A 144179-nucleotide genomic window follows, 5' to 3' on the forward strand; every position below is an offset into this window, starting at 1 on the left:
ACTCCCAGCTCCATCCTCTCTCTCAATCTATTCCAGCCTTTTTTTTCTCTAGTCTCTCCTCCTCTTCTCTCTCCCACCTTGCCCTCTAGGCTACACCCAGCCAGGTAGCAAAATCAACATAAGAAAGCCCTTCCTGACTCTTAAGGTTTTTTTTCTTTCCTTAGTCCAAACACTTATTAACATCTTAATACTAGTTATTTTTGTATGGACATAGCAAGAGATACATTGAGGCTTGCAAGGCAGCTCTCCTGGCAACATCTTGCCACAGACTCAGACCACAGCACTCAGGCCAGATTAATCACTCCTAACCCTTGCAGGGTCCAAATCTAGTTATCACTGTTTGGATCATGACAACGTTTGTCCATGATCAAGCTCTTAACTTATAGTTAAGCATTAGGCACTTTGGCCAGGCCCATCTCGATGCCAGGGTAGCACACAACTCACCGCTTGCCCTGGATCCGTCTTGTTCCTCGTCGGGACCCTGCTTTTGGGGGTGCTAGGAAGTAAGGGCAGCTGAGGCTTAGGTCGAGAGAACAGATGCCTAGGAGGAAAATATCATGTAGAATCAAATGACTCCCAGGTTATAAAAGCATAGCATTTGCTAAGTCTTCCTGTGTCCATACAAAAAGGACATGGCTCTGAATAAACTATGCAAAGGACTCAAGGAGAAGAGAAAAACAATATTTGCAAGTCAACAGAACACTAAGAAAGAAGTTACAAATAAACACAGAGGAGTGGGAGCACTGTAACGGGAGTAACCCAATAAACCTAAACTACATGAAGCTATGTTATCCTACAATCTTCCACATCTCTCAGTGGTTACCTGAGTTCTGTGGTCCGAGTTCTAGTCTTTGCTTACGTTGCCTACAGCCTTGCTTTGTTTCTTTCAACTCTGAGTGAGATCCTACACCTTCTGACTTACTTCCCCTAGCATGACTCGTCCCATCCCTGCTGTTGCAAGTGAGAAAACGTCATCTCTTCCTCGGCTGGGTACATCCCACTGCGCGTCAGGCCACCTCTTCATTAGCAGCTGCTGAGCCAGTGTGTTGCTTCCTGTTCCACGTGCGCTGCTAGCTCTTGTGAACAGTGCTGTCGCGCAGCCTTTTCTGTGCGTGGCCGGGTTGGGGGATGGGAGCTGGCGCTCAGGTAGGGTCCAGGAGACTCGGAAGGTCACTCCCAGGGTCCCGCAGCCCGGCCAGCCAGCCAGCAGTTCAGTGCGAGGGCTAGGGGGAGGAGCTGCTTGGTGTGGTGATGCCAAGACGCCCGGGGGCCCAGTACTTGGACGCCTCCAGGCTACACCATGTGACTGTGTGTCAGTGCTTGGGAGGTCACGCACGGCTGATTTCTGTGCAGTCCTGGCTCTGTGCTCAGAAATCATTCCTGGTGGGCTCAGGGGACCTAATGGGGTGATGGGAATTGAGCCGGGGCCAGTGATAAGCAAGGCAGGCTGTATAAGCAAGCAACACTGTTCTGCGATTTTTAAACACTTGCTTTGTACAGAAGAGGTTTCTTCTTTTCCAAGCATTTGGATTTTTTTCTTAAAAAAAACTTACATTTTGATTGTTTTTGCACCTATATTCTTTAAGAGTAGAGGATTTTACTGTACGGAGATTTAAGTTATTTTGTGAATTTTTATTGCCTAGCATATGGTATATTCTAGTCAGTGTTCCAGATGTACTAAAACACAGTGTTTATACTACGTTGAAATAGTGAATGCGTTTTGTATTCCTCCTAGATCCAGTCATTTTATCTGTTTGGATTGAGAGAAGCAAGTTATCTTCAATTATAGTGCATTATCATTTTAGTTATAATAGCATTTTTATTGTGCTAAGAGTACTTAATAAATGATGTACTCTCTTAACAAAACGTTTTAATTGTCCAATAAAATATTGTTAACAACAGGCAAAATACTGTACAACATCTCTAGAATTTTTCATCTTGCTTAATTGAAATTTCGTGCCTGCCAGTTAGCGGCTCCACATCCCCCCCACCTCGCCTTCGTCGCACCCATTCTGCTGTCTTCTAAGTCACGATGGTTTAAACATCTCTGCTGCAAATACCTCGCTGGATGTTCAGTGGAGACATGACCCTCTGTGATGGGCTCATTTCTCTTAGTATAATGTCCTCAAGGTTCATTGATCTTTTCCTATAGGTTAAGAATGCCTTCTTTTTAAAAGCCCCGTAATACTCTGTCTTGTGTATGCCACAATGTTTGTTGTTGTTTGGGGGCCACTTCCAGCGGTGCTTAGGGATTACTCCTGGCTCTGTGATCAAGAATCACTCCTGGCAGGGCTGGGGAATCGTATAGGACGCTGGGGATCAACCCCAGGCTGGCCACCTGTAAGGCAAGTGCCTTCCCCACTGTACTATTGCTCTCCCTGCCCACTGCTGTTTTTTTTTTTTTTTTAATGACACAATTTAAAAAATTCCTCTTTTGGTAGATGTTCTCTTTATTATTATTATTATTATCATCATCATCATCATTGTAGCAGTAGGAGTAGTAGTTAGTAGTAGTAGTAGTAGTTAGTAGTTAGTAGTAGTAGTAGTAGTAGTTAGTAGTAGTAGTAGGTAGTAGTAGTAGTGGTAACTGAAGCAATAGCACAGTGGGTAGGGCGTTTGCCTTGCATGTGGCTGACCCGGGTTTAATTCCTCCATGCCTCTCGGAGAGCCCGGCAAGCTACCGAGAGTATCCTACCCGCACGGCGGAGCCTGGCAAGTGCCCCATGGCGTATTCGATATGCCAAAAACAGTCACAACAAGTCTCACAATGGAGACGTAACTGGTGCCCGCTCGAGCAAATCGATGAGCAGTGGGATGACAGTGATGCAGTGATACCGGCTGTGCTCAAGGATTCCTCCTGGCTCTGCACTCAGGAATTATTCCTAGAGATGCTGGGGGAACCAGGTGGGATGCCAGGGATCTGATCCAGGTAAGTTGTGTGCAAGGCAAGCACCCTACTTGCTATATTATCTCTCCAGCTACAGTATTCACAGTTGGATGATTGTTATGTCATTGCAAGGGATGTTATTGTGGGGGCCTGTTGGGGGTGGGCTGAGGTGGGGACTTTGCACTCTCAGTGATCCAGGGCTTTGCACACACAATGAATATGTTCTTGATATGGTGCTCAGGAAACCATGTGACTCTCTGGGGACTGGAACCATGCGTCTGGCATGCAAAGCATGAGTATGTACTCGAGTTACCTGCCCATCCTCTCCTCTGTCTGCTTTAAGTTTATCACTTTGTTATTAGGTCTTAGCAGTTTTTTCACACATTGTTCAGGTTTTGCATTCATTGCATATAACTTAGGATATTTAGTAGTTTATATATAATAATATATATTAAATGCAATAATATATAATAAACTATGGTTTAAAATATAATAAACTATGGTTTTATTAGCCTCTACTCAGTTTGTATTTCATCAGATATTATCTAGATCCATTTTGTTTTCACAGGTCTAGACAATTTAGTGGGTTCAATTTAAAGTTCTATGGGATCCATCTAGTATTTCAGCACAACAAAAGCACATGAAAATTTATACCTTGATAAAAAACATACTTTCTTTCCCACTGAATCAATTTAAAAACATTATACAGTGGCAGTTACAAAAAATATGATATATTATTATAGGTTGGACTACTTAACAGGAATTGGGAATAGAGAACTCCCAAATAGAACTACACATTTGCAGACAGTGGCAAGGTACAAAAGGAGCTCTGTGAAATAATATCTTCCAGCAAATGATGCTGGAGAAAGTATATCCATCAATTCTTTTAAAGCTCAAAATAATGTAAATTACAACACAGTCAAATTTAAAATTATATAGTAGAAAAACTGAGCCATAGGGCACAATTAAGAGTACTTATACATGGCAGCAAAAACATGATTTTGAAAATCCAGCGTCAGTACAGGGAAGTTATAGTACTTCATCAAAATTAAAACCTTTTGCTCTACAAAATGAAGGACTATACAGAGAAGTTATAGGTAGAAGGAAGCTATTTGCAAAACACACATATGAAATAGGCTAATACTGATTGTATATTTTAAAAGCCATAAGAAATAATAGTAAGAAATCACACAATATAACTAGAAAAAGGGCAGGAAAACATGAACAGATGTTTAACTACAGAAAATAAAAATATACCAAGTAAGCATACAGATGATGTTCAACATCACTAACATTTAGGGCAGTGCAAACTAAAAACAATGCTGTATGAGTGATTTCTCAACTGTTTTATACCTGCAGATCAGCACTGACTTGAAACAACTTGAGAACATCAAAAATTACTAGAGGTGTATCTTGGCAGTAGTTGTCCTTTGTGTCTGAGCTTGTGAGCTTTTAACTTCCAGTTCTCAAAAAAACGTAAACACATCAAAAATAGCAACTATACCTACTGTTCAGAGGGATGCAAATACATGAAACAACCTATACAGCCTCCTGCCTGGCTGGTGGAAATATAAAATGGTAGAGCAACTCTGGTGATGGAGTTTTGCAGTTAATTTTAAAATCTAAATATACGTTTTACCATACAGCACAGAAATAGCACTTCTGGGAATTTATCCCAGAAAAATGAAAACTTATGTCCACTGAAAAAACCTGTACAGGATTGGTATAGGAGTTTTATGAAGTATTTAAGAACTTATATTTAACCAAAAATACCTGCAATAGACAAAAATTATCAAGAAGCTAGAGTACATCTATTTATTAGAGTGCAATTTAGCAAGACGAGAGAAAGATTAGTCATTCTGAGTGAAATAAGACAATTTTTAAAATGGAGGTACTCTATGATTTAAGTTGTATAATCTCGAAATTTCAAAATTATATAGAGGAAGTTTACTACTTACCATAGCTTGGGTGAAGGAGAATGGGGCTGTTTCTATCAAAAGTATCCCCGCAATGATCTTTAACTGAAACAGCTCTGCATCTTCTGCATCTTCATTGCGAGGATTACAGAAATTACACGTCAGATGAGATGACATAGAACAACGTACGTGTATTATACTAATGGTTCTAGTGTCAAATTCCTGGTTCTGAGAGTGTGCACTAATGCATCCATTATGGAAAATTAGGTGTTAGGGACAGAGAATCTCTCTGTACTATTTTTCAATTTTCTGTGAATCTTTAGTTTTATAAAAATTTAAAAAATCAAAATATTTGGACTGGAGCAATGGCATAGCGGGTAGGGCTATTGCCTTGCACGCAGCTGACTTGGGTTCAATTCCTCCGTCCCTCTTGGAGAGCCCGGCAAGCTACTGAGAGTATCCTGTCTGCTTGGGAGAGCCTGGCAAGCTACACATGGCATATTTGATATGCCAAAAACAGTAACAAGTCTCACAATGGAGACGATACTGGTGCCCGCTCAAACAAATTGATGAACAATTGGATGATAGTGTGACAGTGCAATTTAAAGTGCAAAACAAAGAAATCCCCTTGGCCACAGCAGAATCCAGATTGTTAATATCCTCCTTTCATTGTCTTTTCTGTCTTCTTGGTCTCTGCCTCCCTCACCACCCCGTTCTTTGGTGATGTCTGTGTTTGCATCACATCCCAAATAAATCACTTATAATCAAATCCTTGCATTGTGTTATCTCTACTTCTTACCATAACTTTTGTGGACGTATATGATGTTTCCTGTTAATCTTAAAACTATAGACTTTCTTAGGTTCAAAAATACGCAAGTGCATGTAGATAGAAAGCAAAGATTTCTTATTCTGTAAGTACTCTGCCATAGACTGAAGTGCTGCATCTCTCGTTGGTGGAGTTTCCTTGAAGAAAGAGTATTTGATGCAACAGTTGATTTTGTGATTCACATTTGTTCTATAGAAAGTTCAATTTCTGTAGTTTGTATTGTTCATTTTTCTCATCCCTAAACTTCTAAGACTTGTCCTCCTTCAGAAGCAATACACGTTCAAGGTGGCCCTTCCCCTGTCTATAAACTGTTTTTATTGTTTCCCATAAAGGTGTGCCTTTGTCTCTAAGGGCATTTCACCTGTTTTCCACTCACTGGTCATTGGGTGCTCAGAGGGAGACCACCAAGTTCTGCACATTTTTTTCCCACATGCATGTTAATAAAGAATGGTGAGCTATAATCGCACTATTTCCATAATCTTAATGTTTTTCTTTTCTTCTAACCTTTTCTTAAAAGATCTATGTGGTTGTTAAAAATAAATTATAATTAAGTAGTTTACCATTAGCCTCTGAAATGACCTTGAGATATTTTGAAGCTTAGGTAAAGGACACCAAGAAAGTCTGTCTTGATCAACCTATGGTAGCAAAGAATGAGACAGAAGCACTTAAAAATATCAGATATCTTGTAGAATCAAAGGCAAATACTAGCAGTGATTTTTTCCCAATTTCTCTTTGTATTATTTGATAATTAAAGTGGGAAAAGGGATGCTATGGTTCTTAGAATCATGAGAGAATTCTTGGAAAAGAAAACATTAAAAAAATTATCGATTGAGTGTCTGTGGTTTACAATGTGAAAACAAATATTTGCATTTAGTATTACGAATTGGATCTCCCTCTTAACTTAGTTTATCATCCAAGTAAGTCACTTAGCTTTCTTAGTTTCTCACAAAATACTTAGAACTAAATGAAGTTAGTTCTAGAAAATTCTTGGAACAATCCCTGTACAGCCTCAGAATTCTTCAGTGTAAATGGTCTTAGTCATGTCTGAAAATTCTTAAATGCTAAGTGTTCACAATATAGTTGCTATCAATGTATTTCGTGAAACTAAGAAATAAATTATGAAATATATTGATATATCAGTAATTTTATATATCGATACATTATATCTACCTATCTATCTGGGGAGCATGGTGCTCTTGAACCCTGGGCAGCGTTCACTCTTGGCACCTAGTCTTTATTTTAACAAGAATTCACGGCTTCATTGACTCCTCAGAATTTTACCATGTATTTTATTTATGACTCCTCTGGCTCCATCTCTGTTTCAGAAAGGCTGAGTTGGTTCTCCTTTGAGTCCACGTATTTAAAGAGTTGAAATAAGTCTTCTCTAGCACATGTCAACGGAGCCTTAATGCTGTGGTGATTCTGGAGTTTTCAAAAAGCCACTTTGCTGTTACATGGGGGAGAGACGGGGTGGGGGGGGGGCTGGGACAGAAAACGAGCGCGTTCTGATTTTTGAAGTTCAGTGTGTTCTTTAGCACCGTGGGAACGACTCGCCTTTTGGAGTTAATCCCAGCGAGGCGAGACACGGCTACAGCTCCTCCTAATGGAGGTAACCGAGGAAGGCTGCGTGCATTAGGTTCCTGTAGACTGAGTTCCCCACTAGTAAGGCAGATCACTTGCGTATGTGCAGTTGGTGGAATTGTTCATAACAAGACACACTTTTTTTTGTCGGGGGTATATATTATACAAAGCAAAGCAGTACCCGTTTCTACTGATATGGAAAACTGCCTAATTATTTTTCTGGATATAGAAACATAATTGCTTTTAATTAAAAAAAAAAGATAGCAGTTATGATTGCATCCAGCCTCAGATAATCAGGTATTTTCTCAACTAAGTCATTCTTAGACACATGCAGAGAATAGTCCTCTGAAAAGAAAAAGACCTGTATTTATAAAGCATGCAAATTCGATTATGAACATAAAAGTCTGTACGGTTAAATTCAATGTGGGAGATTTCAGGATTTCTTGTCTAACTTCAGATCTAACGCTGCATAAACATTTCCACTCATTACCACCTTGGAAAGAACTTACCGAACTGAATTTAATTGAAAATATGGTTTCATTCTTTTTTTTTTTTTATGGTTTCATTCTTAAGGAAAAAACACTACCCATATAAAAAAGGAGACTTGACACATTTCCTTTTAAGCCAAGAATTATATTAATTATAGGTCATAATTATCAATTGTGGGTTTAAGAAAGACCAAACTATTATCACCAAAATAAGTGGTTGAAAATGTATCACTGAACGGCTTGAGCGATAGCACAGCGGGTAGGGCATTTGCCTTGCACGCGGCCAACCCGGGTTCGATTCCCAGCATCCCATATAGTCCCCTGAGCACCGCCAGGAGTAATTCCTGAGTGCAGAGCTAAGAGTGACCCCTGTACATCACCAGGTGTAACCCAAAAAGAAAAAAAATATGTATCATTGAAAAGAATATATCATATTGCTGAAATCAGGCAACAGATTTCCCTTCTAATGGGAATTCTCGCTGCTTCTGGGAAGGAGAGTGAATGGTGGGAGTAGAACCCAAGTTCCTCAGTGCAAAGTATGTGCTCAGTGCTTTGTGCTCTCTGGCCTTTTGGGGATTGCCCTTCATATTTTTACTAATAAAATAGTTTTTCATTCTATAGTAACAGCAATTGATGAATTGTTTTTTGTATCCTCTTAGAAAATTATATGAATGGTGAATTTTGTGTTCATTACTTTAAAAATAAATAAATAAAATTTACTATGAGATAAAACTTCTGGTGTGCCCCAGGAGTAATTCCTGAGAGCAGAGCCAGGAGTAACCCCTGAGCATCGCTGGGCGTGACCCAAAAAGAAAAAAAAAAAAGAAAAGAAAAAACCCAACAACTTCTGGTGTGAAGTCAGTGAGGCAGAGAAATATAGACATAAGTTGAAAATGAAGAAAAGTACTATAGTGAAACGGCTCTAACAATGGTAAGTGCAATCCTTATTTATTATAATATTGCTTAGAATTGATGAAAATTTTATTATGACAACCATGAATAATTATTCTTTTATTGTACTAGTTCCCAAACCAAGGTTTCATAGACAGGATGGGATTGTGTTTTCATAGTGTTTCTGCATTTGACAAAGAAGTACTACTGACCAGGTATAGAAAATTTTTTTTTAATTATTTTATTTTTTCAAATTAAAGCAAGGTGCAATCAATACACAGTTACAAGATTGTTCATGACTGGGTTTCAGTCATATAAATGTTCCAATACTCATCCCATTACCAGTGTATGTTTCCCACCACCAATATAAAATGGAATATTTTATAGATAATAATGGAGAAAGGTGGACTCATACCACAAGCAAGTAATATATGTTAGAGTGAACCTATACATTTTACATTTCTCTGTGGCATATTAAAATTCTGATTAATGAGATGAATGGGAGAGCACTGATACCTTAGTTATCTAATTTTGATGCAACAAGTATTCATAATACAAAATGGTCAGTTAAAGTATATGATTAGTCCTTGAAAAGTTGAAATAATTGTCTGTATTAAAAAGAAATTAAGTGAAGGCTGGAGAGACACTACAGGATGTAAGGCACTTGCCTTGTACATGGCTGACCTGGCTTCTATCCCCAGCATCCCATTTGGTTCCCTGAGCATCACCGGAACTAATTCCTAAGTGCAGGGCCAAAATTAAACCCTGAGTATAACAGGGTGTAGCCCCCAAACAAAAACAAACAAAAATGAAATTAAGTGAAAACAAAAATGTATGTGAAGTCCCCAAAAGGAAATTAACAATAAAAGCAAGTTAACTATGCATTCCAATTAAGGTAGAAAAGAATCAGAATTTTAATTCAATATATGTTTGCTAGGAAGCATTTATAGTAATGTAATATTCTAGTTATGGTTGTTATATCCTACATAGTAGTAAGGGAAAGTTCTGTAGGAATAAGAAAAATGAGTCTTTGCTCTTCATTTAACTTTTATTCTAAGAATAATGCAAAGTGTGTTTCAGTTTTTTTTCAAATTTTATTAATTTCCCAATGATGACTAATACTTTTTTTTTTCTTTTTGGGTCACACCTGGCGATGCACAGGGGTTACTCCTGGCTCTGCACTCAGGAATCACCCCTTGTGGTGCTCAGGGGACCATACGGGATGCTGGGAATCGAACCTTGGTCGGCTGCGTGCAAGGCAAATGCCCTACCCACTGTGCTATTGCTCCAGCCCCAACAAAACTTTTCTTTGTGGGGAGGGGAGGGGAGGCTGAGTGTGATATGGACGATTAAACCCAGGGTCTCACACATTCAATGCAAATGTTCTACAGCTGAGCTATATTCCCGATCCTGCTTTGAGACACTACGGTTTCAGTAGTGCAACTTACATTTTAAGTTTTAAAGTAATAGAAGGGTATTTGTGAAGGAAACTGGTTTTTTTGTTTGTTTGTTTGTTTGCTTTTTGGGTCACACCTGGCAACGCACAGGGGTTACTCCTGGCTCTGCACTCAGGAATTACCCCTGGCTGTGCTCAGGGGACCATATGGGATGCTGGGATTTGAATCCGGGTCGGCCGCGTGCAAGGCAAACGCCCTACCCACTGTGCTATCTCTCCAGGCCCAGGAAACTGGTTTTTATTTCAAAAATATTTCAGATTCTGTAATGTCAAAGTAAATGATTGTAGAGATAGTCGAGAGTAAACACAGGAAAGTAATAATGAAGTCATTTTCTTGCCATTGCAGGCCAGAAAAATAATTCGCAGTTACTATTCAAACTTATTTCCATAAGCCAAGCTGTGATATACATATCTATTGTTTTAAATTTGCATTTGATTTTTTTTTCAGATAAATGATGTTTTAAGTAAGGTGTGAGCCATATTCAGAGACAGTAAGTCAGACTTTAGTATCTTTTGTACGTTTCTACCTCTAAATAGGAGTTTATTTTGTGATGAATAAGGAGAACAAATCATAGGGAGCAAAGAAAATGATTTTATAAAAAGGTTATTTGCATTTGTTGTTTTGTTCGGCCACAAATTCAGTCCGGGGGTTGAAGGATGGGGCTGCAACTAAGAGCTGTGCCTGCCTTCAGTTTTTTCCTCCCTCTAAATATTACTCTTCCATCTGTTCCCACTTATTATAACAAGCGCTTGGGATGAAATAGACTTACTGGTAAATTTGGAGTTATTGTAGAAGTGGAATACCCTTTAACTTGAATAAATGGATTTTCTTTCTCTCTTTTTTGCTTCTTTTCTTTTATTGTGGATGTCACACCTCATTGGTTGAGCCTACGGGTAATATGTCACCATGATGAATGCCACCCACTTCTATCAGACACTGCAGTCTTGTGAAATGAGGACTCGATTACAAGCTGCAGTTTGTTTCTGATTTTAACACAGATTGGTTGAGTGACCTTGAGTAAATTGGGTCATGTCAGCATTTTGGTGCTTTGGGGCTTTACCCTTTCCTGCCGTATAAATAATGAATGCATTGCATATGGTAGCCTTACAATGTGGGTCATCAAAATGACAAGAAAGACAGTGATCGCATTACAGTTTTATTTTGTTTTTACTTTATTTTGAAAGCTCTTTGTTTTATTTGGGGCCCACATCAGTGGTGCTCAGAGCTTATTCCTGGCTCTATGCTCAGGGATCACTCCTGGACGTGCTCAAGGACCATATGTAGTGCCCGGTTGTATGTAAGGCAAACACACTAACTGCTGTACCTACATTCTCCTGGCCACAGTATCATGCTATTGTGTAACTAGTTTTCCTTATTTCTCTATAGGAAGGACTAAGTTTCTTTATTAGTATTATTAGGGATACCTTACTACTTATCTATACATTAAATTTATTTCTTAAAATTAAAAATGTTTTTTCATTGAGGGATAATTAAGATGTGGAATTTTAAAAATGTTTAGTGATGATTGGATATACACAATTTGTAAGGATCTTTCCCCCACCGATTCCCCTCCATGGAACAAATCCATATTCAGTTTTTCTTATCCTGAAGTTTTCCAGACTTATTTGACCTAAAGTCACCTTTTCAGGGGAGAATTAAAATCACTCAGCATCCTTCTGGAAATCAACTTTTAAGTGAACAAACAGAATATACCCGCCACCCATAATCTGCCCCTCTCCCACCAATTTTCAGGGACTGGGAGGAAAGAGAAATGGATTAAAGGTATCTTGTTTAACATTTTAAAGAATAATTTTCAATTTTGTTTTATTAATTCCCAGATCATTTAGTTTGACAACTATATTTACCATTAAGGAAAATGTTGAAATTACATGATTTTGTCCATTGATTTCTGGAAAATGTTTTAGGAATGATGTATGATACAGTAATAAATTGTTTTTTTTAATAGTTAGAACTAATAATAGAACCTGGCACATTAGAATAACTATAAAAATATGTGCATATGCTAACTTGATGAAAATATGAATAATAAGCAAAATCAACATTTGAACTCACATAAAAGAAGCAATTTATCTCCATAAGTTTGAGTTTAAATTGTCCATATTTAAACCTATCTAAAATCATAGTGAAATTAAGTAAATTAAATCTTTTAAAAAAACTGAAGGCAAAACTGAATTAACAGAAATAGATTAAATTTCTTTTGTATTTTAAAAATAAGATGTGTTCTTATTGAAGGTAAAATTGAATTAGAAGAAATTGATTAAATTTCTTTCAAGTGTGTTTTTTAAGAAATATGTTAATTTCATATCGATATAAAATTATATTCATGTTAAGTATACTTAATAAGGTGATAAGAATGTGTAAGTATATATAAAGTAATGCCATAAATGTGACATGTGATTTCAGTGAATGTTAAAAATAAGTCTCATTGTTTTATTTATTTATTTTGCTTTTGGGGTCACATCCGACGATGCTCAGGGTTTACTCCTGGCTCTGCACTCAGAAATTTCCCCTGGCAGTGCTTGGGGGATCATATGGGATGCTGTGAATCGGACCCGGGTCGGCCTTGTGCAAGGCAAACGCCCTACCCGCTGTGCTATCGCTCCAGCCCAAGTCTCATTGTTTTAAAGGTGGGGTTTTAGACAAAAGTGCTATGAGGACAGAAGCTAAGATGAATGAATAAATTCTAGAGTAAGAAAAGTTGCAAAGCGTATATGTTGATGCTTTTCTTGCACTTTGTTTCTTTCCTTAAATGTTCTCACCACAAAATAGTCACATTTGTGACTATATGTGACTATAGAGGTTAACCAACTCTTTTGCGGTAATGATACTGTAAACTATACATATCTCAGATCATCACATTATACACAGTATTGTATGAATTGTGTCTGTTAAATCTCAATGAAAGAGAAGACGCGAACAAAAATGAAAAGATTTACTGAGTGGTTGAGCCATGATATTCTTTCAGACTTGAGGAATTTATTTGAATTTCAGCACTGCGCCAAAGCCACATTTGCAATCATACTCCCTTAATCGAGAGTAAGCTTCGGTGGTGAAAATAGATCATTTTTCCCCCTTTTGAGGTCAACTCGTTACAGATGGAACCACAAAGCGTTGTGTTTATACCGAAATGGGCTTTTGAGCTGTGCAGGAGCAGAGGTTTTAATACATGGCATGATTACATTTAATTTATATTTCAGTTCTTGCTCTCATGAGTCCGGGTTCTGCTTTCTCATTTTCCTTGTTATATGCCAGTGGTGCCTAAGGTGATGGCTGAAGATACCATCAGTAACTCCCAAACCTCTCCTCAGTTCAGTGTGCTATGCGAACCCTCTCTCTAGATTGTTCTTTCTTTTGAAATTGGAGATTTTCCTTTTCCTTTACTCATTTTTCACTATTCCAGAAACAAAATTATCTGTGAATTTGATTGCCGTTCTACTAACTTAGCAAGTGAAATTTTCTAATTAATTTAAATCAGATTATAATCAAAGCTTATTAACATACAAGTCTTCTAATGCTTTGCTGTCACATTCTGTGTGCAGAATAAATTTTTATTCAGAAATGGTTAAAAAAAGTTCATATTATAGAGGCGAGAAATTGTAATTAAAACTTTGTAAAAGCTAGTGTGTTGAACAAATTCAAACTTTAAGGACATTTATCACAATTTCTCTTAGTGATAAATGTGATAAAACTCATCAAGTTTTTCTGCTCTAGGTTTTAATAAATACCTGAGAGTTCAGTACATAGTAATTTTTGGAGGGAGGGTTATTTTAGGACCACACCTACTGGTGGTCAGGGCTTACTTCTGGCTCTGTGTTCAGGGATCATTCCTGGCAGTTCTTTGGGAAACTTTTGCAGTCTGGGAATTGAACTTGGGTTAGAAGCATGTAAAGTAATATAAGAAATAAAATGTTTATTTCATAACAATATAAAACTATATATTTCATAACAATATAAAACTATATATTTCATAACAATATAAAATATAATTTTATATAATTTATAAACTATAAAATCATAACAATATTAAGTTAGATTTCACAACAATACAAAATTATATAAAATTTACAACAATATAAATTATATAAATTTATAAATTGTTATTTCATAAGAATATAAAATATATAAAAATAAGTGTTGGTATATTTCATAACAATATAAAATTATATCTGATAATTTTATAAAGCAAGTGCCTTACTCATCGCAATATCTCTCTGGCCCAAATAACTTTTCCCTATATGTTTCTTTTTATTCTCAGTTGAAGATGCTTTAAATGAAATTATTGCATTTTCTTCCTGAATCAGTTTATACATGTTTATATTTGGTTAACAGAAGTGGGGTATTAAAAGCTGTTATTAGGGGTTTTATAGCTGTTATTAGGGTTTCCCCAGCATAGTAACCCCAAGGCATATTTGGGACAAACTTCCCTTCACATTTTGTGATGCTCTGTCAGGCCAAAGTGATTGCACAATGGGTAGGTAGGGTACGTGAACCAGATTTCACCCATGGAAGCACGTATGCCCCCTTGATTCCTACCAGGCAGATGCTATGGTGATAGAATATATCACTTGTATCACTTGTCATCTCCTTGCTCATTGATTTGCTTGAGCTGGAGCCAGTAATGTCTCCATTCATCCCTGTCTCGTGCTAATGTAGCTCAATGGCATCTGCTCACTCCAGGAACACAAAGATAGAATATATATAATGTTAAAACTTAGTAAGCACTTTCAAGGCCCGAGAGTTCTGCCCTTAAGTCATATCAGTAGATACTTGCTGAGCTCCTGCTTTGATCTTGGAAAAGTAAGTGCTCAATTCAATGTTAGATATACAATCCCGTTGCGCTTTTCATTATACAGAGATAATATGTTTATTACCACTGTCCTCTACACCACTTTCTTCACACAGATTTCCATTTGTCATCTCAACACCTGTTTGTCTGCAGACCTCTATTTTTTTTTTTGCAGACAAAAATTCCTCCATTAATTTTTGCAGACAAAAATTCCCCCAATTCATTGTTCATTGTGCTTTTTCTTAGATACAGACTTGCTCGTGGAATTTTTCTTTATTCAGTGTTCAGTGACACTCTGTTGCTCTCACGTTAGCATTTAGATTTCTCAACGAAATATAGTAAGCATCTCTTGGATCTGTGGGTTTATATCTCTTTATACCTCCCTTTTATTTTTTTGCCAGCATAGGAACCCCAAGGCATATTTGGGACAAACTTCCCTTGACATTTTATGATGCTCTGTCAGAGCTGTCAGCCACAGGGCCCTTCCAGAGAGTGAGAACATGGCTCTGAGAGACCAATTAAACTCTTTTCAATAATAGACACCAAAAAACCCAAAGGTGATAGGAGCTTAGTAAATACTTAAATATGGTCTAGAGAAAATGCCATGATTTCCTGTTATTGAGAGCCTTGCATTTCTTTTGATCTGGTGGCATAGCTTCTCCACTAGGTGATATTGTCGTTTAATCACTCCATTTGTAAAAAAGTTATCCCAGCTGGCTTTGATTTTTCAGAAATAGGTATCAGCAGACCCCACCCACTATAGATCACAATCCTAATCTCTTTTTGTTGCCCAATTGGGTCTAAGACTAACAGAAACATCGGTTCTATGTTTTGTTTGCAAACTCCCAGCAGGGTGGGGCAGTGTGGGCCATCCTTGGCAATACTCAGGACTTATTCCTGGCTCTGTGCTCAGAGATCACTCTTGGTGGGCTCCAAGGACCCTGGAGATCCAAACCGGGTCAGCTTCATGCAAGGCAAGTGCCCTACAGACTCTAGTATCACTACGGTCCCCCAAACATCTGCCTTTTATTAATTTAGTGGCTTGTTTTCTCAAGATATTCCAGTTGTTTATCATTTGCCTCTAAATTTTTACTCTTCTTGCCCCTTATTTGGAAACCATCTTCTTATCTATACGTCTATAGTTTTAACATGTCTTCTAAAATTCAACTTTTGTTTTCTCTTGAAGGACTTCATTCAATTCCATTGCATCGTGTGCTGCTGTAACTCACACCACCTTTCATATATGTGTTGATTATATTCCGTGACAGAGGAAGTTTCCTAAGTGGGGGACTGTCTATTGATTCATCATTGTACTTAATGCCTAGGACATTCACACAAATGTATGAGTTAGAAGATGAGTCGGAGGGGCCGTACAGTGAGTAAGGCACTTCTGTGTACATGGCTGACCTGACACACCCATATTGTTCTCCAAACCTGCCAGGACTGAGCCCTGAGTACAGCCTGGTGCATCACCAAGACAAAACAAAAGCAAAATTATAAGAGATTTATAAATACTTGAATTAATGACCCTAAGTAAAACTCAGAGAGTCTCTTGCCCGCACGCCTGGCTGTCTTCCCCGGGGCCCCTCGGTGGGCTCCAGCTTCCCTCCTTGCCCCGAGCAGAGCTCCCAAGGCCGAAGACCTCTGGAGCCTAGCCACAGCCATGCTTAAGGCCCCTCTCCACACATTCAGACGAGCCTCATACATGAAGGAACCAGCGGAGGAACCCACGTGTGTGGGACCGGGGGCTGAGACCTCCAAACCTACTCAGATCCGGACTGGGCCTCCTCCGCCCAGATTTCCCATTTTCCAGTAGCTAGGCGGTCACACCCAAGGACTGCCCCCAGTGCTATGTAATCCCATCAATGGCCAACATCCAAAGACTTAAAACCAAGCTCCCGGAAGCGACATCTCACAGCCTACTCCCTCTGGGAGAATCTGGAAAGCTACCGAGAGTTTCCTGCTCACATGGGAGAGCCTCGCAAACTCCCCATGGTGTATTCATATGCCCAAACGTGTAACAATGCTGGGTCTCATTCCCCTGACCCTGAAATAGCCTCCAATGTGGCATCATTGGCAAGGACAAGTAAAGAGAGGCTGCTAAAATCTCAGGGCTAGGACAAATGGAGATGTTACTGAGACTGCTTGAGAAATTCGATGATCAACTGGATGATGATGATGATGATGATGATGATGAAGTAAAACTCACTAAATTCTGCTGCAAGACATTGTATTCTCTGAATTGAATACATAATTAAGGTCCAATAATGAGACTCTGGCTACTGAGAAAAGTCAGAGATCAGTCTTGAGTCAGGTTTGTGGATGCTTCAGGGGACGGGTGGTGGTCTGGATGTGGTCTATACAGACAGATAGGAGCAAAGAGCAAAGAGTTGCAGAAAAGGAGATTTGGGCCCAGCTGCCAAAACTTTATCAAATTGGTGTTTATTGAAATCTGCAGCATTCTTGGTAGGGGAGTGTTTCATCATTCTGTCAGTGTTTTGACAATTAAGGTTTATCTCTCATGTGAATTCTATTTTCGATTGGGTAATGAGGCTTCATCTAATCTTGTCATGCATTAATATGGTGATAGATTAGTAATACCTGCCTTGGAAGAATGAGGAGTTTGAAGAGGGGCCCATTTGTATGCTGCTATAATCCCTTATGCAAAATTTCTTTACTGAATGCACTGGTTCCACAAATTTTTCTGGGTGATGTAGAGATGCCAACTTGAGAAACGTAGTGAAGACTCAAAATCATAGAAACAGAATTAAGATGTCTTTAACCTTTATAGATTTTCCAAGTTGCCTACTAGAAAAATTGTTTTTTTCTTTCCAATTCTGTACTTTTCAGGTTACATAGTGGAGTTTAAGATGTTTTGAAAAATTCAAAACTCGATTACTAAAAGTTAGTGATTTGTTGTGATGATTTCCATAATTGGTTTTCATAATTTACACTGGCCTCTGCATTTAAAAATAAGTAAAAATGTTTATTGTAGTTACTGATTGGATCACACCATATTATCTGTAAACTTAATTACCAAATCTCTGGAACCTAGTAAGAACTTGTTCAAACATAATATTTTTTTAAAAATTTATTGAATCACCATGAAATATTTACAAAGCTTTCATGTTTGAGTTTCAGTCATACAGTGATTGAACACCCATCCCTCCACTAGCATATTTTCCACCACCAATGTGCCCAGTATCCATCCCCCTATCCCAACCCTCCCCCTACCTCTATGGCAGACAATCTCCCCCATACTCTCTCCTTTTGGGCATTATGGTTTGCAGTACAGATACTAAGAGGCTATCACATTTGGTCCTTTATCTACTTTCATCATGCATCTCCCATCCGGAGCAATTCCTCCAGCCATCATTGACTTAATGGTCCCTTCTCTATTCCAGCTGCCTTCTCCCCCAGCTCGGCTCGTGAGGCAGGTTTCCAACCATGGAGCAATATTTCTGGTCCTTGTCTCTACTGTTCTTGGGTGTCAGTCTCATATTATAAGCATAACATTTAAATGGTTCAATTTCCAAACTATTTGAAAGAACTTTGTGTTCCTTTCAAGCTATTCCTTTGTGACTTGTTTATTAAATCTTTTATTGTGTACACACAATAAAACATGGAGGTTAAAACAGTCCATAAATACATGAGTAGGACTTATTTAGATCATGAAATAAAGTAGAGAATAAAACTGAGAAAATAGGAGGAAGCATAATAACCCACAATATCATGTGTAGTATTTTAATTAAGTTTGTGTGTGATTTCATCTCCTTTGTAAACTTTGGTTCCATTCTTAAGGTTTAGATTTTCTTTTTCTCAGTGTAAATTCTAAGAACAGTTGAATTTTATTTATAAAATATACAAATCAAGGTGGTGGTAGTAGCAGACATTTTGGAACTTTTTACGGTACTCCTAAAACAAAGTTCTTGCCATTGTAGTCAGTGGTAAGTAAAGTTAGCAATACAGAACCATTATTTGCGTGGCACTGAGCTAATTGCTCATATTTTCTTACTTATCACCATTATAATTTTATATGAGAAAATTTTCCTCGTTTAATGGATAAGGAAACTGATGAATGGGACCTTCATTGCTTTAGATTTTTCCCTCTTTCGTTAGGTTTGTGCACTTATTTTATTCTTCTGGATGAAAGGAGGCTATTTCAGACTCTGTTTGAAGCAGGTGGCCATTCCCTCCCGAGGACATTTGTTTTGAGTGACAAGGAGCCAAATGGAACAGGTGGGACTCGCTTATTTCTCCTGTGTTCTACAAGGCTGCCCAATCTCAGGCCACCTGCATCCTTGGACAGTTCTGATTAAAGAGCACAGCACCTGGCGCTCCGCAAGGTCACTCCCTGGCGCTGCCTGCCCTGCCCTGGGCACTTGCAGCTTTACGGTCCCTGGACAATCTGTCATCTCTGCTTTGTCCCAGTAACCTTTGGCAACAACAGAAGCAAACAGGTACCTCAAAGCCAAAACTTGGGACTTTTCTTTATTTTTCTGTTAATTGTGGGTCACACCCGGCAGTGTTCAGGGCTTATTCCTGGCTCTATGCTCGGAGATCATGCCTGGAAGTGCTCAGGGGGCATATGTCATGCCGGGGATTGAACCCCAGTTGGCAGTGTGCAAACAAGCACTTTACCCTTGTATTATGACTGATGCCCCAGTTGACTCTTTTTTTTTTAATGTTCTTTTTCAGATTTTATTTTATTTTTTCATTTTTGCTTTTTGGGTCATACCCAGCAATGCATAGGGGTTACTCCTGGCTCTGCATTCAGGAATTACTCCTGGTGGTGCTCAGGGGACCATATGGGATGCTGGGAATTGAACCCAGGTCGGCTGCATGCAAGGCAAATGCCCTACCCACCGTGCTGTCACTCCAGCATCCCCCCCCATCACCAGTTGACTCTTGATTCTTTTTTTATTTTTTAAGGCTGATATCAAATCGGCACCACAGGAAGACATTAGCTCTTTTGAAGGTTCATTTGGAGTCAAGCTCAGTGATGGACGTATTAGAATTCTTGAACGAAATGATTCTTTGTGCTATTTTTACAGAACAGAAATGGGGTTCTGGGATTGACAGATGATAACAATCACTTATGTGGAGTTGTACACATAATAAGTCCAGTTTCTTAATACCCATTGCAAAAACTAGAAGGGAAAAAAAACAAAATATTTATGTAAACTTCTAAGATTCAGGCTTTATATTTTTCATTAGAAAGAGCTTCTCGGGATATTTATGATTCAGAAGTTATGCCCTTGAATAAGGAGTTATTCAAAAGCCAAACTAAAGTGATACATGACCCAGAGGAAAATGACTTTTATCTTCCCAACAAATTTTGATCAGAGGCCCCAGAGATTCGGTAACCTTTGTAAATGTCAACAATACTAAATATAACCGTTCAGAGAAAACTGTAGTAAGAATTGACTGGTGGCAACAATCACTGATTAGTTCCTACGAGTAATTTATTCATTTTTAAGAGATCATATCACTCGTCATAAAATAGTTAAAAATTACTTTTCTGCGATGAGAACTTCAGATATTGTCTCAGCAACCTTTAGTGATTAAATATAGTCTTTTGTAGGGGGGGTGGGGTCGAGGCACCTACCAAGCAGGGCAGAGAAGAGGAGGCCCTGGAAGTGGTACTTAGCTCACCCGCTCAGTATTTCAGTGCTATTCTAGCCCCGTGGTGCTTTGGGTCACAGGGACAACCAGGGACCTTTTAGGTGCCACACTGCTTCGTTAAAGAGAGGTACATGGCAGTGTTTTTGAAGAAACCCTGTTGTACCTCTCACCCTGAGATAATCAATAATGCAAGGAATCCAGATTATTTTCATCACTGGGATTTCATAACCTGCTGTTGTGAACATCTAGGCAGTGTTTTCTTTTAGACATATTTGCTGTCCTCTAAAGTTAGATTATTATGGGTGATGCTAAAACATCATAATTCTGATGCACATGGACCTTCTTTTGCTCTTACAGCACTAGAGAAGTAATAATGGGCAAACTATAGATTTTTTTTTGGCTAATTGTTTAGAAATAGCTCTACTACAGTGTAGAAAGGAGAGTAGAGTCTCACTTAGGATGTCTGAAATGAAGTTCCCATTGTAAAAGACAAATCAGTTTTAATTCTCATAAAAATTTGAGTCTGCTACACAGAAGAAACTTGGAACAGGTTCATTTAACTGGATTTCTTTGTTTTACTTGTACTGACTTCTATTGCAGGTGCAATTTAGACATTTCCTGCTTTTGTACTAAGTGAATCAAAATTCTTAAGACTTATTTTAATAAGCTTTGCATTCTTTGTCTTTGACAGTACAGTGTACTACAGCCGTATAGTTTGATTTCAGAACTAAACACAATAAATCAATAAACGTAAACTGTGGATAATGTCGATACAAATAAACAATGAAACAGCAATGCGGTGCTCCTGAAACAGTGTTCCCTAGACCAGCAGCACTGCAAGAACCCCAGGATTTGCTAGAGACGCAAATTCATGGGCATATCCTAGACTTACTGAACTGGAAACACTTAAGAGTTCAGTAGGTAGAGTTCAGATTCTATTTCGGAAAAAAAAATTGAAAAACCTCTCTGGAAAACCTCTAGTGCCCTATTTATTTTGAGAAACACTGGGCTATAACCTGCCATGATTCTCAGATTCTGTGTTCTATTCCCTGCAAAGAAAACAAACAAAAAAACACATAGGTGGGGGATGGTCCCAAGAATGCCCAAAGGGTCCTGGCATCACTTTGTTGGTATTCAAAGACTCTGACCTGTGGTTCAGTGTTGTGGTTGTGCTGGTAGCACCCAGGAGCTACCAGATCCACACCTGAGGATACTCAGGGTCTGCAGGGATCTACCCAGAGATATGTGGGAGGTCAGTTGGTTCTGGCCATTGAACTTGGATCTGGTGCGTGTACTATAACCCTTAGACTTATCTCCCTAGCCCCAGAGGATTATTTTTTGAGAGTGTTGGAGTATAAGGAAAGGATTTACTCTTCCTGAAATGCTTTGAATGTCTTCTATACCGCTCTCATATATACCGGCCCATGCTGTTTCTTTTTACTTTCATTTGATAGTGCTCTGGGCTTAAGTCCTTGTGGTACTGGGGGCCCATGCTTAGTTCTAGGGGTCAAATCTGAGTTGACCATGTACAAAGCAAGTGCTTACCCACTTTCCTATATCTCTCTAGCCCTGGGTTTTTACTTTTGTCTGTAAAGTGTCACATGTGGAGCTGTTGTAACTACATATTATATACATTTTTCTCCAAAAGTTAAACCAGAATGTATGCAGAGTTAACCAGAACTAAATTGTTGTATGGACAGATGACTAACATCTCAGCATTTTTGAGACTATAGTATTATGGCTTATAGAATTTGAATTGACCCGTTACTAGTAAAGCCAGGTACGTTTCTTATGAAAATGGAGGGCATTTGGCTCTCCCTTGGTGATAGAAGTGCTATAATTTTACACATCCGAAGTCTTAGCATTGTTGTAACTGTAATGTCAGTGAAAATATAACACTTGTTTTGTTTGCTTTTGTGCTTGGTACTGATCACAGATCCTGGCTCTGTGATCAGGAATTGTGCTGGAATCCAACCTGGGTTGGCCATGTGCAAGGTCAAGTGCCCTACATGGCATATGATATATTGTACTGGCCCCAAATAAAACAGTTTTAAGTGATGTTTTTTCAAGGTCGCAGGTCACATCCAGAGCCTCATGTGTCAGGCACCATTCTTTAGCATCAGATCATACCACTGATACATCTTCAAAAGTCTCCCTGAATACCTTTGATTTCTGCCATCTTTTGGTACTCTCAGCTACTTCTAACATGAAAACAGAAGTTTTAACATGATAATGGAAGTTTCTACTGATGATATAAAAGTCAAGCATTCAGTATTATTGAATAATATTAGCTTTATTATTATAATAGAATACAGTGTGACATAAAAGTAAGAGCTTTTGCTAAACTCTGTAAAGCAATACATGCACCTGCCATAAACAGTCTCGATTCATGTTTGGTTTTATTGCCACTTCACTGCACTAGGTGCAATAACATTCACTGTCATCTCTTTAAAAAATTTCCTGGGAGTAAGCAGGAACCGTCCCCTATAAGAGTGCATCTTTATTTTCAAGGAAGACTTAACTAGTATTACATGGTTTAGCAAAGCACTGTAGAAAAGCTACATAGAGTTATTTGTCTGTGATCAATTGTGCAATCAATTTATACAATAGAATACTATCCACATTTACTAACAAAGAAATGGTATAAATGCAGTCATTGCATAGCAGAAAGCAGACTAATAAGAAATACTCACATCTAATGTTCAAATACAGACCCAAAATTAGCCATGAGGCGTTTGGAAGATAAAATGCTCTCAATAAACACATCAGGTTAACACCAAAAAAATAACAAGATAAACAACAACACAGAAGTTAGAGCCATATTGATATCATTTTTCTCTACATGATATCTACACATGAAACCAAAGGATGAAACATTCTTGGTTTAGCCTATCTTCGCTTAGCTCATCAAATTTAGCAGGACCAATCAAACAATAAAGCACATTTAAAAAGAAAAACCAGAGTTTGTTTAGGAAACCACATAGTGCAATTTCCTATATCATTGGATAGCAGCTTTTTGAGAAAAATATTTCAAAATGTAGATACGGATCCCAACTTTCTTATTTGGCTGGTAGGTCTGTATTGTAGTATTGTAAATGTGTTTAGACCATAACCTGTGGGTTCTGGACAGTAATTTCAAATTCTCTGAAACTCTATCAGATGAAAGGAGACTTCAAAAATGCCTTCTGTGTAATTATTTATCTCAAACATCTGGGAAGTAATAAAACAGACTAGAATTTTCATAGGAAGTATTAATGAACCTCTTGTAGTGAAAGCCCTTACATAGTATAGCTACAAATGTATTGCTACGGTATAAATGAAATGTAATAATATTACTTAATAAGAGCTATTTCCTGTACATTTGCATGTATTTTTATATTTACTGCTACATATGGTACAACACTTATTGAAATAGTAGGTATTAGCAAAGAAAGCAACACTATACAGTTGGTTTTCTAGCTCCCACTAATACTTTCCCACTTTCTTTCTATGTTATAAGAGCTTAAAATTGGGAAATGCAGCATGACTTGAGCAGATAGAAACTGATTTACTATTGTACACCAGACTACAGCTTGAAATTGTAAGCTTTTTCTATTTAAGTGGACTTTGTACCCATGTATTTAAGTTCCGTCTGATTCCTATGGGCTGTGCTGTTCTTAAATGCAGCCTTTATGTGTATTTCCTTTGCACTTTTAACAACATTCTAATAGCTAAGAGCGGTGAGTCCTCCACAATATTTTAGGAACATAACTTTAAAAAAAGTAAAAAAATGTACAATCTCATGCTGTATATTTACAGATATAATGTCTATACTCTATTTTTGTTTACTTGCCATAAATTTCAATCTAAAGCTTTTAGTGTATTTTTATATAAAATAATACATTCAACAATTCTAGAACTTGCAAAATATTTTGCCCCTCTAAAAAACATCTTCATAATGAGAATAAAGAAATTAGTGGACCCATGTGCTATCTGCAAAGAGATAGGATAAAAGGAAGAGAATATTTTAAAATCTTTTAACTATGTTTTTATTTTAGGTTTTTTTATTTGCTGTATGTCTGTTAAAATGATTCCTCATGTAGTCTAGTGGTCAAAGTTCAGATGATAGTAAAGTAGCTTATTTAAAGAATTTTTTCTCAACTGAATCAAATGTGTTCTACAGTGAGGAACGGAATCATTTCCTATGAAATGTCCATTAATTTGTAAACGATGTTTAACAGCAAAATGATGCATTAGGCATTTTTGAAAAGAGGAAGAAAGATGATCTTTAGCTTTTTAACAGAAAGGTTAAAGCTATGCATCAGATTTTACAACAAAATTAAAAATATAAGCACACTGCAGTTTGTGCAATAATGACAGATTTAAATCTTCTTTTTTGTTAAACATTTATAATTTATTCTTTTAAACACCTCCACATAAAAATATTTTTAACATATACAGTATATATTTTTTAGAATATCTGGAAATATATATCTACAAGTGACCTGGAATTCCTTCTATTTTCCCTCTCCCTTTCTCACGTCTCGGGCCCTACCTCCCTGGGGGTCCCCTCTGGCTGGTAAGCTCCTTCTGTCGCGGTTTTCCCTCTCGTGTCCCCTCCGCTCAGAATCCTGCCTTTCAGCTGTCTGCTCACCACTGCTCTGCTCTGGACTGCTGGACAGGGGTCTGTTGTTCTTGTGTGAATTATGGAATTAAGGAAACCTTCAAATTCTTTTAAGACAGAGGCAATAAAGCAGAAGGGAATCACTGCACTGAGAACAGAAAGCCATCGCCAGCGCGGAAGACTGAAGAACAGAAAGCGAACACACAGACCTATTGGTGCGGGGTCGGGGCTTTGAGCTGAGGCTCCCGGTTTAAGTAGGTCGCCCAGTAGACCAAGTTAAAGATCCCGAATAGCAGCGGGAACGCTATTCTTGACAGTCGGTCGATTTTGCTGACACTGTTAAAGGTTTTCTTGGGTTCTGGTGGTTTCGTTTCTGGCTTGACTTCTTTGGGTTCTATGGTTGCGCTTTTAGCAATGGTGGCCAAGCCGGGGTCACCCCTCGCCAAATTTGGGGTGTAGCTGGTGGCTGTTGGAGCATACGTGTTGTTTTTCTTAATGAGAGGATCTTTCACTTTCTTTGGCTGTAGGAGACAGTAAAGCATTTTTTTTTTTTTTAAATTTTAGTAAACTGTGGAAAGCAAGGTTGTAAACAGCTGAGCAAGGTGACCTTTACTTTGGAATCCAAACCTGTCTTTTATTTCAAATCTGAGAAATGTAATTTAAGACTATACTGTCGGGATACGTTAAAAGTATAGAAATGTACTTGCAAATGTAAGATAAGCTCTGAGAAATTAATATACAGGGTAGTGATTACGTCTATACTGTATGAGATACTTGAAAGTTAGGAAGGGAGAAAATCTTAATAATTTTCTCATCACAGAAAATAAATGGAAATTATGTGACAGGATGGAAGGGCAGTTAAGCTATGATGATTATCACTTGGCAAAATATAAATCTATTAAATGAGCACACTATACTCTTTAAATTTACACAATGTTTTATGCCCACTATATCTCAATAAAGCTGGAAAAAGTGCAGACATTATTTTTATTAAGCTCCCCTCAACCCCCAAGAAGTGACGTCTACTTTTCCACTTGCCTGGTATGAAATGTGTCTTTGGGCTAACACCCAAGGACAGTAGACACAAGGGCCAGGAGGACTGGTCCAGGGTTGGAAGCCTGTCTCAAGTGCTGGGGGAGAGGGCAATTGGGATAGAGAAGGGATCACTAAGTCAATGACGGTTGGAGGGATGGTTTGGGATGTGTGCTGAAACTAGACAAAGGACCAAACATGATCGCCTCACAGTATCAACATTGCAAACCATCATGCCCAAAAGTAGAGAGAGAAAGAAGGAAAGTGTCTGCCGTAGAGGCTAGGAGTGGGGTGGGGTGGGGGTGACCGGAGGATTAGTGGGGGTGGTGAGAAGTGTACGCTAGTGGAGGGATGGGTGTTGGAACACTGTATGACTGAAACCCAGTCATAAAAGCTTTGTAACGGTATCTCGCGGTGATTCAATTCAAATCAATTAAAAATAACCAAATAAAATTTGTCTTTGACATCCTGTGCTCATGTAGAAGGCTAACTCGAGGAGACTTTATAGTCTTAGGCTTTACCTTGTGGAAACATGTGCCAATACCCTGTGAAGAAGCTGCCATAGACCAGAGGCCTTGGGAAGTGAAAGGCCCGTCAGCAGAAAGCCCTGGACACAGAAGAGAGGCCATCACGGAGCCCTCGGCCCTAGAATTCCCCTCTGGGTGAGCTGCACCCATGGGAGTGAGTCCAGTTCAGGTTAGTGGAAGTACCGTTAGGTATCTGCCTGCCCCGAATATGTAGTGGTTGTGTTAGACCACGAGTTTTGGTTTGCCACCACAAATTATGATTTTATTGTAATTGCGAGCCAATTACAATGGTCTCCTTTCCCTTCTGTTTCAGGTAGACAAGTGACAAACAGGGTTATCCAGGGCATTCTGAATTGAAGTGTTGTTACTCAGTTATTAGTTGTTTGTCCATTTTATCTGTGCCATAATTGGCCACTGCACCATTCCTTGGGATTTCTATCATATAGATATTTCTGAAAAATGTAGTGAAAAACTGTATTTCTGCTGAACTGTGCTAGTGAACAAAGTGAGTTTCATCTTTTGTACACACTAACGCAATAGTTTAAAAAGTTTGGGGCTGGAGTGATAGTACAGCTGGTAGGGTGCTTGCCTTGCAAGCGGTTGACCCGGGTTCAATCCCCAGCATCATCTATGGTCCCCTGAGCCTCTCCAGGAGTGATCCCTGAGCGCAGAGCCAGGAGTGAGCCCTGCACATTGCCAGGTGTGGCCCCCAAATCAAGCCAAACCAAAGCAAAACAAACCAAATGCAAATGTGTTGGACACAGTATCATATTTGAGTCAGATTCTTAGGGTCTAGAACCTGGTTATTGAAAATGTCAAAAAATTACTGCACAGTAACCATGATGAGCAGAGAACTTCACCCACCAAACTTCATTCTCAGAATAATTTATATAGTTATATGAATCAGGATAAAATATGTCTAAGAGGCTAGGTGCTTTTTACAAAGCACAATAGTTAGAAATGTTGAAGTATAAAATTCCATCTAACCATTTGATAGTGAGGGAAGATGTGGCTAAACTCAATAATTATCTTATAAATTTTTAAAAAATTATTACTTCTCTACACCAAGTGGCTATTATAGATCAATAATATGTTTGATATTAATAAAATATAAACAGCCACACTAACTTGTATTGAGATGTCAATTTCTTAAAAGAATTCCAATATTAAAGAATGTGACTTTTATTCTATGGAGGAGAGTTGGGAAAGTTGCTGTAGAGTGTTTCATCTTTTTTTGTTTGTTTGTTTTCCACACTTAGTGGTGCTCAGGGGTTACTTCTGGCTCTGTGTTCAGGGATCACACCTGGCAGTGTTCGAGGGACATGATTAGGGAACTGGAGATCAAACTTGGGTCAGCCACGTGCAAGGCAAGCACCCTACCCACTGTACCGTTTCTCCAGCTCCCCAAACACTAATATTTTTTGCTTAATAGTTTTATACGGTGGAGAATTTTTACATGATGTCTAAGTATTATTAGCCTTAAAGCAGCCTTGTAATTTGGAAAAAATAAAATGTGCATCCTGTCCTTTAGTTCACTGAAACTTGGAGATAAGTGCATTTGGAAGACTCAATTCAGTAAAGGTTAACAGTTATACACACACACACACACACAGAGTATATGCGTGTGTGCACACATAGTAATTTATAGTAAGTCCAGTCATTCCATTTGACAGGTTTAAAAATATGAATGGTGATATTATCACAGGAAATATTAAATTTTTACCTTTTCTGGAACCACGCTTTTGCCATCCCATGCATAACCTCTCTTGGTGAAATAGTTGACTGTGGCAAACTCGATCAGAGCTGAGAATACAAAGGCATAGCACACTGCAATAAACCAGTCCATGGCAGTTGCATAAGCCACTTTAGGGAGGGAATTTCTGGCGCTAATACTTAGAGTTGTCATGGTGAGCACAGTTGTCACTCCTGCAAAGAAAGAAACACAGTGAATGTGCAGGCTCAAGTGACAGAATTTCACCATTGTGTATAAAGGAAGGCTGGCAGTGCCACAGAGGGGTTAGCTTCTGCTCCATGCCCAATTCTGATTTGGGATGGATTAGTTTTAACTGGAGCCCAGTATAGTTTCCAGTTATGATATGGGAATATCAAAAGGGGATCTGCCGTGGATAACACAGTGAACTTCTCTAGCTGAATTTGAATATGGTACCCTGGGAGGAAAAGGAATTAATACTCTTCACTTTGCCCAGGTATTTGAAAAAGAAAGCATAGATCTTTACTGCCAAAAATCTGTAAGAAATACCTCTTTAATATTCTCACATCACTCTTTAATATTCTATCTATGTACCCTACTTTCATAAGACCCAAGCCAGTTGCTTCGTATCACTGATGAATGAATTATGTGAGTATAATAATATATATTATGCTACGATAACAATAATAATAGTTTATTACTGACTAAGTTATCATGAGCTCTTTTGCCTCAGTCCTAGTTTACATATTAACTCTTCTGCAATTACACTATTTTCCTGGTTCTGAAATAACTACTCATTTGGAGAAATTATTAAAACATGCATATGAAGTTTTATATAACTGACTAGGATCATCCAGCACACAGAAGTAACCAAACAAAAAATTGAAGACACTGGATTCAAATGTCCACGATCTTTTTCCTCCTGCCAATGCTTCCTGATAGTTCCCACTCTGTGAAACTCGGCTCTAGGAGTTAAAATTGCCTGTACTGAAATCAGTTTCAAGTCAATCACTTTTAGTTTATTTGGATAAAATTGTGTGAGTAATGTATAAATGATGAGAAAATTAATGTTAATTTGACTAATTTGATTTAACACTAGAGCTAATGTAAAATTAACAAATTAACAGAGTAAACATTCCTGTGAATCCATTTAAATATACATAAAAGACAGCTCATAGTAAACCAGAGCGGAGATGCGCAGGGTGGGAACATCCTGACCTCTGCCACCGCTCCTCTCAGCCTCCTGCTTATTAATTTATTAACGGAAAGGCCTCCGGTAAGCCAATTAATTTCTACAGACCCCAGTTTATGGTTCGAACAGCAGTGACTTGGAACTCACTTTCTCTACCATCTCTATCATTGTTGAAATTCTAAGAGAGAAGAATTTCTGTGCAGTAATTCACAAGATTTGATTTAATTGTTCTTGTATGTGAAAGCATCCTGACGGTGATAAATCATAGCCACAAAAGGTACTGCCGCCCCTCATGTCTAAAACTCTTCCCTGATTCTTTCTTCTGATTAAATTTTAGAGAATTAGCAGGGTTGCACAGCTAGTAGGTGTCAGATTTTTCTAAGCTGTGTTATGCCATTCAGTATCGCCTTATTTTAAATGGATTTCGTGGTAGATGAGCCTTGGGGTTTGTTATTATTTTTCTTTTGTGGTACAAGGGATGAAATCCCGAATCCAGCAGAGCCTTGCACATGCAAAGCAAGTGTCTACCACTGAATTTCATTCCTCATTTGACCTTGATAATTGTTTTAGAAAGTCAGAGGATTGAAAAGAAACAATAAGATTTTTATTAACTCATATTTTTTATACAGATCACGCATCCAATTGTACAGAATAGGTTTACTTTGAAGTTGGAAGGAACTACAAAAAATGGTGAGATTTATCCATTTTATATAATGTAATGAAAAGCACTTTTGCCGTGGATTGTGGAACTTCTTATACTTAGAAATTCCTCTGGTGGTAACTTACTAGGTTAGAATCTAAAAGTTTGAAGACCTTAAACCTTGTAGTTTTGTATGCTGCCTCAGATTATGTTTGTGTTTTTGTTGGTTTCCTTAATAATGCAGAGAACCAAAAGTAGAATTTTGATGACACTTTGAAATCAGTAGTATACAGAAAAGATATGCGCAAATCAGGTTAATCTATTGATAGAATTTATGTGAGTCACCTTTTTCTTACAGTGGTTTTCATCAGTATTCTGAATTTCAGGAAAATACAACAGAATCCAGAAGCTCCTGTAGTACTTCCTTAATCTTTAAGAAGAGCACAGCGCAGCTCTTGAAAACATTTCCCCCTTTTTTCACACCCCACCATGTCTAGGGCTTACTCACCCTTTTGCTCAAGGAACATTCCTGGCTTTACTTAGAGGACCAGATGTGGGACTGGAGATTAAAACTCTTGTCAGCTTCGTGCAGGACAAACACGCTACTCATTGTACTATCTCTCTGGCCCAAATCCCATCTCTCCATTTTAAACTTATCCATCAGGGCCTTGCTTTACATTTGTCCAATTATTCTAGAAGCTCACATGGCAGATCCTGGCAAGCTACTCATGTCGTATTTGATATGCCCAAAACAGTAACAATCGTGGGCTTCATTCCCCTGACCCTGAACTTGACAGGAACGAATGGAGACGTTAACTGGCGCCCGCTGGAGCAAATCCATGAGCATCAGGACAACAGTGATACAGTGATACAATGAATAGCTTAAGGAATATTGACTGGAGACAGACCTGTACAATATATCAATATTAACTTCAATAAATATCCAGAGCAACCTAGTTTTAAATCCCAACTCTAGAATTGCTGATAAACCTTGGCGACACTGCTTCACAGTTCTGAGCTTTTGTGTTTTTAGAATGCTTTCCTCATAAATTAATTTTATTAAGTCTAAATCAGAGGGCTAATATGAGGCTTAAATAAAATGTGGTAAAATATTTAGCAACTATCATTATGCAAAAGGCAAAGTTAAAAATCTATTAATATTGACATCCCCAGCCCTTAAAGATATACTCTTGCTATATGTAGTGAATTCCATATTTTTCAAATTTTGGTTTATATATACAGCTCTCAGAATAATTTTAGTTGATATATTTATGCCAAATCTATCTATATTTAAGCATTTGACAATAGTAGTGTGTGTGTGTGTGTGTGTGTGTGTGTGTGTGTGTGTGTCTTAGGAAGATAGGTCTTATGATTTTTCCTATTTAGAAAGAGAAGAAAACAGCTGATTGAGGATCTATTACGTTTCAAATATGGATTTATTTTAGTTCTTTACTATGCAATTGAAGCTTAGAGATGATTAGTCCTAAAAGTTGGATATTTCTTTTTTTTTAAAGTTGGGTATTTCTGACAGCAAAATTAAATGACCACAGTACCTTGAGAAAAGCAAAAGGCCAAGAAAATGTTTCCCTGAAGTAAAAAACATTTCTGTTTCTTGTATCCTGATGCCTTTTAATAATTTGTTACAAAGTGCAACTTCTTTTTTGTATTTTTTTCTTAAAATGCCCATGACCCTCTCAAGTGTCACATATTTCAGGAGCAGCTGCTGAGTTTAGACTCAAAATAATGAAAACATGTGTACTAAATAAATGGTAAAAGGGTAAAGGCCTTGGAAAATTGTATTTGCTATTTTGTTGAATAGTAGCACTGGAAATATATAATTTTGTTTTTTTGTTCTTTTTTTTTGCTTTTTGGGTCACACCTGGCGATGCACAGGGGTTACTCCTGGCTCTGCACTCAGGAATTACCCCTGGCCGTGCTCAGGGGACCATATGGGATGCTGGGATTCAAACCCGGGTTGGCCGCGTGCAAGGCAAACGCCCTACCCGCTGTGCTATCGCTCCAGCCCCTGGAAATATATAATTTAATACACAAAAGTATTTGCTGTAGCTGAGTTAACGATTTGTAGTTATATTCGCCAAAATGACATGGGTTTGCTCTGACATCAGATTGCTGAAATTTTGAGCATGCATATATATAAAATTAAGGATTCCAAAAATACTTTAAAGAATTTCCAAGTCGAATGGGAGGATTTGGGGAATTGGAGATATAAAATATCCATTTGAGTTTTTTTTTTTTACTTTTATGGCACTGGGATCATTCTGTTAAAGAGTTACTATTTGTGTTCTGACTTTAAAAAATGATATAAAGTGCTCAATTCTTATACAGTGAGAAGAGAGCATTTTGGCATGAATTCAATCTTCAGTTCTAGTAAGTGGTTTCAGCAGTAGTTAATATTCAACCCTAGTTAATAAAAATGCTAAGGAGGGAAATGAAATGCTCATTTACTCTGCAGCTGGAATCATTTTGGATCGTGATTTAGCTGTATTCTTAAGCTGTTGTCAAAGCAAAGATGTAATGGTTTTCAAGCGGGAAGCACCTTGCTAAGTTGAGAAGACACATTTTCTGGGTACTTGCAGAGGAGTCTTGTTTTGTTTTAAGAATAACTGATTTTTCATATCTTGCATATTATTAGTGAAGGGTGCAAACATAAGGAATCACTGCATGTGAGCACTCCTTAGCTTAGATTATCATCTTTTTAAGATTTATGTTGTGTAGTAGGGTCTTAAGCATAGCGAGTGCAGACTTGATATTTCTTGGGAAAACTTTGATCATCAAATCTTTCGTCTATAAATATGTGACTTTTGCTTCCAAGTGAATGATGTTGCCCCTGACAGCTCTATTCCATGTCTTGTCACTGCTGTAGGTGACACTTTGGTGGTGGGACAGTAGCACCCTAAATGACACAGAATCCAGAGATAGTGCCTAGGTCTTACTCCAGGCTCCTGAACCTAGCACCTTCTGATCTTGGCAGGTTACTTAAACTCTCCTTCCATTCTTCCCTTTCTATCTTCTGGAAGTAGGGAGAATATGAGTGCAGGCAATGTATTTTAGTGTTAAATGAGATATAGGCTTATTTCACAGAATAGATGCTGATATTCAAAACAATAATTTATATATTATTAAAAATTTAAGCTCAGCAAAATAATCTTCAGATACTGCTCTATGTTAAAAGTTCATTGCCAGGGCTGGAGTGATAGCACAGCGGGTAGGGCATTTGCCTTGCACGCGGCCAACCCGGGTTCAAATCCCAGCATCCCATATGGTTCCCTGAGCACCACCAGGGGTGATTCCTGAGTGCATGAGCCAGGAGTGACCCCAGTGCATTGCTGGGTGTGACCCAAAAAGCAAAAAAAAAAAAAAGTTCATTGCCTATTCTTTGCCTAGATCAGTAGTAGTAATATTATAGTAGTATAACAGACTTCAGACTTCAAATAAAAATACATTAATGATTCAATCAATGAGTTTATTGAAAGAGAACCTTTGGTTTCTCATTAGAAAAACTACAATTAGGATTGTACACCATGATATGTAAAGAAATAGTTCTTTGTATGAAAACATATAATCTCTAAAATAAATTAGGGGCTAATATATTTTAATCATATTTCCTCTAAGATGTTATTGCCTTTTAATAATTTACCATTAACTAAACTTAAAATATCGAGGGCTTTAAAATCATTTTAATAAAAAAAATTATTAGTATTCAGAAGTGTATACATTAGGGAAATGAGTTATCTCTGTATGATGATTATTAATGTATTAGGGGCCATTAGTGACCTCTCCCTAAGTAAGAAACCTCTGTATTAATGTATGCAGAGATAGTACTGATAGAATGTTTAGAAATCCACTGACATAATTATGTATTCTAAATTTGTAATTTAAGTATTAATGTTTCTAAGTGCACGCTTTAAATCTGGTATCATGTATTTAATGCCTGCTTCATTTCATTTGTCTCCCAAAATAACAAAACAAATGTTTATTAATCCCAACTACTTACATGCACTAAAACAGCTTGCTTTTTCAAGGAAAAAATAATCATAACATAAAGAGAACAGTAATACCTTGATGCACTATTGAACTACCTTCATATATATACACACATACATATAAATTTTTAATTCTACTTGCTAGGTGACTGATACAATACTTTCCTGTAGACCCTGGCCTGAATGTCTTAACTGGCACTCACCAAAGACAGTCCTCGCTGGTACAGACTCTCTATTGAGCCAGAAGGAGACTTGAGAGAGAATAACCGTCATTATGCATGGCAGGTATGTTTGAATAACAAAATAGCCAATCTTCCTCTTCAAGTGAAAATGAGTGGTCATAACAACATACTCTCCTGGAGGGTGGAACAAATAATAAGGGTGATCAGTTTGACCTTGAAAGGGCATTCATTAGTGTTGAAATTTTTCATCAGCAGCAAAACCCAGAACATCACCTTTCTCCCATGACAGCTGATTCCTGTAGAACAATAGTTTTATTTATCAAGAAAAGTAAGACAAAAATTTGAAGCACACCATGACTCTGAAAATGTGATAGAGATTCCTGGAAGGTAGGGATATCCATCGTTATGCCCTAATCCTGGTGCATTAACATCTGAGTTTATATTTAGAGATGGGATGACTGATGGCATATAATAGGATATTGGAAGAGATCAGATCCCCTTTTTGTTCGGTGCGGGAATAATCCAACATGTGTAATGAAACAGCTTTGATTCCAAATCAGGAGAGCAGAATTCTAGCTTCAACCCGTCAAGTCCGCTACTCTCTGACCTTGGGTAACTCAATTAACAGCCTGATCATTAAGACAGTAAGAATGGGACATAATGCAAGGTTTCTCAAAATGTATTGTGAAGGTTTTAAAACATGCCATTCACCATTTTTTAGGTCTTCAGGTCTCAACTAGATGCACCACGAGGCTGGACACTCTATTTCTGACTAGTTTCTGAGCTGTTCCAATTTCTATCCTGGTCTGGAAAAAACTCTATTAACTAGACACTCTCCGTGGTCTTTCTATACTCCAAAGTATTATTTTATTCACAGGCTCAAAGCAATAAACACATCTCCAAAATTACAGCTTTTAACAAATGGATGGTATATTTTTAAATTATATTTCTCAGAAAGTTTGAGATTTATTCACTTTTATTTATTTATTTATTTATTTTGTTTTTTTGGGGGGTCTTATTCCTGGCTCTTATTATTCAGGGATCACTCCAGGCTGTGCTGAGCATATTTTAGTGGTACCAGAGATTGAACCTGGGTTGACCACTTGCAAGGCCCTACCTAGTGTGTTATCTCTCAGTCCTAGCTTATTCTCTTTGAATAGTGGCTAGTTCTCTGTGGATGGGTAGGGGAGAACAGATATGTCCTAAGAAACGGTCCCCTTCATATCCATATTTCTCTTTCTCCTTCCCCATGTATCTTTAGTTCTATATTATCTTTCTGGGCCCTCCTTTTTAGTTTCTCATGCTAAACCATTGATTGTTTTGACCAGAGAGTATTTGTTGAATTCTATGTTTAAGGCATGAATCTTAATCTTTCTTCAAGGTAAATGCCTAAGTATCTGGCACAATTTTATCTTCAGCACCACTCCTCATGTTTTTTCCCCCTTGAGTTTAGCAAAGAATTTTCCTTCTCTCTGCTCCAAGTATCATTTTAAAACAGATTGTTGCCAAAGCTACATCTCCAAGTAACTTAGAAATAGGCAAAATCATGATCTGTATTTCTAAATATTCGACAACTCATGAATTTTAAGTGGCGGCACCAACTAAATACGTCAAAAAAAAAAAAACAAAAACGTGGCAGTAGTTAACCTCTGCCAAAAAATAGAAGAATGACCAACAGCTACTTCCCCACTTAGGTCTATTCTCTTATTTCACTTGCTGCCCATCTGTTCACTCCGGCTACAAGCTGGGACACAACGCTTGTGTTCTGCAGGACTTCAGAACCAGAGATTGAGCAGTCACCGGATCAGGCCAGTTTTCATTCAACCTGTGAAGGGTCTCTCAGCCTGACTCTTATCCCACTGTCACTGCTCTTATTTCTTGATTTCTAGAGCAGGCAATCACTGATACATTTGTGTCTGTTTTTATTATTGATTGCTATTAATTGGAAGAGGTGTGATTCGTTGTCACATCATTTATGATTTTTGTTTCCTTCATAAAAACACCTCATAGTTTTATTACACATATATATCTGTCACACCAAAATAAACACTAATTAAGTCCAGTCTTCCTTTAGCTATAAGGTGACCTTCCATATTCTACACCCTCAGCCTTGTGTGAAAGGGAATGTACTGAGGATTAGAGGCGTTTGATCAAATTAACATTTGTACGCCTCTTTTTTGAAAGTAATGATTTCACTTCTATTTATTTATATATTATATATATAGTTTATGTGACCTAGTAAAGATCATCTGAAGGAAATTATTCAAATTTGAAAAACAAACATGCAGAACACCTATTTTTCCAGAGCTCTGCCCAAATGTAGCCTTGTATGAATACAATCATGTTCTGTTGCAAGCATCCACCGCCCCCCCCCCAAGTAGATTCCATTATTATTCACAGCCACTCATTCACTTTTGCTCTACAAAATGTCATCAGCTCAAAGTAAAAATCCATTTTTCATAGAATGTCACAAGTATGAGTCCCTATCTACATTCCATTATTGTCTTTTGCTGTCCACACTGTGACATTTGGAGAAGTTTCTGCGAACAGCCAACAATATTATTTTGGAGATCAAGTTTTGTTATATTTGTTTTATAAACTGTTTGTTCAGTAATGAGGGAAAAAATCAATTAGGGAAAAAATCAATCTTTTAAAAATCATTTTTTTTAAACTAAAGAAAATTTCAGAACTTTGGGCCAACTTTCGGTATCTGTATTGCAAACAATAATGCCCAAAAACAAACGGGGAGAGAGAGAGAGAGAGAGAGAGAGACTGCCATAGAGGCCGGCTTGGGGGTGGCGGGAGGATATGGGGGTATTGGTGGTGGGAAATGTGCACTGGTGGAGGGATAGGTGTTGGAATATTGTATGACTGAATATCATGAAAGCTTTGTAGCTATCTCATGGTGATTCAATAAAAAAAAATTAAACCTTTTAGCCAAACAAAATGTTTACTTAAAGAAGCAAAAATCAGCATTGTGTTGTGATACTTTTAAAATGAAAGAAAATCTCAACAACAGAAAGCATCAGTGATGTAAATTGGCTTGAAAGAGTATGCCAAGACACCGTGTGTTTATGCACTAAGCATGTCAAATTATTTTTCTCCTATTCAGCTGTCTAGAAGAACTGTAATTCAAATATCCTTGTATATCAGGTAACCCTAAGGAAAACATGCAAATTTGTTGTGACAGTATTTCTGATACATTAGAATGCAAAATTATGGACAGTGGAAGAAAGGAAGTAGAAATTTAATTTTCTTAAGTAGCACTGAAGGTTTTCTTAGACTTGATTTTCTCACCTATTAATTACCTAAGTAAATCATAGGTGTGAAAAAAAATTAATTTTTGGTCCTAGGCATATTTGCAGTGTAAAGATAAAGAGATTAGGCATTGCTTTGCAAAAATTGTAGTGCACATTAATTTCATGTATTGTTCTTTTTCAAGAATTCTAAACTCGCTGTTTCTGCAGATACAATTTAAAATTTTTTTCCCCATGGATTTCTTTGTGTGCAGAGGAGGCAAACCCAGCAACGCTCATGCTCTGTGCTCGGAGATCACTCTTGGCAGTGGTCAGGGAACCAGAGGGAGTTCCATAGGGAGCTCGAGATGGAAGCTGGGTCAGCCACCTGCAAGCAAGTGCCTTCCTGGCTGTCTTATCTCTCTGATCCCTGTAGGTACTAGGTTTTAAAGAGGAGTGAAGCTGGAGGGTTACTGGGAACACTGGTGGTGGAGAATGGGCACCAGTGGAGGGATGGGTACTCAATCATTGTATGATTGAAACGTAATCATGAAAGTTTGTAAGGGTGTAACATTATCTCACGGTGAGTCATTAAAAAATTTTAAAAATTGAATAAAAAAGAGGAGTGAAATGATTGAAAACACTGAGCAACTGATTGGTATTTTCAAGTGTCCTCTCGGGGGCTACAGGGGCCGCTTCCATTAATTTAAGGGTGCTTTTTTGCAAATGTTGTGTTTTTTGACTTCTGTAGTGTGGTTAACCACCCAGGACTCCCAGGGATGTTCAGGACCCGCAGGGCTACTCCAAGTGACTCTTGGAGGACATTGCTGTGACCAGGAACTGAACCAGGGTCAGCTGCACACAAGGCATGCACCCTAACCCCTTCATGACGCTGGTCCTTCTTCATTCTTTTGTTTCATTTGGTTTTGTTCTGGGGCCCCACGCCATGGTGTTCAGGACTTATTTCTGGCTCTGTGCACAGGAATTACTTGGGGCTCCGAGGACCAGATGGGGTGCCAGTGATTAAACCTGGGTTGGCCAAATGCAAGGCAAGCACACTGCCTGCTTTACTATCACTCCATCCCCTCTTTATTCATCATTGAGCTCGAAAAATCATTTTTCTATCAGTCCATTCAGAGAATACTATCTTTAAGAACGTGACTCCCACAACTTCTTTTGATCTAAGGATAAATAATAGTCCTTCACAAAGAAGCAGTTTCACTCATCAAAGACAATCTAACTTTGCTTTGATCAAGTCCGTACAAAGTCATCATTATACTTCTTGGCTATGCTCGGTGATGCTCAGGATTCACTCCTGGCTCTGTGGTCTTGGGTCACTCCTGGTTGGGTTTGGGGAAACATATGTAGCATATGGTGCCAAGGATTGAATCCAGGTCAGCCCATTGGAGGCAAATGCGCTTTCCACTATATTTTCTCTCCAGCCTATGATCATCATATATTTATCAGAGCACTACATATTAATTCATCCTTATTGGTTACTGGTAATGCTACTATTCCTTTGTTCAGTGATTATTTTACTTCTCTGTGTGAGTTTCATTTTTCAAGTTATTTAATTACTGTCATAGTTATTATTATGTGTGGACTAGTGTTTAAAAATTACTTAGGAAGGAAGCATAATTTAGTATAGTAAAAAAGAGATTAGGAACCATACCTGGGAAGTCTAGCTCCAAATTGCCTTTTTTTTCTTTTTGGGTCACACCTAGCGATGCACAAGGGTTACTCCTGGCTCTGCACTCAGGAATCAGCCCTGGCAGTGCTCAGGGGACCATATGGGATGCTGGGAATTGAACCCGGGTCGGCCACGTGCAAGGCAAATTCCCTACCCACTGTGCTATTGCTCCAGCCCCCAAATTGCCTTTTTTATATTCCAGAGCGAAATAGAATCTCTTTATCTAGTGCTTCTTTATGCAGCTCTCTTGTATTTGTGCCATCAATATTATTAGGAGTAATAACTAATATTTATTGCATAATTTGTATGTCAGATACTCTGCTGATAAGTTTGCATGCACTTTTCTCATTTTTAGTTTCAGAAGAGGTCACGTAGTATATCATCTTCCTAGCTCAGTAGCATATGAAAAGGATGGGCAGAGAAATGTCTTGCCAGAGGTCAGTTAAGTGGTGAAACCCAAATTCAGACACTAGCAGAGTCTCCCAAACTAACTTGACCCCCTTCTCAGAAAAAGATTGCTTGGATATCTCCTATACTCTTAGAAATCTACCTTCCTGAAGAAAAAAAAATAGAAAGCACCCCCTCTCCCCTGCCACCATGTAAGTGTGGTCCACACTTTTAAAGTCTGCAGCCTCAGATTGTGCATTTGTCTATTCTTAGTGTGGCTGAGGTACAACTCTGCAGCTAGGTCTGCCTTCAAATCCCAGCCGTATAACTGCCCAGATGTCACTGTCATTGTCACTGTCATCCTGTTGCTCATCCATTTGTTCGAGCGGGCACCAGTAACATCTCTCATTAAGAGACTTATTGTTACTGTTTTTGGCATATCCAAAATGCACGGGTAGCTTGCCAGGCTCTGCCGCACGGGCTCGATACTCTCGGTAGCTTGCCCTACGAGAGGGGCGGAGGAATTGAACACGGGTCAGCCGCATGAAAGGCAAAAGCCCAACCGCTGTGCTATCGCTCCAGCCCTGATGTATCATCTTTAAAAAAGATGATAAACCTCACTGGACCTCAGATGTATTCCATCTATAAGATGGAGACCGTGATGGCTACCAGCATTTGAACAGTGCCCATGCATGCTAACTACATACCTCACTGGCCAATGAACAGCAGGAGGGCATAGATGGCAATGCCACACATCTCTCCTCTCCAGCTTGGAATGTTTAATAAAAATGTTAAATATTTAAATTTTAACACTGAACCAATAAATAATAATTAACTGAATATTCAGTAAATTATTTACTGAATAATTACAGAATAATTACAGATTAGTAATTATACTATAAATTAATACATCAAATGAGTAATTGATTAAATAATAAAATTAATTCAATAAAAATCAAATTAAAATGAGACAGAAATACCGTGTTGAACACATGTTTAAAATAAAATAATTCAACAAATACTTTTTTGTGGGGGGGGGTCACACTCAGCAATGCACAGGGGTTAGTCCTAGCTCTGCTCTCAGGAATTACTCCTGGCAGTGCTCAGGGGCCTATATGGGATGCTGGGATTCAAACCCGGGCTGGCCGAGTGCAAGGCAAACGTCCTTCCTGCTGTGCTATTGCTCCAGCCCCCTCTAAGTCAACAAAGGAATGAATGACAGATTCTTAAACTTGGCCAGGTAAAGAAGTGCACTTCAAATGAATCTTAAAACTTATTTTCTTCTCTATCTGACAGAAGCTTCCAAAAATCGAACTATGCCCCTAGTGTGCGTGTACTTAATTTAACAATCCAATTGCTGAACTGGAGTAATAGTATAGCAGGTAGGGTTTGCCTCTAATCTGACCAACCCAGTTTCAATCCCCGCATCCCATATGGTCTCCCGAGCACCGCCAGGAGTAATTCCTGAGTGCAGAGCCAGGAGGAACCCCTGAGAATCTCCAGGTGTGACCCAAAAAGTTCCTCCCTCCCAAGGAAAAACCCAACCCAGTTGTTCGTTTGAATGTTCCCCCCCCCCACCGGCCCCCGCCTCGTCAATGTCGCTGAAATGATCTAAAGGTATTATGCCCTAGAAGAATCCATTCCTGGAGTGTGTGAATACGTGAGTGGACGATCTCCTACACTTGGTTACAAGCTAACAGGGCAACACTTCTTGCTTTCTAAGAAGTGATCTGAAGTGGGTTCTTTCCTCACAGAGTATTTCAAGGCAGAAGATGCTCTTTATCTAATCTTTCTCAACACATGTGCTCCTTCTGCCATTATTCCTAGTATTCTGTCAGAAACTGGCAGTTAATGGCACTCAATGTCATTTATCTTACTGTTTCCAGGGCTCCACAAGGAGATGTGAAGTACGGTACTGAACACCTCACAAAAGATCTGTGTTTCTTCCCACAGAAATCTATCAAGGTGGTTGGGGATTTTGTTTTGTTTTGTTTTGTTTTACTCATGAGCTAAAGCAGACCCCAAGGAAGGGAAGTTGGTATTTTACCATGGAGCCAAAAATGTGTATTAAGCTGAGCTTCCACACTGGAGAATGAATTCATTCATTATTCCATCATCCTCGTCCTATCCGTTATGAAAATGCATAATCCCATTCATAATGAAAAGAAAAGACTCCTTTTACAGAGAAGCGTGTTATCCTAGCACCAAGTGGCAACTTTTAATAGATCCACTTTCCAGGTTGCAGCCTGCTGGAGGGACTGAGTTGGTCACTGTCTCTTCCCATACCTACAGGCCCTTTTTGGCGATCTTTCCTCGTACTAGAGTGTAAGCCTTAGGAAGAAAGAGGTAAGAATTGCTCTGGTTCATCTACACAATGGAATACTATGTAGCCGTCAGAAAACATGAAGTCATTAAATTTGCATATAAATGGATCAACATGGAAAGTATCATGTTGAGTGAAATGAGTCAGAAAGAAAGAGACAGACATAGAAAGATTGCACTCATATGTGGAATATAATGTAACTGAGAAGTACAAGTTGGCAATGATGCAAATTCTGACAGATATCTCTCCTCATACCTCTTCATCCTCAGCAATGGAAAACAAATTATCTAATGCTTCCTTTTCAGCAGGTCTGACTTTAGGGGAGAGACTCTCCAAACAATAATAGTGAGTTTTGTTGAAATACTGAATGCAATCAAAGTGAAAGTAAGGTGAAATTTATTAGTTACACAGGCGGGGGGGGGGGGGCTAAGGGTGGGGGGGCTAGGGGCGTGGGGGGGTTAGGGGTGTGGGGGTGCGGGGTGGAGCTATACTGGGATTCTTGGTGGTGGAATATGTGCACTGGTGAAGGGATGGGTATTCGAGCATTGTATAACTGAGATTTAAACCTGAAAACTTATTAACTTTCCATATGGTGACTCAATAAAAAATTTAAAATTAAAAAAAAAAAAAGAATTGCTGTCCAAGTCACGTTCAACAGACCCAGCTCCTTAATTACAACATGAGAATGGTGTAGAAAGAGGAATCTGGTGACAGAGTAAGGTCTCCAGCCCTGGGACTTGGAGGGATGGAGGCACTTCTTCCTTTAACCACGCCCTGCAGCTTGAGCCGCTCCATCTCTAGCACTCAGTTCCCCGCAGTCAGATCACTGTTTCCCTGCAGCCTCTCACCTCCAGTCCACGCTGTCCCCAGGTGGATGGCACTGCTCAGCCGTCTGGGGAGGGGCCCATGGAATGCTGGGGGAGGGTGTGGTAGAAGCTTTCAGTGCAATGGGGGCCACTCAAATCACAATCGAGTGATTCAGTTGAAAAGGGAGGGGGGAGGCGCTAGGCTAAATAAATTTGGAACCACTAATCCAATAGCAGATGGATCATTTCTTTTTCTTTTTCTTTTCTTTCTTTCTCTTTTGCTTTTTGAGTCACACCTGGTGATGCACAGGGGTTACTCCTGGCTCTGCACTCAGGAATTAGCCCCTGTCGGTGCTCAGGGGACCATATGGGATGTTGGGAATTGAACCTGGGTCAGCTGCGTGCAAGGCAAACACCTTACCTGCTGTGCTATTTCTCCAGCCCCAGCAAATGGATAATTTCTTGAGGAAACTTTCAGGGCCTCTAATATAAAAGCCCTGAGCCTAGAACAGTGTTTGTTTTTTTTTTAATTTTTAATTTGTATTTGACTACTAATCAATACAGATAAACAGAATATGGGAAGGAAGAGCAGATAACGTTGGGTGCCTTGACAGAGCAGATCTGAGTTTGGTCCTAGGCACCCCCTGAGCCTCGCCGGAAGTGATCCCTGTACACAGAGCCAGGAGTGAGCCCTGAGCACAGATGGGTGTGGCCCCCTTTGAAATGAACAAAAGAAAAGAAAAACCCTGGAGCTGTCCTTTGCGTATTCCAGGCTTGCTGAATTTGTTTATTTCTATTTATTCAAGATTACTAGCTTTTCATCTCTGACCTACCTTAACAGTAATGAGGATAGAGCAGATAGACGGGGTCTCCGACCCTCCCCAAAATGTTCATCACACAACTCACCCACTTTGATAAGCACAACTTGTGTTTGTGTTCCCACAGACTTCCGATTCCATGAGATAAAGAATTCATCCTTATCCACAGCTGACATTTTAGCGGCTGCCACAATATCTAGCTCATAATAATAATGTTCTATTCTTCAAAAGTAAACATGCTTTCTTTTATTTTCCAGCATGATTTTAGATAAGAAAAAAAAATTCAGTATTTTTCATGTGCCGGGATATTTTCAGAACTCTACAAACAATTACAACATATCATGCTAAGCACCTACTCTATAATACTCTGCTTGCTGTGTTACATTATTAAAGTTATATTAAACTTATGTAATGCAAAATTACAGAATTGCCACTGTTAGAAGAGACAGGAGTTTATATTTGGATAAATGACTTTCAGACAGGCAGGACCAGTACTCAGTTCACCTTTTTTCACTGCAAAGACTAGGGCAGAGCTGAGAAAAACGTCTTTTCTATTAAAAAAAATAATTGAAATACTATGGTGACTGTAGATAAGATACTTTAAGCAAACAAAGAAAAAGCCCTTAATTATTGAGCAGATTATCAAAAATCACAAATAATTATATTCACCCAGGTACTCAAATAAATTAGAATAATTAAGTTACCATTAGGAAATCTGAAATCTAAGAAATAAGGTTTAAAGATAGCCACAAAAAGTAATTGTTGAACCCTGTGAAGCCTTAATTAATTGAGCATAATTAAAATATTGGGGGGAAGGATAAGCTTTAGAATCCAATTTTTTCTTTTTTTTTATTTTTGGGTCACACTGGCGATGCACAGGGGTTACTCCTGGCTGTACACTCAGGAATTACTCCTGGCGGTGCTCAGGGGACCATATGGGATGCTAGGAATCAAACCCGGGTTGGCTGCATGCAAGGCAAACGCCCTACCCACTGTGCTATTGGTCCAGCCCCTAGAATCCATATTTTATTTAAACTGTGTCCTATGACCACATTTTATTCATTCACAGAGAGCAATGTGCATAACTAAAATCTTATCTTATTTCTTGAAACAACTTCAGAAGTTTTAAGTTTTTTGGATTCAGCTCTCTACTAGTTTCTGTTCTGGATCTGAGTATGCATTAGCAAAGGAGTTATTAACACTAAGAAATATGATACCCCACCTACTTTTAATCCAGAGATGGCATGATCAGTAAAGTGATTACATTTAGGCAGGTTTTAACTGTGGAAGTATTAGATCGATTTGTAGAAGAAATTGCCTTTTTGGCATTTGATGTTTAATGATTACAGCTACAAATTTACGAAGATTTATTGAATTATGACAATAAATCAAGCCCTAAATGATATGAGATAATAGCATTTATTAAGTTCGTTTTAGTGCCAGGAACTGCGATTAAGCACTTTTCATGGATTTAACGTATCTCTTGCAACAGACCAGTGAGATTATTACACCAACTAGTAGGGTGAAGAGGTTTTTTTGAGGGGCTGAGGGCCACACTCAATGGTGCTCAAGGCTTACTCTTGCTCTGTGCTCAGGGATCATTCCTGGCAGGCTGAGGGTCCATATGGGGAACCAGGGATAGAACCGGGGTCGACTGCTTATAAGGTAAGAGCCCTATCAACTGCACTGTTATTGCTCAGGCCCCTAGAGAGGTATTGTAACCCAAAGATTTTCCTCAAGATTTATATATTTAACCAGTATGCTACACCGTTCTCACAGAACCATTCATTATTTTGCACATGAAGTCACAGAGGCCACAAGTTATGACAAGACAGAGTTCACAGTACTCAGCTCAACCCTTACTAATTTGATGCTCTCTCTCCCTCTCTCTCTTCCCCCCTCTCTCTCCACCCTGCCTCCCTGTCTCACCTTGCTCACTTACTGGGTGAGCTTACTGAAATTTAATGCTCTCATCAAAACTCATTTGCTTCCTTCTCCATATCTCGAGTGACCTAATGACACTTACCGGTACTGGACTGGACAATTCCAGAGTCCACAGTTTGTCCAAGAAGATCATACTGGTTTAGGCGTGATCCATCCTCTGCTACTACCACGGAGCGAGCTGGCTCTCTGGTCCACTCATAAACAACTTCTGCTCTCGTGTAGGCATCTGAAAACAAAGAGTGGCCCATATGCGGTGTGTCAACCTCATATTTTCTATTGGGCTACTTCAGAGGGCAGGTTGGGAAAGAAGAACCCCTTCATGTAGTGAAACTAAAACTAAAATTCCTGATTTACTCTGAATTTTCAACTCATTCTTATGGAAAATAAAGGTTTATAAAGGTCAGGGAACCTTTCTGTGCAGATGATATTGTAATGAACTGAGCAAAGAAGATTTCCTGGGGCCAGAGAGATAGTACAATGGGTGGGGCGCTTGCCTTACAGGATTAAGGCATCTTCTAAGCAACTCCGAGTGTGGCCCCGAATAAAAAACAAAACGAAAAAGATTTCCTGTAAAACAGGCATTGGAATGGTAGGAACAAAACACAGCTAAGTAAATAACTACCTAATTTCAAATAGTTCCAAGCGTGGTCAAGCCAGACACACCAGCAATCAGGTCAAAAATGATGGGTGCGGCTCTACTTCAAGGGAGGAACCTGAAGGGTCAGCAAAGAAGTGACAGAAATGCAGGACTATGACAAATGAGAGAGTTTTCTGGAAGGTTTCTTTCTGTAAGGCCGGCAAAGGCCTGAGCTCTTGGAGGGCAAATAGCACACCAATATTGCTACAGGGAAGAGCACGTGAGATGAAATTTGATAGAGTAGATTCGCCTAAGTCTAGAGTATAAGGGCTCAGCAGGTCATGATAGATATAAAAAAAAAAGAATTTTATTCAATTTCTGGTCTTAAAAATGTCTGATTTTACTTCCATTTATTTAATTTTTAGGGGATCTGGAGGGGGGAGTACACCTGGCTATGCTCAGGGCTTACTCCCAATATTTGTGCTATTTCCTGGGTGTGCTCTGGAGATCATGTGCAGTGCTGGGAATTGAACCCAGATCACCTGTGTGAAGGGCAAGTGCCTTACCGCCCCACCCCCATACTGTCTCTCCAGTCTCAATAGTTTTAGTATTTTTTGTATTTTTTGGTTTGTTTACGGGTCACACCCAGTGGTGCTCAGGACTTGCTCCTGGCTCCGTATTTATAGATCACTCATGGTAGCCTCAGGATGCCAGGGATTGAGCTCAGGCTGGCCATGTGCAAGAAAAGCGCTCTCCCTGCTGTACTATTGTTCTGTCCGCCCCCCCTTTTAAGTATTTTTGATAAAATTATTTACTATGATGAGAGAAGAAAGAAGGGGAGGAGGAGAAGGGAGAGTTAGGTCAAATAAACCATTGTACTTCTCAGTGATTTGACTTTGCCATGTGAATTTTCAATCTAGCTATTCTGCCATGGGAGAGATTAGGTCAGACTCATCCTTCTCTTTTCAATCATGGAGAAGGCTGGGAGAGGAGGAGGAGGTGAATGGAGAAGAAGAGGCATTCCAGACACAACCTCAAGAAATGTAAATATGAATAAAGTAAGTATAAAAATCATATGATCATGCCAAGTGATGCAGAGAAAGCTTTCAACAAATGTCTGCAGCCATTCCTGATAAAAAGCCCTCAACAAAATAGGGGTGGGAGGGACCTTCCTCAAGAGAGTAATGGCCTCTCCACAGCCAGTGTCATCCTTAATGGTGAAAAACTAAGAGTATTCCTTCTGGGATAGGGCATAAATCTGGCTCTACCCCCACTTTTATGCAACATAGGATTAGAAGTCCTAGGAGCAGCAGTCAGAAAAATAAAGAAACCAAAGCAATTCAAATTGGAAAGAAGTCAAACTATCACTACTTGCAGATGGCATGAAAATATATGTAGATTTCCTTAAAGAGTTCACCAAAAAATAAAAAGCTCCTGGAAACAATAAACCAATTCAGCAAAGAGGCAGGCTACAAATTCAATGTAGAGAAACCTGGAGCACTGATATCTGCAATAATGAACTAGAAGAGAAAGAGATCAAAGATTTACTGCATTCAAAATAGGGTCCCATAACATCAAGTACCAAGGGATTAAGCTTAACAAGAGATCTGAGAGAGCCGATATACCTTGAAAATTATCAGTAACTTTAAGAGATAGAAGACCTTAGAAAATGGAAAAAAATATTCCATGTTCATGGATGGGAAGAATAAATATTGTCAAATTATCATCCTGCCTTATTATATAGATTTGATGCAATCACCATCCAAATTTAGATGATATTCTTTAAACATCTTAGAACTGTTAGAGCTGGGACTGACTCCTGGGCATTTTGAGGTATGGCCAAAAAAATAAAATAAAATAAAAAACCCTGATCATTGTAATTATTCCTCATTCAACAAATTATATTAGGTCTTGTGCTACAAAACGCTGAGCAAAATAAATCCTATTCTCATGTTTCATGGTGATTCCAATCTTCAGATAATGCGAATGCTAATAAATAATCCAAAGCAATATTTATTGCTGTGATAAGTGGTATAAGATAAGTAATGCATTTTGAGCAAAAAGACTGGTATAACTGTATGTACATATCGATAAGGTCAGAAAGGGAGTAGCTAGGAGATAACATTTGTGCTGAGATGAAGAGATCAAAGAAGCCAGCCATGTTACAAACCAAGGGAAGGGCAATGCAGGCAAAGTCAAGAGCCTATATAAATGTCTGGAGGTGGAAAGCAGTGGCTCATTTATTTTTCGCTACCTCCGTTTTGTTCTGTGAAACATCATTTTCTATTCACTGTCTATTTCCATCTTCCTAAAATGCCTACAGTTTTCTTCTGGCTTACAATGTGGATACCCTTTGTGGTTTGCATTGGCAAGTTCATATAGCTTTGATTAATGATCTGTGAGTAGATATCTGTTAGGATTTAGGGATTTATATAAAAAATAAAGACTCTGTTTTCTTTCCCCAAATATTTTTCTTTATTTTGAAGCAGATAATGGTGGAGGTTGCATTATGTGACTAGGAAGAAGATGTAAGGGCATCTTAAGAGATCATTCTTGTTGAGTTGCAACACTAATCAGCATTCCCCCAACACGGACTTATCTTTCTACTTTTCATGTGAAAATACAAAGTTTCCTTTTGATTTATTTATTTTTTTAATGTAGGAGTAATGCTATTTGTTCAGCCATTGATTAAGCTGATTGAATTGAACGTGAACTCCACAAACTTTCCTTTTTAAAAGACACTCTCACTACTTAAACATTTTCATGAAAGAGACACTGAATCATTTAATTCAGTGTCCAAATAAGATCACTTTTAAGGCAAAAGGGGTTGCGCATAGTAGCAGCAGGACATTAGCATAAATCAGTCCTGTTCCAGGCCACTATCCTTGCTCTTTCTGACTGTGAGGTTATTTTGTGGGTCAGATGAGGTGATACATATCCAAATGTTTTATATATCACCAGGAAAGCAAAATACAAATAATTTACTATTAGAATGGAGTTGATAACCAGAAGTAAACATATCAATCCAGGACATAGAAAATCCATCACTCTGGGAAAAGACTAAGAGGAAGGAATTATCACCAATCTTGTTTAGCTGACAGTCTTGTTTAGCTTTTATCCTTGGGTTCCAATAGAGTGAGATTTATAAAGAAGGGAAGTTGTCTCTCCACAATTTCTGATGCTAGGAGCCTAAAGGCCCTTTGCTATTTTCCTTGCTTGTGATCTTCCTACACTACCACTATTTTTCCTCTATGAATCATATCTTCACCAAAATAGTTGCTCAGACTGCTTGTCTAGGGGGAACAGAGAGCTTGTTAGGTGGGCCAGGAGTTGACTCAGTGCTCAGACGTAAGTTCCCTGCAGGAAACCAGGAATAACCGTTCTCAGTCACTTCCAGCATGCGTGCTCATGGGAAACAGAAGGGAAACGGGAGCGACCCCAAAGATCCTGATGCTGGGACCCTTTGTTCTCTCTGTCTCCCTAAAGACAAAGACGTGCTGCATCTTTTCAAGCAGCAGAAGCAAAGGAAGCTATGACAGAAGGGATTTATCTATGATACCTTCAAACTGTTAATATGCACACAGATTCTGTGAGCAATCCAAGTGCATCTAGAACTTTTCTAACCCTGTGGTTAACATAAAATCTTTCTGGTTATATCCCTTAGATGTTGGCTTCACTGCATAAGAAATACCTAATTACTGTCTTGGGTCACCTATCCACTACTTCCAGCTGATAGAATTAGTGTCGAATTAGTTGAATTCGTGTTAAGATCAGACAGGTTTCAGTTATTAATTAAAACAACCATGATGATGTTCATTTATTGGAAGGAAGAGTATCTGTATTCCAGTTGTTTTTCTCTGAATACTGTTGCGTACAAATAACCTTTCCCTACTAAACAGTTATATGAACGCTTTCTAGGCCAGCAGAAAGAGAGCCCTCTCATCCCGAAATAGCACTTACAAGTGAAGTTGAATATTATTTCTTATGAAAAGCAATTGCAGTCAATATCTTTTTTAAAATTTCTGTTCTTTGTCATCGCTCTAACAGACACAACTAATTGGAGATCTCCAGCTTAAAATGTTAAGAGTTCTATAATAAAAAATAAAACAAATATACTCACAGCTTCCAAACTTCAGTGGACAGGCATGGGCATCCATAGGAAAGTCCTCGAGATGCATTGGGCACTCAGCTCTCACTGTCAGCCTTATCAATGGAAACAGAGGACACAAACAAGACCCCCACAGATTAGATTACTCCAGTTGTTATTAATGTCAAACTAGATTCGCAAAGCATGGAGACAGGTACACTGTAGCATTAGCCTGAGCTGTTGAAAATCAAACAGCGATGACAGTCATTGGATTCTATCCATCTTTTAATTATTAAAAAAGTACACGTCACACAAATTTTGGATAGTATAATGGCCAAGAAGAGATTGGACAGTTCTTGGGTGGGGAGTCCTTACCAGGGGTACAGCAAGGTGCATCCTTACCTCATGGTGTACAGCAAGGTCCCGTCCTCTGTGATCCGCAGGAGTTTGTTGGGCATAGTCATGTTGTGAGCCACAGACTTCTTTCCATTATGGAAAAAGGTGTCCGGAGTCCAGATTTTACTTGCCATCAGGTTATTCAACCGTAGAACTGTCATGGGTCCTTTAAATTTTAACCTTTCGTCCTTCCAGCTTTGACGGAAAAATACATCTATTGTATATTCCTAGGTAATTTTGAAAAATGGCAGAGTTCACTGTATTGTATTTTGCAATGCAAATACCTTCCACAGAAAATGCATACACATTGTTTGGCCACTGTAAATGCAAATACGGACTAGGTGATGTTTCAGAAGGAAATTCATAGTAGCCAGTACACATAGGTGTCAGGTGAATCACCACGTGATACAATCATTAAAAAATATGAAAACCCCTGAAATATTTCTTGGTCAGGAATGTTCTGCAATTATCTCCAGAGATCTGTGGAAGGAAAAATCTCATAATAATCCCAACCCTGTTCCACCACAGAATTTTAAGAGATGGAGTACATTAAAATAGATAAGTCAGGTTACAAGGTTTTTCATGCAGGAAAATATTCAAACTAAATCCTTGCATTATAAAGACAAAATGTTGTGTTTTGAAGACCCTCTCACAGTCTCTGCAATGGAGCATCTATCTAGTGCCAAGGCATTCATGCTTCTTAGGTGGGTGATAAAATCTCATCTTTTTTCCTGAATAATTTTTTTCATAGTATCTGAACTTTTAACCATATGAAAAGTAGAATATGAAAATAAGAAATCAATTTCACTAGCAATTTGGATCTGTTAGAGAATGCAAGTGTGTGTTTGTTAGTATGTATGTGTAAAGGACACATGAGAAATGTGTGAAGCTCATCACCATTCACAGCCAGGGAATCTATTTATTTGAATAAACACAGTATTCCTTATGGCAATACCCAAAGACAAACATCTGCTAATCTGAAAGCAAGCAAGGCAGCTTACCAGCTCCTAAAATTGAAAGGGTAATATCCATCTTCCTTGCAGTGCTGGCTAGACTCACACTAAATTTAGAACCCAGTGGTTTGAAATAAATATGACCACTTTCTCCATTAACTTTAGTCTTCTCCAAACTGGATGGAAGACTAACTTAAAAACGCCATGCACATTTTTACTTCCTAACCCTAATGCCTATTGCAGCAGAGAACTAGTATTTTAAAATCCTAATGCATATTGCCTTTAAGACATGCAAAATAAGTAATGTTTAATTCTAAGCATTTTGTACATGAGTTTCCCTATTTCCGAAGGATTCAGATTCCGTAAACACTGCATGAATGTTCTCTCATTCATCCTGGCATGTCCCTGCATGCATTTGACCTTGCACTTCATACCAAATAGCTAACAATTACTAGTAGATTATTTAAGAGATTTATTATAATCTTGGGTAGATTATTTAAGTGCTTAATAGATATTAAGCATCAGAAATACTGCTAGCAAAACTGACTGAGATAGAAATAAGGAGTTTTAACTTGATCAGTGTCTCTTGGAGTTAAGTTACCTTGCTTGTTGGTCAGTTTTTACCTGCATCTGCCAGTTTCAGATGAAAGTGCATTAGGCTCTGGCTATGTGGCACAGGAGTTCACTCACTAAGAAACATTTGCTAAGCATCTTTTGAATTCAGCAGAGGGAGAAACTGTTTGGAATTGGATACCCTATGAAAAACCCATAGAGGAGTGGAGTGGGCATAGAACGGTATTTTGCATGAGGAGAGAAAGCAGGGTGGTTGTCTGTGAATACTGTCACTGTCACTGTCATCCCCTTGCTCATCGATTTTGCTTCAGTGGGCACCAGTAATGTCTCCATTGTGAGACTTGTTACTGTTTTTGGCATATCGAACACGCCATGGGTAGCTTGCCAGGCTCTACCGTGCGGGTGAGATACTCTTAGTAGTTTGCCGGGCTCTCCGAGAGGGGTGGAAGAATCCAACCTGGGTTGGCCATGTGCAAGGGAAATGCCCTACCCGCTGTGCTATTGCTCTAGTGAATAAGGTCAGGAAGTAATAAATACAGATTTTTGACCTCCTGCACTCCATATGGTCCCCCTAGTAAGTTGGGTATAGCCTACAAACCACAATAATAATAATAATAATAATAATAATAATAATAATAATGACAATAATAGTACAGACTAGCTTGCCATGGAAGCAAAGTAGATGGATTTGCTCTGGAGTGTGACGTTCTCTTCTCAGCATGGGAGACAGAAGAGTAAGATAGGGATACTGTTTCTGCACCTCAGCAGTCAGCCACATAGACTCCACAATCTCTATTCAGCTAAACTACCGCACCTTGGTTAGCTCTAGTTAATGGCCACTCCTAGATCAAGGTTCCCAAGATGTCTAAACGGATATGCTGCCACACATCGAAAAATGCTGTTTATATATATTGCTTGCTCCAAGGACATCACCTTGTCCCCAAGGTCATAGTCTATTATACCAAGATGGGGTGAACCCCTCCCTCAGGAAGCTGGAGGGAGACTGGAGAGGAAAGGACCATCACGTATGGTTACCTGTAAGAAGTGCTGAATGACCGTAGGTGGATCTCTTCCTTTTCTAAGCCCCAATTTCCTATTTTATTAAGTCTCCACTGTTAGGAAAACAGTCTTTTTCTTTCCTTCCTTCCTTCCTTCCTTCCTTCCTTCCTTCCTTCCTTCCTTCCTTCCTTCCTTCCTTCCTTCCTTCCTTCTTTCTTTTTTTCTTTCTCTCTTTCTCTCTTTCTCTCTTTCTCTCTTTCTTCCCTCCCTCCCTCCCTCCCTCCCTCCCTCCCTCCCTCCCTCCCTCCTTCCTTCCTTCCTTCCTTCCTTCCTTCCTTCTCTCTCTTTCTTTTGAGAAAGGAATTAAAATAAGCGAACAGCTTGTGATAATGTAACATAATAAGCTCTTGGGAAGTGTAAGAAATGATTATTTACTTTCTACTCAAGTTATTGTAAATTTATAGTAGGTTCCTATGTGATTGGGAATCCCCAAAGGCTATTTCTTTGGAAAGTGGACCTGAGGCCAATGAGAAACTTTTCGTAACTCAGGAAGACAGAAACGAGGCACCAGGGGGGACCCCCCAAAAGACTCTTCTCAAGCAGTAGGAAACACTGAGAGAATTTGTTCAAGGGGAAGCCTGGGGTCCGGCCTCCAGGAGACAAGACGAAAGTCTCTCCGAGTTAGCCTGTCAGTTACACGGGGCCTTGGAGAAAGTCAGCTTTATTCTGAATACGGGACAAAACATCCGTTCTGGTTCTAAATAAATATTGTATTGAAGTGTTTCCACTGCACCATTGATTACCATCTGTGTGTGCTTTGACTTAATACATTTTAAGCACTACGGAAAACAGCGCTCAATGATTGAGCTGCCTGGATATTTCTGTCAGAACCCAGTGCCCTGGGAATGTGCTGTTGGATTGCCAATTAACGGTTTTTAAAATAAAGCTAAGGAGTTGTCCTAATTTTGTTTTCTATTCCAGATGAAGTCAGATGCTCTGGGAGTTACAAACTCTCTCGGGATGGACAGCCCGTGTTCAAGTTGCTACACTTAGCAAGCTGGGTCACTTTCCTCCTGGAGATCGTGCACATAATAAAAATACTTAGCTGAAACGTTTGACAGAAGGATTAGAGGATCTAAGATCTATGAACCCCTTAGCATGGTTCTTAACGCATAAAAACAAGCATTCAACGATTCTCTCATACTCTTATTTGGGGAGGCAGAAACAGGAGTGATTTCATTTGATGGATAAAGTTAGAAGCAGAGATCAGTCTTGCCAATCTTACCCTTTCCCTCTTTTTTGTTTTCAGCATTTTCTGATCATTAAGGGGCACATTCTCCTGTATTTTTCCATCTTAGAAATTTTAAATGGACAGTCTAAATCCAAGCACAGAGACCAACGCTCCATGTCGACTAGGGGATTTAATTTTGATGTTTACACTCTGAACAGCTAGTAGGGATGTGAACCACCTTCTGAAGTGTCATAACTAATAGTAATAAAAATTGACATTCTAATTTCCATCTGCCTAGCTCTGTTGTCTTATCTTTCAAAAGGATTCAGACCTTGAGTCCCATGGATCTTACTTTATTTTCTGGGGATTCTCGACTCAAGCAATGCTCAGCGGATCCCGAGATTCTCAGCCCAGCCATGCAGGCTGGACAGTTCCTTGCATGGCCCCGAGTGTGATGCTGTGCTGATCTAGCCCTGCAGTGCAGGAGGGTTACACTGCACTGTAAGTGTAACAGTTCAGGAGGGTTAACTAGGGTTACACTTGGCCATGCTCAGGGGACCATGCAGTGCTGGGAACTGAACTCAGGGCCTAGGAAACACAAGACAGGTACTCTACTCCTGGCACTATCTTCCTAGCCTGGCTCTTAAATTTTGGTTTACTTAGTGGCTGGGCTGGAGCAATAGCACCGTGGGTAGGGCATTTGCCTTGCACTCGGCCGACCAGGATTCGATTCCTCCGACCCTCTCAGAGAGCCCAGCAAGCTACCGAGAGTATCCTGCCCGCACGGCAGAGCCTGGCAAGCTACCCGTAGCGTATTCGATATGCCAAAAACAGTAACACAAAGTTTCACAATGGAGACGTTACTGGTGCGCGCTCGAGCAAATCGATGACCAATGGGACAACAGTGTGACAGTGCTACAGTGCTACTTTGTGCCCATACACTGTGGTTCTCCTCACTCTGTGCTCAGAGATTACTCCTGGTAGAGCTCAGGGGACCATATGTTGGTGCCAGGGATTGAACGGGGATCACCAAATGCAAGGCAAGTGCCTTAAGCTCTGTACTAGCTTTCTGGCCCCCAGGTCTTAATTTTTTTCTATTTAAATAATATAAACCTTTTAAACATCACTGAATAATAATCCAGCTCTTATTATAACCCAGGAAAGCACCCATACTGTGAAGGATGTGAAATGAATACTTTTTTAGTTTTGGAGTCAATTTAGGAAAATAAGATATAAATATGAGAAATAACTCTACAAGGAAGTACTACATGTGACGCCATAGTTGGACTGTATTTAATAGTCAATAAGTTGATTATAATGCAGAAAGGGAAGGTCAGTTTGTTACTGTATTCATGAAAAAATGCTTTCATGAAACATTTGGGTTTTTATTTGGGCCTTTGTAGAAATATAGGCTTTACATGTGTGCAAATAGAAATTTTCATAAAAGGTATATAGCAAGATAAGGGATTTAGAGGTAGAATAATAATAGTTTTTATTTATGGAGAACTACCCATGGATACCTTATTTACATATCTAATTTAAAATTCATTAGATGAATGAATCGCTATAATACTGTAAACATTTTAGTGAGTTTCAGGCTCAAGGGTGTTTTTGTTTATTTCTTTTTATTTGGGTTTTGTTAGGAACTACACTCAGTAATGCTCAGGGATCTTATGGCTCAAGGAGCACTTGCTCAGGGGGTTATATGCTCTGCCAAGGATCAAACTTCAAATGGCCACATGCAGGGCAAGTGCCTCTACCACTGTACTAGCTCATGGTTCATTTTACAGATTTAAGTGATGTGCTTAGGGTCATGCTTGCTGTTGGTTATGAGGTGAGACTTCATCTAACCTGAATCTAGAGCCTATCCTCTGTAACCTACACCCCCATTTGCCTTTGGAGAGCAAGACTTCTCAATGACTAAATAGTTGACACTTGAACCAAGTGAGCAAGGATGCTAATATCATTTAGGGATACACATGGAGGAGTCTGAATTTGCTACCATACCTGATTGGGATATGTTAAATTTCCTTACTAGTCACAGGAGAGAACAGTGTTGTAGAAGACTGGGTTGAAACTGAGGTAGGTTCTCAGAGTACAGTAAAGTTAGCAAAATCAGCCAGCAAAAGATATTCTCTCACATCATATTTCTATAGTCTGCAGACTCATGGGAATGATGAAACTCGCTGCCAAAAGTCCACAATGATGGCTGGCTTTTATATCATTATTCTTTGCATAATGATAATGGCTGGCATCTGTTGAGTGATGCTCTGTGCCATGAGTGTTAAGTATTAATTCATTTAATATTTCATTTTTATATATTAATTCATTAAATATTTACAATATCCCCATGAGATGTTGTTATAACTCATCATCTTAAACAGGAAGAAACTGAGTGAACTTCCTTGAGAATATACCCTTATCAAAAAAGGAGATGGAATTATAAGCCAAATATTCTCATTCAGAAATTCTGTATTCTTCCCTATCATGCTGCTGTCTCATATGCTTCACTGATTCTAATTTTCAGAGTTAGTACATTTAATAACTTGGCTTAAGATCTAAAATATCTAATTATCACTTGAGTGAGCATTCCCCAATCTTGAATTCACAGAGTTACTAGTTCTGTAGAATGCCTACATATCATAGAAAGGAAGGGGTTTTGAAAAAATATGATTAAAAAAACCAATAGATTAAATGTAATTCAGCTGCTTAGGACTTCTCAGAGTTCTTACGCTGCTGAGATAGGCACACTGCATTTTCACACTTTAGGAAATACATATGTATGTATAAGACATAAAAATATAGTCAAGCCATTTCAAATTTCTCTCAATATTATTTTTAATAACTTGTATTCTTAAGTGCTCTGTATTACAATGAAATTAGAGGGCTTTGTGATAATGTGTGTTAAAAATTTTTAAAAAGATTTAATGACTATATTCTTGATATATTCATAATTTACGAATATATAAATATTCATAAATTTATATGATATATGAATCGTACAAATTGACCAGACCTTTTTATGATATTTTGCCAATATAGAAGCTTGGTGTGTATAAGTTCAGAAATACTATATAATATATTCAGAGAAGCATTGGTTTCCCAGTTCTTACCAGAAAAAAGAAAGTCATATTAATTTTAGTTGACTTGAAAAAGGAAGTATGTATTTCTTTCTTATTCTTGGTAACAATTTCACTTTTTCAGTTGTTCAGTATATCCCAATAGTGTATTTTAACTACCTATTCTTTTTTTTTTTTCTTTTTGTGTCACACCCTGCAATGCTCAGGGGTTACTCCTGGCTTTGCATGCAGGAATTACTCCCTGGCGGTGCTTGGGGGACCATATGGGATGCTGGGAATCGAACCTGGGTCAGTCACATGAGAGGGAAATGCCCTACCCACTGTGCTCTCTCTCCCGGCTCCTAACTATCTATTCTAATTCTAGTCTGTTTTTACATTCATTTTACTTCTTAAGGCAGAAATAATTCAGAAATCGCTACACTTATAACTATCCTGTAAAAATTCTGACTGCCCCCAAAGCTGGCATCCTCGAATCAACATGTTTTCCAAACTAATATATAAGGTAACTTGCCCTATTTGGCTTACAGACATAAACCAAGGCAAACCAATCATTTCACAGATGGCAAATAAAGACTTCTGTGGCCTTAAACAGGTCTGATACCAGGAGTAAATAGGTACTTTTTTTTGTCCTACAAATATTGCATGTATGTCACATATGTACATATGAGACACAAAAATATAGTCAAGCCATTTCAAATTACTCTCAATACTATTCTCTATATTTTTTCATTCAAAAAGCAAGTCAACAAAACAACCCATGAAAACCAGAAAGAAACCCATTGTCACTTACCATATCGTGGTCTGATACAGGTCCGAAACTGGTGACGAAGATGTCAGTCTTGACTTCAGTTACGCGCTCTGATGAAGCAGGAAATTGGGACAGTGAATGTCTCCCAGCAACCCTTATTAGATCTCACCACCACAGACTCACCCAAATGGGAAATTTATTGGCTTTGATTAGCTATTTCTAAAATTGGTCCACTGTGTAGTCCTGATAATTGACTGCTTACACACGATATTTCACAGTTAATATTTTTCAGTGGAAAAGTGGGCCCCGACATGCCACCTTGGGAAGCAGAGACTTTAAGGAGAAATCTGCTGCTGCCTAATAAGTTTTTCAAGAATGGATACGCTTCCCTAAATTATACTAAGATATTTCACATTGTTATAAAAATATGTTAACATATGGGTATGATTTAAGCTTAAATATTCTTGCACAATTTGTTGGGTCCTGCTGGTATTTAGGCCACTCTCGGGAAGTTTCGAGTGGATGGTAGCCGACTTCATTAACTCTTTAAGGACTCTTGGGCATATTTTATAAATGATTGCGTTCTTGTATTGAATCATAAATGAATTATTTGCACAACTCCCTAGGAAAAATCTGGCAACTTGTATAAATATCTTCAATTTTGAGGATGAGGAAAACACACTATGGTACAGAAAAAAAATCTCACTTAATAGGTTCCATTTCAAGTTCAGCACGATTTTATTTTATAGGTCTCTGAGGCATATATATCAACTAATAAAACATATTTGTTGTAGTTTGGCGACAACCCAGTATGGACGTTTTTAAAGAAATAATGCCTCATACAAAACTGGAAAATAAAATACTTTTGCAGAAAACTAGAAGAATTATCTTGCAGAAAAAGAAATAAGTTGCTAAACAACTAAGAACAGAAAGAGAACTTTGTAAATTTAACTTTCTCTCTAAGTAATAATATTTCAGAATTAAAAGCAATTGGACTCACTTGTCAGGACTTCTGTATTTCTGAATTAGGACATTTATTTTTTTTTGGTTTTTGGGTCACACCCGGCAATGCACAGGGGTTACTCCTGGCTCTGCACTCAGGAGTTACCCCTGGCGGTGCCCAGGGGACCATATGGGATGCTGGGAATCGAACCCGGGTCGGCCACGTGCAAGGCAAACACCCTCCCCGCTGTGCTATTGCTCCAGCCCCTGAATTAGGACATTTAAAAGAAAACCCAACAGAGTTTCTTTCACCATTTTAATATAAGCATTTGAATTGTAAAAAGTTAATCAGTTCAGTACAAATTTTTCTCAAAAGTCCATGTTATACATGACACAAAGTGAATACCTCAGATGATAAAATAATCTGAAAGCAAGGGTATGTCTTTCAGACCTAATATAATTATTTGTTGGATTTTCCTTTCTTTTGGGGGAGGAAAAGCCCTATTGACTTGAAATGCTTAAATAAGTCCCTTGACATAGAAATTATCTGGGTTTTCCTTACAAACTTTAAAACAAAGGACATAATTCGAAACATGTGAGACAGTTGTACTTTAAAACTCCTTTTCAGCACAGACTAACATTCTGCAGATTCTGTCTTCGCCATTCATCTCTTCCACTGTCCCCATTCTTACCCTTTCCATCAGTCATTTGCCTAAAATATACATTGATCACACTCTTTCCATAAATATTTTTACTAAACTTTTTCATAGTTTAAATAACTTATTTCATTTTGCTTGGGGAAGGTGGGTGGGAATTGGACCATACCCAGTGATGCTCACGGCTTCCTGCTGGTGCTGTACTCTGGGCTCACTCCACACAGTGCTCAAACCAGATGCGCTGTGCGTGTCTAAACCAGGGTTGACTGCATGAAAGGCAAGTTCCTTAAACAGTGTATTGTCTCTCTGGCCAAAAACAGCTGTTATTTTTTAAGACTCCATCCAAAGATGCGCTTTATCTTATTAATAGGGTTCGTATCTGTGCTGCTTCTTTCACCATTTCCCTTTATCCATCAAGGAAAGATAGACCACTTCGTTTTTCTTTGATTTATTAAATGTGCACTGGTTGTCATAAAATACAGCAATCTGATACATTTTACTCATCTGTAATGTGGAGGAAAGCAAAACAAGGGAACAGGTAACAGCTGCTGATGGCAAGCTCTGGGTACCGGAGTACAAACTGAGAACATCAGATTGGGGGGCGGGAAGTAGCTGGACCGGATGGGACATGACTGTGACGGTGGGGATCTTAGGGACTTCGGTAGTGGTGAGTAGATACTAACACTGTATATGTCAAACTACTGCAAACATACTATATTAACTATAATATTTTCAAACTACAAAATAAAGGATAGCAATTAGGTATATTTCCATCGTTAATTCCTTGGTACTTGGTGATGTTCTTGAAACTATTTTATTACCTTTTGATAAGTGTCTTACAATTAAAAACATCTTAAATATGATGATCAAAGAGTATTCTAGATTTTCTTTGTAAATAAATCTTAAAGTAGTCAGACCATCCTATTATTTCTATTTTTCCAATTGGCTGATGCAATCTCATGCTGTTTCTAAGATGAAGTTTTGGGTTTCTCCAAATTTTACATGAAATAATATATGGTGATGATTTTATGGAATTAAGTGCCATCTCTGGAATGAATTGTTTTTTTTGTTCATATTTTTTATTTTTATAACAGAGAGATCTCATTAAATGCATGATAGTTGTAAACTGTGTGCCAACCCCTATCTGCATACTTGCAAATTCTGGGAAGTATGTTAGAAATTAAGGACGGTTCTCAGTGTCATATATTCCTTGGGTTTGGGGAAAATATAATTTCTCTACTATAATGTAACTTTCCAAAGATTCAAAATTTATAAAAATTGACCTTACACGTGTTTTCTGAGGCAGCATCTATTGTGTAGCAATTATCTAGCATGACAAAGTACTCTGAAGAATTGAGATACCTGCTTTCAAAATAAAAGAGCTCCTTTACTTTCCATTTTTAGATTTTTGGTAGATGACTGTGTTATATAAGCAACAAATTAAAAGGTCAGAATGCCTATTTATAGATTACTGCATCAATCAATTAGAATATGCAACATGGTTACATTTATATATGTTTATTGTTACATACTAGATTAACTGTGTCATAGAGATGAAGCATGCATGGAAAGTAGTCCACATAAATGGTGATAACCACATTTTAAAAGTCAAATTCTAGGGCCAGAGAGATAAGTACAATGGTTCAGGTGCTTGCCTTGCACGTGCCCAAATCTGGTTCGATCCCTGATGTCCCAGATAGTCCCCTGACTACCGCCAGGATCAATTCCTACGTGCAGAGCCAGGAGTAGTCCTTGAACATTGCTGGGCATGTCCCCAAACTTTCCACCCTTTCTCCTCAAAAAAAAAAGCTCAGGGGCTGGAGAGATAGCACAGCGGGTAGGGCGTTTGCCTTGCACGCGGCCGACCCGGGTTCGAATCCCAGCATCCCATATGGTCCCCTGAGCACGGCCAGGGGTAATTCCTGAGTGCAGAGCCAGGAGTAACCCCTGTGCATCGCCAGGTGTGACCCCAAAAAGCAAAAAACAAAGCTCAGGTTCTCTACTCTTTCATCGATCCTTTCTATGAAATATACTTACTACACCAGCTCATCATCTTCAAATGCTTGATCTGATTTCCTACTAGCCCCTCACGTGTACAGTTCCTCAGACTCGCCGCTACGTACTAGCTGAAGCAACTTGACTGAAAGCCCCATCTCGTGAGTCCCTCCAGCATCTCCTCTCCATGACCCACTCGTCCGAGTCTTAGAGGTTCTCAGTTTTCACTCTGTCTATCCACTTTTCTTCCTAATCGATTCACAAACCCTCAGTGTTTGGGGGAAGTAAGGGCTGCAGGGACTACTACTAACTGCAAGAGATAAGGTCGGTGTCAGAAGGGGAAGGAGGAGCAGAGTCGAGTGAAATCCTGAATTTCAGCCCCCTAATAACTTGGGGGCTTAAACTAATCCAAAGAAGACTGTCAGTTTTTCTACGAACCCTTATGATATACTCAAGCATTTTTCCTGATTGTGATTAGTTGTAATTAGTGATCAGTGGGACACAAAGTTGCCTCTGTTGCCAAGCCCCACCTACTATATATGCCTCTTCAAGATTCCTCATGGATATTTGCATGATATTCATGTTTTAAGTGAGTTTATCCCAGGTTTCCTAAACTTTTTTTTGCAAATGCCATTTTATACACCCCTCAAAAAAAACTCCATAACAACAGCAATAACAAAACTCCAAAAATCCCTGAAACTTCATAGTAAAGATCAGACTTGAAGGTAACAAGGCATGAAAGGGGATGTATGGAAGGAAACTAAGGACAGATTTCCTTGGAAATAAGAACAAGGGCTCTGAGGTACATCATAACTGTCACTAAGCCTGCTGTACAAGGTAAAGCAAAGCTAAGAAGAGGGTCATTTCTAAGAGTTATCATCATCATCATCATCATCATCATCATCATCATCATCATCATCATCATCATCATCATCATCCTCCCGTTGACCATGGAATTTCTCGAGCGATCTCAGTAACGTCTCCATTCGCCCTAGCCCTGAGATTTTAGAAACCTCTCTTTATTTGTCCTTTCCAATGGTGCCGCATTGGAGGCTCTTTCAGGGTCAGGGGAACGAGACCCATCATTGTTACTGGTTTTGGCATACAAATATTCCATGGGGAGTTTGCAAGGCTCTCCCATGGGGTCAGAAAACTCTCGGTAGCTTGCCAGGTTCTCCCAGAGGGAGAATTAGGTTATAAGATGTCGCACGGCCGCAAAGCAGCCGCATGCTTCTGGGAGCTTGGTTTTATAGTCTCTGGATGTTGGCCGTTGGTGGGATTACACGGCACCAGGGGCAGTCCCTGGGTGTGATCGCCTAGCTACTGGAAAATGGGGAATCTGGGCAGAAGAGGCCCAGTCCCAATCTGAGTAGGCTTGCAGTTCTCATATGAAAGAATTCTCTCTCTCTCTCTGTCTCTCTCTGTCTCTCTCTGTCTCTGTCTCTCTCTCTGTCTCTGTCTGTCTGTCTCTCTCTCTCTCTTTCCCTCTCTCTCTTTAACTGATTTATGCAAGAATAGAAATGTTGTTCAACCATATTATGGTATTACTTCATAATATATATTAATCAAGCCATCACACTGTATGCCTTAAACTTTAAAAATAATTTTCAAAGCTGGAATAATAGTACAGCGGCAAGGGCATTTGCCTTTCAGGCAGCAGACCCGGGTTAGAGGCTGGACCCCCATGTGACCCTGCAGCCTCCAGCAGAGAGTACTGAGTGCAGAGCCTGGAGTCAGCCCTGAGAACTGCAGGGTATGGCCCCCAAATCAAAACAAAAAATAATTTTCATGTAATAATTTTAACATAGCTATTTATTACCATTTTAAATAAAAATAAAACATTACAAAAGTATTAGAGGAAGGTTGAGGCCAATGTAATTTGTTACATTGTTATTAAAATTTTTTTAGACAAAGGGTTTTATATTACTTTGGAAAATTCATAAAACCATTAAAAAGTAAAAATAATATGGAATCCTACAATCCACATAAATCCACTGTTAATATCGTAATATATTTCTTTATACATTTTTCTATTGAAATATGTACTAGATTATCCTTAAGCCTGATTTTCAAACACTTAAGTATAATCTCAATGAAATGGAAAAGGTCCTTTGACTAGAAGTATGCTTTTCTCTATAACTTGCCAATAATTCCTGAGTTAAACATGAAGTTATTCTTCTTTGAGATTGGTTTAGAATTTAGGGAGCAAAGGTCCAAGATAGAGGATTGTTATGAGTGAACTTTGGCCAAATTTAAAATAATGGCATGGCTGACTTGCTTTTTTGGCAAAGAAATGGTGTTTTGAAATCATGATCTGTTTAGGCTGAAGACCGGGTTTAAATGGAAGATTTGCTCATATATTTGTGCTTTGGCTTATATCTAGGGTAATTGTTGAGAAACGTCCATTTTCCCAGATCTGTGTGTGTGTTGATGTGTATGTTAATTATTATTCAAAAAAGAAATAAGGCATTAATTAGAAGATATGCTCTAAAACCAGACTTTATTGGTGTAGTGATACATCTATAAAGTATCATTACAAATATGTAGACAATAGTCAAGACCTTTCAGTGGATCACAAGAGAAAAAAAATCAATTTATTTTTATGCTTTGAAGTATTCTATTTAAGAATATACATGAATCAGGGCCGAAGCAATAGTACAGCAGGGAGGTCATTTGCCTTGTAAGCGACCAACCGGGGTTCGACCCCTGGCATCCACTATGGTCCCCAAAGCACTGCCAGGAGTAACCCCCGAACATCGCTGGGTGTGACCCAAAAAGCAAGAAAGAAAAAGAATGTTTATGAGTCAAGACCTTGTGATGAAGTTCAGCTCAAAAGACTATACATTGATCAGAAGCTAAACATGAATAAACCCTTTGTATAATAAGGAAATTGTTTGAAAATGAAAATAAATTAAAATAAGTCAGTTGGAAGACACTTTATAGAGCAGATTATTCAGAAAATAATGTTTTAATTAAATATTTTCTTCACAATAACTCTAATTTGCAATGTGAGAAATATAAATTTATGCACATGTTCAAGCTCATAAGAGGAAAAACAGAGTAGTTATGTAAAATGGGATTATGATGATAATGGTGATTATCAGTGGTTGTGGGGAATCTTAAAATATTGCAAAAAAAGTCTTATGATAAATTAAAATTGGTGTTTAGACAAACATTCCTTGCAAAGCCAGTTTTTTTTTTTGTTTACTTTTGTATCACATGCGGTGAAGCTCAGGGGTTACTCCTGATTCTGCACTCAGGGATTACTCCTGGAGGTGCTCAGGGAACCATATGGGATGGTGGGAATCAAACCCAGGTTGGTGTAAGCAAGGCAACAACATTACTTGTAGTACAGTCTCTCTGGTCCAACAAAGACATACTTAATGGATATAAAGTATCCTTACAACTAGACACATAGTACAAACACACACACACACACACACACACACACACACACGCATGGATGCACATAGACGTCATGCTATCTTATGTGTTCTCTCACTGCTACACAGCAGTAGATCTGTTTTCACTAGTGATTTCCTACAATGTTGATATCCTGCTGCTTAATATTGGAATAACAGATGTTTTGGAGTGATAATTCAAAAAGATGATTAGTGCTTGAGGCAGAAATGAGCACAGCAGAGTAGTATAGTGAGTAGTAAGCTCATTGGATTGAGCCAACATATTCAGGATTTTAATTCTGATTTTCCTGGATATCTCGCTGTGGGATTGCAGGTATGGTTCCTTTGATCTCTGAGTCTGTTTTCCCTTTCAATAAGAAATATACTGTGTTGAAGTGAAGGTCATAGTATGATGTCAAACACTGAAAGATGTTTGTCAGGACATTAATCTAACCAGCCAGTGTTTACTCAGCATCTTCTGTGTGCTAGGTAGGCATTGTTCGAGGTAACAGTAATATGCTGATGAACAATGTGCAGATGTTACTGTTTTCCTGTAATATATTCTTGCGGAAAATGTATTTTAGATGGACAAGAACCTGATACTCTAGAGAATATATATATATATATATATATCTATAACAGACACAGTTTATGTTAGTTTCAGGTTATTTTGAATTATCTTATGGGATAAGATACCTTTTGAAGATGTGACTCTGAACTGAGACTCGAAAGAAGAGAAAGGCTTAGAAATGGGCAGCTCTAGCTAAAGAAATACCAAGAATGTGGGAGAAGGGGGCTGGTGCAATAGCACAGTGGTAGGACATTTGCCTTGCATGCGACCAACCCGGGTTCGATTCCTTTGCCCCTCTCGGAGAGCTCGGCAAGCTACCGAGAGTATGTCGCCCGCATGGCAGAGCTTGGCAAGCCACCCGTGGCGTATTCAGTATGCCAAAAACACTAACAACAAGTTTCACAATGGAGACGTTACTGGTGCCTGCTCGAACAAATCGATGAGCGATGGGATGACAGTGACAGTGACAGTGGGAGAAGGCAGTTGGGATAAAGAAAGGACCACTAAGATAATGATTGGAGGGATCACTTGGGATGGGAAACGTGTGCTGAAAGTAGATGGAGGACCAAACATGATGGCCTCTCAGTATCTGTATTGCAAACCATAATACCCCAAAGTAGAGACAGAGTAAAACGGGAAGTGCCTGCCATAGAAACTGGGGGTGGGGTGGCGGAGGGACATTGGGGACATTGGTGGTAGGAAATATACACTGGTGGAGGGTTGGGTGTTCAATCATTGTATGAGTGAATCTCAATCATGAAAGCTTTGTTTTTTTTTTAATCACTGTCACTGTCATCTCATTGCTCATCAATTTGCTCGAGCGGGCACCAGTAATGTCTCCATTGTGAGACTTGTTACTGTTTTTAGCATATGGAATATGCCATAGGTACTTTTTAATGAAAAAATTTAAAAAAACGAAATACCAAGAAGAGCAAAGAAAGCGTGGGGTGAGAATAAATGACACAGAAACAGAAAGTACAGGAAGGTAAACAAGAAACAAAAAGTCCAGCATATCAAGAACATGATGAAGCTGATGGTCACCGGACCATCTCACACTGCAGATAGCAGTGGGGCCACACCCCTGGAATTCTGCATTTCACCAAACAGATAACCTTTATTCTAGTGCAACAGGAAACCTGAGAGTAGTGAAGTTAAACTTGAGGTCTAAGAAGAGAACTGAAGGCGTATGAATGATGTGTAATAAAAATTAGAAGAGGGAATCCACAGTGATAATGATAGGTGGTGTTTTATGAGGCATATCCATTACAACAATTTAGTTAATGATGAAAAGTCAAGATATGCAGAAGATGTAGGAAGAGGAGATTGACTTTATTACCCTCCCCCACATTCTCCCCAGTAATTTGCATTATTTTTCCAGTAATGACATGGCCTTATTGTCATTGAAAATGCCAACTACCGAGGAATTCAGAGTAATATTCACTAGGCCCAGTTCCACAAACTTGTAACTTACGAAGAAAGCTTATTACCTCCTTTAAGCTTATTACCTCCTTTAAGGTATGCTGCATCAATTAAAGCAGAGAAAGCCTCTCTACAGAGATTAATTGACTAGTCACGATAATAAAGTATATCTTGAAACCTGACTTTTAAATGGTGCTGCTTTGAAATCATCAATATTTTGAGTTTCCAGGCACGTCAGCATTAATGTATACTTGTGAGCTGAGCAAAGTTTCAACTCCCTGTCAGTCGGCCTGATGCAATACTTTTCCCTCCCTATCCTTCATTTCTGTTTCTTAATTCTTTAAGATGTGTAGCAAATTGCCCCTTGTTGTGTAAAGTTGGTTAATTTAGGCTGTGTTAAGCAACCTAAATGCTGGCTCTGAGCAACTCATAGCATGGTGTCTAATGAACCCCTCGTCCCTTTGTGTTTTCTGATAATACAAGCATGGCCCAGAAGAAAAGGTGGACTTGATTTTCTTAAACCGAGATTTCCCATCCTTTCCTTTTATTGTTGGAAAGAGGGTAAACCTTTAGACAATATTGTGATTACCATTGGAAGAGTAGGTTTCTTTGGGATTATATAAATTTTGTTTGCGCATTATACCCAGCTATGGCTCTGTCCTTAGGGATCACTCCTGATGGTGCTCGGAGAGCTATCTGAGGTGCCAGGGATCAAATCCTGGCTTACTGCATCCAAGGCAAGAGCCTGGCTTGCTAGTGTATATCTCCAGTTCTAATTTATATAAATTTTAATCAGAATTGTATGCCCTGTGATAGGCTTTGTACATTTGCTTGTACCACTATCGTATTTTATTTTTCAGGATAATAATATAAATATGTTGGAGGGACAAACCAAAAATTAAAACCTTGATTGTTCTCAGTTATCTAAAATGGCAAAGTCTATAGCTATTAATATTGAGATTGTCATCTCAGAATCACTCTATTACTTTTCAAGTATAGAACTCAAACTACCTGAGAAAAAGCAATTGTCTCCATAGTAGACACTTTTTATATAGTCCACTTGTTCTAGAATCAATATGGGAAAAAGGTCAAACGTATGCTGTACAAAAAATAAACTTCCTTTCACTAAAATTTTGGCTTGTATTGCTAGAGCATTGTCTCAGCACTACACTATATTCATGCAAATAATTGGTACTGATCAGATAGCATATTTATACACAACTGGAAATGATACGAGTAGGCAATTTCTGAATATGCTAGAATATTCCTTTGAGTACTCAGGTTAGATTCAGTAGAAAAGCTAGATTCATGAACTAACTAGAGAGTTTTGGGGTACTGTCTGTTCATCTGACTACTTTTTCTTGGGTTATAGATATCTGATTTGTTTTCTATGAAATTCAACTGAATTATGTGCTATCTAGATAGAGATTTCTGAAGAAATGAATTATGTTATTGTAAAGTCTGGGCTTCTGGCCCATAACTTATGAAATGTATCAGATAATACTACAACAAATTCAAAATGAAGGGTTTAAATTAGAATTTTTTAAAGAATAGGATAATCCATTTTCAAATAACAAAGACAGGGTAAATTCAAAAATTTTTGTGGAAAAATGCTATTAAGTTGGAATTTAAAAATTTTATCTGAGGTTACAACACTTTAACAAAAATATCATGTTCTCTACGTTTTTGAAATTCTGTGCTTCTAAATTTAGTTAAACATGAACCTAATGATTTCCTCTGATCTCTACATTACATCAGATAAAAACAATTGTGCTTATAAGATATCTATAATCCTGTGATATAACAAATTTGAATTTTAAGAAGTATTAAACTATATTGTTTTCTTTGTTCTCTAAACATCTAAATTTTACAAAATTGCACAAACGTTGACACAAATTATTTTGCCTTTTCTTTCTTCCAAGACTGTCCTAGTCCCCATCTTTAATTATTTTGACATAAAGAATTATAACTCAACTTTCAAAGACCTAACACCACTTTATGAGCTTTATGAATATCCAATGCAGTTGTCTTGGTTGAAGATGCTTTTATCTAAAAGCTGGTATCTCTTGGCAGTAATTGCGATAATGAAATTCCAAAAGGTCTTATATAATCATGAAAGATCAAATATGGGAAATTATGAAGATAAGGAGAATGTCTACTTTGAGCCATAGATTGTTAAATGTTACATGTGATAAAATACTTTTGGGAGAAAAGTCCAGTTATATTACAGCTCAAAGACTCATAGAGCTAACAAAGTAAATCTAAAACAATCCTATTGCAGTACTGTCAGGAAAAAGAAGAAAATCTTAAATATATGTTAAGGGAGTAGTAGGGATAAATAAAGTCTCTTCTTTCCTACAGTCTGACCTACCTATTATTCTTCTACTATACATCTGGAATTATACATGATGAGTGCACATTCCTCTCTTTCCTTTGCCTTCACTGTCTATGTGGTTTGATGATAAAATCTTTGACAGGCATCTATCCTATAGCTTATTTATTGAAATTAAGTTTAAGGCAAAATTTATATCGATTTCCAGATAGTATCATTCACAGAGTGAAAAATTCTATAATTTCTTTATTGTGGATCATCATAGATCTCATTCATTTGTACAATGCTGTTCGTGTTCCATTTAAAAATGGGTTTGCCCTAATTTATTTTCCAAGGAGTGGAATGAAATATTTTACAAAACGAAGCTTTGTAAGCTAGCTGTATAAGAATGAACACATAAGCAAGGAGAGGGTTTACCCTTCATTCAGAATGCATGTCCAAACAATAAACACCTACGTTACCCCCATGGGTTTGTCGTATGATAAAAGGACTAGCCTGTCTCTCTGGGAGGGTGGGAGGAAGGAACAATGGCATCAGAAGGTCATAACTTCACCTTCCAAACCTGAAAACTCTACAGAATGAAGTTTTAGGTCTTTGTGTCTGAGCAATCCTGGCCCTTCACCCGCTTCCAGAATTTAGGGGCAGCTACTGTGAATGTGGCTAAAATCTTACCCACAGGGAGGAGGTGGGAATTATTTAATCATGTAGCAAGTTGTACAGTTAGGCTTTTTGATCATAATCACTAAGGGGAAAAAAAGCTTGAGAAAAGGAATTTCCCCGGGAAGTTGGTGATTTGGTGTTGATCTGAGAGAGCCTTGATTGACATTCGCATAATCGGGTACCGCCCAGGCCTGCTTCTGGTCACCCCATTTCCTCCTGTTTACCAGTAGTTCCTTTGCTCTCGTTCCTCTCTACTCTCCTTCCTTAATTCCAGTTTCCTCATGCGCTCTTCTCTCTACTACAGTATTTTTTAATGTCTTCTTTATTTTACTACTTGCCCTTCCATCCTTCGGTTCCTCCGAACTGGCTATGCTTTCAGCAAGGGCCTTTCTGTCAAAAACATCCCCAGTCCCCTGTTTGAAGAAGCCGACTCTGCACCCGGCCGGCAAAGAGAGAGATTCTAAACCAGGGAAAATTCAATAATTAAAATGAGAGTTTTGATTTATATTTTCCAAATGCTCACTATTTCCATATAAGTCTATTTAATGATTTCTTCATTAACTTTTTAAAGTATGATTTTTTTTTCCCATTATGTTGCTGGAGAGAGTCGTGTTCAATTATTAGAATTCTGTACATTCTAATCTGTTTTTGTCTCTCCTGGGGGGAAAAAACCTCCCTATATGTCTCTCTATGTTATTCTTTTATTTTCACTTTCTCAAAATTGGTCTTGGTTAATAGAAAGTAGCCTATTAAATAGTGTTAAAATACCTGAAAAATGATTTTTCCCTAGATGAACCAAGTTCTATTTTCTCAGTCTTGACTATTGGTCCCAATGTGAATTTCTCCAAAGAGAATTCTATTCCTTTGGTGAAAATCATGTTTCCAAAATACAGGTCATAATGAATTTGCACAAAAAGAGTTTCCTACATAAGTCTCAAGCCTTAGTTTATCACATTTCTATATTTTCTGAGTACATTCAGAACAAAATATCCCTGCCTTCTGCACAATGTTGTTATTTTTATAGAAGCACATTTTTGTCATATGCAAAAGAGTGGGCCATTTTCTCTTGCAAGCAGAGATTGCCTTGGCTGTGATGATAAACCTAGTAAGAAGAAACTTTTAGCCCTTTATAAGTTAATGATAATCTGTCATGTATTTTTTTTTACATAGTCTTTTCATCTGAAAGCAAATGGATCACGGTTGTTGTTTTTTTCTCTACTTATGCAATGGAGATATTTTGGAATACATATCCTGTTTAACTGACCAGAAATGTATCATAAAGAAATTAAATTAAGGGCCAGGGACGTGACTCAGTGGTAGGTAGATCTTGCATATGTCAAGTTCTGGATTCAATTCCCAGCGTCACAAAAAGAAAGAGAAAAATTAATTTAAAAAATTTCCAGAATACTATAAAGGAGAAAATTTAAATTTTGAGCACCCTAAAATCATTTTCTATAATTCATAACTAATTATATTTTTAAATGGCTGTAAAAACTGTACTTAATATTTTAAGATATGATTTCCTAAAGACTGTCCCCACATTTACAAATGGATCTAGAAAGATTGTAGAGGGGTTAAGATGTTTGTCTTGCATGCACCCGACCCTGGTTCAATCCCTGATAATATAAATATATATATATGTATATATATTTATCCTTGAGCACTGCCAGAAGTGGTCCCTGAGCTCAAAGCCAGGAGGATACCCTGAGCATTGCTATGTGTGACCTAAAACTCTCCCTATACCTCCAAATGCAAATGATCTGGAGATAAATGTAATGAAGACTTCTCATTATAACTTTTAAGGCTAAAAATGACAAAAATTAAGTTTTAAAGGTATTCAAGGTTTTTTTTTGTATATCTTAAATTCAACAAATTTAATTGGAATACATTTCATGATAATACATAGAAAATGAAATAGAGGAAATTGTTACCTTTTAACTTCTTTTAATACTTATCATTTTCCCAAAATCTATATTTTCAAAAACTGTTTCCAGGAACCAGAAAAGTCATCTTCACCAAATTTCAATACCTATTCAATGCTTTAAATTTTTGGAGGCCTTGTTCACTCTAATGCTATAGCAAATTATATTCATTTAAACTGAAAATAATATGCCTCCTTTCTACTTGACCAGCTACCATTTCTATTCTTTTCATTGGATTTATTTGGGGGAAACAAAATGGATACCAAAATGTATATTTTGCCAAAATAGTCAAAATATACTTGCAGCATAAAACTATGTTTTTGTTCTGTTAACAAATCTACCAGGATTCCAGTCTTAAATATTAAGTTTTCAAGCCATTCCTAGTCTAGACTGCATGTCTTCGTGGTCTCTGCTTTTCTAAGACCTAGGTGTATATCAGAGAACAAGTCAAAGGCTTCCAGCTTCTGCTATATTTGATTGGAGAGTTCGTGAACAAATTTTTAAAGATTTATCACATACACTTAAGGATGAGCAAGCAGTCATAAACTGGTCACTTGTACTCCTAACACCCTGAACATAGTGTCACTTGAACACAGGAGTCACTTGTACTCCTAACACAGGTACAACCACATGGGTGATCATTCAAGGATTGTCTGTACATGATTTTCTTTTATTTTTTATTTATTTTATTATTTTTTACGTGATTTTCTTTAACAAACTCATAACTATGCCCGGCACTTACAGATCATATTTATGTGATCAAGAATTAGATGGGATTTCCTAAGCTAGAATAAAGACAAAGTTTTTTAAATCTTGTTATGAAAACATGCTGATTTTCTAATGACCAATGTGGAGCAGGAAAGGATTCAGGTACACGGCCTTCTGCACTTTAGAAAATCTTGCTGTCGAAAGTCTCATCACTACCCATTTTCTTTTCTCCTTGTGAATTTCTCCCTACCTTCAATCTTTGTAATTTGTTCCCAATTTTATGAATCGAGGACAATTCCTAAAACCCAATCCAGAGTTTTAGAAATTCACAGACACTCATCTCATCTTTTTGACCAACAGACTTACTTCTTGAGATTTCTTCCCTAAAAACTTTGTAGAGAAAAACAAGGTAGAATAGATATTCAAACCCAGAGGCATTTGTATAGCATGTATTAGAATGAATACTTGAAACTAATCAGAAAGGAAGCCTGGTAGGATCTTGGACCTATATTTGAACTGCATCTTGGACAAAACAACATATCATAAGCTTACGAGATATTATTCACATTTGGCAGCCTCAGAACAGATTCATAAGACACACCCCCATGATTTACACTACCAAAAGTATTAATTTAAAATCCACATGTGTGCTACTATTTAGTTTTTATTCAAATTTCAGTTTCAATTCTTTTTTTTTTTTTTTTACCCATCCCTTCACCAGTGCCCATTCTCCACCACCCGTAAACCCAGTTCAGTTTCAATTCTTAAGCTTCTTAATCTTTACACAACATTTCTGTCTAAAGAGAAGACTTACTTAGTATTATCATTTATTTGTAATGTAAACATCACCTTTTAAATTGTTTCTTAATGCTTTAGAAAAGAAGTATTCATATGCTAGAGTTGAAATTGCTGTCTAACGTTGGTTTCCTTTGTATCTCATTTTCTCGATTTTACTCTTGAGTACAGTGTTTTATTTTAGTTTCATTAATCTGTGTTTAACAATAGGCTTCGTTGATTATCTTGTTCAAGGAACATACAAATATGTGTATAATATTGTATTACGTAGTGCCAACCGCTTCCTTCCTAAGTAGAAGTACATTACTTTAATCAATGATTGATATTTCACGAGAAATATAATGTTATTATATAACATTAAAGTTTCTCTTCGAATGTGGAGTTAAAAAGATATCATCACCATCTGTCTCATTCAACTTTTGTCCCAGATGTGGTGGTAATCTAACACAAGTTAATAGGCAAAATGACAACACTTAAAAACAAACAAACCAACGAAAAATAGGGATAACATTCTCCTCGCTGCTGGGCCTAATACTGCATTCATGCACCTCTTCAATTGCCACTGCAACATCACCACTGAATTCCAGAAATATTTCCTCCCAGTATAATCAGACCACTACACATAGTTACTCATAATTGTTAAGAAGATGTAACATTTTTAATGTTATTATAGAACCTCTTTGTTTGATTTTTGTTCGGGGGCTACACCTGGCAGTGTCAGGGGTTGCTCCTAGCTTTGTACTCAGGAATCAGTCCCGGAGGGCTCAAGGGACCCTGTGTTATCCTGGGCCAGGGGACCCTGTCAGCAGGCATCTCACCCGCTGTACTGCCTCTCTGATTCCGTTATGAGAACGTTGTATCTCCCTTTCACTACATGTGGATGGGTGTGTTCACGATACTGCCATGGTGGATTGAGTTAATACTTCGCAATTCATTGAGAATAGGATTAGTGCTTAAACTTCATGCTGCCATTCTTAGTATTTTACTATGAAAGGGGAAAGCAAGGATTTGACAGTAACAGTTAAATGGTTTTTTCCATGAAAATAATGCAACCTACCTCCCAACCCTGGTCTCAGACGATTATCATAACCATCTAGAAGTCGATCCAAAATTCTGGTGAAGACAGTGGTATTGTCCTTGAGTTCATCTTGTAATGAAGTTTGTCCATAGCTGGGAGTGGCATAGAGAGAGGCAATACCTGTGTTATATATACACATCCATGTTTCCAAATATCCCCCCCACCTTCTTATTTTCATTTCTATTGAGGCAATTTGAAAATTCCTCTGGTTAAATGGAAAATGTCATATTTCAATTCTTACCATTTTCTCATGCTTAGTCTTATCATTCTCAAGCTTTTTGTTCTAATATTTTAACATGTGGGAAAAATTACAGGAAATATGTTTTCCCTACATGTATCTGTAATTCTCAGCATGGAAAAAGTGTTATAATGTGTGTTTTATTCCTCTGGGGAAAAAAGAATGTTAATGTGTACTAGGAAAAAAATCTAGCACCCCTATATTCCTAAATAATGTATCACTAAATATTTTTCATTAAAATTAATATAGAAAAGGCCAAATTTCCCCTAGTAACATCTCTTCCTTTAGTCATTTAATATTTGTGTGCTCAGTTTTTTCAAAATATTTAGATAAAATAGATATAATATTTCTTAAATGACTATATTTTATATCACTGTATAATTTCCATTCCCTATAAGGTTTATGAACTAGATTTTATAATGTGATGAACTCAAACTTCTGACTAACTGAATTTTTGTCATTTTGGGTCTTTGAATTATAAGACACTCTGAAAAAAAATCTGTGGTCCAACATTCTTAATTTATGGTTTACTAAACTACAGTACAGCATTAATATTTTGTTTAAGGAAACACAGATATTTGTGAATAAGGTTTTCAGTAGACTCATTTTTCTTCAACTTTGAATCTAAAAACTATGTTCTTTTTATGGAATAAGTATGTCTATTTAAATATTTGTAGTTGGCGGTATAGTTTTAGGCTATGGTCTTTGAGTTTCAATCACATAGTGACCACATATCAAATGTTATGCTTTTCTTTCATCGATCATACTATAATCAATGATCTACAAATGCTATTTTATGTAAATATTGGGATGTCACCTTCAAACTCCCTTGAGAAAAGACTTTCTATCTTAGAATGGCTCAGACTTACTGATATATTTCAGTAAGTTCTGACTATGAGAAAAATAAAAACCAACACACAGGGTATAAACTAAGACTGTCACAAAAATATCATTCCCCTACTCTCCTCTTAATGTGCTTTGGGCTCCACTCATTTGTGTTTATATTACAGAAAATCTAAAAAAATACATCTGAAACAGGATTCACTTGACAGGAAAAGGAATTATAATCAAAATATTATTTCAAAAATAAACACAATATTGTAGGTTATTAATTTTATAGGGGCACAATATTGCGATCCTTTTATGATAAATTTTTACTTTAATGAAGCTATTGTAATTAGAAACTATTCACAATATTAAACACATGAAATACACCTCCAGGAAAAATGTTCCATTCCCTTAAATTCAACATTAACACCATGCAAATTAAGGGCATCTTCCTTGGCAAAACTAAATATCTTAATAGCTTTTAAAATAAAATTTTTAGTGATTTCTGTCTTCAAGGATGCCTTGTTAGCAGCTGACACTAGGGAAGCAAAAAATGCTTTCCTGACTGCAGTTCTTTATAAAAAATCTTTTTCTTGAAAACCAAATGACATGCTTGCATCTTTCAAGGGTATTAGAAGGTCATCCCAATAAAGTGTGGCAAAGAAATGCTGGCACACCTTAAGTTGTGAGGAGGGCCTGCTCGAGGGCACCAAGGAAGAAAGCAATAAAAGGAGAAGTGGGCTGAGGTGGGTGACAAAACAGAGAACCACTAGTGTGTTAGTAGGATTCTAGACCATGGAGTTATCTGTGATCTTTGCCTGTGCTCCTTTTGTTTTTATAGCTTACGTTCAATTTCATGGAGTGCTCCCCCCACCCACCCTATTTTTATCTTACAGATACAGCTTTCACTGATAATTGATGATCGCTCTACAAAGATCCCAAGCGCCTCTTCCCTCCCTCCTAGAAAGCCAGCTGTCTATCCCAACTGGGATGGTAATCTCTCTTTTCTGTGATTTTCTAATATGGTCATTCTCCATCTTTCCTTATAATTTATTACTACCAATTGTCAGAGAAGAACTCTAGGTAAAGATCAAGATTACTTCTTTGGTATTAAACACTTATACCAGTGCAGTTTTTTTCTTTTTTTCTGAAAGTGAATATGTAATTTGAAAAGAAATGTCAGTGACAGTGGCTGATTTTGATTCCATATGAACCAGCATATAATAAAAAACTGTGCACTAACTCCATCTACAGGTCATTACAATAGTAACACTTCATGCAATTTCTCAAGAGCAGCGAAAACATTTCACCCCTCAGATTAAGAGGATTTGACAGTAATGCATTTCCTATTCATCTAGGTAATTATTTATCACACACAGTAGTAAACAAAAATAGCAGATAGCTTCTCAATGGAAGAAATTCTCCTAAATTCACATCAAAATAATCTGCTACATGGCTCCCCTTTATTCATAAGGGTTCACTTTCCATTACATCTGAAGAGTCTTAGGTTTTTATAACACATCTTAAGGTTTTTCAGCCACAGGAGTAGACTACACAAGAAATAAAAAAGCAGATAAAGAAGAGTCTCAATCACTTCACTATATAATTGCGACCATCCTATCTAATATGCTTAATTATACCACTAGTAAGTACTTTGAGAACTTAAACTTACTACATTTTTCTCATAACTTCTCTCCATAGTAAATATGCTTTAATGGAAAAGTTTGATATTTTCTAATGTCCTAGATATTTAATTTATCTCACGTCTATGAGACATATACATAATAGTTTCAACACAGTACCGTTATTTATAGGGACGTAAGATTTTAAATTTTTAGATATTATTTTAGGCTTTTCATTTTCATACCATTTTATAAGTTACTGTTATTTATACAGTTGTCTAGAAATTTTATGGGAGTACTATTTGCATAGTTCATGAGCATTAATTGGAGAAACTTTTTCTCTGAATTTAGAAGCCGCATGTTTTGTTCAGTTACAACTGAGCAGTGAGAAGTTCAGTTTCAATAGAAACAGTGAATTAAGGCATTCAAAAACTAAGTTTAAGTTTATTCAAACTAACAAGCAAATTCAATGGATTTTTTTTTCCCTTAAATATATTGCTCTTTACTCTGAGCTGGAATTCTTTTGCAGTTAAGTTTTTGGAATTCCCTTAGTCATGAATTCAACCAAAACTGCTCTCTTCCCCATAGTAGAATAAACGAAAAAGTAACAGAAATTATCATGCAGATTTAAAATAAATTGTCCCCACCTTCTTCCAGTCAATGTGCTGAAAAGGAGGGTCCAGGCCCAGAGGGAGTCAGGGAGTCGGGGCCGCCTCTTCATTGCGGACTAGTGCAGCTGGAAAGTAGAACAAGTAGAGATCAATGTCTCTTGCAGAAAACATCAGGTTATAACCACTAAGGCTGACTGAGGCAGTTTAGATGAATGCTTTGAAGTCAGGAAATGACCTCACTGGGATATGACACCTCATTGGAGGCAATGGAAGCCTGGACCATCCTTTCTCCACTTTGCTTCCATTTCTCCATTCAGAAATATCCCAGTGTCTTAATTTCTCCTGTAAAAGAATACACGTTAAATGCTTTCAGGTGACAATGTTGCTCAACATAAAAACTGTGAGTGCCCCCCCACCCCCTGCCGTCTAGGTTTCATATTACTAGTATAGTTTAAATGACCATCTACTTGTTGTTGTTGTTGTTGTTTGTCACCTGAAAATTTGACCTTTCTGATTTGAATTCCACCACTGAACTAGACACTGGAATTTTTAAGCTGTTGTCCTTAGCCTGGAAGAGCATGTTTGTGGGGTGGGATGGGATGGATGAACATGCCTTGGTGACTGAACCCCATCTTTGAAGTCTGGATGTACCTTGCAATTCGCAGCAACTGTGTCTTTTTTAAAAAAAAAAATCCATAGGAGCACACTGTTGAATGCTGAAGTCATGCTTATTTTCTCTGTCAGTGATTGCCTTGTTAAATATGCTCACTAATGCTTCTGTGAGGCTAAAGGACACACTTTATAGTCTAACCATGTGTCTAACCATCTCTCTCTCTCTCTCTCTCTCACACACACACACAGACACACACACCACACTCATGTAAATGCATACAAACCTGCCCACACATATCTTTTAAGCCCTCTCAAATTCTGCCAGGTTGCTGCTAGGAAATGTTTCATCTCAAACAGATGGGAGCTGGAGTGCTTTGCTTTGCATGAATAAGAGAATCTTTCCCCCTTCTTAGGTAAAGTGCAATCAATCACCATCTGATTGTGGAATTGAGACTTGGTAGTGGGGGTGCTGGAGTAATGGAGGAGTAAAAAGGCTTCAAGATTTTTTTTTTTAATCATTATTTGTGGAGTCAGTTTTTAAAAATCAGGTGCATTACCTGGTTAAAGAGCAGTTATGGTAGCACTTTATTTTAATGTGCTCTGATCTACCCCAGACATGATAGAAGAAAGGTTGAAGGCATTCGTGAGCAGTTCCCTGGATCTGTAACTCCACAGTGGGGTCATGATTAATGGACTGCATGTCTTTCAAAGACCATCTTTCAACAAGGGCTCTATGGCCCAACGTTGTATGCCTTTAAGTCCATCTACACAAATGTTTTCACACTCTCAGGCATCATTTGTATCAGTAGAAACCATTACAAAGAGACATTGGATCAGTGAAACATAATTAACGTGTTCAGAGTGAAATGGTTTTTAGATCTAGAGCTAAGACCCATGTACCTTGTCCTAGTTTTTATTTAATTTGGTGACTGGTTTTGACAGACATGCAATGAATAGGAGAATAAATATTGGATAAATATGGTTAAAATAGTGCAGCTAAATTGCACGATATTTATTAATCTTCAACATGTTAGTAAGGAAAACTGGTTTTCTCTTACCCATTAATGTTTGTTTGTCTTTTAAAAAGGGGTAAATCCTGGAAGGGGGGGTGCAATGAAACAGAGCCCAACCTTAAAGCTACAAAGTATTAGAGTTCGTTGTCTTCCTCTGACATTTTAAAATAGAAAAACAAACCTACCATGGCACTTGAGTTGTTGAGAAAGAAAGTTTCTTGCAAATACAAACATAATAGTTGAAAAGAAACGCCGGGCTGCCTCTTCGCCCCTTTCTACCTTCTGCCTTCCCCCCAAACACACACGCTCCAGACACCCATTATCCCATGCTCTGCCCATAGCAAACGGTCAGGTGAGTTTTTCATGTTCATTCTGGGAAAGACCCCCTACCCCAGAGGGCATTTCAGCAGCGTCCACTGGAAAGAGGGGGGGAAAAAAAAAGAATCTTTTTTTTCTTCTTCTTCTTTTTGCAGCCAGAACGAGAGCATGCCTTTCTAGGATGGACCACGGAGGCAGGCTTTTTTGTTTGTTTGTGTGGGGGCTTTTTTTTCTTCTTCTTCTTTCGTCCCAGTGTCTTAACTTTAGACCCTACCGTACCCTGACGCCCCTCCCCACCTCATCCAAGGTCTCTCTTGCAGAAGGAAGGGGGTGGGGGGGGTGGGGGACGAGGAAGAAAAAAAAAAGAGAGAGAGAGACCAAAACAACATGCCACCACCCACCCGAGGAATAAATTCCAGTCTACCTAAGAAAGAGGGGCCAGGAGGGAGCCGAGGAGGGGCGGACACCGTGCTCCTCTGCCCGTCGCTGCGGCTCTCGCCCGGCCAGCAAAACATCCTCGCTGCTACCTGCTCGGGCTCCCCCGTCCTCTCTCCCCGGTCCCCTTTCCCCCACTCGAGCCTGCCCTGCCTGCGTCCGCGCCTCGGCGTTGCGGTCGGTCGGCGGCCGCCGCCGCTCTTACCTGCGGGCCCCCTCCGGGCGCAGGATGCTCAGGAGCCCGGCAAAGTGTGCACGGGAGGACCGCGGCGAGCCCGGAGCCGGCGAGTGCGCGGGGCGGGCGGCGGGCGGGCGGCGGGCGGGCGGGCGGGCGCAGGGGCGTCCTCGCTGCCGCGCGCTCACTCGCTCCGAGCCATCATGGACTCTGCGTGCTCGCGGGCTCGGGCGGCCGCACGCCCGAAGGTGCCTCCCCGGCAGCCGGGCTGCAGCTCCGCCAGCCAAAAAGCTCGTGCTCTTTGCCGAGACAGTAGTAATACGTCCCAGGGCAAACCGGATGTGAAATAGGCGGTGACTTCATGCCAGAGAGATTTTATTTTAGAAAGGAAGGTGGTACCAGCCTCTGGATCTAGAGACCAATCCGCCCATTTTTTTTTTCTTTCTCTCTTTCTTTTTCTTTTTCTCTCTTTTTTTTTAAAAATTTCTTTCTTTTTTGGATATGCAGCACAATTTTTTAACTTGCACCGCTCTGGCCCCGATCTCCTTCTTTGAGTCTAGCTGCAGACTCAAAAATCCTTCTACAAGCTGCTGCAAGCACCCCCCCCCCACCTCTCCACACCCTGCGCCGCCCCCTTTATTATTATTATTGGTTTTTTTTTTTTGGAGAGGGGGGAGAATGGAGACGGGTTTCGAGATGGAGGGTGGGTGTAGGAAGGGTTAGAAGCTTCTCACACTTTGCATTTCGGATCCCTCTAGTTCCAGGGCTGCGCCCCTTGGAAATACAACTCCTGGGTCTGCCTGACGGGGCCACCTTGCCCGGGCTCGGGAGCCACTGCATGCATATGAATGAACGCAAGGCTGGGCGCGGGGAGATGCAGGGTTACACGTGTGCAGGGCCGCCTTCCTCCCTCCTCCCCCCCCTCCCGGCGGCTGCCTCCCCCGCTCCTTCCCGCACACACACACTCCCACACACATGTCCGAGACCCAGAGTCCTGCAGAGTCACGCATGGCGAGCGCGGGCAGGGCTGAGTGCCGGCCAGCAGGGAGCCGGCCACTGGCTGGAGCGCCCTTGGTTTCCCACTTTGACAGGTAGTGAGCGCTTGCACCCCACCTTCGTCTGTAGCGTTAGAGGACAGCCAGAACGCGCACCCGAACAGGTCTTTGTTTTGTTGGGTGTTTTTTTTTTTTTTTTTTTGCTTTCTTTCTTTCTTTCTGAAAAAAAAAAATCTTTGGAAGCCACTGTTTTTTTTTTTCTTCTTGTTTGTTTGTCGTGATGGAAGCAACGCAGGCTCCTTTAAAATGTGGATTGTGCTGGCTTCCTAGGAGGAGTATTTAACTTTAAATAAATTGCTCCCGATCATTTCTAGGTTTGAGAGTCCTATCTCCATTTCCGGAATCGTTCCCTCGCCCGCCTGCCTGCCTCGAACTCCATCATCCTTGGGATCAGGAAAATGGGAGTAGGGGTGGAGGGGGGAGAGAGGGGCAAGAGAGGTTTCCGGTCCCCTGGGTCCCAGTGGGCACTACCCCACTCGGACTTTTCTTCTACTCTGCCCTCTCCTCACACCCTCCCTCTTGGCTCACCAGCCACGCGTGACGATAGCTCAGGGCAAGAGGAAGGTGTGCTTGAGCATCATTCCAGCTAAGATCCCACGGCGTCGGGGCACCCAGGGTAGTGGGATTTTGTGAATGAGCCTTTGTAGCAGAGAGAAGGTGGGTGCTGGCTTTCAGAGAAAGCTCCCTGGAGTGAACCCCCACCCCGCAGCCCTGGCAACTAAGGCTAGCTAGTACAGGGGCAGGAAAAGATGATGTACCTCCAAAATGATGCCCCCCAATACTGTCCCTAATGCTGGTTTCCCCAAGAGCAGATGATGCAGAGAATGACCTTTCAGATGGGGTGTGGCTTGGATAAATAAAAAAACCCTCAGTGGCCAGCCCTGTGTGTATTTGGGGGGGAGGGTTGTGTTGTGGTTGTTGCTGTTGTTTGTTTGTTTTCAGTTCCTTGACCTTGTGGTAGAGTGGCATCAGCTTACTTGATTAAACCTTTAGAACAGGTGAGAGCGGTGGGAGAAATACAAACCTGAAAACCACCCTCAGAGCTGGGTCTGGTTGTCCTAGTTCTGGAAAGGCGATGTTATGGGGAAATGATTTTAGAAATAAATCTCTTAAGAGAGATTTAGAGATCATCCTATCTGTCTGAGCAGTAGTTGCATGGCAGGTTCAGACACAACAGATGCCAGTGTGTTCTTAAAGATATCTGTTAAAGGAACATTAATTAGCTTTATTATGTGATATTGCACAATTATTATTTACTCATTTGATTATCCACGATTCTGCTTATTTGCCGAGCAGTTTTGAGAACAAATACTAAGTTTTTTGACAAGGTTTTGAAGCCCTGGGTTAACACTGAGTAACATTTTCTTCTCTGACCAAATACAATGCATTTCCATAGTGACATTTCAGCAAAAACACAGAGCCCTAAAAATGCGACCCTTTCATCATCCTCCCCCCTCCCCCCAGCTAAATGTTTCTAACTCCTTTTACTCTCCTCTACAAATGGAGAAAACTCTATATTATTAAGCTAGTAACATACAACCAAATCATTATATTCATTGCCTTTGCAAGCAGTCACTAAAACATCATTTCAACACTAATATCTAAGAATAATGAAAATAATATCCTGCTTCAAACTGTTGCATTAATATGGCCAACTAGTAGGATAAAAATAAAGAGCACAAATGGTTATTTTATAAAGTAAAAGGGGTCTTGGGAGCAGATGATATTATAGCGGGTGAGGCATTTGCCTTGTACATGGATGACCCAGGATTGATCCCTGGTACCTCATATGGTCCCCTGAGCATTGAGCCAGGAGAAAGTCCTGAGCATTGCCAGGTGTGCCTCAGAAACAAAACAAAATATAAAAAATTATTAGGTGTCTTACCTTAAAGCTACAGTGTGCATAGGGAAAAATAATTATCTATACTATAATTCTCTATTCTAATTACTAACAATACTTAAATGACAGATTTTGCTAAATGATGTGCATGATTTGTTTTTGGAACATCTATATGTTCAACAAATTTGGTAAATTATTACTATGATTTGTGAATGTTTGAAATATGAAACAGGCTACTCAGAAGGTAGTGTTATAATTTAAATTATTAGTGGATTTATTATTTTTAACTTAAATTATCATTAACATGTGCATGCAGCGTCAGAGAAGATTTTTTTATTTATTCTTTTGTTTGTTTGTTTTTGAACCAAACCTAGCAATGATGCTCAGGAGTTACTCCTGGCGGTGCTCGGGGAACCATATGGGATGCTGAGGTTTGAAACTAGTTGTCCTCACGCAAGGCAAAAACTCCCAACTCTATTAGCTCTCTAGCCTGGAAATAATTCAATTTATATTGTGTTGTTACATTGAAGTTTTGAGATAGGTTTTGACATTCTTGTTCTTGGCTTAATTTTCATCAGAAGAGTAAATCCCTTCAGAGTTTGTGTACATCTGACTGAAGAAAGTTCTTAGAATACTAACCAGAATGTTTCATATTCTTAAAATGCTTCCTTGGTGCCAAGTAATGTGCTAAGTAAGTAATTTGCATAAATCATTTAATTATCAAAACTTGCTTGTGACAGTTTTATAGTTGCAGTTTTACATTGATATCTCTGTTTTCCAAGCCATTCAATAAAATATGGATTAGAGCTATCAGGAGCGTTACTGAAGGTCACTATTCAATCCATGCTAGAATGTAAACCAAATTTTCTGACTTGAAAGCTTGTAGTTTACGTTATTTCCCTATTACACAGTTTTAAGCTCAGGTTGATATACTTTATTTATATTTGACCATATTTGTGTCAGTCACGTAAAGCCTACCTCTGAATGTCTTTTTAAAATATTTATTCAGTGATGATCTGGTGTGACCAACTGCAACATAGGGCCAGGCTTAGTTTAATATTTCAGAAGTTTCTATCTTCGGTCAATGAGTCTGGTCACAAAGGCCCTCCAAATCATTACAGCTCGAGACAGAAGGGATTTGAGGTCAACCCTAGGACCAGGGATCCTGGGGAGGCCTAATAGCTCTATTTCCAGAGTTGCAGCCTGGTACATTTTGCTTTTTCTGTCAATTTTTAATGGCAGGAAGCCCTGACCTAATTGAAGAAGTGGTACTGATCCTTTTCAACAGAAATGCTTTTACTAACTCCAGCTAAATGTGAATCAAATGAGTTAAAAAAAAAAAAGTAAGAGTTTTCACATTAATTCAATGTGACTCTTTCACATTGACAGAATAATTTGGAGTGAGGGAGAACAGACAAGGAAAAATGATAAAATAGTAAATAAACTTCAGATAAAATTTAGAGTAAAGTGGTCTTTTAAAATGTGTTTGCCTTTCTGATATGTGCACACTGCTAGCAATTATAATATAAGGGATTGTGGAACAATGTTATGTAACTGCCAGAATAAATGTATAGTTTGCAGTTAAATATAATTTAACCTGCATTTATGTATATTTACTTGGGTATTTTTGAGGAATATTTTCTTTTCCTTTTATTCTATTATCCTAATGAACTAGTCCTTTCTAATTTCCTTGTAGATTGTATCACTACCTTGTTAGTGAAATACACACACTACACACACACACATACACACACACACACACGATATCACATCCAAGGGATCATTCTTTCTTTTATAACTGGTATTAAAATAATACCTCATTTGGGAAAAAGAACTGTGATTTTAAAACACAGTACAGGAGTTAAGGCATGCATCCTTGTCTTGCATCCACTTGACCTTGGTTCAATCCCCACACTGCCTGTGGTCCTCCGAACACCTCCTTGCTCAGAAGCCCAAGGCAGGAATATGCCCTCAGCACAGCTAAAAAACAAACACATGAATAATAAAATTAAATCAAGTGAATAATAAAAATAATTCAATACATTGACCTGCACCTATTTATCATATGGATTGCTCAAATAAAATTTTTTTTGATTCTATTTTGTTTTGTCTTGTTTGGGTGCTATACCCAGCTGTGCTCAGGGCTTACTCTTGGTTCTGTGCTTAGGGATCCCTCTAAGCAGGCTAGGGGGATCCTACGGGGTGCCAGGAATCAAACCCGGACCAGACCTGTGCAAGATAAGTGCTTTTACTCACTATGCTATCAGATAAGTTATTTTTCCCAGCATGGATGGCTGGCTTGATGGGCAGATCTAGTGAAGACAAGACTAACATTTCTGATAATTTGGTCAGAACGGTTGAATCTTGGGTGAGTTGAAGTGCAGGAGTGCAGGAACACAACAGATGGCGCGTGGTGACGTCTCCAGATATGCTGCTAAGGAGTCCATTAGATGCCCGGCATCAAACCCAGCTCTCGCCCAGCCCATAGAGCGATTGCTTAGCCCAGTGTTCGGTTCTTTAAAGCAAGGGTTTTGCACGATCACAAAGCCCAATGTAGATGTGGTTTTTCCCGTGACCCTGGCTGAAGTGGAGCCAGGCTAGCATGGTGCGTTGACGGCTCGCCCACGCACGGGTGCGTGTGGGACTGACACCGAGTCTTGAGTTAACTATACGTCCGTAACTGATCCTTTCTGAACTTTATTTCCTAAGGGTTTAAAGTGAGACCATGTTACCTAATTGAGGGGGTTTTAGCCTTTTATGGGGAAACAGATGTGAATTACATAATTCTCTTGTATCAAACCACCTGCCAGTAAAAACCAAAGGTTCTTTTTCTCTTTTATGACAACTCACTGGTTATTTTCCTAGTATTTTATACCTTTTCTACAGTATACTTGTATAATTCACAATGCCGATTATATTATCCACATTTTTCATAAGACTTAATCACACACTTCTCAGTTATCAAGACAAGATATCACAATAAGGCACCTCCCATACCATCATAATTCTGATCAGTGTTCTAACTTCTAAGGTATTCTGAGGCAAAGAATGTTTTTCACTACACCTGTCTTAGGAAAAGTTTTTTTTTTCTTTTTCTTTTTGGGTCACACCCAGCTCAGGGTTACTCCTGGCTCTTGCCCTCAGGAATCACTCCTGGCGGTGTTGGGGGACCATATGGGATGCTGGGAATCGAACCCAGGTTGGCCGGGTGCAAGGCAAACACCCTCCCCGCTGTGCTATTGCTCCAGCCCATAGGAAAAGTATTTTATGGAGAGGTTGCTCCCAGGTAGAGCCAACCACAGCACTCACTCCACCTACAACTACTCCAGTCAGCCATATCATCCCCAAAGGTACATTGACAATATTAATTTCCCATCAGTTTTTGAAAGGACCCAGAAAATACCAATCAGGAATAAAATATGTGTATGAGAGCCAGATGGAGCTGGCATGTAAGTCGGACACAATCAAATTTCCTTCTATGGCAGTTTTAGTTTATTAGCAGTTCTCCTGTTCACCGAGATTCATTATTTTCTTTCAGAATTTTCACAGATGTCAAGGCCAAACATCCGTGCAAGTCGATGCAAGATTTTTCAGAGGTAAGAGACATCATAGTAACCTGGTTGAAAGATAATCACTTTTAAGTATTAAGTTTTCAGAAAAAATTAAAAGACTGTATTTTAAACCAGATTCAATGACAGTATAAAAGTTTAAATGTAAATCATGAGGGAGATCAAAAGAATAATAGTTTGCTAAAATGCCGTTCCAGAAATAGGTTGCAGTATTATAAAAATGCTTTATAAAAATTTAAAGAAATTCATAGTATTTTCCTTCAGAAGACTTTGAGCTATGGCTCTGTTCACAGCATCATAGCCTCCTTAAAATCAAAAAACCATTTGTTGACTTCTGTTAATCATTGTTATGGTGAATATAGTCTCAATATTCAGTCAGGATCATTTACTTGAAGTATCTAGCATGCAGAAAGAGAACAGAAAAAGATCTGAGTTGGGGGGATTCATTTAGAAAGATTACTTACCAGAAATATATATTTTTTAAAGAATAGGCATGTTAGTACCAAAAAACTGCATTTAGTTCCTGGAGAATGTTCTGACATGATTAGCAATGCCTTGTTTGGCATAATTGGGCATTTAACACAGTGTCATCATCCTCTCGGACAGCTGCACTTACATATTTGTTTGAAATTGTAAAACACAAGAAGTGACACAAACATCAAAGCAGCATATAAAAATCATTCATCATACCCTGAATGGTCATAGCTTTGTGAAAAAGATATGGAACAGAGAGGATTTACTCAAATCAAGATCAAGCATTACGGCATTAATGCCCCATCTGTTCAATAGCTTCCAATTCTTAATGTTTACAATAATTGTGTTCTGAGGGATGAAGTAAAAATGACTTTGTGGATATGGATGCAGTGGTGGTTTCTGTGTGTTTATATCCAAATGTAGCCAATGCCCTTGTGTGAAATGCAAACAAAAGGCCAGATGATGTAGTTTTAGATATTTTTCCAATACTTAAAAATTATACAAAATGATCTCAACCTAACCTTTTCCAATTTTACTTATAATAATATTCACCAAGATTTTTCTTAATTTTTTTTCACAACTATCCTCTTAATTTATTTGGATATATGCATATAAATAAACATGTGTGCATATATATATATACATATATATATACATTGGTCACATTGGTTATAGTAGGGAAAAACTAAATGTTTTTAAAGATGGGTGATAGTAATTTTTGAGAAATGTGAAACAATGAGAAGTTTATGCAAATTTCAGAAATGTAGAATTCTTTTCCCCCATAAGAACTTAATATTTGATCCAGAAAGCATTGCTGTGGGTAAGTAGAAAAGATAGAACTGGATGGGCTGGAGTGATAGTACAGTGGGGAGAGTGTTTGCACCCCAGCATCCCATATGGTCTCCCAAGCACCATCAAGAGTAATTCCTGAGAGCAGAGCCAGGAGTAACCCCTGAGCATCACCAGATTTAACCCAAAAAAGAAAAAAGAAAGATAGAACATGAAAACTGGGGCCAAAGCTCAAGCAGTAGAGCACATACCTGTCATGGACAGGGCCCTGAGTTTAGACCTCAGTGCTGGGTGCTGCCAACTCTGGTACCATCAGATCTAGCCCGGTATCACTCCCTGCTGGCAATTCTCCCTACCCAGCATTGCTGGGTCTGGTACCTATTAAAGAAAAAGAGGGGACACCAGAAGCCAAAAAGCTCAATAACAACTTAAATAAAGAATCAAGATGACAAATGAAGATATATTTACTTGTCCTACACTTCAACAGCTTATAAAATTGACAGCACATAATTGCCTTTGAAAGATGTAAAGTGTGATTCTGAAAGCAACTGAGTGGGCTCACTACTCGCAGTCAGCGTTAGGGTTCCTACACAAAGAGACCATTCTTAATCCCAGCTCACAAGCAGAGAGGATGAACTCCAAAACACCACACCCGTAAGAACACCCCACACGAGAGAAGCGTCCTACTCGATAGCTAGGATATGCTAGACACTGGAATGTCAGGGTGTTTTATTTTATTTTAAAAAATCTCCTACATAATCATTGCAATTGCCTGTTTACTGATAAAGAACCAGCGATAGTACAGCTGGTAGGGCGTTTGCCTTGCACGTGGCCAACCTGGGTTCGATCTCCGGCATCCCATATGGTCCCCCAAGCCACATCAGGAGTAATTCCTGAGTGCATGAGCTAGGAGTAACCCCTGTGCATTGCCAGGTGTGACCCCAAAAGAAAAAACAAAAAAAAAAACAAAAAACAAAGCAAAACAAAAAACAGAGAAACTATATTAAAAAAAAAGGGGGACTTTCCCAGCTATGCAAAGTGTAAAAGCCAAAGTCATATTTAAACCCAGGCATATATTTTTTGGCTTCTATAAATTTGTGATAGTAAGATATTTAAGGTAAATTCATTTCACGTAATCTGGAAGTAGAACTACTGAGGGTGACTAATAAAAATGATTCTGATCACACATACTTGCAAAAATGGGGAGCTGCAGTGATAGTCCAGACGGTAGAGCACTTACTTTGCCTGTGGTCAACCCAGGTTCAATCCTCAGCACCCCTTCTGGTTTCCAAGCCTGCCAGATCCCTGAACACAGAACCAGAAGTTAACACTGAGCATTGCTGGGTGTAGCCCCCAAAGAAAACAAAACAAAACAAAACAGCCAAACACTTGCAAAAATAAAATGCTTTATTAAATGTTAAAAAAAATAATCAGTGTAGGGGCCAGAGCAATAGTACATCAGGTTAGGTGCTTGTCTCGCATGAGGCCGACCAGGTTTGATCTCCAGCATCCCATATCTATGGTCCCCTGAGGACCACCAGCAGTAATTCCTGAGTGCAGAGCCAAAAGTAACTCCTGAGCATCGCAGGGTGTGGCCCCCAAACAAAAACAAACTAAAATATTCAGTGAAGGGGAGCAGAATAATATGCTTAAGAAAGTGGAATTTGATGTCAGATGTTTTTCTCTATTATTGATTTTTTTTTGGTTCTAGTTCTCTTAATGTTGATAGAAAATAGATATTTCACTTTATATCACTGTCACTGTCACTGTCATCCCATTGCTCATCGATTTGTTTGAGTGGGCACCAGTAATGTCTTTCATTGTGAGACTTATTGTTACTGTTTTTGGCATATCCAATACGCCACGGGTAGCTTGCCAGGCTCTGCCGTGCGGGCGAGATACTCTCGGTAGCTTGCCGGGCTCTCCGAGAGGGGTGGAGGAATCAAACACAGGTCGGCCACGTGAAAGGCAAACGCCCTACCACTGTGCTGTCACAATACCTATAAATTCATTGATATAAGAAAATATTGCCAACAGTTGGTAATACTGGTTATTTTTAGCATCTGTTTTACAGTTTAACAGTTGCTGATGACATGTAATTTTTTTTGTTTGGGGGACACACTCAATGTTGCTCAGGGGTTACTCTTGGATCTGCACTCAGAAATCACTCCTGGAGGTGCTCAGGGGCCATATAGGATGCCCCCTGGTCTAACCCAGCCCACCTGTATACAAAGCAAGCACCTTACCTACTGTACTATCTCTTTGGCCCATGACATGTAATTTTTAATAAAACATCATAACTTTTCAAATATTGATTTTTTTATATGTGGCAGCTATTAAATTGCAATTGAGCCTACTCAGAAAAAATTTATCAGTTATCAGATTGACCATTTTTATTTTTTCATCATATAGTCATAACCTATAGTGAGAAAGCTTTTTTCAAGGAAAATGAATTCTTTATTCAAGAGAAATTTGATTTAATAGGATATAAAATCATAAGATCCTTAAGACTGAAGCTACTTCAAGTTTTGGCCATAACCCTAAAACAGAAGGTGAAAACTCTGTCCATATAACATTTTTAAAATGATTTTGACATTATGGCAAATGTTCAGGGTGTCCTAATATTGGCATAATATAGAGTAACAAACAAAATGGATGAAAAGTTTGAATAAATAGGACTAAAGAAGATTACCTACTCCTTTTATCTCTGTCCTTTTTTTCTTACAATTGTTGAAGAAGGAAGCAGTTTGGTACTCTTGAAGAGAAAATTGAAAGATAAACCATTTATTATGGATTTAATAAATTCTAATGTTGAAAAATCATTATTCCTAGATGGATAAAGGCTGAAGGAAAGCTCCAAGTTGTCCACATAATACAGTTTTATATTTTATTTGTATGGAAATAATTCTTCCGTGAAGTTCATTCAGTGCTGTCCGGAGTACTGTCTGCTATTGAATCTCATTAATTTCAAATATCTATTATTGGTTGCAAAAAGAAAACACTTTACTTTCTAATTATTATAGATTAGTTTGAGTTAAAATATGAGGTCTTGACTATCAAAGTGGAATTTAGCCCGATCTTAGAAATAGTACTTGAGCAGTGACTTAGCTAGTCTGATGATTCTCTGTGTTGAGGCCTCATTCTTCGTTCTGTGAACCATATTAAAATAAGATAGCTACTCTTTGGGTGACCTTGAGAGATTTGGTACCTCTAGGAAAGCTAGCTATTTCAGGAATTGAACTATTCTAAGTTAGTCTGACAGCCATCTGTTTCAATCATGGTTTCAGTGCCGGGAGAAATTTTTGTCAAGCTCCCAAGCAAGTCAGCAAATACAGGATACTTGCCCCATGGCTTTGGAAACCATGTGTCAACACTGGGGGAAGGTCAGTCGAGGTTCAGAAAGCCTTCATCAAAAGCTTGAGGACGGCCCAAGAACAGCTCAAATCTTAGAGCACTGTCTTTCCCCCATTCGGACTTAGAGGACTGTCCTGTAAATTAAAAAAAAAAATTAAGCCCATCACTAAACGTGGTCTCTCCTCACATTTGCTAAATGCAATGGGCAGTTAAACTCTGAGCAATATATTAGAATAAATATAAATTTGAAAAATAAATAGAAGATGGGCTAATGCCTCCTTTGATAGGATAGTGTTGAGACACCAGGGCATCATTAAAAAAAAAAGACTAAGTTGGTTTCATTTACTATAAAGCATGGGTAAAAAGAACGAAAGTGTCAGATTTAAAATCATAACCCCATATTTTCTTAACATTCATTTTTCCCCTTTGAAATCCTGTTATACTTTTTGTGTGTCTATCCAGGGGCCATCGCCAGAAGTGCTTAGTGGTACTGGGTCACTCTTGAGTCACTCTGATTAAGATCAAAAGAAGTCTCGATTTCTGAGCAAAATTGGCAAAAATCATGAGAGATAAATTTTATGTGAAATACCTTTTAAAACTTGGCTTCTGAGCAATATTGGCTATTGTTTATTCCATTTCCACTTGAGGAGAGCTTAGTAACAGGTTTTTGGGGGTATATTATTATTTCTATCTAGCTTCCAAATCACCGAGTCTCTTAATAACACACTGCATTACAGGATACACCTCAGGCCCACTAGTTTCCTGTCCCCATGTTCATTTGCATAATTCATGTGCATGGACATATATCACTGTATTACTGTCATCCCGTTGCTCATGATTTGCTTGAGAGGGCACCAGTAATGTCTCCATTGTAAGACTTGTTGTTACTGTTTTTGGCATATCGCATACACCATGGGTAGCTTGTCAGGCTCTGCCATGTATGGACATATATATACGTATATATATATATACACACATATATACACCACACATATCCATATGTATGTATGTACTTACATGCATATATTTGGTGCATTGCTGCCTTAGAGTTTCCAGAACTACCTTTAAAAAAATCCTTACAAATGGACTAAACAATAGATTATTTTTAGAACTGCTCAAGTCAATTCAAAAGATTTTTTGAAGGAGTTACTGTGAACAAAATCAGCACGAGTATTTGGGAGTGGGGAATCTAGACATGGGGTTCATTCTACCAGATATAAAAATATCCTTCAAAAAACTATGGTAAATAAACTCAAAATTCCTGGCCCAGAAAGATTTGTACAGCTATAAAAAGCAATGAAGAATCCAGAAAAAGAAGCATGCATATGTGAGAGATTTTATATAAAAAAGGCAAATTATTCCAGATCTCTGTAAATTTTATTTTGTACTTAGTAGTTTATTATTTAACATGGGACTGTGAATCACACATATAAATGAAAAAGAAAGCAAAATTAAATTTGCACTTTTAGCAGTAAATAAAAATGAATTCCCAGTGAAGTAGGAAACCCACAAAGTTCTTAGAGATCAATCAAATCAATGATTAAAGACATACCTTACACACACAAAATGGATGGAGATTGAAATGGTGTATCCATTAGAAGACTGCTAATGGAACATAAGATCAGATATTCAACTGCCTGGTGATCAGAAAAACATAAACTCAAACAATATACATACTTAAAAGATTCTTTAAAATTTACAAAAGTATAGCCTTTATTCTTCATCTAAATTGTTTGCAGTAAAATTGGCAGAACTCTGCTAGTACACAGTACAAATTTTAAATAGTATCCAGTTAGTATACAATATACAAATTTTAAATGAGTAATCCCATTTCTAGATATCCATTATTTTGATCTTTTAATGGAGGGTGTAGTTAGAGGTTTAATATAGAGGCATATTTAATGTTTAACAAAGAGGGTATTATTAAATAAATTTTGGTGTATTCATATCATTAATTTACATGTCTTGTTTTAAAAATGAGATAAGTGCTTGTTAATTAAAAACATATCAATTAGGCTTTATTGTATTAAAAATATCTAGCTAATATGACTCCTGATTTTCAAAAGGTAGCAGCAGCATAAAATACTGTTATGAATGGCAGGCACACATTTCACATATATAAAACTATCAACATAGATTATACCTTTAAATTGTATTCTCTGAATATAGCACATTGTTTTGTTTTACATTGGGGGGCCATGCCTGGTGTTACTCAGGGATCACTCCTAGTGGTGCTGCTAGGCTCAGGTCCTGGTGTTGCTTTGGTACAGGGGATGGAACCAGGGTCAGCTGCATGCAAGGCAAGTGCCTTCACCCTTTACTATCTCTGCGGCCCTATAGTATGTTTCTACTTGAATATGTATGGAGGGATAGTAATGGGGGGACGAAAAGAATGTGGTTTACATTCCTGGTTCAAAAGGAACGAATCTGTGACACTGAACTACACTTAAAACTCCAGGAATCTGACTCTAGGTTTGCAAAGAAAAGTTTGTTATTATAATTATCACCCAGAAAGAGTTGGTTTCTCAAAATTGCTGAGATTTTATTCACTTGTCTTAGAAGTTGAAGAGGAAGTGGCAGCTTGGTGCTAGAGGCTCATACTCACTTTCCCTGTCTTCCTAATTATATAGTCATCCAGGAGTAACACTTAACTTCAGAAATAAAATATGTTGTTCAGAATCTAAGGCACTGCCCAGAAAATGTGCTTATAGTTTTACTGTAAACTTAACAGCAAACAATCGAAAAATTAGAGGCTGTCAATCAACTGAGTAATTACAGTTAAGTAGGAAAAACTGTGTAGCATGCTGGAAATATCAGATTATTTTTGCAGAATTCATTTTATACCTGCTGAGTATCCTAAGAAGCATATGTTACCTACGTTAGCATCCCCCTGGTGAAAACCAGAGAAGTTAACCTACTTCTCTCTGAGTAAATTCTGGAACTCTTTACTGATCATATAGTTCTCATCGACCTTGGTTAAATGTGTCCCCTCTTTGGCCTTGAGTTGAGGGGTGCGTTTATTTGGCTATGTAGTTTTGTACAAGAGTCATATATGAGTAATCCAGCCCAAATTCTTGTCAGCTTGCTTTCCTATCATGTGGACGTATTCTTCCCCAGAAAGCACCAGGAAGAAGAATAACTTTCAAAATAGTGAATAAGTTTAAATATCTGGAATTTCCCCTGCCCCCACCGTCTTTAAAAATGTTGCCCACGTTGAATGTTCATTCCATAGCTACAAAGCTCTCCCTTTACCCAGAGAATATAAATGACCAAAATATGGGGTGTATTGAAACAGGGAATAATCAGCTCATTTTCTGTGGACCAAGATTCAGAGAGATTGGAGTTAAGGGCTAAATGTTGAAGGACCTTGGTAGAGAGTTTGTTGAAATTCTATGTGTTGGATGAAATCAGTGTGCAAGTTTGGGTGTGTCAGAGGATGGGAGCCATGCTGATTAGGGTTGTTCTGGCTATTCTGAACACCAATAGTAGTGTCTCACACAAGGCACTTTCCCCCTCCCTCAGTGTAGCCATGCTTTAACTTCTGCTGGGTTAAATACGTTGAAGTGCATCAGAGGTCACCCAGCCCTCCGTGTCTATTGCAAAGCGTGACTTCACAACCCCTGCCCACTGTGCTGCATCCTGGATGGCACCGAGAAACTCTATATACTTCCATGTCGGTGATGTCACTTCAAATATATTGGGTCTGTGCTCGTGCAGGGGGAAGAAAGTACTGGCCTAGAAGGTAACCGGAGCTTCTGGAAAAAGCTGAGCTTCCTTACTCACGAATATTGTGAGCTCCATGAGTTCTTCGAGTTAACAAAGTTAGCATATGTACGTTCAAACGTTCAAATCTGGAAATGCAACGCAGACATTGGGTGTAAAGTGTAAGAGTTGGATGGACTCATAGTGAGGCAACTGTCTCTTGTTTTCTAGCATTTCTGCACATCTTAGGAGCATACACAATGACTGCTATATTCCAACTTCGTTTTTCTTCTTTTTTTAATTAAAATTATTTTTTAATTGAATCACTGACATACACAGTTACAAAGTTGTTCATGATTGGTTTGGGGGCATATAATGTTCCAACACTTGTCCCTTCACCATTTCCCACCACCAATGTCCCCAGTTTTCCTCCAACCCCAATCCTACCTCTATGGCATTCTCTCTCTCTCTCTCTCTCTCTCTCTCTCTCTCTCTCTCTCTCTCTCTTTCTCTCTCTCTCCTCTCTCTCTCTCTCTATCTCTGTCTCTCCTTTTGGGCATTATGGTTTCTAATACAGGTACTGAAAGGTCATCATGTTTATACCTTTGCCTACTTTGCTACTTTGCACACTCACTTCTTGTCCGGAGTCATCATTTCTAACTTGTATTGTCACACTGCTCCCTTCTCTGTCCTGACTGCCCTTCCTTTGTCCCACACACACTCGTGGCAAGCTTCCAACCATTGACCAGCTTAGCTTTTCAAGGGCAGTAAACAGTCTGTAATAAAAAAAAAAAAAGACCTTTGAAATGTCCCTCTCTAGAGTAAAAACAAATTTCCTTGTAACCTTGGGAGATGCCCCTTTCTCCTAATAGGGTCCCCCAAGAAGAAGAATCCCACTCCGCTAATGCTCCCCACTCCATGCAGGTACATTCAGGATATCTCATGTTGGCCTGTGGGGTAGAAAGTGGGGCACATTGGGATCCAACGTGAAGTATATGCTTCTCGCTGTGCCTTATCATTGACCCCACTGTGTCTTCTTTTATTGGGGGTGGAGCTTTTTTGAGTGACAGCTGGTGATGCTCAGGGGTTACTCCTGGCTCTGCACTCAGGAATTTTTTCTGGCGGTTCTCGGGGGGCCATATGGGATGCTGGAAATTGAACCCAGGTCGACCGCGTGCAAAGCAAATGCCCTTCCTGCTGTACTGTCGCTCCAGCCCTCCAATGTGTTTTCTTCCAGCACTCATGAAACTGCAGTAGTTTGCAAAGAGGGTAAAGTATTAGAAACTCGCATGGTTCTTGAGAGGGGATAAGTGTGGGGTCCCGTCCTGTCCCGCAGGGAGGACCCTTCGTGGGCTAAGGAGGGGACGCAGCGAAATAGATACATAATCTAAGTGGGCTTATGAGTCAATTTTGGTCAGATTTCCTTCTTTCATATTTATGAGCAACCTAAAGGATCACGAATGCATTTATTGAGTACCTTCTCTGTGTCGTGTGTTATTCTAAGTGCCAAGGGTGTAGCACTCCCTGTGATTAACATTCTCCCTCTATTCATGCATGCCAGCTAATGAGCAGAGATAAATATCAATAAAGGAATAAACACAGATAACATTTCAAATGATTGGACCCTTATAAATCGAGTGGGAGAGAGGAGTGAGAAGGGGAAAACAAAATGGAGGGGTGGCACAATAGGTGGGGAGAGAAATTAGAGTAGAACATTGAGGTTTAAACAGAAGAAATAAACCAGCCTACTGCTGGAACATAATGATTGAGAAATGAGGAATTTAGCAATTGTTTCAGGAGCCAAAGTATCTTGGAGATTGCAGAGTACAGCAGACGACCAGATTTGGTAGATACTCGTCCTTTTCCTTTATGAATTCAAATCGGCTCAATTCTTTCTTTGAAAAAGATGCAAGGTTGGGCTGGAGTGATAGCACAGCTGGTAGGGCATTTGCCTTGCACATGTCTGACCTGGGTTCAATTCCCGGCATCCCATATGGTCCCCCAAGCACCACCAGGAGTAATTCCTGAGTGCAGAGCCAGGAGTAACCCCTGAGCATCGGTGGGTGTGACCCAAAAAAGAAAAAAAATGCAAGTTTGGGCCACAGAGTAGCACAGTAAGTAAGGTTCTTGTTTGGGCACGTGGAAGACCCGGGTTCGATTCCCAGTGTCCCCTATAGTCCTTCAAGCACCGCTGACAGTGATTCCTTTGTGCATAGCCAAGAGTAACCACTGAGCATTGCTGGTGTAGCCCCAGACCCAAATAAAGAAGTTAATTAATTAATTAATTAAAAAAATTTTTAAAAAGACACAAGGTTTATTGATGTGACAAGCATATTGAAAGTAAGGAACGTATTTGAAGTTTGGAATGCAGGTGTAGGACTGTCAAACAAAGTGAAAACTAAATGTCTTTATTTATAAATGAACTTATGTATAATAACTGTCTTTACCTAAAAAACTTTTGGAAAATAGACTGTACAACTCACTACTCCTATTATATTTGCTATGAAAACACTAGCACATCTGTTACTAAAACTAGCAATGTAAAGATTAGAAGGATATGCCAATAGAAGGGAAGAGGAAGAAAAAAATAAATTTTAGATGGACTGGGATGCTTAGAAGTGGATTCAGTGCTTTATATACTTCTTACAAATATCAGAATTACTGGGGCAAATTGCTCGAGTGCTCCTTCCTGAAATGGAAATTCAGACTCAGAGAAGTAGAAATTCTCTGAGATTTTCCAGTTATCTGATACAGGATTTGAACCTGGGAACTAGCTTACTACGTGATCTTTTCCAAATATGCTATACAATGTTGAATGCAGCATCTTTACCCCACAGATGTTTTCCTCCCTTGAAAAGCAGGCAACTTCATCATCAGTTGACAGAGAATTGTAGTATCCCAGAGATTATTAGCCTCAGTCATGAGACAAAATGATTGGTGGTTTTTATCTGCATTGTTTGCAAAGCCTAGTTCTATATAGCAGCTGAAATACAGCACATAACATTTTTGCTTCAGTGGATGCCGTCACAGACAACAGATGCACAATATCTACACAATAAGATGGGCAGAAATGCCTAAATCGATCATCTAGTGTGAGAATGTAGCTGACATAAGCTTTATCCCAGGTGCTTCCAGACTTTGGTCCTTTTGAAGAAAAATAGTTTCTGAAAAGTATAACTAAAGAGAAAGCATTATTAGAAAATCCATCATACAAGCATATGGTCAAAGGAAAAGGCACATCATGTTACCTGCACTACAAGGGTGAGCTTTGATCCAACAGAAAGTGGAACATCAAATCCAAGAGGACCTGAAAATCATTTCTTGATGGATTAGAAATTAATAACACATTATTACATTGGAAAATATGTTAGATCATCTAAACCAGTTTCCAAAATTATATTGCAAAGAATGTTATTAGAAATGCAAATGTTTTGTGAAATTTAACTTTTATGGTTTAGTAAGTCCCAAGAATGATTTATTAATATATATGTTAGCTCATATAGTATATATATATATGTCATATATACATTGAGGGAGACAATGAAATATAAGTCTAATGTCTAGATTAAACATTTTAGATAAGAAAGTTTTGAAGTGGGGCCGGAGCGATAGCACAGCGGGTAGGGCGTTTGCCTTGCACGCGGCCGACCCGGGTTCGGTCCCCGGCATCCCATATGGTCCCCCAAGCACCGCCAGGAGTAATTCCTGAGTGCAAAGCCAGGAGTAACCCCTGAGCATCGCTGGGTGTGACCCAAAAAAAGCAAAAAAAAAAAAAAAAAAGAAAGTTTTGAAGAGAGCTTTCAGTAAGTTTGGAGTAAATCCATTTTGCTACTTCCCTGTTTATGTTTCTGGTTGGTAGTTATGTGTGACAACTAAAGTTTAGATAGTTCAGTATCTTGTAACAATAGATCACTAAAGTATGGAAGCTATTAAGTTATAATGAAATTTTCATTTTATATCCACTGACTATTTACTATGACTAATTTCACCTTTGAAGTATACAACATTTTCCTTGTAGCCTTTGACTCCTGGAGAATTAGAATTTTATCAGAATCTTCTCTTCAGGCAAATTTATCATAATGGTGGATTTTGCTTTTGTTGCTTCTCCATAGTTGTCGTCTTAATTTCTGGGGAAATTTTCCATTTTGAAGAATTAGAAGTTCAAAGTTCATCTAAATTCCTTTACCAAGACCCCCTCCTTCTGACTTTAATCCTTTAGGAGATTTGTTTCCTTCCAAAGGCATCACATGTATCTCCTCACGTTAGAGGATGTACCCAGGAAACAATACTTGTAAGGATTTGTGGCAGAAAGCATTACTATTTCCACTGGCTTATGGAGAAGACCAAGTATATAGATTAAAGGGACAATTGTGTGATGATATGGCATACCTTGTGAGTTTACCATTTTGTTAGAAAGCAAAACTAGGTGACTAATATGATACATTACATGACTGTATTCTACTTTTTTGTTGTTGATTTGCAGCCACACCTGACAGTGCTCAGAGCTTACTCCTGGCTCTGTGCTAATAGATCACTCTTGGTAGGGCTCAAGGAAGTGAACCTGTCTGGCCACGTGCAAGGCAAGCACCCTACTCACTGTACTATTGCCCCTTTAGTCTACTCACTGTCTCTGTCACTGTCCTCCCGTTGCTCATTGATTTGCTCGAGCGGGCACCAGTAACATCTCTATTGTGAGATTTGTTGTTACTGTTTTTGTCATATCGAATACGCCATGGGCAGCTTGCCAGGCTCTGCCGTGCAGGCGAGATACTCTCAGTAGCTTGCTGGGGGCTCTTCGAGAGGGATGGAGGAATCGAACCCGGGTCGGACACATGCAAGTAAATGCCCTACCCGCTGTGCTATTGCTCCAGTCCCATATGTGAAGTAGGGCATGTTTATTTTCTGAATTTTTGGTCGAAGGTACAATTCTGATTCAAAACCAAAAAATTAGCAGAAGTCACGTAAAGAAATTGTATTTGAACCAGAGTCAGAAATCAAAAGCAGAAGTGACCTCTATTTAGGACCCCAAATATGACATCATTCAAACCAAATTTTGAAAGCTAGATAGACTAAGTAAATGTCTCTCAATAAAGGGAGACCTGGGACCACATTACTTCAAATGTAAGAAAAGGGTTTCATTATACCCAGTGGAAGAGCTAAAAAAACTAAAATATCTTCCCTAGATTTTTTGAAAAATTTAGCAACTCCGTTTCTAAGATCCCATTCCAGCCCAGCAGGGTGCTTGTGGACAGCTCTTGGATAGAAAAGAAATTGAGCTTAGGGAAAAGAAAGAGCCAATCTAGTGTGGGGAAAATATTCTCCTAACTGGTGTTTTACCTTTAGCAATTAATCAAATTGGTTGCATTTTTTTTAACTTTTCATTCCTAGCAAACATGTTCAGAGGCCATTCAAGTATAAATGCCTTGCAGTATCATGCTAATTGGTTCTCTGGTAGTTCAAGAGATGACTTCTTGCTGAAGTAGATAATGACAAACTCTCAAAGGACTATAAGGAAATTTGATTTTTTAAGAGCAGTCCTTATGTTTTTTTTTTTTTTTTTACCCAGTTTTAAATAAGAAGACACACTTTAGAACGGAAGCTTAAAGTTTCCTTAAGGAAGTACTAATGTTGACATTCATTGTCTCTATTCTTTCTGGTTAAAAAGAAGAGAAACATCTGAATACAGCCTTACAAATTGAATAAGAATTAAAAATGTTCAGATAATAGGCTAGAGCTGTGTTATACTTAGCTCCGCGTAGTTATGTTTCCCCCCACCATTGAAGACTTCTTTAATTGTTTATGTGCTTGCTATTCTTCTAAGTGGAAAGACCATGTTCCACTTACAAACTGTAGCACTGTCATCCCGTTTTCATCGATTTGCTTAAGCGGGCACCAGTAACGTCTCCATTGTGAGACTTGTTGTTACTATTTCTGGTATATCAAATATGCCACGGGGAGCTTACCAGGCTCTGCTGTGCGGGCAGGATACTCTCGGTAGCTTGCTAGGCTCTCCAAGAGGAACAGAGGAATCGAACCCTAGTCAGCTGCGTGCAAGGCAAATGCCCTACCTTCAGTGCTATCGCTCCAGTCCAAACAAACTGTAAAATGTTTAAATTTTCCATAGCAGTATATTATGTAGGATAACATAGCCTCAAGTAGTTTAGGTTTATTGGGTTACTCCCATCACAGTGCTCCTATTCCTCTTTGTTTATTTGTAGCTTCTTTCTTAGTGTTCTGTTGACTTGTAAATACTGTTTTTCTCTTCTCCTTGAGTCCTTTGCATGGTTTATTCAGAACAATGTCCTTTTTGTATGGACACAGGAAGACTTAGCAAATGCTATGCTTTTGTAACCTGGGAGGCATTTGACTCTACATGATATTTTCCTCCTGGGCATCTGTTCTCTCGACCTAAGCCTCAGCTGCCCTTACTTCCTAGCACCCCCAATAGCAGGGTCCCGACGAGGACGGGACGGATCCAGGGCAAGCGGTGAGTTGTGTGCTACCCTGGCATCGAGATGGGCCTGGCCAAAGTGCCTAATGCTTAATTATAAGTTAAGAGCTTGATCATGGACAAATGTCATGATCCAAACAGTGATAACTAGATTTGGACCCTGCTAGGGTGAGGAATGATTAATCTGGCCTGAGTGCTGTGGTATGGGTCTGTGGCAAGATGTTGCCAGGAGAGCTGCCTTGCAAGCCTCAATGTATCTCTTGCTATGTCCATACAAAAATAACTAGTATTTAGATGTTAATAAGTGTTTGGACTAAGGAAAGGAAAAAAACCTTAAGAATCAGGAAGGGCTTTGGAATGCCCTGCCCTCAGGAAGGGCTTTCTCATGTTGATTTTGCTACTTGACTGGGTGTAGCCTAGAGGGCAAGGTGGGAGAGACAAGTAGGAGGAGGAACAAGAGAAGCTAGAGATGCTGCAGTTGATGCAGAGAGAGGCCGGAGCTGGGAGTGCAGGAGATGAGAAAGATGGAAGATTGAATAAACGGTAACTAATCAGCAACCAGCTTGGTCCTCGTTCTTCCTTCGCCTGTCCTTGGTCAACGGCCATCTCGATCCAGCCCATACACAGCGGTTCCAGAGCACCGAACGCGGTCGGTGAGACAGAGCCTCCTGGAGAGCCCGAGAGTGCACTCGCCCCTCGGCGTGCTTTAGTCTTTTACAGTATATTGCATATAATACACTAATAAATAAAACTGTTCCACCTTGCAGAGGAATTTGGCAGAACCCATTATCACTAGGTGGTAAAAGTCAAATCACCAGGGGAAGAAATTGTCCACATCAATTACCTTTTTAGGTGAGTTACTTGGAAGTGTACAGCATCTGCCCAGAGAGTCAGAAAGCCCTGTCTGTGTTTTACACAAATAGAAAAGAATACTGTCATGACTTAAGGGAGAACATTAAAAAGAAAGAGTTTCAACATAAGATCCCAAAGCCTCTCTCACTGTGACAACATTCAGCCACTTCATTGCTCTGGGAGTTTTGTTTCCATATTGTGATGTTCAAGCATTGGATTAGATAGTCTCTAAGAACCATCATTCCACAAACACTCTTTGTAGGGGTCTGGGAGGTCTTCTTATTCTTTGTGGAAATCCTACCCGAAGAGCATGGCCCGAGTGAGGACATGGAGAGCTATCGGATGCACTCAGGTCAAGATACATGTTGAGTCTGAGGCCTGTTGCTCTGAGTCCTGGCATGACACTGAGGAACTGACAGACGATGGAGCAATCAGAAAAGACCATCACGTGCTCTAGGGTGTCTTTGATAGAGGTAGAGGCTGAAGGGAAACGTTGTAAAACACTTACTAATATTGAGAACCATGCAATTACTATTCAAGAAAGTACCTACATTTGGAGAACATAAATGCCATTTATGGGTAAGGAATATTATGTCTGCATCCTTTTTAAAAAAATTTTGCTTTGGGACCACACCCAGCAGTGCTTTGAGCTTACTCCTGGTTCTGTGCTCAGGAGTCACTCCTGGAAGGATCAGGGGACAGTATGGGGTGCCAGGGATCAAATCTGAGTTGACTGTATGCAAGACAAATGCCCTACCTGCTGTACTATTTCTCTGGTTAAGGATCTACATCTTTCTCTTGGAAAGTGATAAATAGTAATTGCCATACAATTATATAGAGTGAGGGAGATTAGCCTATGTTTCTTTGATCGTGCAGACATATCTAAATTTGATGTAGTCTGATTTGATTACTTTTATTTATGTTTGTCTTTGTCAATTGAATAATATTGTTGAAACACCTTTGCAATCTAAATGCTGGAGCATTCTACTGGTATTTTCCTCAATGTATTTTATATATTCTGGTCTGATGTCATAGTCTTTGATCCACTTTAAAACTACTTTTGTGTAAGGCATGAGATAAAGTTCCAATTTCATTTTTAGCATGTAGCTATCTAATTTTCCCAGCACCATTTGTTGAAGAGGCTTTCTTTACTTCACTTCATTTTAAAATTGCTTAGTGAGGCCCAGAGTGATAATACAGTCATAAGACGCTTGCCTTGCATGTGGCCGACCTAGATTCAATCCCTGGCACCCTATATGGTTCCCTGAGCCCCTCCAAAAGTGATCCCTGAACACCACCAGGTGTGGGCCCCAGACCAAAATGCTTAAATTAAAATATCAAAGAAGCTTGCATACCAAGTATATTAACACTTTTTTAAGTTTAGTTTTATTGAACAGTAAACTTTTATTGATTTGAAATTTTCTGCACTCTGCCACAAATACAGACTTTAAAATCCATAAAGAAAAAAATATTGAAATTCTAGAGAAGTCCTATAGACGTATTATATACATATGTATGTATATATATGGTTTTGTTTTGTCAAGTTGTGATAGTTCTTTAAAATCCATTTTTATAGAAACGGTATGCTTTAATGCTTAGAGGGCCATGAATTGCTGGGATTCCAAGCCTGTGGCTTTACCCATCAGAGATTCCCCACCCCCTACTACTTTGGTCCACATCCCTCTCCCAAGTTACAATACTTTTTTCAAATAGGATTTGACAAATGATTGATAATTGTTTTTCCTAATTGAATTTGCCTTATTTCCACATATCTAGTTATTCAGGACCTCTCTTCTATATTGAAACTAATTCACCCTAGAATATATTCAATGATTATCTAAACTGGTCCCAGGTGCATAAGAAACATAAAACAAATGAAAATTGTTCCCTCAGTGGGAAACTCTTCTTGCTGACAAATAGCAATTCAATAGATAAATTTGCCTATATCTATAAATACTGGTAGAGAATATTTAGAGAAATATATGAGTACCGCCAATTTAGAAGGAACTGGGGATTACTTTCCAAGAAAGAGAAAAACTGAGATTAAAACTAAAGCTGCATTTTCAGATTTTCTTAAGTATTTAAACATAGAAAAGTATGGGGAAAATCACAGAGTATGATTAATTGCCGTCTCATCATAAAACATGTGTGGCTGTAAAATAAGTACATGAGGATTGCTTATAAAGGTGACATCAGTAAGATGTAATTCTACAGACATCAGATTTATAAGTCACTGGAATTATAAGTACTTGAATTTTACTTTCCAATAAAAGGTAATGGGAATATGATAAGTAACATTAGATTGAAGAATCATGATCATATAAAAAAGCAATGGAAGTTTTATATAGCAACTGGATATTATACAGGGATAAGATACATTTCACTGTCACTGTTTCACTGTCATCCCCTTGTTCATCGATTTGCTTGAGTGGATGCCAGTAACGTCTTCCTCCGTCCCTGTTATATGCTAGTGTAGCCCAATGGTGTATTGGAGGCTCTTTCAGGATCAGGGGAATGAGGACCGTCATTGTTACTGTTTTTTGGCATATAGAATACGCCACGGGTAGCTTGCCAGGCTCTGCCATGCGGGCGGGATACTCTCGGTAGCTTGCCAGTCTCTCCGAGAGGGACAGAAGCTTTTAGGGTGGCCTCTAATTGCCATAACCATGCCACCGGACTCCGAGCCAGGCTGTTTTCACTTGGGGTGCCCCAGAACAGGGCGGCTGAGAGCCCTGCTAGCCCCAAGGGACTCAGGCCCGGCAGCCGACCTCTACTACCCAACCACCGCCATGCTCCAGGCCGCTTTCCACACGCTTGGGCCAAGCCTCACGCATGAGTGAAGATATTTGACACATCATAAGACACCCCCTACTCATTTTCCATAATAAACACACCATATTGATTGGAGACCAGATGGTGCCGGCACCGGCTGAACCCCTCATGCTCTTCCGAACCCGGCTCACCACCTCACCTTAGACAACATGCGGCTCAGCACGCCAGGCATGGAACTCTACACATGATCCCTGCTGGAACTCTACGCATTCTCCGCGTGATTCCTGATGGACATCGCTGGCTGTTTTGCAAGATTCCAACAGAATGGCATTGGTGGGGCGTGGAGAAACCACAGCGGCGGCCGCAGTGTCGCCGCCTACCCTGGCTGGGCTGAGTCGCAGTGCCATCGGACATAAAACCATGGCAACAGTGCGCGCAGTGGCTCATCCACTGTGGGGTGCTGCCAGCCAAACACTGAGTGACCTGGGACTTGGCGCAGGTGTTCAACCTGGCACAGACCCTCCGCAATAGGGTCCTGCTCTGCCAGCTGCTCAACAACCTCTGGGCGCACTCCATCAACCTCAAGGAGATCAACCTGAGGCCGCAGATGTCCCAGGTGCTGCCCAGAGACGCAGGCAGGTGCGTGTTTGTCGGTGTGCAGATCATTACAACATTCCAGTCAACCAAAAGCTTACATTCAGTAACTGGGAATACACCTGTAAAATACATTTAGCAGTAAGAAATGCATGTTATTGCTGTATACTATAGCTATGCTCCATAAGAAAAGATACCTCGTTTAGTGTTCCTTTCCTATGGAAGTTGCCATTTACAAGTAGGTCCCTCATTAGTGAGGGAGGTAGATAGCTGGACAAAGAAGGAGATGTTTTATCTGGTACTCAGAGAACACAGAATGCTATAATAAGCGTCATTGTCACTGTGTGTCTGTGCCATGACAAATAATCTGCCCTCTCTCAAGAGCATTTCTCAGCCAGTATGATGGTCTACGTGCATGTGCCACTACCCTATTTCTCGTTTATTCGCCAGTGCAATAGCCGCAGTGGACCATTCCAAGACTGACATCATATTCTGTAACTCTTTTAACCTACAGTTTTCATTACTGCCCTGCAGTAAAGTCCTTTACATAGTCTACCCAGACCCATAGAATCTAGACTTTATCTGCTTGTCCTTTCAAACGCAATCCTTCACACTAACTTCCAACCCTGTTTACCTTTTGTTAGTGTAGGATAATTGGTGCTCTTTGTTGAAATGGGAATCTTCAAGCATATGGGTTCTTCTGCACATTCTTCCTATTAGCAGTGTGGTTTCTTGGTATATTTCATGTTATATATTAACTTGCCGTTAAAATCGAAAAGGCAATTCCATATGGCTCAACTTAATGTTACATTCTGCTCCTCTCCATGGCCACAGTGGCTTGAACTGTTGGAAGCAAGGTGGAAACAGTTGGCACAATGGGGTACTCGCAGGATTTGGACTCAGATCTGTAGTTCAATTCCAGCTGTACATTTTACAAGCTGTGAGCACTTGGATACGTTCCTTAAAAATCTCTTTACCACATGCATTCTATTTTGTACCCAGAGATTCATTCATTCAAGCACTGCTCTGGGTAGAACCTGAGTCAGCTATGGACACAGCAAGTGCCTTCCCCACTGTATCATCTCTTCAGCCCCGTGTTTCAGCATCATTTTAAAATAGACTGTATTGGCTTCATGACATTGCTTGCTTCTTTGTCGAAGGATAGTAGCTGTGTTGATATGGATTTGTCTCTATATGTTCTCTGCTCTGATTTATTGGTCCATTTCCCCCCTGTACCACTGTCTCAATTACTTCGGGTCTATAATTAACCTTTATGTTGGACAGTGTCATCCTTCAGTATTGCACTGGCAATTGTGGTTCTTTTGCTATTCCCCATAAATTTAGGGAACTATCTGTAGATACCTACAAAACAGATATCTTGCTGAGATTTTGATTGGGATTGCATTGATCCTTGTTGGCCTTAGAATAAATTCCTTTTACAGGTTTCTAAGTGTCATTTCTGTACTAAGGTGTGAAACAGTTTTAGATTTGGTTTTAGTCCAGACCTAAGGGCAGGAGTGCCATCTGCTGAATTATTGCTTTTTTCCATATTAAAATGCGGAGCCAATCAAACTGAGAATAACACATGTACTCCTGAAGTACCCCATTAAACCCACATGCAAGGTGGGTCTTTTGCATTTCTTCAGTGTACAAATAGTCACTAATTTTTTGTTCCTTTTCCAGTGTTCAAAAACTGATGAATCTTACAAATTATTTTACACTTTAATTTACTTTGCAGTGCTAGAGATGGGCTTTTACATATGAGGCGTGTGCTATGTACTACAGGCCTACACACCTCTGACCCCAGGTATTTTAGTTTTATTTTGTAATTATTCAAGTTTAGGAAATTATATAATTTATAATTTCTGGCATTGCTACATAAAATCACTATACCCTGCCACCATCAAAGTCCCTGTGAGGCTCCCGCACTGTCTCTGTGACTCTTCGAGTCTGTTCTTCCTCCTCCCTGCTCTCTCTCCCCCCACTGTTTGATAAATTCATCCTGCATAATGAAATGCTTTGACCAATTGAACTAGGTAAGCAATAAAGGTGCGAGTTCAAATCAGAAATGGAACCTCATTTGAAGCCAACCACTGTATTTAATTTATACCTTCCCAAGGAAAACGTGTGCAACTCTAATCCTTTGGATCACAATAGACTTAAAGGATTTCAAAGAATTCCTCATCTTGTTCAAAAAACATATATTTTTTTACAACCTTTAAATTGCTTAAATGAATCCTCATTAGCATTTCTCTAACATGCTACGTGTTATATGGTTAAAGTTTTATTTTTTTAATATAAAAAGAGGTAAATGTAGAATGGTAGAACTGGGATGTGACAAAGTGGTAGGCGTTCATGTTTTGCATGTGCAATTCCCCAGCCCCACCCCCTCTTTCAATACTGAATGGCTCCCTGAGCACCACAGGGAGTAGTTCCAGTGACCCCTGAGCACTTTAGGGTGTGCTGGGGGTTGTGAGTCCCCCCTAACAACTCAAAGTGATCATAAGTTTAAATTCATTTAGTTAAATAAAGCAGCTTATTTCTTCAAGAATTTGCTTCTCTTACGCGATTTTAACTAAAACTTTACCTATAGCTTTTCTCAGACTATTTAACTTGCAATTCCTTGTGATCTAAAACTGTCTTAGTAATCAAGAGATTGATGGAAGAGTTTCATTGTAATAATAAACCTTTTTTTTCCACATCGCAGCTGGCATCGTACAGGTCTTACTCTTACTTTACACTCAGGAACTATTCCTAGCAGTGCTCAGGGACCATATGGCAGGCCAGGGATCGAACCCGGGTAGCCCAAGACAGATAAGGTTAACATGCTGCACTGCAGTTCACTAACTTTGGGGACACCATGTCCTCTCTCTGAGTGTTGGCTTCCTGAGCTCTCAAGCAAAGACATTGACCTGGAAGTGATCTGTAAATCCTGTTCTCTTTAGTATTTCTAATTACTCTATTGTCTCATATCTTTCTTACTTTGGAAGAAATCACATCGCTCAATCTTAAATTCTTGCCATCGCTTCCTGCTTTTTTTTTTTTTTGGTCACACCTGGCAGTGTACAGGGCTTACTCTTAACTCTACACTCAGGAATTATTCCTGACAGTGGTCAGGGACCATATGACAGGTCAGGGATCCGACCTGGGTAGCCCAAGGTAAATGCCTTGCCCACTGGACTATCACTCCTCCCCCTGCCCACCTCTGGCCTTTGACTGGACATATTGATTATAGCTTTTTTTTTAATAATTTATTTATTTTTAATTAGAGAATCACCGTGAGGGTACAGTTACAGATTTATACACTTTTGTGCTTATACTTCCCTCATACAAAGTTCGGGAACCCATTCCTTCACCAGTGCCCATTCTCCACCACCCGTAAACCCAGCGTCCCTCCCACCCTCCCCAATCCCATCTCCCCCCCAACCCATCCTGCCACTGTGGCAGGGCATTCCCTTCTGTTCTCTCTCTCTAATTAGCTGTTGTGGTTTGCAATAAAGGTGTTGAGTGGCCGCTGTGCTCAGTCTCTAGCCCTCATTCAGCCCGCAACTCCCTTCCCCCACATGGCCTTCGACTACAATGTACTTGGTGATCGCTTCTCTGAGTTGCCCTTTCCCCGGAACGTGAGGCCAGCCTCGAAGCCATGGGGTCAACCTCCTGGTACTTATTTCTACAGTTCTTGGGTATTAGTCTCCCACTCTGATATTCTATATACCATAGATGAGTGCAGTCTTTCTATGTCTGTCTCTCTCTTTCTGACTCATTTCACTCAGCATGAAACTTTTCATGCCCATCCACTTAACTACAAAATTCTTGACTTCCTTTTTTCTAACAGCTTCATAGTATTCCATTGTATAGATGTACCAAAGTTTCCTCAACCAGTCATCCGTTTTGGGGCATTCGGGTTTTTTCCAGATTCTGGCTATTGTAAACAGTGATGCAATGAAAATACATGTGCAGATGTTGTTTCGATTGTACTTTTTTGCCTCTCTGGGATATATTCCCAGCAGTGGTATTGCTGGGTCAAATGGGAATTCAATATCTAATTTTTTGAGAATCGTCCAAATTGTTTTCCAGAAGGGCTGAACCAGTCGGCATTCCTACCAGCAGTGAAGAAGGGTCCCTTTCTCCCCTGATTATAGCTTTTGAATACACTCATGCTCACCTGATTTGTTTCTATGATGTTACCATCATGATGAATGCTTTTTTGTTTGTTTGTTTGTTTGGGGTCCACAGAGACAAATAACTATTAGGACCATGGTTATCACAACAGCCCTTTCTGATGGATACTTAGGCTAGCTTGTGTGCTTTATAGATCAAGGGCTACAATGGAAAAATCCACACCAGGAAAGATCCCAGCAAAACTCTTTGGGAATTGCCATGCATCACATGGATTTTCAGGTTTCCTCCCAGAAACTATAAGTTGCACGGGACAAAGACTGGATTTAATTTATCTTGTAGATTAGTACAAAGCCTTGTTCAATCAATGATTTGTACATAATGGGCTTCACTAACTGTATACCCACATACATATACTCTCAGAATGAACAAATGAATGATGGGTGAAATGTGCGATCCTTTATTTGGCAATTAACACCTAGTCAAGCTTAGAAGAGAGCACAGGCTTATAATCATATTTGATTGCTAAAGGAGAGAATTTTTTTTTTATAAAACATTTCTTATGAAGCTGGATCCTCTGCCAGTAATGCAGGCAGAGAAACACAGGTGGGAGGAAGGGTGCAAATACAGAAATGAGGAATAAGCAGGAAATCTCAGACTGCAATGTTGTTATTTTTCTCGGAATTTAGCTTTTTTGGTTTTTGTCTCTCTTATTTTAGGTCTTTTCAATTAATGATATAAGTAAGGAATAACTCCTATAATTTTGTTTGGATCATTTAAAGTATAAGGAAAATTGTTAATTTATTGGAAAACTATTTTTGAAAGCTCAAACATCCAGTAAGTTAAAATATACTTTGCAAAACTTAAATTTTGAAAGTTTTGAGGGAATGGGGGCTGGAGCGATAGCACAGCGGGTAGGGCGTTTGCCTTGCACGCGGCCGACCCGGGTTCTAATCCCAGCATCCCATATGGTCCCCTGAGCACCGCCAGGGGTAATTCCTGAGTGAAGAGCCAGGAGTAACCCCTGTGCATCGCCGGGTGTGACCCAAAAACCAAAAAAAAAAAAGAAAGTTTTGAGGGATTGATGCCCAAATCAATGATAAAATAGTTTAAAATTAATGAACCCCACTTAATTTTAATTGTCTAGTTGTGTGAAATAAATACAATTTGTTTAAGTTTGCAAGATACAATTTATTATATTTAAATCCGTTTTTAATTTAGGCATTAAGATATACAAAGTCACTCATAGTTGGGTTTCAGATTTATAATTTTTCAACAACTGTCCCATCACGAGCGTCAGCTTCCCTTCACCAATATCCCCACTTACCCTCCAACCTGCCAGTCTGACTTGCTTACCGGAATATTTTAAAGTTTGGTTATTGTAATCTGGATCTCATACTCTCAGTTTTGTTGGTTTTGTGATTACAAAACTTTAGACCAGTATCCTGGTTTTTGCTTTCTTTTTTCTCTTTTGGGGTCACACCCAACGATGCTCAGGGGTTACTCCTGGCTCATGCACTCAGGAATTACTTCTGGTGGTGCTGGGGGGACCATATGGGATGCTGGGAATCAAACCCGGGTCGGCCACGTGCAAGGCAAATGCCCTACCCGCTGTGCTATCGCTCTAGCCCTTGCCTTTTGTTAAGGTCCGTCAGTATTTCTTTAGTAAGGCAAAGCTAAACTGTATGAAGTTATCATTATTAGATAGTAACCAAAATTTCTTTTATTAGCAGTATCCTCTCATCGCTTGTTTGTGGTTCTTCTACTCTGTATTGTGTGTGATCGTGTTTTAAATGCCAGTCGGCACTGTTTGAAAAAATTCCCAGACCTCTGCCCTTGTAGAATTTTCATCCTGGAGGAAGAAAAACATACACACAATAGAAATTTTATATAATTTCTATAGATGCTGAGTACCCATGAGAATGTAAACTATGAGGTGAAATAGAAAGTGTGGGTACAGAGACGGCGTTTCAAGCACAGTGATGATGAAGGCCTTGCAGAGCAGATGACACCAGAGAACATCCTGAAGTAGGTGAGGAGAAAATCCCTTCCACATCTGAAGAACAGGCCAGACAAGGGAACAACAGATCCCAGTTTGAGCATGCAGTGCCTCATGTGCTAAAAGCACCAAATTGTCTTGTGAGCATTGTATGGTGTTGCAAAGAGCCTGAGAGATTATTCACAAATGCAGAAATTTTTTTCTCTTAAAGTTATCGCATATTCACTGGTGACGGGATGGGTGTTCGAGCATTATGTAACTGAGACTTAAGCCTGAAAGCTTTGTAACTTTCCACATGGTGATTCAATAAAAAAAATGAATAAGTAAAAAATAAAACTCCTTTCCTCCTGCCACCCCCCAAAAAATTATTGCATATTACAAAAATGAGAAATTAATAATAGAGCGATAGCACAGCAGTAGGGCATTTGCCTTGCACACAGTCGACCTGAGTTCAATTACTGTGCCCCTATTGGAGAGCCCAGCAAGCTACCAAGAGTATCTTGCCAGCATGGCAGAGCCTGGCAAGCTACCCATGGTGTATTCAATATGCCAAAAACAGTCACAACAAGTATCAAGATGGAGACGTTACTGGTGCCTGCTCGAGCAAATCGATGAGCAACGGGATGACAGTGACAGTGACAGTGTTCGTTCCCCCCAATTTTATATCAGAATACTATAATGACAGAGAATGGCTTCTCTCTAATCAGACCCACTAGGAGGTGGAGCCAAGAATAAGCCCACAAAACTGATACTTGAGATAGTCTAGTCTTACAAAAACGATCACAGACCAACAAAGTTTTGCTTCTGCTTTCCTTTATCTCCACTCCTTGAATAAAATAGTGTACTGATGTTTTGACCCACATAGGAACCAGACACACAAACCAGATCTGATCCTATATCCTTTCTCTTGACACTGCTCCAAGCATCATTTCTTGAAAAAAATAAAGCAACTCCATCTTATGCTACCCATATAATGCAAACAAGCAAAAACTCCATTAATCTCAATTGCCGAGGTGACTTAGCTAAGTCATTGTCTCAGCAGTTTGTTTCTCTGATCATTTCAAAATGAAAAAAATTAGAGCTTCATTTATTTCCTCTACCTTTTTTCCTTATGACCTCTGCATAAACAGTCATTTCAGTGTGACCCAAGCTATGAAATAAACATAAGAAGGTTCCAGCTTCACAGATCCTCTGTTCTTTAACACTGAAGTCCAACCATTCTTAAGCTCCTCGATGAAATCCCTTCCTTGTGTAGAGGAAATTTGGAGGAACCCATTAGCTCCTTTGGTCCAGTGTCTGACCCATGAGAAAGATAGCAAGAGGAACGAGAGCCTTACTTTCATATCCACAGAGGTCCATAAACTACAGTGTTCATGATCTGCTGATTAAAGTGAGGTTCTATAATTTTATAGAAAGCTTCAGGTTAGCAAATGTGGAGGGAATATGGAGCTAGAAAACTTTAAGACTTATATAGAGTTTTGAAAAGAATTACTTAAGGGCTTATTTACATAGGAAAACAAATCTTGGAAACTCAAGTTTGGAACAATAAGGCTGACTCCCACCTCCACGATTCAGGAAGGGAAATTTGTTTCCTACTTTTAGAAAGGAAGATAATTGGATGAAGCTTCGTTTTTGAGTCTGCTATTTCTCAGTTGCCTTGCATCCAATCAGGCATACGCTGGGGCAGTCTGTCTTCAGCCCCGATACCTGTGAACTGCACGTCTGTCTCCTCCCCTGGCTATTGCCCTACTATGATCTCTCAGGCAAGCCTCTTAAACCTGTCCCTGAAAATTTACTCACAATGAAAGCAAGAAGAATTTCAGAGTCTTTTTTTTTTCTTTTTGGGTCACACCTGGCGATGCACAGGGATTACTCCTGGCTCTGCACTCAGGAATTACCCCTGGTGGTGCTCAGGGGACCATATGCGATACTGGGGAATCAAACCCAGGTCGGCCTCATGCAAGGCAAATGCCCTACCCTATGTGCTATTGTTCCAGCCCCTCAGAGTCTTTTTTTTCCAAAGGACATGGTGTGAAAAAACTTAAGGTAGAATTCAGAATTCCTTGGTTACTAGGGAACAGTTGGGGAAGAAATTTGCAGGATAGAGGCTGTTTTCTAGTCAACTGTGAAGCAGCCTGACTTCCCCATCTGTCTCTTGTTTTCAGTCACCTGGGCATTCTCTAAAACAAGCCAGATTCCTGAATAAAATGAACAAAATTATTATCCCAATACCATTCTTTTTTTTAATTTCCCCATATATAAATGCCTAAATAAGGGAGCAGAGGGTACCCACATCTTCCTAGGATGGCTTTATAGATAAATATTTATCAATAGATTTGGGATGATAGTATGAGATAATAGAATAAAAAATTACAATTAAGACGTTAGGTGGCCAAGAGAAAATTTCCATGAAGTAAAGAGAAATGATAAAGGCATGATATAAAGTGATAAATTTTTATATCTTTGTATACTCAATTTTCCCCAACAGAGAACAATATGTATGTTAAATAAGAATATCTCTCAATAGAATAAATCCCGCTGTACAGAAAAACACCATCAAGTAGTTCCCCCCCACCCCCCCGGATAGCACCACCCAGAGAGACACATGAGTTGCAGAGGTCAAAAAGCGTGTGTGTGGACTTGTCCCTAAGGGGGTAATTCCAAGGACACTCAGTCTGATGAACATGCACATAAATGTCCTGTTTTCTTAGGCTGTCGTAGTGTTTAAGTGGAGCTGGCAGTCTAAGCACATGTTTTATTTCTGAAGGTTTGCTCTGAAGGTTATACTGCGCTTTGCCCCACAAAACACAAATCCATCGACTGTTCTGCCTCCAGTACCCTGAAGTCAGGAGACTAGTCCGTGGATTTGGTTCACGGGAGAATGGAAACAGCCTTCTTCACTCCAACAGAAATGAAATAAACCACGCAGGAGACTTTGCACATATTCTACACACACAACATCTTTTTCTTCTTCATTTTTTTTTTTGGTAGGGGAAATTTTTATGATAGTGTTTCTTCTACCTGCCAACCCCCTCTTCCTCAGCACACAAATTCCCATCCCACAGCGAAGAATGAGTAATGCCTCTAAGTGCCCAGAATATGTTTGCGATAATTGATATTTCATCCTCTGGTGCCAGGGCTGCATGAGTGGAGTGTTGAAGGCTCAGGAATGTGCTTTTGTCCCCTTGGCGTCCTGCCCAGAATGCAGGACTAATGCAAACCAGGCTTTATGAGATAGTGAGCCTCTCACAAGACGCAGGAGCACCGAAGGTTTGCATGATTTATCAGGAATACCAAAATCATTCTTTCGGGAGATAGAACTATGGCACTTAGGATGCCTGGGCAAAAGAAAGCACGTTGGTTCTTCTAAGAGAGTCCTATCGATATTAAAGGAATCAGATGGCATGGAGTTTACATACAAAAACCTACAATGCTTCCAAGAGTCCTTAGTTTAAATCAGTCATAAGCTTTCTCCGACACTATCTTACAACAGAATTGGGTTTGATATTAATATTTTAGCATGACGTCTATATGTTTGAACGATTATTTTGCTCTAAAATCAGACATATCTATTTGAAGTAGTGGTGCCAGACTAAGGTTGTTTCAGTGACAAAAGAGAATAAGGAGGATACCAAAGTGCAAATGACCCTAAAATCATCAATGTTGGATTATGAAAAAGCAAATCTCTTTCAAATATGGGTGAATAGAATGAAAACTTTTTTCTCTAATTTTATAAATATGAATTTTAATGACTTTCATTTTCTCTTTGATATTTTTATCAATGTTTTATGAAATTTTATGAAAGTATAATTGAAAGGCATTTGAGAACAGAAACTGGCATCTGCTTCTGGGAAAATAAAAAAACCACCATTGGTAATCAAATAGTTGTTATATATTATTATTTTGTTAACTGATATATTGTACTATAGTACTTCCTTTGTTTTCTCACCTTATTTATCTTCTCTTCCTATTACCATTTCTTCACACCATAATACATATATACATATTCATGCATATACATATATACTATATATATACACACATATTCTGTTGGACTGGAGCGATAGCACAACAGGTAGGATGTTTGCCTTGCATGTGGCCGACCCAGGTTCAATTCCTCTGTCCCTTTCGGAGAGCCCAGCAAGCTACCGAGAGAATCCCACCTGCACGGCAGAGCCTGGCAAGCTTCCCGTGGCGTTTTCGATAAGCCAGAAACAGTAACAACAAGTCTCACAATGGAGATGTTACTGGTGCCCGCTCAAGCAAATCCATGAACAATGGGACAATAGTGCTACATATCCTGTTTCATTTGTTTTTTGACCATACCCAGTGGTGCTCAGATCAAACTCCTGGCGCTGTAATCAGGAATCACTCCTGGCAGTGTTCATGAGAACATTTGTTGTGCCCGTGACCCAGCCTGAGCTGGCTGCGTGCAAGACAGGCACATTATCCCCTCTGCACAATCACTGCAACCCCCCCCCACTATAATATTATTTTTTTGCCAAAATCATGGAAGGAATAACCTGCAGATGTCTTATCTCAAAATGATATCAACTGAACATGAAAAGGCGCATTTCTTTTCCATTACAGAAGTTACAGATATCTTCAATTGTCATACCCCTAGAAAGTTTGAAGATACTTTTTTAAAAAAAATTATTTTATTGAATCACCAAGTGGAAAGTTACAAAGTTCTCAGGCTTATATCTCAGTTACACAATGATCAAACACCCATCCCTTCACCAGTGCCCCTATTCCACCACCAATAAAAACAAAAACAAAACAGAAACAAAAGCAAAAACAAAAAAAAAACAGTATACATCCCACCCCTCACCCCCAACCCCCGCCCCCCCGTGCGTGGGTGATAATTTCACTTCCTTTTCTCTTTACCTTGATTACATTCCAGATTTCAACACACAACTCACTATTGTTGTTAGAGTTTCAAAACAGACTCACTATTTTTGTTGGAATTTATCCCCCAAGAATACAGCTCTATTAACAAGGAAATATTTGATAATAAGTTTTCCACTGATGAGAATGAAGTGATAAAATGTTGCGCGGCTGTGGTAGCGGCCATGCGGTTTACAATTTCTGTATTATAGTAATTAAGTCCGCAAAGATTTAAGTTGGAAAATGAATCATTTCCCTTCCTGGAACAGCATGTAGCCAAAGTTAGTTCACAGTCTCCATACATGGGTGCAAGCACTTGCTGGAACCCCAAATCCTAAAGCTGTCTCTGGTTCCCACTCGTTCCACATCCACCGGCTGTGCAGAGATCAACAACAGATGTGACTTAGGTATTTGTTGTGTTTCTTCTGTAATGGAAGGCGCACATATTTTTATCTGTTCACCATAGAGTCTCGTCTCAGTTGTTCAGTCTCGAGGGGCTTGTCTCTATAACAATTACAAGGTTTTCCAATGGAACCCTTAGAAATCAGACAGTTGTGCTTTGGCATAATTTATCTTAAAACAGACTAAAAATGAAATATCTGAAAAGGAACTAAAGGAAACAATCCCATTTACAATAGCATCAAAAGCATTAAATACTAGGGAGTAAACAGATATAAGAAGATGAAAGGTTGGTACGCTGCGAGCTATAAGAAGACTTTGATGAAAGAAATTAATAAGATAAAAATGGGCTAGGAGCTGCTGACTTAGTGATAGACTGCATTGGTTGCATTGGTGGAACGTGTGAGGTACTGGGTTCCTCATGTGGTCACAGGGAGGGGGTGCTCTCTCTCTCTCTCTCTCTCTCTCTCTCTCTCTTCCTCTCTCTCTCCCAAAAAGCAAACACCAGACGACATCTAAGAGAAAGGTCATGGTTATTTGTCATAAGTATTAATTTGCTAAAATGATCAAACTACCCAAACTCACATATAGATATATTGCAATACCCATCAAAGTTCCAGTGACAATTCATTCTCTGCTTTAGAGACTCCCGCATCGTGACCTGAGATGTTTATTTGCAGTTCTCTGTGTCTCACTGTCTGGCGCAATAAACTCAGTATCTGGACCTGAGATGAGATGTGTACTCTTCCTTTCTTGAGAAGCTCATGTTCTCCTCCTCCTCCTTCTCCTCCTCCCTTTCTTCCTCCTCCTCTTCCTCTCCCTCTCTTTCTCCTCCCCCTCTCTTCCCTTGCTCTTTTCTTTATATCTTTAAACACATTTCTAAAAATAAAAGTATTTTTTCCCTCACTGTATCACTGTCACCGGGCACCAGTAATGTCTCTATTACACTCAGCCCTGAGATTTTAGCAGGCTCCCTTACATCTTTCCCAACGACTGGAGTCTCTTTCAGGGGAATGAGACCTATTGTTACTGTTTTTGGCATATTGAATACACCACGGGTAGCTTGCCAGGCTCTGCCGTGTGGGCGGGATACTCTCAGTAGCTTGCCAGGCTCTCTGAGAGGTATGTATGTATCTTGTACTGTATTTGGGATATGAATACGCCATGGGGAGCTTGTCAGGCTCTCCCGTGCAGGCAATAGACTCTTGGTAGCTTGTCAGGTTCTCCAAGAGGGAGAACTAGGCTATAAGATGTTGCACGGCCACAATGAGGCCAGGAGCGTGGTTTTATAGTCTCTGGATGTTGACCGTTGATGGGATTACAAGGTGCCAGGGGCAGTTTCTGGGTCACAGCTACTAGAAAACGGGGGATCTGGGTGGAAGAGGCCTACTCCTGATCCGAGCAGCCTTTTCCCTCACAAAAAAAAATTCTAATGATGTTTTCACAGAAAAATAAATATTTTTATTAATCCTAAAGTTTGTCTTGAGCCACAGAAAGCCTCAAACAGCCAAAACAATCCTGAGAAAACAAGAGCAAAGTTGGGGGTATCATACTTCTTGATTTCAATCTGTGATCAAAGTTGTAATAAACAAAATAGTATGGTCTCAGCACAAAAAGCATACATGTATACTAGTGAAACAGATCCAGAGCCCAGACAAATCCTTCACACTGATAGTAACTTCATATTTGACAGAGGAGTCCAGGAATGTTCACTGGTGAATGCACTCAGTCTTTGAAGTTGGTGCCGTAGAAAATGAATAAACAAAGACATATAAATAAAATTGGAGCCCTAAAAAATTAACTCAAAAATGGGTCAATATTTAAAGGTAAGTCCTGAAGCTGTAAATCTCCAGGGAGAATATTTTTATAAGGGGAAAACCCTTATACTTTTGTCCTGGCAGTAATTTCCCAAATGTAATACCCAAATCCCAACCAACAAAGCAAAAATCAGTGAGTGGGTAAGTGGTACTAAATCAAACAAAATCTGCACAACAAAATGAAAACATACCTGAACACATCCAATGGACTGAGAAAAATATTTGTAAATCATCTGGCTGATGAAGGGCTCATAGCTAAATTTATACAAGGAATCTAAATAGTGCAATAGCAAAAAAAGAAAAAAAAGAGAAACAACCCAATAATTTTTTTTTGTACTTCGTACACTCCTGTCTTATGGGATAGCAATGGCATTGATACCAGACCTGCAGTGCAGTGCAGTTCACTATGGAAAATTTTATCCAAAGTATTTTAAACAAAGCCTTCGGTTTTACTATCATTCTAGATTTTATATAGTTTCAGCGGGTAAAGCCAGTGTTACTTGAAATATTAATCATCCAGTGAGTAACTTTAAAAATTAATAGGATTCCTGCTTGTTTCAGTACAGATAATGATAGTAATAGTTTTGTGCCTTTCTTTTTATTCTCCCATTTAAAAATTGCTGTACAAATATTTCTTAGAATGTATACTGTATTTCAAATTTATATTCATCACAACATAAAAGTGAAAGAAGAAAGTGAAGTCTCATAAGTACAGTTTAAATAATCCTATAAAATTTATGATGGGAAGATGTGTTATGTCCTAGGAATATTAATAATTACTCTTCTGACAGGGCTTGTTTCGTATGAAACATTTGGATAAGTACTGTAATTTTTAAAATATCATTGTTACTTTTAAAAACTCTGAATTCACAGCAAGTCTGCTCCAGGCCAGTCCCCCCTCCTCGTGCCCCCTCCCAATCAGACAAAATAAACACCCCCTTATCCCAACTATATTGGTATTTAGCCTCTGCAGGCAACATTTCTTCTGCTAGCATTTCATTATGCAAAGCAAGCACATCCTACATTTGAGCATTATTAGGCATAGAGACATATTGCCCGGACTGAAGTGATAGGTCCAGAGGGGAGAGTGCTTGCCTTGAAATCAGCCAAGCCAGGTTTTGATCCCTGGCATTCCATATTGTCCCCTGAGCCCTGCCAGGAGTGATTCCTGAGCACAGAGCCAGGAGGAAGCCCCTGTGTCACCAAGTATGGCTTCTTTTCTAGGTCCTGTTAGGGCCTGGATGCTTGCTTTTAATTTTTTTTATTTTATAAAGCAATTCACAATATTTGATTACACTTAATATTCAAACACCAATCCCACCACCATTACACCTTATTTTGGATGTTTCCATCCTGAACCCCAACCCTTGCCCCAAAGCAGAACTGAAATATTATATTTTGTATTGTTTGTTGTGAAAACAAAAAAAAACTGAAAATGCTACAAAAAAAGTATTCTTAAGAGTGTGAAGATTATTTTATTTCACCTAGGGGCCATTAAGCCTTTCTATAAGATATCACTAACACGTTGTTAATATGTTTATATATATACATATATATATACATATAGATAGATATGTAGCACTGTAGCACTGTCGTCCCATTGCTCATCGATTTGCTCGAGCGGGCACCAATAACATCTCCATAAGACTTGTTATTACTGTTTTGGGCATATCGAATACACCAGAGGTAGCTTGCCAGGCTCTGCTGTGTGGGCAAAATACTCTTGGTAACTTGCCAGACTCTCCAAGAGGGACAGAGGAATCGAACCTGGGTCAGCTGTGTGCAAGGCAAACGCCTTACCCGCTGTGCTATCTCTCCAGTCCATCATCACTGTGGAGAGGAATGAATTTACTATGAAGCCTCTGGAAATTTTATTATTTAAGTCAGGCAGCATGAAGAGCAGATTTTTTCCATTTTTCATCTTCGGCAAGAAGCCAAGAAGAGTGAGTTCACTGCGGATCTGGGTGATGTCTGTGACTGGTCTCTACTGTCCTAAGAAGGAGGCCATAGGGTCGTCTGGCCTCTGGCTTTTCATTCTGTAGGCCTCCATTTCTTCCTCCGTGGGCTCCCGGGTTTCACAGATACTATTGTACAGCCACTTCCACTGATCGATCTGCATGATTTCCTTGACACGAAGAAGGTGGGCCTCCTTGGCATTCAGCACCTTCTTCACTTTTTCGTATTTCTTTTCTTCATCCTGACTGTCTGAACTACTATATCTGTGAAAAAATATTTCCCTCTAAGATTGGTTGCCTCCTGCTTTGATCCCCATCAAATGTGGTGTGGTACTCTTGGAGTACGGGTGGTGTGTGGTATCAAGTGTCACGTGGCGGCATTTCCAGGAATAGGTTCGCTCCTGGGGGCAGGGAGGGGTCTCATCTGCCCCCCTCCAGGGCATCTTAAATGAAACAGCCTGGTGTGGGGTCCGGTGGTCCGGTTGTGGCCAGCGTCAGGAGAGAAGGATATGCAGCTCTGGATGGTGGCCGATGATGAGATTATCTGGCGCCAGCCATCGGTGGTTTATGGACATACCTGCTGGGTTGCCAGCAACAGGGATACGGGTGGAGGATCCCTGTTCCTGTTCTGGATGCTGGTCTTGATGTACTCTACTATCGTGTTCAAAAAACCGGATGACGAGTTCACTTGCTGTAATTTGCTTGCTTTACCCCCCCCCAAAAAAAAATCTAGGTGAACTTAACTAATCTAGAGATGTCCCCTTTGCCTCGACCTTCCAAATAGTATTATTTTAACTGGTGACAAGAGAACAAGTTGAACTGTATTTTTGTTTCCCTTGGCAGAACTCTCCCATATCATGCAAAGACAGTGATTCAGGATGAAGTCAGCACTTCCCCATTTCGTTCCCAGGGAGCAGTTTAGATCATCGCGCCGTTATGGTTCAAGTTTTCCCCAGTCACAGAAAGGCTTCTGTGTTTCCCTCATCTTCCTAATGAGCTAAAAAGGAAACCCACAGTGACATGGCAAGTCTGAGCGGAGGCCCTCTGCCCTTTGTAGTAAGGAGTAGAGCTCAGCGGGGAATTGCAGCCGGATCAGATGGAGAATCTCTGCAAATTATTTCTGAGTAGAGCATTCAATTTGCAGAGCGTGCAACCCGTGCCCCTGGTGTTCAACAGAAATAAATGCCACCGCCCCATTGTCATAGCAACCATCATTGCATTCTGGTGTGAACTCAGGTCTGCCTCGAGCATTCAGGAGAACTGTGCCATTCCCCAAAGGGACGTGTAGCTTCTCCTAGCCTGCTCTGGTCCTGTCGTTACTACGGGGATATTTCATTTGTCTCTGACTATTATCATTAGCTTCCCCACACTGGTCAAGTAAGAGGAAAGAAAGTAAGAAAGAGACTAACAAACAAATACTTACGTTCATCCTTTCTATATCTGGCAAAATCAACCAGTCAGTACCTCTTTTTATTTTACTATTTTTTTTTAAGAACTGTGATTTACAAAGTTGTCGATAGTTGAGCATGCAATGTTCTAGCAGCAATCCTATCTGTAGTGGGAGAGCACATATTTGTTACGGTGATTCTAGATTCCATAACTGAAGTGGCAAAATTCCAAATTTTACTCCACTTTGAGCTGTCTGAGGTGGTGTGCCCTATTGGGTCCAGCGCAGCCAATGATCATTCAGGGAATTTGAACCCTTGCGTTGTGTACATGGACTTTCCTTCTGGACCTTTAGATCTTCTCATTCCACCCCGATATGTGGAAAAGGCCTGGAGAAACTTCCTCACATGGAAGTAGCCTATGGAACCAGTATAGACGGGGAACAACAAATTTGAAGAACAGCTAACAAGTCTCCTAATGTAATGTAGACTACAACTTTAATCTTTAAAAATAAAATGGAAAATTCTATGCTGTTATATTTTACCCCTGTGCTGTGTATATTTTACAAACACACTAAAATGGGATCTTCAAGAATAGTTACTCTCTGGTTCATTACAATCTATAAAAATGAATATACCTGTTAGGTGGCACTGCTACTACTGATCATAACTGCTTTGACTTAGCCCATGTTCTCATTTTATTTGGCATCGAATGGCTTACAACACCTGTGTATCTGTGTAAAAAGTTAAATTTAGTTCTTTAGTTAAAAAATGAACATTAAAATTCATTAACTGGGGAGAACTGTGATTTTTTTTTTCTTAGTTAGGATTCAGCTAACCAAAATGTATTTTCCTAACTTCCTTACTGCAATCTTGACGGTCAAACTTACTTGGTGTGTGGGAGCATGAAAAAAATGGAAATTTTTTTCTGCACCATAACCCCAGATCTGTTTCCTAGAAAAATCACTTGAGATTATACTTGTTATATGTAACTCTTACCATGCTTTTTCTCATTGTGCAGAATTTATTAAGTTTTCTAACAAATATTGAGTGCCTATTCAGACTGTTGGAGAGGGGCTGGAAAGATAGTACCCTGGTAAAGAACTTGCCTAGCGTACGGCCAAATGTGGTTCAATCCCCAGCAGTTCTTATGGTTCCTCTGTACTGCCAGGAGGGATCCCTGAGCACAGAGCCAGGAGGAAGTCCTGAGCACTGCTGGGAATGGCCCAAAAGCCTTCCCCCAAAATAATAATAAAATTCAGACAAGTAGAACAGATAAACAAACCAATGAATCCCTGGTCATACGGCATTTATATTCAGGAAAGGGTGAATATTGCACAGTGGAAAAATCCCAATAAACAATTACTTGGTGTTTGTTACAGAGGGAATTAGGACAGCAGCTGTGTCGCCAGCATCAGGTGGTTGGAAAAGGAGGAAAGCGATCTGGAAAGAGAGTTTCAGACAAAGCCAGTCTGAAACCCAGTTGGTAAGGGATGCATCACAGTAGCACAGGGCTGTGAGGGAGAGGGAAAGGGCCATGGCATGGCATTGGGGCGGGAGGGGACATTCGATTATTCATGGATTTACCCTGTCAAGTATTTTGGCCTTGCTCTTTTGGTGAGCAGCATGTAGTCTTTGGAGCTTTAGAACACAAGTCGGTTATAATTTTAGAAAGATAACATTTCCCTCCCTCCCTTATTTCTTTCCTTATTTCTTTCCTTCCTTCCTTCCTTCCTTCCTTCCTTCCTTCCTTCCTTCCTTCCTTCCTTCCTTCCTTCCTTCCTTCCTTCCTTTCTTCCTTCCTTTCTTCCTTCCATCCTTCCTTGCTTCTTTCCTTCCTTCCTTCCTTCCTTCCATCCTTCCTTCCTTCCTTCCTTCCTTCCTTCCTTCCTTCCTTCCTTCCTTCCTTCCTTCCTTCCTTTCTTCCTTCCTTTCTTCCTTCCATCCTTCCTTGCTTCTTTCCTTCCTTCCTTCCTTCCATCCTTCCTTCCTTCCTCCCTCCCTCCCTCCCTCCCTTCCTTCCTTCCCCCCTTCCTTCCTTCCTTCCTTCCTTCCTTCCTTCCTTCCTTCCTTCCTTCCTCCCTCCCTCCCTTCCTCCCTTCCTCCCTTCCTTCCTTCCTTCCTTCCTTCCTTCCTTCCTTCCTTTCTTCCTTCCATTTTTCCTTCCTTCCTTCCTTCCTTCCTTCCTTCCTCCCTTCCTTCCTTCCTCCCTTCCTTCCTTCCTTCCTTTCTTCCTTCCATCCTTCCTTTCTTATTTCCTTCCTTCCTTCCTTCCTTCCTTCCTTCCTTCCTTCCTTCCTTCCTTCCTTCCTTCCTTCCTTCCTTCCTTCCTTCCTTCCTTTCTTCCTTCCATTTTTCCTTCCTTCCTTCCTTCCTTCCTTCCTTCCTTCCTTCCTTCCTTCCTTCCTTCCTTCTTTCCTTCCTTCCTCCCTCATGCCCTCACTCTCTTCCTTCTTGCCCTGCCTTTTTCCTACTCTCCCTCCCTTCTTTTATCCCTCCCTTTCTCCTTCCCTCCCTCACTCTTTCCTTACCTCCTTCCCTCCCTCCTTCCTTTCATTCCTCCCTCCCTCTCTCTCTTCCTCTCTTCCTTCCTTCCTTGACTGTGCTCAGGGTTTACTCTTGGCTCTGTGCTCAGAGGCGACATCCTTTTGGTGTTCAGGGTACTCTTTGCAATACCATGGATTGTGCCTGGATCAGCCATGGGCAATACAGGCATCTTAACTCTGTACCGTGTCTCCAGCCCCATAATTTTAACATTATGGAACTTTAGAAACATACATATGGCTGTGGTATTGAATCAGAATATAATCTCCCTTTTGCCATATCCCGTTGAAGTAGAGGATTTTCAAACAAATATATTTCCATTCTAGCTATTTATCTTTAAATTCTACAACCTTCACATTTATAATATGAAACTTTATTGTATTGTGAAAACTCCTGAAACCATTCACTATATGACTATAATATAACGAATTTCACTTCACCATCAAATTCTTGAGACAGTAGGCTTTATTGTCCGTTGCTGATTCTTAACTGCCATGCTCTGATTTTTTTCCATCGTAATCAGATTTATACATCGTAATCAGATTTACTCCCCAGAAAGCACTGAAAATGGCTAAAGTCAAGAGTGGCCTCTATTGCAAATTGTACGGGGCCATGGTAGCTTCCTGTCGCTCCTCTTTTGCCACTGGCCTGAGAGTTGCCTACTGCCTCTTGCTGAGCTTCCACAATGTTAAGTCTGCACTGGTAGTGTTTAGAAATCCTCATTCTCAAGTCTGCTTCAGTCACATTTATTTCTCCTGAATAATTCTCTTTGTTTTATTTTGTTCCGGGGCCATAACTGGCAGTGCTCAGGGCTTACTCCTGGCTCTGCGTTTTGATCATTCCTGGTGGGACTCCAGAGACCTTATGGAGTGCCAGGGGTCAAACCCAGGTCAACCATGTCCAAGGCAGGTGCCCTAACTGGATGTTCTCTCTCTCCAGTACCATCTCCTAAATATCCTTAAGAAATTCATTATTTTTAGGGTTCTATTCCATTTCATATTTCTTCCTACCCTTTGTATTCTCCCCAGCTATTGTGTTCAGTATAATTTATAACTATGTGTCTTTGAATCAGATTTCTATTTCTCTATAGTTTTGGATTTATATGCACGTAGTACAATCCTTTTAAACCTAATAATGCTCAGACTGACCTAAGTGCGTTGTAAACCTGGATCCACCATCTAGTACATATAACCAGTAATCAAAACACATCAGCTCCCGGTTCTCCTAAATTCACATAGAATTGGCATCTCGGTATCTTTCCCAGAATCATTCAAACAGCCACTGGATTGTTCCACCTTCAGTGGATCATTTCTGCTTTCCAGAGAAACTACTTGACATAGCAGAGACACTTCACTGTCTGGCCAAATCTACCCCTTTCTCTCTCCAACCACAAATGTAACCAGCTTGTCTTTGCTTTGTAATAAGAATCTCTGTGTTAATATCAGAGCCACGTCATTTTCTGGAAGAGTCACTACTGCTGTGTCTCTTGGCTGTGCTTACTCGTTCTTCTCTTGGCATCCACTGGTCTCTGTGTATTCTTTTATATCATTTGTTACATTGCATTGTGATACTCCGTAGTCTCCAAGTTTGTGTACTACCTTGAGATTTGGAGATGTGGAGACAAAAAAACAGATTTCATTAGCATCTGTGTCCCCAGTATCTAGCATATCCTAGGCTTATGACAGATGTCCAATATTTATTGAGAGGGAAAGATAGATGAAAATAAATGAAATAACTAATGAAACATGTAGGCTGTTGTTTTGATGGCCTGTGATCTCATAGTCTTATGGTTTTAAATTTTGAAGGAAACTCTGATTATGTAGTTTGAGAATCTGAAAGGAACCACAAAATGAGGATGTGTTCTTTCAATTAATTTTCAGTTCCAATACTTTGAACTTTAAAAAGCAACTCTTCCAATATTTAGAAATCTTGCCTTTTAAACTTTCATAGAAGTAGTCTTCTAGATATGGTCCTTAGCCCCATGCCAGGTATAATTGACAGGACTAAAATGATAACTTCTTATATAACGCTGAGAGAAAAAGAAACACATTTTTAGAAACAGCAATTTAGCAATATGCTCAATAACTTTATAAACGCTGATGCTAACTTACTCAGTAATTTTATTTTTATAAATCTGTCGTAAGGACATACTCAGAGTGCATAAAGATCTTTAAGCTAAAGTATGTTTGCCATGCTGTTGTTCTGTGTTCAAAACTGAGGGAAGGAACTTGTGGCCTAAGTAATTACAGACTATCCATTTCTAAGAGGTAATGTTATACTGTCATTTTAGTATAACATGATGTCCTAAGGTCAGCAAATAATATAAACAAGCAATCAGAACTAAGAGTTATAAAAATACAAAGAATGAGATCCCACAACTTAAAAAAAATAAGTATACGATGTGGTGTTGGAATTATTTGCATGAGAAAACATCATTACAGTATTGTAAATCACAGAATTTCAATCAACTAAAAATTCAAATAAAAATAGTAAAAAACAAAATTTTACATAGTACATAGCATTGAAATAAATATATGATAAAACAGGAGAAAAACATTCCAGAGAGCATTATATAATTCAGTATTATAAAGATAATTGTGAGTTATCCTCAAACATATGTTGATTGTATAATATGAAAAATGTGGTTTATATTAATAGTCTATTGATTGCATATTGTAATATGTTTGTACATTGTTTTATTATGAAAAAAGAGAACTCTATAATGGCATAGAAAATGTTTAAAACATGTTAATGTCAATATGACCTATAGTTACATCTATATAGAGAGAAGTATTTATTTGCACTTGTGCAGTGAATTTATAAGTGATCTGCTTTGCCTGCTTTGCTTAATATATTCATTTTTTCTTATCAGAATACAAATCATCATCTAGAATTTATTCTTCTTCTGTACATCATGTGTCTCCATAAGTGGTGCCCCCAACTGTTAAGAACCCCCCCAGGACTTTTTTCTTGCTAGTTTTTAGTTCAAGTATGAATCCCATAAGTCCTATGTGCTATTAGAATGCTATTAGAAGCAGTTTGCTGAGGATCCTCTGGAAAAGTTCCATTTTCCCTTTTCCTTGTTTCTGGGATCAGCTCTCCTGCAGAAGGTTGTTATAATTGATGTAGGACCCATAACTATAGAAACCATTCCACAAACAGCTCGATGCATGAAGACGGTTCAACAGGACTCGCAGGTAATATAACCAGAATACATTAACTCAATCTCAAAGCCTACATTTATCTAGACTTTCAATAAAGTAAGCTGATAAATCCCCTTGGCACTCAAGCTAGCTGCTTTTGTGTATTTAGCCTGTGGTATCTCTCTTAAATCATACAGAGGTTTTACCTGGTTGTATGTATGTATGAGCGTATCAAGTTTTTTTTTTTTTAAGTTGGAACAGAATGAATCAATTAAGAAAGGAAAATCATGGGGGTTAAGTGGGTTAAAAAGAGAAGGTAAAATTTTTCTACCTTTACATTTATATACTTGGTTATGGATACTTCATAGTGTGTTTAGATGTAGAATAGCAATACTAAGCAGGAAAAAAGTATGCTTTTCAGGTGTATGCTTTTTCACTGTTGCCTTAGAAAACTGCTCTCCCAAAGCCCAAAAGATAGTAGAGTGGGGAAGTTGCTTGCCTTGCCTGGGGCCAATCTGGGTTTGATCCCCGACACCCCATCTAGGCTTCTGAACCCCACCAGGAGCAGTCTCAGTTAGGAGTAGGGTCTGAGTACCACCAGGTGTGGTCCCAACACCCAAAAGAAAGAAAACAATGAAAGAAAAGGAAAAAGAAACCTATGCTTCCGCCTTGTGAGTTCTAGCAAGATCACAGATGAATTCACCAGACATCCTTAGTGAGAGTGTTATAGCTTAAAAGTTGGCAGCTTGGTTTAGAGGAGGCGAAAGGAGACTGGTTCCACCGACTTGGATTTCTCGACTGTTTCTGCCACTAATCCATGCACCTGGCCTGTTAAGCACTGAGCCTTTTACTTGGCTTTGGTTTTGTGGCCACACCCGGTGGTGCTCAAGGCTCTGGGCTCAAGGATCACTCCTGGTAGTGTTCAGAGGACCATACGGGATGCCAAGCATGAAGTCTGCATCTGCAGATGCATGGCAAACTCCCTGTCCGCTGTACTTTAGCTCCTAAATTTTTTTTTTCGACTGAATTTTCTTTTTTTGTTTGTTTTTTTTTCTAATTTGTATTCTCAAATGATAGGGTTAATTTTTAATATCAGATACAGGCAAGGCATCTGTGAATGGGCATTGTTTATTTCTAGTTATTCTAGAATTGCTATATTTTGTGGTAACTCTAGGATGATGGGGTTTATTCTCAAGTTAATATTTGGCAATGGTCACTAAATAAAGATTGCAATTGGAGACAGATAATTTTATATCTTAATAATGAAAATATATGGTCATATTACATACTTAATATACTTATAATAATAGAAATATGATATATTTCATGATTATACTTAATATATTAATAATATAATAAAATCTAATAATGTGAATATTTTCTATCTTAATAATACATTTCTCTGTGGTAATTTTGCAATTTCATCTCTATATTATATTTTCCCTATTGGGTAAAAATTTTTTTATTCTTAAGTATTAACCTATTGTTTTCCTTTATTTGCCTTTCCCCCTTCTTTTACTTTGAGTTTTTTAACACAAGTGATGTAGCTGAGGCGGAAGTGGTGGCAGCAGATCTCTGTGTTTGTTTGTGATTCCCAGGTTCCTCAATATTTTCAAGAATGAAAATATTGAATAGTAAAGATGCTCAGACTCAGAGTTTGAAAGTAGAAAGTTTATTGGCAAGTAGAAGAGAAAAGAAGAGGAGCTTCCCAAGTGAGGAAGAATTTATTTATTTATTTATTTATTTTTAAATTTTTTAAATTTTATTGTATCACCATGAGACAGTTACAAGCTTTCATTTTTGGGTTACAATCTCATAATGATCAAACACCCATCCCTTCACCAATGCACATTCCCCACCACCAGTATCCCAGGTATAGCCCCCCCTTTCCCACCCTCCCCCTGCCTGTAAGGCAGACAATATTCCACATAATCTGTCTCTACTTTTGGGCATTATAGCTTGCAACAAAGACACTGAGAAGTCATCAAGTTTGGTCCATTATCTACTTTCGGCGTGCATCTCCCATCCCAACTGATTCCTCCAGCCATCGTTTTCTTAGTGGTCCCTTCTCTATTCCATCTGCCTTCTCCCCTCCGCTCATGAAGCAGCCTTCCAGCTATGGAGCAATTCCCCTGGCCCTTGTATCTACTGTCCTTGGGTGTCAGCCTCATGTGATGCTACCCTACACTCCACAAATGAGTGCAGTCATGAGGAAGAATTTAGAATAGGACTAAGTTAACTCTGGCTCTTTTCATGAGAGTTTTATAGGAAAAACAGATCTTCGTGTTGCGGAGAATGCAGGGAATCTGCAGAATGATCAGGCTGGTTTGTCTTTCTAGTCACCTGCCTCGGGTACTGTTCACTATCTTAGTTTTGTGACTCCAAGTTTTTGGACAGAATAATATGGTCCTGGGGAACTCCAGGAATGTTAAAGATAGGGCCTTGGGGATGGGATGGAATGGAATGACTGGTGAGGAGAAACTATGGGCTCCCCTGTTGTTAGCAAGGGGAAACTGAGGCTTCCTCTTCCACAAGCAAGAGTGAGTACCCTACATGACAACATTGACTCTTCTGCAATCACATGCTTGTATCATGCATGTACTCAGGGCAAATTATAGAGAAAAGATATATTTTTTAAAGTTAATGCATTCTAATTGTATTTTCTCCAGTTATTTTGCTTATATAAATTTATATATGTTTAATAAATCAATAGTTCATCAATATAGATAATTTATTATAATAATAAAATTTACTCCATATTGACTTACATTTTAAAATAAATGGTATTTCCTTATAATTATGATGTGATCATCAAATGTGGTTGATATACTTTTTCTTAGGAATTAAAATATCTTGAGAGATAGTTCCAAGGAAACAAAGTCTCCAATGTACAGATGATGAAGTAAGTCTTAGGATGCTAATTATTTTTCTTAATTAGCTAGCTAATTATATGGCAAATCATCCCAGATTTTATAATAAAATGAGGCTCACTCTGTATGCTGCTCTTCCCTCTCCTCCCTTTGGCTTTGTGTTTTCTAAGGTATCATTCATCTTACTTCCTGGCAGAAAAACTATGAAGTTAAAATATGTCTAGATCTTTGCAAGGATATTAAGATGTGGAACAAGTGAGAAAATATAAGTATTCCAGTTCTAACATTTATATATTCATAATTAACAGTTGCCAGTCAGAGTAGAGGAACGGCTAGGGCATTAAATATAGGAAACACAATATAAAATCTGATCTCCAACAAAGTCCTCATCAAAGGCACATTTGTCACAGGTGCGGTGAGAATTATTAGGGAAAGATGCCCTGAATATAGAGAAATGGGACTGCACTCAGCTATCTTGGGTTTGATTCCTCCATCCCTCTTGAAGAGCCTGGCAAGCTACCGAGAGTATCCCACCCGCACGGCAGAGCCTGGCAAGCTACCTGTGTTGTATTCGATATGCCAAAAACAGTAACAAGTCTCACAACGAAGATGTTACTGGTTCCCACTCAAGAAAATTGATGAACAATGGGACGAGAGTGCTATATATATATTTATCGTTAGGACCAGGATAGGACCAGGTCACAAAGAGCGAATAGAATGTAGGGAAGAGCTGTACCCCCAAACAAGGGCAGATCATTATGGCCTCAAGTGTCTTGGGGGTGCTGCCTAATTCTCAATGACTCCACAATATTGGTGTAAAGATCCTGGCAAGACACTGGATCTTGTCATTATTAAGCTGACCAGCCTGGGAACCATCTGAATCTTCCCAATTGATTCTGAGAAGCTTACAGAAATGCTCCTGGAGTCAGATGACAATCACCGGTAGGAAAGGAACCCTGCCGCTCTAAAGCATTCCCTTCTCTGCCTGCTTGAGGTCTCTCTGACGCAAATTAACCAGCTCTCTCTTGACTCACAGGGTGGTTGCAGTTCTATTCCCCAAGCCAGTAAAGAATAGGTGGCTGACTCGTGTGACATGTGACTAAGGTGTGTGTGGCAAGTTACCGAGGTTGCGTGCTGGACCCTGTGACATGGAAATTTTATTTCTTTTCTCAGAATTCTTAAACCATTTGTACACATGACTCCTGAGAACACAGATTCCCCATCCTTTGTTGGCGCTCTTGGTTTGGGTGCGTGTCAGTGGGGGTAGTGTTTTAAACACTGTGTTCTGCGTGGAGGAATTTCTTAAATAGTAATGCTATGTGCAATGCTAATTCTTTTGAAAGGTTGAAAAAACCTCAATGTGCCTTATATAACATGATCTATTTATACTCTGTCACTAAGGAGAGTCAGCTGCATTTATGTTCAGGGTGAACAGAATAATTTATTTGTACCTTCCCATCCAATTGATCAGCACCGGCTTAGCCCACCCACTAACAGCATCGAGTTAGGTCATGATAATTTCTCAGATGTATTTAATTGTTTGGAACTACAAGAGTAAATGTAGTGCTCCTTGAACAGACAATTTCATACAGCAGAGTTTCTGCTTCTTCCCCTAGTATTAATTAAAATATTAAGTTCTCTCAGGGGATATGATACATGACAACAGTTACTAAGAAATCCTGCAGTCTTGCTCAGTCCTAATTTGGATGCCTTTAAAACCCTCTTCTGTATTTCCAGCACCTGGTAGTAACTATTGGGATGATAGTCACATGAGTTTTTAAACCAATAAATGGAGAGCTCTGTAACTGATTAAAAGGAAACTCTTGAATTGTGAGTGTAAGATACAAATTTAGAAGGAAGGAGGCAGGTTCTGGAAAGCTCTGCTTCTGCAATCAAACACTGACGATGATTTCATGAGCTTCCTAACCAGGTTATCTTGATTTCCCTGAGTAAACTGCCGACGGGGGGGTCTACACTGCTGCCATCCCTCTCTTTACTGCATCCCCTTGACGTCTAGTGTCTGCTTTGACTACATCCTTGATGTTTAGTGTAGGCCTTTCTTCTGTTTTAATTTCCAATCACAACTGCCTTCTGACTGTATGGAGCATGTTACCGGCTCCATTTCAATCAATAACTTCCTCATTCATGCAACAGTGACGTCTGTTACTCCCACTCAGGAACATGAAAACGAGTCTGGAAAGTCAATAACTTGACTGGAGATGAGGCACATGAGTGATGGAGAAAAGATGAGTCTTTCACTGATTATCTGACTCTGGCTTCCCCATCCCTGCTTAGCTTGGGGCCAAACCCACCCGTGCTCGGGGGCTACTGCAGGAAGGGGCTGTTTGGGGACTCAGGGACTCAGGGCACTGGGCATTGTTGTGGTTCTAACTTGGGGCTTCTCACATGCAATGCTTTTGCATGAACACTTGTAGCTATCTCCCCAGCTCCCCCATTCTTCCTGTCCTGCCTGCTTACCTCATGTTCTGCTTTCCCCTGGGGGAGGTGAACCCAGCCCTGGGGACTGGAGCTGAGAGCGAAGGAGAAGCCAGTCTTGACTGCAGTGTTGTTCAACCCAGGGGGTCACGTGGCTCTCTGTGGGCCCATGCCCCGAATATGCCAAGGGGACTAATGTTACAGTCTAGGCCCCCCCCCCCTCCAATGCTCCACAAAGTCAGTATTTTGTCTCCAACTAAGGAGTCTCTACTAGCTGGTCAGGGGCTGTGCACTCCAGCCCAGCCTGGGTGAGAGGCAGCCCTGAGTGTGAAAGGTGTTTCTTGGAATTTCACGAAGCAAACAAGCAAACTTCCAGAAGCCAAACGAAGCGGTTAGCTAAACAATCCATCGATTAATACAGAAACCAAAAAACACAGCAAGCAATAGTTAAACAGAAACCAAAAATAAAGTAGTCACACGATCAGTAAAGTAGTCAATCAATAAAGTAGGCAAAACCGTCGATTGATGCAGGAACTAAAAATGGTTAGCTCCTCTCTGTACTGATCCACTCTCGGCCCACATCCTGTGTAAAGGGCCAACTGAATGCACACATTCTGTATTCTGTATTCTTGGCCAGAGCCAAGAGCAAAGCAATTTGTTTCTTTCTCAAGGGAACGAGGTCAGTCTTCCACAACCATGACATGAAACTAAGGAGCCGACCACTAGGAAGGGGGTGCACGAGAAGGAAACATGTTCAAAATGTGTGTCTCCTGATTTTTAAAAAAATTTATTTCTTCTGTGTCTTCTTAGAGTTACCAAACAGGCTGTTTAATGCAGATAGAAAGTCTGGTCTCCTTCCCTACTCTGTAAGACAAAGGAAAACAGAATAGACTGCAAGGAACTTTTTTTTTTTTTTTTCACAAAGCACAAGTTGAAGATTTGCTTAATGGCAAATCCTTGGACTCCCATTTTGTGTTGTTTCAAATCTTACTAATGGACTTACTTTAATTCAGATTTATTTATTCCTAGCTTATTACAGTAAAAAAATGCCATTAATAACCTACAAATTGCATCTCTCTGTGTTGTGTGGGAGATTGGTTGTTTTTGTTTTGTTTCTGGGTAAACCTTATAAAGAAAGGTGTAATAAAAAATGGCCTGCAATGAAAAAAATACAAAGGAAAATGCTTTGAAAAATGAAAGCATAAACAGATTCAGAATAAATCAGCAAAATTACTGTAACAACCCCACTTTATTTTCCCTACGGTGTTTTGGGTCACACTCAGAGATGCTCAGGGGTTACTCCTGGCTCTGCACACAGGAATTCCTGGTAGTGGTGCTCAGGGGGCCATATGGGATGCCAGACATCAAACCCAGTCAGCATACAAGGCAAATAGGTTCCAGGCAAATGCCCTGCCCACTGTACTATCACTCTGGGCCCATAACCTCACACTTAAGAAATGTAATTTAAAATTCTTAGTATTAGTAACTTAGCAATGGCAGATGTTTATAAGTTTATTTTCCCAACATAAAGTACCATTAGAGCCTCCCCACCAAAGATAGGCCTCTTTACCATATTACAGATTGATTTCATCCCCTTTCCCCCTAAATAAATAAATAAATAAATAAATAAACAAAAGCTGTGATAAACCAATGTAATTTTCATAGGCCTTGGTCACATAAAATTAATTTCTTTTTGTTTTTTGAGACATTAACAATTTACTATTTATTGACACTCCCTTGCTTTCTCAGAACATGGAAAAGTCTGATAAATACAGCCTCAATAAGTTTACCAAAAGGTGTTTTATCAAATTATTTAATAAAAAAACTCAATATATGTTTTTCTCCATTTTTCTTTCTTTCCTAATAAAATGGACTGGAGCGATAGGTAGGGTGTTTGCCTTGCACATGGCCGACCTGGGTTCAATTCCTCCATCCCTCTTGGAGAACCCAGCAAGCTACCGAGAGTATCTCGCTCACATGGCAGAGCCTGGCAAGCTATAGGGGCATATTCGATAAGCCAAAAAACAATAACAACAAGTCACAATGGAGTCATTACTGGTGCCCACTCGAGCAAATCAATGAGCAAAGCGATGACAGTGATGACAGTGACAGTGATACAGTGAAAATTATACTAAGTTCTCTCTCTCTCTCTCTCTCTCTCTCTCTCTCTCCTTTCTTTCTCTCTCTCTTTTTTTCTGCAAGCATGGTAGTTACTTGTAACACACACTCCCATGTCCACCAGCCAAAATAGGTAAAGACATAAACTAAATACTGCAGATTTATTTAAAACAGATGATTTAAATATGGCCTAGAGATTTTAGCAGACAGAGCAATGTTTCCTAAAATAAACCAGTTTTAAAAAACAATCTGGACTGCTTTATAAAGTTACAAAGAGAAATAACTGACTCTAAACTTTCTCCTCATCTCAAAGCACCTCCTGCAGTCTTAAGATTTTTCTTTATAGTATAAACATTATTTTAACTGCAATGAGCCCAATAAGGAAATTATATGAAAAGGGGTGTGAAGAGTCAGGATATAAGGTATTTGCATAAATTTGCATTGCTTACACATCCAGAAACATTTCACTCAGCAGCCAAATTTAGTTTAACAGAGGAGAGCAGTTTGATTCTGCCTCCAATTTTTGTCTGCAACATTTTCTTAGGAGATTCTTGCACCATGTTCTTGTACCATGTTTTTGCTTCTCTCTCTACAGGTATATTACAAACAAATGCACAAATTTTATGTGAAAAATTTGCTTAATGCCTATTTTGTTTTACTAGATTCATACTGGACTGGAGCGATAGCACAGCGGGTAGGGCATTTGCTTTGCATGCGGCTGACCTGGGTTCGATTCCTCCATCCCTCTTGAAGAGCCTGGCAAGCTACCGAGAGTATCCCGCCTGAACGGCAGAGCCTGGCAAGCTCCCTGTGGCATATTTGATATGCCCAAAACAGTAACAACAAGTCTCACAATGGAGACGTTACTGGTGTCCGCTCAAACAAATCGATGAACAATGGGAGGACTACAGTGCTACAGACTCGTAATCCCACGTGGGCAGGACCATACTCAAATTCCCCCTTATGTCGTATCTCAATGCTGTACATATTGAAGGTGCCCAATAAATATTCTTTTTTTTTTTTTTGGCTTTTTGGGTCACACCTGGCGATGCACAGGGGTTACTCCTGGCTCTGCACTCAGGAATTACCCCTGGCCGTGCTCAGGGTACCATATGGGATGCTGGGATTTGAACCCTGGTTGGCCGCGTGCAAGGCAAACGCCCTACCCGCTGTGCTATCTCTCCAGCCCCCCAATAAATATTCTTAATGAACATATGACAAGATGGGACATCTCATTACATTTCTCAGGATAAACAAATGCCAGATCACCCACTAGCTTTGAATCCTTTTATTCCAGTGCTGCTCTTCCTTGATAAGTCTGGTTTACTTTGATTGCTGGGAACACTATACATCAGCAGAAGAATCTGAACTGCTCAAAGAACTTAAAGAGCTGTTGACTCATGGTGGGGCATTTGGGATCAGAATAGATATTAAAATTGTCAGGAAAGTGCTTACAGTAGACAAGTCATTATTGAATTAGTGTTTTTTTTTTAATTTAAAAAACGTTTGTAAAGTTGTTCACAATAATTTATTACATTCAATATTCCAACACCAATCCTACCACCATTACACCTTCCCACCACCATTATTTGGAATTTTCCCACTGCCACCTAAGCCTGCCCCAAAAGCAGATCCTAACTAATTTATTTTGTATTGCTTGCTATGAATAATCTGCTAAAAATGATCCCAAAATGTTTCTTTAGAGGAAGGTGTGTGAAGACTGTTTTATCCCCTGGAGCCATTAAGCCCTTGTATGAGATTAGTTGCATGTTGTTACAGGTTGAGCCTTGTGTGCGAATATTTATTTATTTATTGAATCACTGTGTGAACAGTTACAAAGTTCTCAGGTTTAAGTCTCAGTCATACAATGATCAAATACCCATCCCTTCACCAGTGCACATGTTCCACTACCAAGAACCCCGGTATACCTCCCATCCCACCCCCACCCCACCCTGCCTGTGTGAGGTTTCACTTTACTCTCTTTTTACTTTGATTACATTTTATTTTTCAAGAGAGGACCCACTATTATTATTTGGAACAACAATCAGGCCTGCCGAAAAGACATCATTAGATAATTTGTTTTCTATTGTTGATAATGAAGAGCTATGATGTTGTGCGGCTGCTCGGGGTCTCGTCTGGGCAGAGAGCAGGGCATTTTTTTATAAAGACTGATTGCCTTCTACTTTATACCCCATCAAATGTAGTGTGCCACTCTTGGTACATTGGTGACATAGAGTATAAAATGTCACGGGGGCATAAAGATGGCAGTATACTCTAGGAATTCTAAACTTTTAAATAGGGTGATACAGCTGAAGTTAAATTTTTAACTAGATGATGAATTTGGGGTCCAGAGAAATCTCTGCAGCTTGTTGCTCTCTTCCAAGTTTTATTTGTAAGACTCTGGATAATGGCCACTAGTGAGCTTATATGGCACCAGAGGCATTTTGTGGGCATGACTGCCAGGCTCCTGGAAGAACAGAAAAGATGGGGGAGGTTGTCCTCTCCCAACTCTGTGAGAGCCTAGAGACCATATGAGATGCTGGGAATTGAACCCGGGTCGGCCACTTGCAAGGCAGACGCCCTACCCACTGTGCTATCCCACAAAATCCACATACCTGAGTTTTTCAGTAGATTTATTTTCACGCGTGAAGCTCATTCTGAGTTTGTGGAGATAGACCATGAGGCTTCTGGAGGTTTTTGGTCACAGGTTGTAGCTCTCTTCTGAGATTTATTCGTGAGTCTCTAGATCATGGTGGATTAGCATTTTTAATGATTCCATAGAAATGATTTTGAATGGTTAGTTTGCAATTCAGTCCTGAAGGTGGTTTAGTTCAGTTGAAGTCAGTGAACAATTTGGCTTGTTCCTATCACCACCATACTGCTTAAAGAAAATATGAGTGTGTGTATATATAAATATAGGAATGCATATATGTGGATATGTGTTTAGGTGCATTATTCTGAGATTGCATATCTCTTGGAGTGTAAAATTGTCAAAATAATATAATAGTAATAATAAATGAGAATTGGGAGGAACCACTGAATACAAGAAGGAGTATTCTTTGCTAATTCCTCTATGTTACATGAAGACAAAGTCATCTTAACAAAATGTAGGTTTCATTCAAGCTTTAAAATTCTTGGGGGGAAATATCAGTTCAGCCTACATGTACTTGTGAAAAGTACACATCTACATTAAAGTATGCAGCACAGATTATCCACATATTCAAGAATATATATCAATTCCCCCATATAAGAAATATAGGAGAGATAGCAAAGTGGGTAGGGCATTTGCCTTGCATGTGGCCGACCCAGGTTCAATTCCCAGCATCTCATACGGTCCCCCAAGCACTTCCAGGAGTAATTTCTGAGTGCAGAGCCAGGAGTAACCCCTGAGCATCGCCAGGTGTGACCCCAAAAGCAAAAGAAAAAAAAGTAATATAGGAGATCCTGACCTATTCAGAAATTCTAAAAAATGGAGCTGAGGATACAGCAGGTAAGGTACTGTGGTATTCCATGCTGCTGACCCACTTTGATCTCAGCTTCCCAAATGATCTTCCAGGCCCTCCAGAAGTGAGACCCCACTAGAAAAAAAAATCTTAACTTTGTTAGAGTTACAAGTTACTCCATCTACGGGGGAGAAGGGCACTGAAAAATAGTGCGTAAGGCATTGCCTTGCATGCAGCCAACCCATATCCAACCTGACACAGATGTGGTTCCTTGAACACCTCCAGGAGTGCCTTCAGATTGAGGAGTAAGCTCATTGCACCTTCCGACATACCCTAAAGACTAAAAGGAAAAAAAAAGAATACTTACTTCAACTCAGTAAAATGTTATTTTTTTCCTCTCTAAGTTGCTTGTGATTCAAATTAATTTCTGAGAAAATATTTGCATGAATTTTTCTTATCTGATTCCATTTAATATCTCTAAGTCAAATTTTAGAATTGCCTCTCTGTACAATTTCTACTCTCTATCCAACACATTAGCTCCTATGGAAATGAGACTTCTTTATGAGCCAGCAAAGATAATAATAAAAGATCGAGTGATGTGTTCCTTTAATTAGTATATGTGTCTTAGTCTCTTTAATCATTTTCTTTACTTGTTTTCCTCCAAGTCCTTTCCTTGAATCTCTGCTAAGTGGTTACATTTCTGATTATTTTTTTTTTTTTTTTTGCTTTTTGGGTCACACCCGGCGATGCACAAGTGTTGCTCCTGGCTTTGCACTCAGGAATTACTCCTGGCGGTGCTCAGGGGACCATATGGGATGCTGGGATTCGGCCGCGTGCAAGGCAAACACCCTACGTGCTATGCTATCGCTCCAGCCCCACATTTCTGATTTTCTTTTCTTCCTTTCTAATATATTTTCAAATTCAAAAATGCAAGTGTGTTATTGTACTTGCTAGTTTGTTTACAAGTGCTTTGCTATTTTTTTTCAAAATAACTTTTTTATAAATATGGGCTTTTAACATCCTTGGACCACCCATCATGAACCCACTTGTTATAAAATCATAGCACGTGAACCACTCATGACATTCATTTAGTAATTAATCACGACAGCTTTGTGACATTTCTAATGATGTATATTTAACATCTTATAGTAACACAATTTGCTCAATATACCTATGCCCAACCACCTCAATTAAATCGCATGTTCCTTGAGGCATATTTCACATCTGTCCTACAGAATGCATTGTAAACAAAGAAAATGTGTGCTCCTTGATCGGCTGATTGATTCATTCACTATATTCATTTAACTATGACATCTAGCAACATTTATTAAGGAAACTTAAAAATGTCTTCCCCTTATCAAATTCTCTTGAATATATTTGTGTCTGCAAAACGATTGTGAAAATTGTGTTTTGGGTCTACACCTGGTAGTGCTAACGGTTACTCCTGGCTCTACATTCAGGGATCAACCCTGGTAGGGGGTGTGGGGCCATACAGAGTGCAAAACAAGCACTCTACCCACTGTACTATCAAATGTCCACAGATTTCGTTGCCTCTGTCTGGAGAGTCAAGATCAAGAATTGGGAATGGAATGACACAGGTTGAGCATTAGGTTTTATTTTGCTAACTGACGTGCCATACTATGGCAGCCTTTGAAAGTTAAGCAGATGTCATATCTTAACATGATGCTCAGAGACATTAGTCGTGTGACTTCAACAATGACACCCAAAAAATCAAATAAATTTGAAAAGATCAAGCGTAAACATTAAGGCCATCTATTCGTTGTGTGGATTCACAATCTTTAATATTCTCATAGTTTGAAAGAATAGGACCAAGAATATAATGTACAAATTTTGCCCAAATGTGTGGAGACACAGACTTTCTTAAAGGGCCTTACAGGTCTGGGTTGAATAGTAGTTGTTTTTCGAAACTCTGCAATTCCAAATTTCAGGTCCCTCTTACATAATTTATGATGTTTTTAAATGGATTACTGAGAACAGAGAACTGTTTAAGTTTAAATAAAAGTCCAATATTAACTTGGGTTGGGCTGCTCCTTTGGTAGTTAGGCTGACTGTCCATGGCAGAGCTTTCCCCATCTCTTCCTATATGGCGATTTCCTCTCTTTATGTCTGTGAGCCTTGTGTTTTGATATGATGGTATTGCTTTTATAAATTGATTTTACTTAACCAACTAACATCATTTTTCACATCTTCTCCCATTGCCTTATGATGTTCTCTGCAGTTTATATGAACATGTGTGCCAGTGTGTCTTAAAAATAGAAAATCTCAGGCTCTGGATATAATTTTGAGGTAGAGCACTTACCTTATATGTGTGAGGCCCTGGGTTCAACTGCTGGCATCAAAAAGAAAGAAAATCTCTATAAAAATCCTATCCCACAGCCATTTGCTGTATGATCTAGCTTTAAGTTACCATTCTCTCATTTCTATCCTCTGTGCAAAGTTATATAAATGATATAAAAACTTAATAAATTGTAAAGTACTTTATTCATGCAAGATATGATATGACAATATAATGTATCTTTTCATTTTTCTGGTTAATGAGCAATTGGTAATGCTTAAATCTAGAAAATGAAACAGGAGGTGGGATTGAAAGCGCTAGGGAAATATCTATTTTATGTTTCTCAGTGATTTTAGAAATTTCATTATTTTACTCAAAATATTTTTTTGCAAAGAAAAGGAAGTGATCAAAGTGCTATAACATCTGTTCACTTCAAGTAACATGAACCCCAAACCAAAACATAAATAACTGTGGAACTTGCAAGGGCGAGACTAACTATTGATCAAAATGTTAATAGCCTATTAAGCTGTTTACAACTCAAGACTAAAAAGAGACAGCTAGTGTCCTATCCAAACTCACAAATGGTCTGCCAAGATGTAGCTCTCATCCCTGTACATTTTTTGATGGGGGAAGGCAGTGTCCTCTCCATTTTCTTTTACAGTTTTGACAAAAACATTAATCATGGATTTTGTTTATACTATGAGAACATCATTTTTTTTAAAGGAACCTCTCTCATTGTTTTCCACATTCAGTTGCTAATCAATTATGTCCTCCTTTGCCTTTGGATAAAAATCAAACAAAACAACCATTAGCAAATTATCTTCATTACTCTCCAGGAGAAACTTTGAATAACACTTCTAGCGACTCATAGTTCCTCCTGGGGAAATAGTTGCTCAAGGAATACTGATCATGGAATTAATCTTAGTAGAAATTTCCTCTTCGGAGTGAAGATTTCTGTTAGAAGGTGTGTTTTCATTTAAAGGCAACATTATTTTCTTTTCTCAAATGTAAATCTGGCGGCATTTAAAAAATCAACTTAGAGAAGTGTAGAAATATACCTGTCAACAGATTATATCTTTTGACAAAATATAAAAAGATTTATATTTGGGATTATATTTTGTCAATGTTAAGGATATGAAGTTTTGCAAATAGAATTCTTTTCCAAATATTAAAAGCTGTTCATGTTATAATAAGTGTAGTAGGTGATAGAGCTCTCCCTGGCTCTGAGGGACTAGTATGCATGTTCTCTAATAGAATCAGTTCTACCCAGAAGTCTAGAATCATTTTCATAGTATGGTCCTTGATTATGTCATTTTATTCACTGTTCTTTCTTATAAAATGCATGAGGAAGATTTTTTATTACTGTTTTAATTTCCTTAAAAGATTTATTTACATATTCCAAATCTTCTTGCTTCGGCCTTGGGAGGTTATAGGAATCCAGGAACTTATCCATTTCTTCTAGGTTCTCTTGTTTCGTGGAATACAGTCTTTCAAAGAAATCTCTGATGATATTTTTAATTTCTTTGGTTTCTGTTGTGATGTCCCGCTTTTCATATCTGAATCAGTTTATTAGGGTTCTCTCTCAAGTAACATAATAGGAGACTAACATCTAAGTAAAGTAGAGATAAGGGCCAAGAGGATCTCTCCACAGCTTGGAAGCTCATCTCATGTGCTGGGGGGAAAGGCAGCTGGGCTAGAGAAGGGACCACTAAGTAAACAATGGTTGGAGGGCTTGCTCGGGATGGTAGATGCGTGCTGAAAGTAGTCTATGGAGCAGACATGATGGGTGCTTAGTACCTGTATTGCAAACCATAACACCCAGAAGGGGGGGGGAGAGAGAGAGAGAGAGAGAGAGAGAGAGAGAGAGAGAACACGAGGGAATTTGTGGGGTGGCAGGAGGGATACTGGAAACATTGGTGATGGAGAATGGGTGCGGGTGGAGGAATGTTCATACTCAAACAATGTATGACTGAAACATAATCATATAATCATGCAAGTTTGTAAATCTGTAACTGTATCTTGCTGTTTCATTAAAATATTTTTTTAATTTCATGAGAAAAAAAGAAATTCCATCCTAAAGTGAACATAATGATGTTATTTGAGTAATGGGTTGATATTTGTGTATAAAAGTTGTCAATCAGATTAAGTATAAGCCTGATTATTCCATCAGATAGCATGTTTATTGTTGTTTAACAATATGTTTAACAATAAGCACACAAATAGCGTCTGAAAAAATAAAAACTTGGGCCAACCATAGGATTGTAATTTTAAGCTTTTTTCCTTATTATCTTTAAATTGTGTAGGATAACATTGGGTTAGTCCTTTCAGCCTTGCCACAGGGAACTTAGTTTACCTTAGAGCAATGGCCTTTCTGTATGGACACAGGAAGACAGTTAATATTATGCTTTGTAACTTGGTTGTTGATTGACTCCAATAATATTTACTCCTGGGCATCGGCTTTCTCGACTCAGTTTCCCTTAGTTCCTAGCACCCCAAAAGCAGGGTCTCGACGAGGGACGAAATGGACCCAGGGGCAAGCTGTGAGCTACCCTGGCATCGAAATGGGCCAGGCCAAAGTGCCACAATATTCAACTACAAGTTGAGAACATGGTCATAGACAAATGCTGTCGTGATCCAAAAGTAACAGCGAGACTAGGACCCTGATGGGGTTAGGAAGACTGACCTGGCCTGAGGACTGTGGTCTGAATATATACTGAATGTCCTCAGGAAGAGCCAAACTTTAAGTCTGATATGTCTCTTAATGTACT

At 39.1% G+C, this 144179-nt stretch overlaps 1 protein-coding gene across 3 annotated transcripts; it reads right to left on the minus strand.

Moving 5' to 3' along the window:
- Positions 1-22752: 22752 nt before the first annotated feature.
- GABRA1 (gamma-aminobutyric acid type A receptor subunit alpha1) lies at positions 22753-81127 on the minus strand. 3 transcript variants are annotated; one of them, XM_055125609.1, is made up of 10 exons: positions 80579-81127; positions 78032-78120; positions 74676-74788; positions 58260-58327; positions 50640-50860; positions 50271-50353; positions 45656-45799; positions 34391-34543; positions 28364-28566; positions 22753-25602 (listed from the first exon to the last, which is right to left on the minus strand). In XM_055125609.1, the coding sequence occupies exons 2-10, from the start codon at positions 78103-78105 to the stop codon at positions 25291-25293; spliced, it is 1371 nt and encodes a 456-aa protein (XP_054981584.1). In that variant the 5' UTR covers positions 78106-78120; positions 80579-81127; the 3' UTR covers positions 22753-25290. The 3 variants fall into 3 exon arrangements, with proteins under 3 accessions (XP_054981584.1, XP_054981585.1, XP_054981586.1); XM_055125610.1 differs by lacking the exon at positions 80579-81127 and adding an exon at positions 80363-80385; XM_055125611.1 differs by lacking the exon at positions 80579-81127 and adding an exon at positions 79806-79825.
- Between the last annotated feature and the right edge of the window lie 63052 nt (positions 81128-144179).

This window comes from Sorex araneus, chromosome 2 (assembly GCF_027595985.1).
Source record: "Sorex araneus isolate mSorAra2 chromosome 2, mSorAra2.pri, whole genome shotgun sequence".
In the NCBI taxonomy this organism is placed as follows: Eukaryota; Metazoa; Chordata; class Mammalia; order Eulipotyphla; family Soricidae; genus Sorex; species Sorex araneus.

What these genes read in the sequence shown, in the direction of transcription:
- GABRA1 (XM_055125609.1), bottom strand. Translation starts at nt 78,105, where the DNA reads ATGAAGAGGCGGCCCCGACTCCCTGACTCCCTCTGGGCCTGGACCCTC. An exon ending in ACCTTGCTGTACACCATGAG is followed by an intron (nt 50,354 to 50,639) that starts GTAAGGATGCAC and finishes TCCATTGATAAG; the next exon opens with GCTGACAGTGAGAGCTGAGT. An exon ending in AAAGCGTGGTTCCAGAAAAG is followed by an intron (nt 25,603 to 28,363) that starts GTAAAAATTTAA and finishes TGTCTCCTACAG; the next exon opens with CCAAAGAAAGTGAAAGATCC.